The sequence below is a fragment of the Myxine glutinosa genome, chromosome 5, assembly GCF_964187855.1.
Source record: "Myxine glutinosa chromosome 5, kmMyxGlut1.1, whole genome shotgun sequence".
In the NCBI taxonomy this organism is placed as follows: Eukaryota; Metazoa; Chordata; class Myxini; order Myxiniformes; family Myxinidae; genus Myxine; species Myxine glutinosa.
In genome coordinates, this window is record NC_136265.1 from 128973005 (window position 1) to 129097668 (window position 124664).

General features: G+C 47.1%; 3 protein-coding genes across 5 annotated transcripts in view; 2 read left to right on the forward strand and 1 right to left on the reverse strand.

The window, feature by feature from the left end:
• The window catches only part of AP1G1 (adaptor related protein complex 1 subunit gamma 1), an 89104-nt gene extending 46859 nt beyond the window's left edge, over positions 1-42245 (forward strand). For all 3 annotated transcript variants that reach the window (XM_078778684.1, XM_078778682.1, XM_078778683.1), the window contains exons 8-22: positions 1449-1547; positions 1814-1869; positions 5307-5420; positions 5536-5676; positions 12853-12907; positions 13780-13902; positions 14095-14184; positions 14394-14521; positions 14676-14780; positions 15159-15294; positions 15383-15497; positions 18304-18402; positions 20608-20768; positions 33737-33835; positions 40696-42245. In XM_078778684.1, the coding sequence (XP_078634810.1) occupies positions 1449-1547; positions 1814-1869; positions 5307-5420; positions 5536-5676; positions 12853-12907; positions 13780-13902; positions 14095-14184; positions 14394-14521; positions 14676-14780; positions 15159-15294; positions 15383-15497; positions 18304-18402; positions 20608-20768; positions 33737-33835; positions 40696-40797 (1623 nt within the window). In that variant the 3' untranslated portion in view covers positions 40798-42245. The remainder of the gene's footprint in view (positions 1-1448; positions 1548-1813; positions 1870-5306; positions 5421-5535; positions 5677-12852; positions 12908-13779; positions 13903-14094; positions 14185-14393; positions 14522-14675; positions 14781-15158; positions 15295-15382; positions 15498-18303; positions 18403-20607; positions 20769-33736; positions 33836-40695) is intronic.
• Positions 42246-48283: 6038 nt separating this feature from the next.
• On the forward strand, positions 48284-60293 carry LOC137427113 (proteasome assembly chaperone 4). The gene is made up of 3 exons (XM_078778689.1): positions 48284-48853; positions 53485-53560; positions 58391-60293. Exons 1-3 carry the CDS (start codon positions 48575-48577, stop codon positions 58510-58512), a joined length of 477 nt encoding a protein of 158 aa, XP_078634815.1. The 5' UTR covers positions 48284-48574; the 3' UTR covers positions 58513-60293.
• Positions 60294-61195: 902 nt separating this feature from the next.
• LOC137427104 (putative solute carrier family 22 member 31) lies at positions 61196-120057 on the reverse strand. Its single transcript, XM_068116280.2, has 9 exons — positions 119582-120057; positions 82845-82948; positions 82502-82656; positions 75823-75991; positions 75091-75215; positions 67478-67595; positions 63928-64142; positions 63555-63666; positions 61196-63414 (listed from the first exon to the last, which is right to left on the reverse strand). The coding sequence occupies exons 1-9, from the start codon at positions 119984-119986 to the stop codon at positions 62526-62528; spliced, it is 2292 nt and encodes a 763-aa protein (XP_067972381.2). The 5' UTR covers positions 119987-120057; the 3' UTR covers positions 61196-62525.
• Between the last annotated feature and the right edge of the window lie 4607 nt (positions 120058-124664).

The following is a 124664-nucleotide window of genomic DNA, read 5'->3' on the forward strand; positions in this document are numbered from 1 at the left end:
AGGAAGGACACAAGCACAACATTTGAGAGCAGGGACATCGAGAGATCTGTGGGAGGGAGAGGGCTTGGGGGGTGGGGTGGGAGAGGTATAAAACACATGGACACTGCAAGGACTTCCAGGAAAGAAATTGGAATTTCAAAAAAGTGGATCTGGGGTGAATTAGCGGGGGTGGAAAAGAACAAGGTTTTGGATGGGGGAAGATAAGAGATGGTGGTGAACAGCTGTTTTAAAGACCTGGAGGGAGGAGTGGGATTGAAGAGAGTGGGGGAGTTTAAACTTTCAAAGTTTAAACTCTTGACTACTTTGTTACCAATCCTGTTGATGAAGTTTTTCATTCAAGCCCCTGGGTCTCACTATCAGCCATGACCTTTCTTGGGCAAACCACATTTCAAAGTTGGCCTCCAAAGCCAGCCGCTGACTTGGCATCCTCCGTCAAACAAAGTCCTTCCTTGGCACACCTGAACTCCTTTCCATCCACAAAGTCTTCATCCGCAGCTTGATGGAATACTGCTCCTCCCATCTGGGCTGGCTACCTTACCTCACATATTGCTCAGCTTGACACCAAGGAAACCAAGGCCTTCAAGATTTCTGGAACCCCCCGGCAATGAAGCTGACTCTACGTGCCCATCACTTCTGACTATATGTGCATCCTTTGCTCTTTCCTTGCTTTGTCCCTCCCCCCCCTCCCTTCCACCCCCCACCCCCCCCCAGGCTTCTGTAGGGCATACATGGTCCACCATCAACCCCCTTCTGGTGAAACTAGATTAAAGGAGATTTGCTAAAAGGAAACTAAAGGAGATTTGCCTAAATCCAGGATCACTGCCCACCTCCACTTATTTGTTCCTCGTTTCCCCCTTCTGTGGAATCAACTGCCACATTCTCTTCAATGCCCTTCTTCAAAACAGCTGTTCCAAGTCTTCAAAACAGCTGTTCATCACCATCGCAGATCGTCCTCAATCCAAACCGTCATCTTTCTACACTTGTTAACCCCACCCAAATCCCTCCTTCTTCCAAGTTTCCAGTTTTCTGTCCTTGGAGTTTCCTTTTGTATACACCTTGTCCACCCCATGCATGAGTTTTTTTTTTTTGTCTTTTTTCCGTCTGTTATGTCCTGATCCTTTCAATGTGCTAGCTCTTCCACGAGCCGCGTGTGTGTGTGTGTGTGTGTGTGTGTGTGTGTGTGTGTGTGTGTGTGTGTGTGTGTGTGTGTGTGTGTGTGTGTGTGTGTGTGTGTGTGTGTGTGTGTGTGTGTGTGTGTGTGTGTGTGTGTGTGTGTGTGTGTGTGTGTGTGTGTGTGTGTGTGTGTGTGTGTGTGTGTGTGTGTGTCGATCACCCCTCCACCCCTTTCTTTTCTGTCATTCCTGGTTGATTGGCTGTTGAGTTTTCATGGTTGGTGTGCTAATGCGCACGTTGGATTTTTTTTTTGTTTTTTTTTATCATCCCCTTAGGTGGCGACCAACACGGAGACCAGCAAAAATGTAGGAAATGCGATTCTGTACGAGACCGTGCTCACGATCATGGACATCAAGTCTGAGAGTGGCCTGCGAGTGGGTTTCATCCAAATGATGCTCAGAATCGTTATTTTTTTCCTTTGTTTTTTTTAAATTCTCTGGTGTGTCATGGGTGGGTAAAGCGAGGTGTATTGCTGTTTTCCCCATTCCCTCATCCTGAGACCTTTACACCATCAGGGTAATGGAGATCTGTGTTCAGATAACATGGCATCCCCCATACCTTTCTATCCCTCTCCCACTCTCTCCCTCTATTTGCTTACCCCAATTCATTGTTTTTCTTTCCTCTTTTTTTTTTTTTACAGGTTTTAGCTGTAAATATTCTGGGCCGCTTTCTCTTGAACAATGATAAAAACATCAGGTGAGTCTGTGCTGAAATTGCCGTTTCAAATGTGTTGACTTTTCTCAAAGGTTTTGTCATTATCTCTTATTACCTTCGCAAAAGCGGAAGGTTATGTTTTGATCGCTGTGTATTTATTTGTATGTCTGTGTGTGTGTGTGTGTGTATGTTATTCGCATAACTCAAAAAGTATTCAACCGAATTGCATGAAATTTGGTGGGATGATTGGTTATTATACGGGACACATTTGATTAGATTTTGGGAGCAATCGGGTCAAAGGTCAAGGTCAAGGTCACGAAAAGGTCAAAATCGTATTTTTACCATAGCGCGGTCAATTTTTATCCAATTGGCATGCAACTAATGCCAAAATGTTCAGAATTCAATGCCCGATCTTGTTTGTCATAACTCGGTCAATTCTTATCCGATTTGCATGAAATCAGCACCAAACTGTTCACTGTTCTGTTCCCTACACTCCCATGCCAAGTACAGAACAGTAGCTGCGGCGAAGGTATGCGCTCTACCGAGTGCCCGTTCTAGTTTGTCTTGTGGTTCATTGTTGATGTGCTTTCTAAAAGCACAAAGAGAAGTTTTTTTAATTTTTTTATTTGAGCACTGGTAAGATTAGCAAAATGATGGAAGCATCTTCAAAGTAGAAAGCATTGCTTGTTGAGCCTGACTTGTCACCAATGGATGGAATCAACACAGCATTGGTTTAAGTATGCTAACAACGTGGGAAACTTGGAGACTGTCTCTGGCATTGGAATGTCATTGGCTGACATCGTCGGGAAACCCTAACCTACCATGGTTTGTCTGTGCATAGATGTGGGCTGCAGGTGTCTCCGAGAAGCCCGAGCACACATGCTGACATGGTCTCCATTACACATCTAACCTTTGGAGCATTCTAGCCCGTGTAACTCTCAACATAAGCCGGTCTTGTAGCTTAAAGACTAGAGATCGACTAGTATGGGTTTTCCAAGGGTCGATGCCGATATTTAGATAAGTGGGGGGGGGGGGGGATTATAATGCTGATTATATGCATTTGATTAAACATTTAATAATTTTAAAAAGGGAATTGCACAAAATTGTTGAAATTAAATTACCAAATTTATTTAACACGACATAATATTCACTCAAAAACATGGGAAAGTATCAATGATTTGTACACAGCAGCATTTATTTCCAGTTCGTATGCGAATCCTCATCTTATTAAATTATAAAATGTATAAAACTTGACCTTGTGGCTGGGAATGGGCGTTGCTTCTGCGTTACCCTTGAAGTGATGCAGCATTTGCCTCGAAGCCCCTGTGGAGGTCGTCCACGCTTATCCTATTGTATTGCTCAATTTTCCTGTCGATGCAGTTTGTTCCATGCCAAGATCCCCTTGGGCAGACCACGCAGGTATTTCGCCATGTCCCATTGCCACTTATATCCATCGGTATGCTCAACAACCCATCACCTTTGTGGTGGGTTTCCAAACTCGAAGGAAAGAACTAAGATCGATTATCATTGTCGCACTTGCATTGTCCTACCTTTGGCGTGTTCTGATCTTGCCAAAGAAGCTCCCTTGGGGATTTTGTTGTCAGACATTCCAAGTGATCTTCCAATCAGAAATGAGCGTAGCTAAATTATTTATTTTTTAACTTGCGATCAGACGTATTCCATGGTTACAGCAAAGACGGTGAGCAATTTTCCCATAGGCTGTGCTTCCATTGCCCTCTTATGAGACAGCCTTTCATCAGGTGATGTGACTCTTGAGAAGCATTAGTAATGAACCATTTGTAGAAACGATCAGACCTTCTGTCACCTCCCATTACAATCACACCGTCTGTCACCTTGATCTTTCAAATTAAATAAAAGGCTGCGTTTTGATATTATCTCCAAGTTTACTTTATGGCCTGCATGATCAAAAGTAGCTTGAATCGGTAACCAGCTGAGCCCAAAAACAAATTGCGAAGATCATGTGACGACGTCCAAGTCGTTGATTGGCTGGCTGGTATTGTTTTCTGATTTTGATCACTTTTGAGTGCTCACCACTTAAGTCCCACCGACGTATCAAGTTTGTTCAGTTCTGTCCCTGGGTCTTTGTTTTGTTTGTTTGTTTTTTGGTACAATGTTCGGAACATTTTGTCTCTGTTTTCAACACCATACAAATGAATGGGAAATGTACAAAATGGCGCTGCTTGGCTGGGTGAGCTTTTCCCGGCGGGGGTTTCAGGACTTGTTGGACATTGAAAAGCTATGGAGTTATTGACCTCATGGTGGTTACCTTTTGCCTGCGTGTTGACTGCACCACTGCTTGACTCCACATCCCAATATACAATTTATAGTGGTCATTGGTGGCTTCAAAATAAAAATATACATTGGTAGCCTGGTGTTGGGCTAGCGGCTAGGGTGCCAGCTTAGGATCCCAGGATCCTGGGTTCGAATCCCGGTCGATAGCTGAATTAACGCCAGGGGGGTTGACTCAGCCTGTCATCCTTCTGAGGTCGGCTAATTGAGTACCAGTTCACTGGTAATTCCCTGCTTGTCGTAAAAAGGCGACAAAAAGGGTTGAGGGTTGGCGGCAGGAAGGGCATCCGGCCGTAAAACAATTTTTACAAAACAAAACAAAACAAACAAACAACAAGCCTGTCATCCTTCTGAGGTCGGCTAATTGAGTACCAGTTCACTGGTAATTCCCTGCTTGTCGTAAAAAGGCGACAAAAAGGGTTGGCGGCAGGAAGGGCATCCGGCCGTAAAACATTGCTTCAAAAAGGGGACCAAAAAAAAAAAAAACAACAACCACGGTCCCCGAAAAAGGCCAACCCCCGCTTTGCGGGGAAAAATGGCCTCTAAATGTGGTTATTTTTTTTTTTATATTGGTGGCTTTAAAACTGAAATCAAGGCCAATGTGTGGTCACTTAAAACCTTGCCCAGATTCTGAAGTACCTACACCAGAAATGTTGGGCCTCTCGGTGCTGCTATTCGGCTGTGAAAGAATAACGTACAAACAAACTCACAAACGCTTGAAAGTACTTATGTAATAAATAGATGGCCCCTAATGCAGGACTATACATTAATTTACAATCTCCTTGTTGATATTATTTTGATAACGCATCACTTCCTTGAGTAATACGAAACACTGTGGTTTACAGTGTCTCTATTTGCACTTCCATTTAATTGGGCCCTGAATGAGTCGGCTGTTGAATGATGAGCCTTACGATGTCTCTATCTTTGAGAGTTCCAATGAAATCATTGCTTCGGCCTTACTGACAATGGCTGACTCGCCTGCACACATCTAAATGAGAAGGTGATACTTGTTTGAAGGTCCAATAGGCTGTGCATCCTAATGCTACTCGTTTCAACACCCAGGTTGAAGTCGGAGGTGTAAGAGAAGCAGAAAATAATTTTGCTTGTTTTTCGTTTTTAATTCTTGCACTTCTTTTCTCTTCATTTTCTTTTTTCGAATGTACCTGTAGGTACGTCGCACTGACATCGCTCCTCAAAACTGTGCAGACGGACCACAATGCAGTTCAGAGGCACCGCAGCACCATCGTGGACTGCCTCAAGGATGCGGATGTGTCAATCAAGAGGTGTTTGCTCGATTTTATTTTCCTGCGCCATTGTAACCACCGATGTGTCGCATTATGATTGGCCAATACGTCGTTATTATAAGCCACGAGCGTTGCGCTTTGTGTGCGGATGCAGGAGGGCGATGGAGCTCAGCTTTGCGCTTGTGAACGCAAGTAACATACGCGGCATGATGAAAGAACTCCTGCATTTCCTCGATAGCTGCGAAGTAGAGTTCAAGTCCGACTGCGCTTCCGGCGTTTTCTTGGCAGCCGAGAAGTGAGCTTGATGACGCACTTGTCACAGAAAAGACAAATCACCCTTCCACATCCCTGTTATCCCGCGAGACATCCGCTTCTGGCGTCGACCTATTTTATGATGCATATTTAATTTTAGTCCGGTGAGCTAATGTGATCGAGCAGTGTTCGTAGGTAAGTCAGTGAGTCCGTAAATACTTCAGTCATTATCGCTTGAACCAAACACAGGGTGTTGATGATATTTGGCCACAAGGTTCATATCTGATGCCTAACGAAAGTGTGTTTACCTTCTAACGATGGTATATCAAAAATCTGTGATAATTAAGAGGGTCTACTGGGAGGGGAGGAGGGGGGGTGGTGGAGAGGAGATTTGATCCCTTCCTCCCTCCCACCCCATTCCCCAAAAATAAGTATTTGCTCTCTTCTCCGAAATTACACACACAATTTCAATGAAAGTTGACCACAAGCTTCATTACTTGTGATGTACCAAAGATTATCCACAGCATTGAATAAATCAGCGTCTGGGAGAGTGTACGAGGGGGTTTCCCCCCCCCCCAAAGTGGGTATTCGCTCTCTTCTCAGAAACTACACACGTGATTTCAAAGAAACTTGACAACAATCTTCATCACCAATAATGTACCAAAGTTTGTTCACGGCATTAAATATATACTGAAACGCAAAAGAAACTTACCACCTTTGAAACCTTTAAATATCAACAATAACACTGCGTGTAGTAAATGTGTGAACTTATTTGTGGACAATAGTGTCCTCACTGTCAGACAAAACGGTCACGGATGGTCACTTGAACCTTCAATGGTCACTTCATAGCACAGCTGTTGAACAGCCGTTTTGACTGTCAGTGATTAGCCAAGGGGTACGGGATGATTTTAATGAGCTGCACGTGATGTCTTGATATTGGCTTTAAAAAGGCCAGTGCAAAATGGGCATTTTGACCGAAAAATTTGACCATTTTGACCAATTTCAAAAAGACCGAAAACGCAAAAGAAACTTACCACCTTTGAAACCTTTAAATATCAACAATAACACTGCGTGTAGTAAATGTGTGAACTTATTTGTGGACAATAGTGTCCTCACTGTCAGACAAAACGGTCACGGATGGCCACTTGAACCTTCAATGGTCACTTCATAGCACAGCTGTTGAACAGCCGTTTTGACTGTCAGTGATTAGCCAAGGGGTACGGGATGATTTTAATGAGCTGCACGTGATGTCTTGATATTGGCTTTAAAAAGGCCAGTGCAAAATGGGCATTTCAATCAACATGCCACTATTGTCAAGGGATAAACGGCAGCGTGCCCTGGGCATGCTGCAAGGCGGACTGAGCTACCGTGAGGTGGCACGTCGCCTTGGCTGTTCACACCAGACGATATCGGCCCTGGTGGACAGAGACACCCTCCACAACTCTGCAGATGACAGACCTCGATCAGGGAGGCCAAGAGTCACCACTGCAAGGCAGGACAGGCAGATGGTCCGAAGTCACCTGCGGGATCGATTCCGTCCAGCATCCCGCACTGCGGCAGAAACTCCGGGGCATGCAAACCACGGATCTCCAATGATACTGCACGAAGATGACTGCATGACTATGGTCTGACTGCCAGAAGACCATACAGAGGCCCCGTGATGATGGCTGCCCATCGCCGCAACCGACAGAGATGGTGCCAGCAGCATCAGCGGTGGACCTTGGCGCAGTGGAACGAGGTCGCTTTCAGCGATGAGTCAAGGTTCTGTGTGGACAGTCCTGATGGGCGTGAGCGTGTCTGGAGAAGAACTGGCGAGCGATATGCCGATTGTTGCGTGCGTCAAGCCAACAGGTGGGGTGGCCCAAGTGTGATGGTGTGGGCCGCCATATCAGGCCGGTACAGGACGCCACTGGTGGTTGTGGATGGGAATCTTAACACCCAGCGGTATGTGGATAACATCCTGCGACCTCATCTGCTGCCATTCCTGCTAGACCACCCAGAACTGAGAACCTTTCAGCCTGACAACGCTCGTCCCCATGCTGCTCGCTTTACCACTGCATTTCTCCAAGGCGAGAACATCAACAGCATGCAGTGGCCTGCGTTCTCCCCTGACCTGAATCCCATAGAGCACCTGTGGGATGAGCTTGGGAGACGCGTAGTTGGCAGGGCCAGGACATGGGCAGAGCTGCTTCAGACATTGAGGACTGAGTGGGACAGAATCCAGCAGCAATCCATCCAAAGACTGGTAGGCAGTATACGCCGACGATGCACTGCCTGTATCCAAAACAATGGTGGCCACACACGCTATTGAAAGGGGACTGACATTGCACCCTGTGCTGTTCTGTACTGTAGAACAAACTGATGAGATGGTGTATCTTGGTCAAAAACTTGACATGTCATCAATAAAATGCCAATGTTTCAATTAGCAATTGTTGGTTTGTTTTATTTTGAACTGTTACAATTTTATTACATTTCAAACAAGTGATAAGTTTCTTTTGCGTTTTCGGTCTTTTTGAAGTTGGTCAAAATGGTCAAATTTTTTGGTCAAAATGCCCATTTTGCACTGGCCTTTTTAAAGCCAATATCAAGACATCACGTGCAGCTCATTAAAATCATCCCGTACCCCTTGGCTAATCACTGACAGTCAAAACGGCTGTTCAACAGCTGTGCTATGAAGTGACCATTGAAGGTTCAAGTGACCATCCATGACCGTTTTGTCTGACAGTGAGGACACTATTGTCCACAAATAAGTTCACACATTTACTACACGCAGTGTTATTGTTGATATTTAAAGGTTTCAAAGGTGGTAAGTTTCTTTTGCGTTTCAGTATATATCAGGGCCTGGGGGGGGGGTTGATTTTATTTTGATAATGCATCACTACCTTGAGTAATATGAAACACTGTGGTTTACAGTGTCTCTATTTGCACTTCCATTTAATTGGGCCCTGAATGAGTCGGCTGTTGAATGATGAGCCTTACTATGTCTCTATCTATGAGAGCTCCAATGAAATCATTGCTTCGGCCTTACTGACAACAGCTGACTCGCCTGCACACATTTAAATTAGAAGGCGATACTTGTTTGAAAGTCCAATAGGCTGTGCATCCTAATGCTCCTAATCCTAATTGAGTGACTGTTGCTCCTGATCCAGGTGAGCTTCAGGACCCACGGTCCTATTTTTATGCCTCCGCCCCCAAAGGTGGCCGGAGGCATTATGTTTTTGGGTTGTCCGTCCGTCCGTCTGTCCGTACGGGCTAAACCTCGTTTTTCTCAGCAACCATATGTCCGATTGAGACAAAACTTTCATGGTAGGAGTGACACCCATGCCGAATGTTTTTATGATAATTGTGTTGTTGTCATAGGTCACGTGGTATGGCAGCCATATTGGATTAAACACAAATAATTTTTGAAAAATTCTCGGAAACCGCTGAATGGTAAAATTTGAAACTTGGCACATTGTCAAGTACTCCCAATGGGGAACAAAAGCATGATAATGATGATATCATGAGTGAAGTGGTATACCAGCCAAAAATGTTTTACTCGAATTCCTTATCCTAAAAATCTGAAATTGATCGCCAGTTGATCTATGACCCATTTGTATTGGAATATTAAATTTATGACATCATAGGTCACATGGTTTGGCAGCCATATTGGATTTAACCTCAAACCTTTAAAAAAACATCTTCTCCCAAACCACCAAATCTATTGACTTGAAACTTTACGTGTGTCATTGACTAGGCATGGCGATTAAAAGATGATCACGAAAACATCATTGGTCCCATGGTGTGGCAGCCATATTAGTCAGGTTCACTATGTTTTTTCGTTCAAAATTTTGGTAGATTAGCAAAACTATACATTTTTGGAATATTCAGAGCATGAGGAATCCAAAAATTAATGTTTACATTTGCGTAGACACCTTTGCGAAAATGACACTCAGGACAGTGATGAAGATCTGTAAAAGCATATTCCTGAACGGTATAGACCGAGTAGATCCTGTGTATAGGACTTATAGTTAAATCTGATACTACCTATAACAACCTATAACTTCAAAGGACTTGCAATATCATGTATTATGTAATACAGTTATATCACAAATATAAAGACAATGGTTTTCAATAACCTTTGTTTGTTGCTTTTCTATAATCCTGACCACTATTTTGAGGCCTTTATTGGATTCCTTGACCCAGAAAACATAGGATTAGCATATTTAATTAAGTCTCTAGGTTGACTAGAAGCCGAGATCGCGCAAAATATGTATTTTATGGCGGCCATTTTCAAAATCTAAAATGGCGGCCATGCAGGTGTCTGTGCAAATGCCAACATTGATTTTCAGATTCTCCATGCTCTGAAGATTCCAAAAATGTACAGGTTTGCTAATCCCAAAATTTTGAAAGAAATTATATTTGTTAACATCGTGAACCTGACTATCTTCATCACTGTCCTGAGTGTCATTTTCGCAAAGGTGTCTACGCAAATGTAAACATTAATTTTTGGATTCCTCATGCTCTGAATATTCCAAAAATGTATAGTTTTGCTAATCTACCAAAATTTTGAACGAAATTATATTTGTTAACATAGTGAACCTGACTATATTGTATTGAAGGGAAATATTAAATAATTATATCTCTGAAACCGCTTACCCTATTCATGAAAAATTTTACAAATATCATCTAACACCACTGTTGCATATAGTTTGAAAATTATGTCGTCGGTCACATAGATTGGCAGCCATCTTGGATAGAAAAACGAACCTTATCCGATAAACACGAAACTTCCCAAACGTGATCCCCTCCCCATACATATGCAGAGTGTACATTTTTAAGGTCACGTCATGTGGAATGGCACCCATATTAGCTTAAATATATATATTCTTGAAAGCCAATATTTAAAAAATTCCCATCTCTGAAACTGCTTCACTGATCGATGTGAAACCTGTCATGGCTGGTGAAAATGTGATACTCGAAAACAGCTGAAGGGATTTTAATCAAACTTGTTTATTTTTAGGACAATGAATGAGGGCACTTTGCAGAGTACCCGTTTTGGGACTTGACAGAGGCATATTGGCGACACAGTCGCATTGTTCTAGTTTTCTGTTCTGCATTAAGGAAATTATTTGACCATTTTGGCCGTTGTACCATCCAAACGTGGTAGAATATTTACTCTTGGTGGTTTTTTCCTTATCCCCATGCTTTTTTTCTTTTTTTAAACGGAGGGATATCGTAATTATCTCTGTCTCTGTCTGTCCATCATGTTATGTCCATCACTACGCCATCGCAGACAGGTCGGTGGTCTCTCCTTCTCTACCGCCTCCTTTCTGGTAATGCATCCTCTGCGCTCTTTTCGTGCTTCGTCTCTTCAAGGTTTCTGCAGGGTACACGCAGTCCATCATCAACTACCTTCTGGTTAAACTACCTAAATCCAGGATCACTGCTCATTTCCACTCATTTGGTCCTCTTTTCTCCCACCTGTGGAACCAACTTCTACATTTTCTTCAATCTCCTTCTTCCCTCCAGGTATTCAAAATAGCTGTTCACTACCATCTCAGATTGTCCCTAATCCAAAACCATGATCTTTTCTGCCCACATTAACCCCCCTTCTCACCCCCACCCCAGTTCATCCTTCCAAATTTCCAGTTTTCCCTCCTGAGGGTTTCCTTCTTTAAATCCATCTTGTCCACTCTATGCATCCTCTCCTGCCCTACATTCCTCCCAACTCCCATTGTTTGTCCAAGTCTGTCACTATCTTGGCCTTCGGCTCTGCAGTTGGTGTGTCCCTCCCTCCTCTCACTGCTGTTCATTTTGTCCTGTTGTGTCCTGATCCGCTCAGTGTAATAGTACTAGCTCTTCCATGAGCCTCGTCTTTGTATGCAAAAAAAAAATGGTTGTGCAGAAATTCACTAAACTTGGTAGTTATGATCACCACATAGTAAGAAAGTGATCGCAGTATCATTTTTGGCTCATTCCCCACATGGGGTAGGTCAAAAGAATACCAGAAAATACAATAACGGGCACATTTTAAACATTTTTCAAATAAAACTATATTTAATGCTATCAACATTGAGGGGCACATGAAATATGTAAACGATTGTTTGGATTTGACACCTGGTGTGGGGACGTAGAGTCACAGGGGTCAAAATGGAAAAAAAACAAGACCACTGTGCTAATAACGATGTAGTCGTGCTTGTTTGTTACTTTAGCTGAAGAGGATAGTATGACCTGGGTGGGGATATCAGTTAGCAGTTAACAAATAATGTAAGTATTAAATTTTTTCGACTTTAGGCATGGACAGCCGGTTCGAGAATGACTCGAGTTAAAAAAAAAACAAAAAAAAACGCCCAATGGCAAACGATGAACCAATAAATTCCACATTCCTGTGCCAGCTTCAGTCAAACGTCAGGCTTTGACAGCGAGTTTGCAACGGACTTTGTCAAAAAACGTACCCAGTGTGAATGTTGCTTTATCCAGGCAATGGCAAAACTGCAAATGGGGAATCTACAAATGTCACGGATGGAAACCCGACGGTCATTTCCTCATTCTGCTTTAAACTCAATGTCTCTGTTTTTATTCCAAACAGCGTCACTCTTCATTCCAATCACAAATTATTACTATAGTATTAATATATCAAAATGTAATGTTAAATAAATCACGATTGTATTGAGATATCAAACCAGCAAACCGTCGTCATCTGTTCACTTCCAGATTCAGGAGCAAGGTCCGTATTGATCACATTTTAAAATCGTTATTGTATTTAGGAATTTCTGAAACCTCGTACCGACCTTAGGCCACCCGCTGGGACCCCAAAATGTTCCACAGGTTATTATATTTTCTTTTAGTAAAATATGCAACTGTAATGGTGACTAAACGCTGTCACCCTGTCATGTGACCAGATCCTCAGCTCTGATTGGTGTACGTTTGTGGGGACATGAGGACAGACAAACGCTGTTCTCGATGGCATTTCAATTCTAGCCTTTGTGGGGACTGTAAACATTTGACTCCAACTTTAATATTGGTCCTTCCTGGTTGAACGTTTTGCCATCTTTCAGCCTTGCTTCAGGGTGTGACGCATGTGGATTTTCAATGGCATGGCATCAACTTCGCAATTTTTTTAATTTTATTTTTTTACATTAGCGGACAAATTCGCCCTCATGAAGCCAGATTTCTCGAAGATTCAATAACTTCCTCTCAGCTATGTTATTTGATATTGTGGTGATTTACTTCGCAGGTATGCCCCAACGAAGCGATGGCACATCGATACCATGATGCGTGTACTCACTACTGTAAGTCTTTACCGCTTACTCGTCACTTAATCTGATCATTGTTACTCTCTCTCTCTCTCTCTCTCTCTCTCTCTCTCTCTCTCTCTCTCTCTCTCTCTCTCTCTTGCCACATTCAACTGAATGAAATGAATGAATGAATGATCGTTTTAAGGCCATTTTTCCCCGCTAGAGCGAGGGTTAGCCTTGCGGGCCCCATGAGCTCATGGTTCCCTGTTTGAGGCAATGTTTTTATGGCCGGATGCCCTTCCTGACGCCAACCCTTGGTCACGCTCTTACGATGCGCAGGGATACGGTGCACCTATTCTAAATCGGGGTACACACCGTGATCATTTATCCCAGCAAGCTGGTACTCAATTTGCCGACCTAGGAGGATGACAGGCTGAGTCAACCCCCCTGGTGTTAATTCAGCGATCGACCGGGATTCGAACCCAGGATCCTAGGATCCCAAGCCGGCACCCTAACCGCTAAGCCAACACCAGGCTGTAAAGCCTGGTGTAAAGAGGAAATTTAAAGTGTTATGAAAACAGTGATTTTCTTTTCTTTTCCTGTTCCTTTATCCTGCACATACTCACGGGTGGATTATTGTGCTGTGTTACTTGGATCATTGAGTGTGGTACAAAATGGAGGTGTTGGAAGGGCGGTAGTGAGCCATAGCTGTTGGTTGATGAATCTTTGAATCCATCTCTGTCTGAGAGTTCTTATGAAGCCATTCACTTCGGCCTTACTTGACAAAAGCTGGAGACCAATGTGTTGTTGTTGTTGTTGTTGTTGTTGTTGTTATTATTGGGTTGTTTTTTCTCTTTTCCGATTTGTGTTATCTACCTTGTGGGGTTTGGTTTTCCTTTCCCGACGTGCGATTTGTCTATTTGTAGGCAGGAAGCTACGTGCGTGATGAGACCGTGCCCAATCTCATCCTCCTGATAACCAACACAAGCCAGTTGCACTGCTACACTGTGCAGCGGTTATTCAAAGCTATTCAGGAGGATATCTCTCAGGTGAGTGGTCTTTTTGTGTCATGCTTTGGAGCACAGCACCTTGAGCCGGAAAAATGTCTTGTTTCTGGCAAGCAGTTGTGTTGGGAGGGTCTGTTGAGCTTCCAAGTGAGGTCAAGGTTTGCCATGTAATAGTTTACATGTATTTTGGCGGATTTTTTACTTTAAAAATGATTCCGCTGTTCTTGTAAGCAGCAGCCACTGGTGCAAGTATCTGCCTGGTGTGTTGGTGAATATGGCGACCTGCTGCTGTCTGGTAGTTGTGATGAAGACGAGCCACTGCAGGTGATTTGCTCTCTAACTTTCAGAATAGGGGGAGGGGATGATGAAAATGCTCCTTGCCCTGCCATGCAACGCTAATGATCAAAATGCGCTCAAAGGCTGAGTTATTTGATGAGATTTACCTGTCTGAAAGTTGCAGCGAATACCTTGAACAATGTGGGAAACGTGTTGTCTCTTTTGTGGCATTGCACTCTGCGCTCTGGTACCGTTAGGTAACTGAAGAGGAAGTGTTGAATGTGCTGGAAAGCATGTTGCAGTCAAACATGTCGAGTTCCATCACGCGCGGTTACGCCCTAACCGCACTCATGAAGCTCAGCACGCGCTTCGGATCCACCGTAGAGTGAGCTCATTGCCCTCTCTCCCTCCTTTTTGTATCTCCTCAAATTTTCACTTTTTGGTAACCAGCCGCCTTCATTTCACTGTTCATGCAAAGTCTTCCCGAGGATGGGTGTGAGCCACGCTTAGTTTTAGCTGTTCCCCACACCTCCCCGTAGCCGAATCAAGCGAGTCGTCTCCATTTACGGCAGCAGCATCGACGTGGAGCTGCAACAGCGAGCTGTGGAGTATAACACCCTCTTTAATAAGTTTGATCACATGAGGTACGTCGAGTTCTCTCCTGCTTTGAAATAGGAACATGGCATTGGGGCAGGGCACAGTGCCCTCGTGTTTGGATTGTGCCACGAAAATGTCGTCTCAGCTGCCTATGAGACGTGTTTTTTGGCGTGTAACTTTGACGATTACACCATTGTGATGATATCTTAGATTTGTACTTTTAACTTCCTTGGCATCGTCTTTTTTAATTTTTTTTATTTTTTGCTGTGTTTGATCTCTGTTTGCATTCGTCACTGATGTTCTTTAAAATTTAGTTTCCTGTGTGAGTTTATGTGGAGATTTGCCACCCTGTAAGACGTCCTGAAATGCCAGGGTGCCTCCTTCCAAGTGCCAATATATTTCGTTCTCTTCCTCTCGATTTGTAGGCCTGCACTGCTTGAACGCATGCCGATCATGGAAAAATCCTCCTCCAACGGACTCGCTGAGGTGGCTGAGACAAACGGAGAGGCAGAGCCCATGGAAAGAGTCCCGGTTGCTGTACACCTACCATCCACCAATGAGGTTGGTGTTGCAAATTTGCAGCGTCTTCACCTTTCTCACCATTGCTGCCGTGCTTCAGGTTGAACTGACCTGATTACTATTCCAAAAGGTGTCTGATCTCCTTGACTTGCTGGGTGGCAATGAAGATGCCCCTTCCCAGCCCCGGGGTCCTTCTGCTCCCGCTGGTGACCTGCTTACACTATTGGATGGCCTTGACATCCAAGGTGAGCTTTGCTATTGAGCCATGGATTGGTGATGGGAATTTAATAATTCTCCATTGCATTGCTTGTTTGATGTTGATCTTCTTTTTTTTTAACCGAACAGCCTGGTGTTGGCTTAGCGGTTAGGGTGCCGGCTTGGGATCCTAGGATCCTGGGTTCGAATCCCGATCGATCGCTGAATTAACGCCAGGGGGGTTGACTCAGCCTGTCATCCTCCTAGGTCGGCAAATTGAGTACCAGCTTGCTGGGATGAATGATCACGGTGTGTACCCCGATTTAGAATAGGTACACCGTATCCCTGCGCGTCGTAAGAGCGTGACAAAGGGTTGGCGTCAGGAAGGGCATCCGGCCATAAAAACATTGCCTCAAACAGGGAACCATGATTGTCATGGGTCCCGCAAGGCTAACCCCCGCTCTAGCGGGGAAAATGGCCTTAAAACGATCATCCATTCATTCATTCATTCATTCATTCATTCATTCATTCATTCATGCATTTCATTCAGTGTAATGCATGCTGAGGGTGAAGGGAGTTGGGAGATACTGCTACCTGGGATTGTGATTAAAACTGATATTCAATAACTGTTGATGCATAAATATAATTATTTTAATTTCAATTATATGTGCATAAATGCATAAAGCTGTCTCCCTCATAAAGATGCATAAATGCATAAAAGATGCATAAATATGTGCCAAACAGGAAATTAGAGCTGTCTCCCTCGACATATCACGTGCCTTCGACACGGTCTGGCACCCCGCTCTGCTCACCAAACTCTCCTCCTTTGGTATCCATGGAAATCTCCACGCATGGCTGGCGGACTTCCTCTCTAGTCGTCGTCAACGTGTGGCCCTGAATGGGTTTCTCTCATCTCCTCTTCCTGTTCAGGCTGGAGTTCCCCAAGGCAGTGTTCTGGGCCCCGTGCTTTTTCTGGTCTTCATCAATGATCTCTCTGACTCTCTTGAAAATCCTCTCTATCTCTTTGCTGATGACTCCACTCTGCCGCTCCATTCCTCTTCCCTCAGATCGGCAGTCTGCAGCCTCCTCACTCTCTGAAGACTTGAACAAAATCACAGACTGGTCAAACAAGTGGAACATGTCTTTCAATCCTGACAAATCTCACACTCTTACTTTGTCTCTCCGAAAAGATCGACTGGACAACCCTCCCATCTACTTTCTCAACAATCCTCTCCAAGAAGTTCTGTCGCTCAAGCTTTTGGGTCTCACTATCTGCCATGATCTTTCTTGGGAAAACCACATTTGTAAGCTGGCCTCCAAAGCCAGTCGCCGACTGGGCATCCTCCGTCGTGCGAAGTCCTTCCTCGGCACACCTGAGCTCCTCACCACATACAAGGCTTTCATCCGCAGCTCAATGGAATACTGTTCTCCCCTATGGGCCGGTGCTCCTGCCTCACACCTAGCTCGGCTTCACGCTGTTGAAACCAAAGCTTTCAGAATTATTGGAATCTCCCGCGATGAGCTATCTCTGAGGGCCTTTCACTCACTCACCGCAGGCAGGTAGGTGGTCTTTCTGTCTTCTACCGACTCCTCTCCGGCCTTGCACCCCCAGCTCTCTCTCTGTGCTCTGTCCCCCAAATATTCCTACAGGTCGCACAAGATCTGCCAGCAACCCTCTGATGGTTAAACTGCCGAAATCTCGGCTCTCTGCTCACCTTCACTCTTTCATTCCTCTTTTCTCCCGCCTCTGGAACAAACTCCCTCACTCCCTTCAATCCCACTCCTCCCTCCAGGTCTTTAAAACAGCTGTTCACCACCATCTCTTATCTTCCCCCATCCAAAACCTTGATCTTTTCTAACCCCGCTAATTCACCCCAGATCCACCTTGTTTGAAATTCCAACTTCTTTCCTGGAAGTCCTGGCAGTGTCCATATGTTTTATACCTCTCCCACCGCCCCCTTCCCATGCCCCCCCCCCCCCCCCCAAAGCCCTTGCCCTCTCTCAGATCTCTCGATGTATCCATGTCTCCATGTCCCTCGGTCCCTGCTCTCAAATGTTGTGTTTGTGTCCTTCCCCCTCTCTCCCCATCTTGTCTACCGCTCCCGATGTTATATGTTTTATGTGTCGGTTTGTCTTTCTGTGTGATTAATGTTCGCTCTTTCACGAGCCTCGATCTTGTATACAAAAAAAATAAAAAATAAAAATACAAGTTCTTTGATTTATTTATTTATTTATTTATTCCCCCCCCCCCTGTGCTCCAAGACCCATGGAGGAACTAGTACACGTAGTCTTAGGTAGGATAAGAACATGAAGAAATGATGCATTCCAAAGACACAAGTCAATAATAGACAAATAGTACATTACGTTATGTGGAATTTGAACCTGGGAATGCCAAACAGGCTAACATGAATAAATGGGGCTTATTTATATCTTGATTTTTATTACTACCTCCACCACCAAAGGTGGATGGAGGTTATGTTTTCACCCCTGTCTCTGTCTGTCTGTCTGTTTGTTTGTCTGTGAACAAGATATCTCAAAAAGTTGTGGACCGATTCTGACGAAATTTGGCAGAGTATGTGACAAGGACGAAATGATTAGATTTGGATCCGGCTCGTATAATTTTTTAAGCGATTATTCACCATTGGGAGATAGGGCCAAAAACTATACATACCAGGATGTCTCAAAAAGTTGTGGACGGATGATTTTGATTAAATTTGATTCTGTATTATGATTTTCTGGACTACTCTGGGATACAAAACGTAAACTGTTCACCTGGTGGAGGTATGCTGTCCACTGAGTGCCGTTCTAGTTTTAATCCTGCCTTCCCTGCTGCTCCTTTCTACTTTGCCATGGCAGCTCCTGCTTTAGGAACAGCATTCACACCTCAACCACCAACGTTCCTGCTGGATAACCTGGCATCCATTCCTTCGGATGCCTTCAATAATGCACATCCAGGTACGGGCTCAGTTGCACAGTCTGCACCATTAATGCAACCTGTGGATTTTCCAGTAGTTTCTGTGCAGGCAGGCCATTTTGATGAGGTTGCATTTGCTTTTTAATGATTCTTCTCAACCCCTCCCCGACATCCCCAAGAGAAAAATGTGTGTGACGACGTCACATTTCTCACAGTGACTTGTGGACTCGCAAATGCATAGGTGGCGTCACATGTTTCTTAACCAGCAGTGGGCAAGCCAATGCTGCCTCCACAAAATGTGCTTTTGTTTCCGCAGAAGTTTCGGAGTCTTTTGTGCATGCACGCGGATGTGCTTAAGCCAAAAGATGGGCAACGTACTGACAGTGCGGTGGCAGAAAAACAGCTGTACACAAACTAGCAAATGGATGAATCAAAGGGAAAAGAGAGAAGAGAAAAGAAAATTTGAGAGGGGAAAGGTAACCTGCGAGTAGTAATGCGTGTTGGTGGGGAGGGATAACACAGGTATAAATCATGGGTAGTGATGGAAGTTGACTTTAGTTGATGGTGTACTTGCATCTTGAAGCTCTGAGGCGCTCAGGGACGAGTGGAGTGTTACTTGTTCATGGAGGCAAGGATCAAAGCTGGAGCAAAGAAGTGTAGTGGAGGAGTATGTCAGGATTTTAGAGGGTTAGCATAGAGAGGGTTACTTGAAGAGCGCATGTGTACATCAGGTGTTGAGAGTTCAGAGGATTGAGAGCAAGACCACAGAGAGGCTGAAAACCTGTGTAATGAGAGAGCAACAGGCTATGTGTCTCTACTTCCTTATGAAAGCTTTTTTTTCTTTCTTGTATACAAGATCGAGGCTCGTGAAAGAGCTAACATTAATCACACAAAAAGTCAAACCGACACATAAAACACAAAATAAGTGGAGCGGTAGACAAGATGGGGAGAGAGGGGGAGGGACACAAACACAACATTTGAGAGCAGGGACATCGAGAGAAATGTGGGAGGGCGAGGGCTTGGAGGGAGGTGGGAGAGGTATAAAACATACGGACACTGCAAGGACTTCCAGGAAAGAAGTTGGAATTTCAAAAAAGTGGATCTGTGGTGAATTAGCTGGGGTAGAAAAGATCAAGGTTTTGGATGGGGGAAGATAAGAGCTGGTGGTGAACAGCTGTTTTAAAGACCTGGAGGGAGGAGTGGGATTGAAGGGAGTGGGGGAGTTGTTCCAGAGGCGGGAGAAAAGGGGAATGAAAGAGTGAAGGTGAGCAGATAGCCTAGATTTTGGCAGTTTAACCATAAGAGGGTTGCTGGCAGATCTCGTGCGACCTGCAGGAATATTTGGGGGCAGAGCACAGAGATAGCTGGGGGAGCAAGGCCGGAGAGGAGTCGGTCGAAGACAAAGAACACCTACCTGCCTGCGGTGAGTGAGTGAAAGGCCCTCAGAGTTAGCTTAATCGCAGGAGATTCCAATGATTCTGAAAGCTTTGGTTTCAACAGCGTGAAGCCGAGCTTGGTGTGAGGCAGGAGCACCAGCCCAGAGGGGGGAACAGTATTCCATTGAGCTGCGGATGAAAGCCTCGTATGTGGTGAGGAGCTCAGGTGTGCCAAGGAAGGACTTCGCACAACGGAGGATGCCCAGTCGATGACTGGCTTTGGAGGCCAGCTTGGAAATGTGGTTTTCCCAAGAAAGATCATGGCAGATAGTGAGACCCAAAAGCTTGAGCGACAGAACTTCTTGGAGAGGATTGTTGAGCAAGTAGAAGGGAGGGTTTTCCAGTCGGCCTTTTCGGAGAGACATAGTGAGAGTGTGAGATTTGTCAGGATTGAAAGACATGTTCCACTTGTGTGACCAGTCTGTGATTTTGTCCAGGTCTGCAAAGAGTGAGGAGGCTGCAGACTGTCGATCTGAGGGATGAGGAATGGAGCGGCAGAGAGTGGAGTCTTCAGCAAAGAGATAGAGAGGATTTTCCAGAGAGTCGGAGAGATCATTGATGAAGACCAGAAATAGCACAGGGCCCAGAACACTACCTTGGGGAACAAGCTGCCGATGAAGTTGAAAACTTTGGATTCCACAACATACACAAGAATGAGAGATGATGCGAAGCTCCCTATTTGGAGGAGCTACATAATTCATTTTGGAGTAACATCTCGTTCAACCCCTTCACCACCTGCCTCAAATCGTTTTAATTGTAACACTTCTGTAACCTTGGGCCTCCCCTTCGTGTTTGCCCTTCCCACTCCAGCCATCCCCCCTGTCGTGGCATACGAAAAGGGGGGCCTGCGGATCGACTTTGCGTTCGAGCGATCGAACACTAATCCCAATGTCACCATCATCACACTGCACGCAAGCAACTCTACGGATGCAGACGTATCTGACTTCGTGTTCCAGGCTGCCGTCCCAAAGGTAAGTGGCAATCGTCAAGTTCTTAGTTTGTGTGCTTTTCCTCATTTGGGGAGAAAGTACAATTGTTTTATTACTCATGTTGCGGCCATCGGCAAGAGCGTGTGAGTATTGCGATGATCACATCCGTGTTTTGTTTGTTGTAATAATAATAATAATAATTCATTTATTTTGTATAGCGCTTTTCAAGAAGCCCAAAGGCGCTTTGACAGAGTGGAAAACATAATGCATAACAATACATGAAAACAACAATTGCAAAAAGACAAGAATCAATAGGGAAATATTTAAAGCAAAAGGAGGGAGAAGGAGAAGAGATAGTCAGGGGTTAAATGCTGTGGGTTGAATGTTGAATGCAGTGTTGAACAGGTGGGTCTTTAGTGATGTTTTGAATGTGGTGAGTGAGGAGGAGTCTCTGATGGTGTGAGGTAGTGAGTTCCAGAGGGTGGGAGCAGCGATGGAGAAGGCCCTGTCCCCCCAGGATCTGAATTTGGTCCGGATGGAGGGGGTCAGGAGGTTGGTACCAGCAGAGCAGAGGTTGCGGGTGGGAGTGTGTCTGGAGAGGAGGTCAGCCAGGTAGGATGGGGCCAGGTTATGGAGGGCTTTGTATGTCAAGAGGAGGATTTTGTACTGGATTCTCTGGGGGATGGGGAGCCAGTGAAGCTTGTAAAGGACGGGGGTGGATGTGGTCACGGGTCCGGGAATGGGTGAGTAGACGGGCAGCGGAGTTCTGAATGTATTGGAGTTTATTGGTGATTTTTGAGGGTGAACCATAGAGGAGGCTATTGCAGTAGTCCAGACGGGAGGTGATGAAGGCGTGGATGAGGGTTTCTGCAGCCGTGGAGGAGAGGGATGAGCGGAGACGGGCAATGTTTTTCAGGTGAAAGAAGGCTGACTTTGTGATCTGTTTAGTGTATTTGTCGAAGGAGAGGGTTTGGTGAAAAGAACACCGCTCCTTTCATATTCCATCTCCAGGCGCTGCATGACGTCATCGCCGGCCACTGAAGGCGGCCCGGCGATGACGCGTGCTGAAAGGGGGAACTTGGTTTTCACTCCGGGTGTTTGTTTTCTTGTTTGTTTGTCCAGGCGATATCTCATCCAACCTTTGAGCTAGGAAGCTGAAATTTCGGCACAATAAGTGAGCAAGTGCGTTTTTGTTTTTTGATTAATAAATTGATCAATTACTTAATTATTATCGATTAAGAACTTATTTATTTCCCTTCTCTTCTGGGCAATATCTCAGGCACCTTTTGAGCTGGGAAGCTGATATTTGAACATGACAATGACCAAGTGATTTGGCTGTGAAGGCTATTTTTGATGTATTGATTAATCGATTAATTATTGAATTATTAGATTAATGACTAAAAATATATATTTCGTTACTGATTCGGATGAAATGGTGGTGGTTTATGTGTTCTATTAGCCAATTGATTAATTATTTAATTTTTTAATGATTATTATTTATTTATTTTCATTATTCATCATTTATTTATTTTTTATTTCATATTTTAATATTTTATATTTTTCATATTTCATATTTTATATTCATTCATATATTATTTTTTTTTGGGACTTCCGACTTCCCCTCGAGCGACGAGGCTTGCTTCGATCTCTCCACGGCATCAAAGTTTGAGTGTTTTCCCATTCGTGTCTTTGTCAAATTTCAGCTGGGTATTTTGTTGTGTATGTGTTATTGTGTGTTTCTATTTGGTTTTGGTTTTGTAGTTGTTGCAAATTTGTGTGTAATTAATCGTTTTTTTTGTTCGCGCCTCGTGCTTCATAGTATTTGCTTCATAGTATAGGTATTTGCTTCATAGCAAATACCTTCATAGTATTTGCTTGTTTCTTTGATTTTCTTTTCTCCCGCCGACCTCTCACAAACATCTTACCCTTTGTCCAGCGTTTTGAAAACAGAACAAACAAATAAACAAACAAACAAAAAAATTATATATTAATTCTTTCTCTCCTCCCGGACACGTGCTTGTTCGCTCTCCTCCTCGTCTCGACTTGTGCCCCGCCCCCTATATCTCGTTTTTTATTCCACCTCTGCTCCTCCTTTCTCAAATCCACGTTCTCACTTAGAGACGTTTCCCAGATTGTATTTCATGGTTTTGTTTAAATATTATTTAAATATGTTTAAACCGCAGCCGCGATGCTGATGCCGCCCTCCTCCCCCCCCCCCCCTTTCCCCCCACCCCCCCAGAACTTCCATGTTTTAAACGTTTCCCAGTGTATACCCTGGATTAGAATAGGTACACCGTATCCCTGCGTGTCGTAAGAGACAACTAAGAGGGTTTGCGTCAGGAAAGGCATCCGGCCATAAAAACATTGCCTCAAAAAGAGAACCATGACAATTACAACTACATATGGGCAGGGTACAGCCCGAAGTGGAGATCGGTTTCTGAGGTTTGGGACATGGAATGTAGGGACAATGACAGGGAGATCAGGAGAAGTGGTGGAAGTATTGGTCAGAAGAAGAGTGGACATATGTTGTGTGCAAGAGAAGAAATGGAAGGGAAGTGGTGTGAGAATGGTGAAGGGTAGGCAGGGACAGAAATACAAGTTTATGTGGCAAGGGTGCCTGGAGGGTGTGAATGGTGTTGGTGTCCTGTTTTCTGAGGAGTTTGTAGACAGTGTGGTGAGTGTGACTAGAGTGAGTGATAGGTTGATGATGGTGAAAATGATGATTGGAAAGCTCTTGGTGAACGTCATCTCGGGATATGCTCCGCAGGTTAGTCGAAGCGATGAAGAGAAGGACAAGTTCTGGTGTGCGATAGAGAAGCTGATGGAAAACGTGAAAGATGAGGAAGTTGTTGTGGTAGGAGGAGACCTAAATGGACATGTGGGAAGGAGTATGGATGGTTTTGACGGAGTTCATGGGGGTTACGGATATGGTGTGAGAAATGGAGAAGGTGAAAGGATTTTGGAGTTTGCTGATGGAGCTGATTTGTTGATTTGTAATACTCAGTTCCAGAAAGAGGATAATAAGCTTGTTACATACACGTCAGGTGGGTCGACGACAACCGTTGACTACCTGATGGTGCGCAGGCGAGATAGGGGGCACCTCCGGGACACAAAGGTGATCCCGGGGGAGGAGGCTGTTTCACAGCACCACTTGGTTGTCTGCGACCTAAGGGTGAAAGGTGCGAGGAGAGCTCGGCGGGTGAAGTACCAACCGAGAATGAAGGTGTGGAGGTTGAAAGAGGTGACAGTAAGGGAGGCATTAAAAGAGAGGCTGAGTAGGGTCGAGGATGATGTGGTTGAGCTTGAAAGTGGTTGGATGTCAATGAAAGCTAGTCTGTTGGGAGCCGTTGGTGAGTTATGTGGATGGACAAAAGGACCACCGAGGCACTCGGAAACATGGTGGTGGGATGATGAAGTTGGAAAGAGGATTGACGAGAAGAGGAAGAAGTTCAAGGAGTGGCAGAAGGCGAAGGGTACGGGAGCAGAAACAGCAGAGCATGAAAGTTATAAGGCAGCCAGGGAGGCTGCAAAGAAAGAGGTAGCAAAGGCGCAGGTCGCATGTAGGAAAATGTTCGGAGAACGCTTGGATTCGGAAGAGGGTCAGAAAGCAGCATTCAGGATTACAAAGCAGATAGCGAAAGAGAGGTGTGATGTGATGGGGGTGAGTTGCTTGAAGGATGAAGTGGGACAAATCGTTGTCGACCCAGACGGAATTAAAGGAAGATGGAAAAGAAATATGGAAATGCTGTTGAATACAGAGAATGAATGGGATGGCCGGCAGAGAGTTTTAGGACCGGCAGAGAAGATAACTGAGAAGGAAGTTGAGGAAGCGATAAAAGCAATGAAGGGTAGAAAAGCGGGAGGGCCGACGGGAGTTGTGGGAGATATGTTGAAGGCAGCAGGAAGTTGGGGTGTGAAGAGAATGACAGAGATCTGTAATCTGGTGGTGAAAGAAGGCCGCATTCCAGTGGATTGGGAACTGAGTACCCTCGTCCCTCTATACAAGGGGAAAGGTGACCCTCTAGAGCAGGGGTCGGCAACCTTAGGCACGCGTGCCACCATTGGCACGCGGCAGCGCAATCATTGGCACACTGGCGAAAGCAGTGCCCTCTCCGCTGCATGCCAAATCACTTCTTGAACAGCCATTGGCTGTTGTGCGTGTTGCACTATAATAGTATTCCGGTGTGATTGTGCAGGGTGATGAGGTAGATGGATCAGAGCAGAGTCACCATTCCAATTCCAAATTCTTTCACTGGAATAATAATCAAAGATGCACAACATGAGATGCCAGCCTGGCGCATTCAAACACAATATTCGCGGCAACAGGATGTGCTGTAAGAACAGTGGTGTTGTTCACAGCAGATGGTCCGAGGCTGCATCTCCACTCATTATTATTATTCGGACTGGTTTCTGAGTTTTAATATTAATCTCATCATTATTCTGAATTGTATAATAATCGTAGATATAAAATAGGAGATGTAGGCTTGGTGCCTTCCGATACGCCGTTCATGGCAACCTGAGGTGCTGTAAGAGCAACTGTTGTTAACATCCGGTGGTCAGCGGTTGCATCTCCACTCTTTATCATTCAGGCTGCCTTCTGCGTTTTAATATTAATCTCGTCATTATTTTGAGTTTTTTTTATGGGGTGGTAGTAATGAAAATGGGGGTAGTAGTTTTTCTCGTAACACGCGGCCTGTCTTATTTAGTTTGATTGACGGTACGGCCTCCCGCTCACATTTACCACAGGAATTGCAGTGAAGCGGTTCAGGTTCGGTAAAAAAAAACACCTTTAGAGGCCATTTTTCCCCACAAGCGGGGGTTGGCCTTTTTCGGGGACCGTGGTTGTTGTTGTTTTTTGGTCCCCTTTTTGAAGCAATGTTTTACGGCCGGATGCCCTTCCTGCCGCCAACCCTGTTTGTCGCCTTTTTACGACACACAGGGAATTACCAGTGAACTGGTACTCAAGGTTCGGTAGATGTTCGGTAAATGTTTCTTTAAAATGTTGTTGCAATGCATATGGCCTATATGGATGGAATAAAATTCCATGTCTGTTGGAAATATTTTTTTGATGTGGTGTCATAATTAAACTTAATGTTGAACTTAATGTTGATATGGCACACGAATTAACAAGAACATTTCAAACTGGCACTTCATGTCAAAAAGGTTGCCGACCCCTGCTCTAGGGTGTGGCTCGTACCGAGCGATAAAGTTATTGGAGCATGGAATGAAGGTATTGGAAAGGGTGTTGGAGAGGAGGATAAGGAAGAAAGTGAAGATCGACGAAATGCAGTTTGGATTTATGCCAGGAAGAGGAATGACAGACACGCTTTTCATTGTGAGGCAGTTGCAGGAGAAGTACATGGAGAAGAGGAAGAAGTTGTTTCTTGGGTTTGTTGATCTGGAGAAAGCATTCGATAGCGTTCCACGTGAAGTATTGACATGGGCATTGAGGAAGTTAGGAGGGGAGGAATGGTTGATCAGAGTAGTGATGGCAATGTACAAAAGAGCGCGCACAGCTGTAAGGACGAAGGACGGGAACAGTGGTGAGTTTGAGGTGAAGGTGGGAGTGCATCGGGGGTCGGTACTAAGTCCACTACTATTTGTAGCTGTGATGGAGGTGCTGGCTCAGAACGTAAAGGAGGGTTTACCGTGGGAGTTGTTGTATGCAGATGATCTGGTGTTGATTGCGGAAAGTATGGATGGACTGAAGGAAAAGATGAACAAGTGGAAGGAATGTATGGAGACAAAAGGTCTGAAGGTGAATATCGGAAAGACGAAGGTGATGGCAAGTGGTAAAGCATGTGGTGAGGTGGAAAGAACTGGGAAGTGGCCCTGTGCTGTGTGTAGGAAGGGTGTTGGAGTGAACTCCATTCAATGTACAATGTGCGCTGAGTGGGTTCATCAAAAATGTAGTGGTCTGAGAGGGTCATTAACCAGTGTGGCAGGCTACATTCAAATGTAAGGTGTGCACAGAGGGAGCTGCAGATGGAGGAAGTGTTGAGTTTGATCTTGGAGACGGCGTGAAGCTGGAAGGTGTGAAAACATTTTGCTACCTCAGAGGCATGCTGAATGGAGAAGGTGGATCAGACTCGGCAACGGTTGCTAGAGTGAGATGTGCATGGAAGAAGTTTCGGGAACTGAGTGGCGTGCTGATGAGGGGAGTGTAGTTGAAGCTGAAGGGAAAGGTGTATGCTGCATGTGTGAGAAGTGTTTTGATTTATGGGAGCGAGACATGGGTAATGAACGTAGAGCAGCAACGAAGGTTGGAAAGGGTGGAAATGTGAATGGTTCGACGGATGTGCGGAGTATCGTTGAGAGAGAGGAAGACAAATGATGTATTGCGAAAGATGATTGGAATAGAGCCTGTGATTGATGCTGTGAAGAGGAACATGTTGAGATGGTTTGGTCATGTGTTGAGGAAGGATGAAAGTGACTGGTTGAGAAGAGTGATGGAAATGAATGTAGAAGGAAGTCGAGGACGGGGAAGACCGAGAAAGACTTGGCTAAAGATGGTGGAAGAAGAAATGCGGGCAAGGAGGTTAACAAGGGGAGATGCAGAAAATAGGGCAAAATGGAGAAGATTGTCATGGGGACCGCAAGGCTAACCCCCGCTCTAGTAGGGAAAATGGCCTTTAAAATGCATATTGTTGTTGTTGTAGCATTTATTTATTTTCTTTCTCATCTGGGAAATATCTCGGGCACCTTTTTAGTTAGGAAGCTGATATTTGGACATGACAATGACCAAGTGATTTGGCTGTGAAGGGTATTTTTGATTTATTGATTAATCAATTAATCGATTAATTATTTTTGATTTATCAAGTAATCATTTATTTATTTATTCGATTAATTAATTATTTAATTACTTTTCTGAACGTTACAGCTTTGGATGAAATGCTGGCGGTTTACGTATGCTATCAGCCAATTGATTAAGAAATTATTATTTTACGATTGATGTTTATTTACTTTAATTATGCAATTAATAAATTATTGTACACCTCTCCCTCCTAATATCATCTCTATGTGTTGTACGGCGGCATCGCCAGGCGCTGAAGGTGCCCCGGCAATGCCGCATGCTGGAGGATATTTATTTATTTATTTGGCATGGGGCGGTGTACTTTGAATGCATCTGTACTTGTTTTGTTCTTGTTTTTTATGTCTGTCGGCAGAATAACTGAATTAGGGTGGCGGCAATCGCAAAGTTTGGCACAGCGTTACATATCGTGAATGTCTCGGACGAGTATAACTTTGACAATGGCAATTATAGATGGCCACTGTTGAGTTATTCTGCCGACAAACAGACAAACACACAGACGTGTTGATTGCAATACTCGAGTGCCAAGCAGAGATAGGAAGCACATCAAAGGGAGGTGCTGACTCACGTTGTTATATTCCTCTTCAAAGAAGTCACAGTTGCCTTGTCAATTTCGTTTAAACTTTACATACATTCTCATGGGCTGGTCATCGGTACAAAATAGATTTTTTTCCCACTACCTGCAGCCCTCCTCCATCTTTCCCACTCCCCAAGGATGGAGATATGACGCTTAAGTTCGAGTATAAGTTAATACTTGTGTAGCTTTGTTGGTGCCTTTTTTTAAATGATCACTTCTCCCTTGGAGAAAAACAAACAAACCGCAATTCCTGTGGTAATACTAATTTCCAGTGAAACTCACATACTAAAATACAAGAAACGCTCGTTCATTACATACTGTATGTGAATAAAATAATATCCACTTCACCTTCACACACCTGTGTCAGGCCTGTTATAGTTCATCAAATCACGAAAAAACATGATGACTTTTTCGAAGACAAACATCACAATGTGAGTCAGAACCTCCCTTGAGTGCATGCTTTCTATTTGTTTATTTTTGTTTGTTGAATAAAATTATTTATCAAAAGGTTTGTTGTTCAACTTGTAACACGGGGCAAATCAAGATGGACTTGTATTAATTAGCATGTTAATCATTTTTTTTAAACTTTTTTGTTTAGCATTGATCTCGAGCTCGTGGAGCAATTTGTACGTGAATTGTTTACAGGACGACGACATTGGTAGACCCCAGTTTGCTATTGCAAATTACAAGGTTATTGGTTGATAATGGATACACTTGGGAGATTTTATCCTGGTTTCCTTCTCCTCCACACCCCTTCCAGCATGGACCAGGGTTCAAATGGAATTTTAAAGGGACATAATCACAATATCTTTAGAAGAGATACGTTTTAGAGGAAGATATCCCTGACCCATTAGCACAAAAAAATTTGGGTGAATAATAAGCCAGATAATGGTGTTTTCAAACGGACTCATTTTCATTTTCAAGATGCCGATGTGCCAAGCTTTTAATTGTTCTAATTGTCAAGAAATTTGCCCACAGAAGTGTTTTATTAATTTATTTATTTTGCATGCCTGACCCACAAAAAGATTGTCAACGTTGTGCTTTGTGGTTTAAAGAACCTTGGAACGACCAAACATCAACAACATCAAATCAACATCAAAACATATGTTCATTTAAAATATCATGTTGTTTGTGAGGACCACTTCGAGAAATCTGACCATTTGATCAATGGGCAATAAGCCTCACTACCTGGGCAACAACCCTCAGAAGTTGCTGAAACACGATGCCATACCGACACTTTTCAGCCACAAATCCTGCACAGTACCCCCTTTTGCTGTTGCTCTGTGCAGGTTGTGACACTTTTCTCATTTTGATTCCAAGCCTGCCCATCACTTCGCTGACTGGTTTAATCAAAGGACAGAGACATTGGTGTTTCTCCCAACCCACCCGCCCCCACCCCACCCCTCCTCCCCTCCCACCCCTCCCCCCCCTCCCACCACTCATTCACCCAAAAACCCCTCTCCCCCCTTCCCAGCAGCAGTTTCAATAGTTAGACCACTGTGGTGAAGTAGTAAAAAAAATGAGGCGGGTAAAATGAAACTATACGACAGTCAGTTGAGGCTATGAAGTAGCCGAACTTGAAGGCTAAGCCATAGCGACTGTGAAGCCGTGCTGCGGGCCAATTTGGACAGGACAACATTATGGAAGACTGCGCGGTGCAGGCTTCACGAAGGCAACAGCACATCATCCAAGATGTGAGGGATCTATGGCTCACTCCTGGGACATCGTCCATATGTGGACATATAGACATCGCCCGTGGACACGTAGGAGACATCTCAATGTATTAAGTAGGGAAACTGGAGCTAAAGGTTGTTTATGTGTCTTCACACGGGTGGGGTGGGGTGGGGGGGTGGAGCGGTGTTATCTTGATAGGGGTTAAGTTCGTTTTCCCCAGTCTGTGATTGTTCCCTGTGATTTTTCCCTACGTTTTTACAATCATTTACAAGGCCGGCCATGCAAAACCATCTATTAACCCACCATAACCGGCAGAATTTCTGACTGAAGCCGAACATTCTCGATCGATGGCTAAACCCCGCCCACCAACCGAGTAAGGAAAAAGGCCACGCCCCGAGGTTCGTCATTGGTCTAGCAAGACCATGGGGCGATTCGACGGAGCTCAGCGATTGGAGATAGTGACGTTAGAGAGAGAAGGTTTGAGAGCAGGAAGAAGAAGACTCTCTCTCTCTCTCTCTCTTGCTATTTTGTCTCTCGGATGGCTGTGACCCGCGTGCGCTTGTGAAGTGTTATTGGAGCCTTTGTGGAACTTTTGAATAGTCAAAGGAGGAAGTGTTGCTGGTCTGTGGTGCTCTTCGGGGGAGCTGGGGGCCATGTTGTCCTGGCTGGCCTGGGATTGGGCGGGAGACGTTTGGCTGCCTGCTGCATGGCTCGGTGTGCTTGCGTGATTGACAGTGCCATTTTTGGGTGCTTCGACGCGTGGTCCTCTCGTCGACCGGCTCCACCAAAGTGCTCGTCGAGAGCATAGCTAAGTTCCGGCTGACAAGAAAGAACATTTATTTTATTTTTCTTTCCTCTTGTCTGTATTTGTGTCTGAGTGGAGACGTCTCGAAGTAGGATTTATTTTACCTCAACCTTTATTTTGCCAGCCTGGTGTTGGCTTAGCGGTTAGGGTGCCGGCTTGGGATCCAAGGATCCTGGGTTCGAATCCCGGTCGATCGCTGAATTAACGCCAGGAGGGTTGACTCGGCCTGTCATCCTTGTGAGGTCGGCAAATTGAGTACCAGTTCACTGGTAATTCCCTGTATGTCGCAAGAGGCGACTAACAGGGTTGCCGGCATGAAGGGCATCCGGCCATAAAACATTGCTTCAAAAAAAGTGGACCACGGTGCCCAAAAAAGGCCAACCTCTGCTGTGCGAGGAAAAATGGCCTCAAGGTGGTTCTTCTTCTTTAACCTTTATTTTGCCGTGCTTGACTGTTATTAAATCATTATTGTGTTGCATTTTATGTGCCGTGTTTCTTTGTTGTGGGTTTCGGGAATCAACCCATGTGTTTTGTCCAGGTAAGCACCTTGTTTGCTTCACCCGCGCGTGATGGACCAACTGCCACTTTCGGCTACACGCCTCGGAGTTAAAACCGTTACGGCAATTCCTCATCCAGAGGTGTTAATCGCGGGGCAGACAGAACAATAAGTAAGTCTCGCCCAGGTATCGACGGTTATGCTGCAATGGCACAATACTAGCCAGTAGGCCAGGCGGACAGCGCTGCAAGCTGAAGACCGAAAAGCTGAAAGCAATAATATCCCAAACAATCAATGACTTTTTATTTTTAGGTCATCTCATCTCATCTCGTAAAGGAGGGTTTACCGTGGGAGTTGTTGTATGCAGATGATCTGGTGTTGATTGGGAAGAGTATGGATGGACTGAAGGAGAAGATGAACAAGTGGAAGGAATGTATGTAGGCAAAAGGTCTGAAGGTGAATATCGGAAAGACGAAGGTGATGGCAAGTGCTAAAGCATGTGGTGAGGTGGAAAGAACTGGGAAGTGGCCATGTGCTTTGTGCAGGAAGGGTGTCGGAGTGAACTCCATTCAATGTACAATGTGCGCTGAGTGGGTTCAACAAAAATGTAGTGGTCTGAGAAGGTCCTTAACCAATGTGGCAGCTACATTCATGTGTAAGGTGTACACAGAGGGAGCTGCAGATGGAGGAAATGTTGAGTTGTATATTGGAGACGGCGTGAAGCTGGAAGGTGTGAAAACATTTTGCTACCTCGGAGACATGCTGAATGGAGAAGGTGGATCAGACTCGCAACGGTTGCTGAAGTGAGATGTGCATGGAAGAAGTTTTGGGAACTGAGTGGCGTGCTGACGAGGAGGGGAGTGTCGTTGAAGCTGAAGGGAAAGGTGTATGCTGCATGTGTGAGAAGTGTTATGATTTTTGGGAGCGAGACATGGGTAATGAACGTAGAGCAGCAACGAAGGCTGGAAAGGGTAGAAATGCGAATGGTTCGGTGGATGTGTGGAGTATCGTTGAGAGAGAGAGGAAGACAAATGATGAATTGCGAAAGATGATGGGAATAGAGCCTGTGATGTAGGCTGTGAAGAGAAACAGGTTGAGATTGTTTGGTCATGTGTTGAGGCAGGATGAAAGTGACTGGCTGAGAAGAGTGATGGAAATGAATGTAGAAGGAGGTAGAGGATGGGGAAGACCGAGAAAGACTTGGCTAAAGGTGGTGGAAGAAGAAATGCGGGCAAGGGGGTTAACAAGGGAGATGTAGAAAATAGGGCAAAATGGAGAAGATTGTCATGGCCCGCAAGGCTAACCCCTGCTCTAGTGGGGGGGGTGGGGGGTTACCCCCTGAAACTTTGGATCCCTATCCAAAGTCAACAGAGCCAACAGTTTACCAACTGATTGCTCTGAAACTCGATAGAGCCATTCTACTCAATGGTCCGCCGGATCGCCCAGTCTTAAATTTAGAATTTTTTATTTCGGAACAGGGGGTCGGGGTGGTTCTGTGCGGTGGGTGGGGGGAAATCAGCAACGGCCTACAACCTCAAGGCATGACTGTTAGTCCAGATGAGGCTATTTTATTACTTGGAGAGAAAGGAGAAGAGCCCTTTTGATCATATATCTTCATGGGAGATAAATGGTTTCTTGCAAAAATCATCAAAAAGAAATGTGTCGGGTTGACTGACCATGAGTGGCGGTGTTGGGGGGGAGGGAGGGAAGCGAGAGCAGTACCTCTACTATACTCGCTGAATATAATGTCGGGGTAGTATCTACGTTACTAGTGGACTGTCTCTACTCAACTAGCGATATCAACAAAGTTGCAAAGGATAATATTGTGGAAAAAATAGTTAAAATAAAAAGGCTTGGCCGTCTTTGTATTTCAGCATTATGTCTCCGAACCGTAGAGGGTCGTGATTGGGGCCTTGTAGGATTTGGTGTTGAAAAGTCCGGCATCGTGTTTCAGCAATTTCCGAGGCTCGTTTCCGAGGTCGCGAGTATGTTCATTAAATAAAAACGCTGACGGCCTGAAGTGCCGTGAAGTGGTCTTCTCAAACAACACAATATTATGAATGAGCATACGTTTTGATGTTGAATTTGGTCGTTCCTAGATTTTTCAACAACAAAGCATAACGTTGACAGTCTTTTTGTGGGTCAGTGATGTAAAAAAAACTTTTGTGGGCAAATTTCTCGACAATTGGAACAGTTAAAAGCTTGGCACATCGATATCTTAAACGCCAGAATAACTTGTGATGATTCTGATGAAACGCAGACGGATGTGTCCATCAATTGAGTTGTGCACCCATGACGTCATGCGAATAGACCGAAGTGACTAATTTGCATTTGCATAACGGAAGTGAAAATAATTGCGATTTTAAAACATGATTATCTGGCTTATTATTCCTCCAAATTTTCGTTTGTGCTAATGGGTCAGGGATGTCATCCTCTAAAACATCTCTTCAAAAATTTCATGATTGTATTCCTTTAACGGATCAACCCATTAATTACCAAGTTGCTTCATCCAACAGTTATGTCATTGCTCCCAGCTCGATCCTTGGCATTTTGTAATAATAACCCGAATGGAGTTCAGTCAAGCTTGTCTGCTCATTGAATTGATGTCCCTGCCCTCAACCTGATCTTCTCCATGTGTCTGTCGCAGACTTTCCAGCTGCAGCTTCTCTCACCGAGCAGCAACGTGATCCCAGCCAAGAACAGTGGTGGTATTTCACAAGTCATAAAGGTTCTCAACCCACAGAAGGTATTTCTTTTTTGTTCAATGCCTGATTTGCTTCACCTCCTTGATAATTAATTTATTGTGCAGTTTGTGTTGGGGGAAGACTCTAACCAGGGCTTTTTGAAGGGGTGCAGTGAAACAGTGGTATGACCAAGAACAGATGCTTGTAAGGAAGAGTTGCCAATGATGCTTGGTCAAAGGGATCCATCTTTATTGTCCCCCGCCCCTCCGACAAGGTCGGAGACGGGGGACATTGGCACGTGCTCGTTTACATCCCGTAGTTTCTGTAAGGTGGTAGTTACCTGCTTGTCATACAGAAACTATGGGATGTAAACCTCACAAAACACGAATGGGACACGTTGAGACCAAACGACTCCGTCATTCCACGCTTCTACAGGTTACCAAAGATTCACAAGATCTATGTCCCACTACGACCCATCGTGGCCCTCCAAGGAGCACCCACCTACAATCTCGCTAAGTGGCTTTTCCACCGACTCAAACACTTGACAACACATTCAGCACACAATGTAAAGAACGCCAAAGATTTTATCAACCGAATCAGAAATGTCCGCATCGATAGTGATGAAATAATGATTTCATTCGCCGTGGTTTCATTATTTCCATCCATACCCGTCGAATTAGCAACGCAGACCTCAGAACAATACATCAACAACGACCAAGAACTAGCGAGCAACAGCCGCCTCAGCTCTGGTCATCTCATGACACTCATTCAACTCTGCCTCAAATCAATGTACTTTGTATTCGACCGCACCATATATCATCAACATGAAGGAACCCCGATGGGCTCTGCCATCTCAGGGCTCATCGCCGAATTGGTGATGCAACGCTTTGAAGATCTAACACTACATGGTGAGCCTTCTCCGAGGTTGTGTCTGCGGTACGTTGATGATGCATTCGTGGTCATGAAGAAGGCGGATGTTGACCGTTTCCACAAAGATAAATTCAACATGACCAGCAATACTATTCACATGTGAAGTAGAACAAGCTGGGTCTCTACCATTCCTGGATGTACATCTTTCCAGGGACGGAAACGGCAAGCTACACACACAGGTGTACCGTAAATCTACTAACATAGACAAAGTATTAGATTACCCTAGTGGCCATCCCACCTGCCACAAAATAAGTTGTGTTCTCAGCTTAGTAGAACCACCTTTGGAGGCCATTTATCCCCGCAGAGCAGGGATTGGCCTTTTTCGGGCACCGTGGTCCCCTTTTTGAAGCAATGTTTTACAGCCGGATGCTCTTCCTGCTACCAACCCTGTTAGTCGCCTCTTGCGACACACCGGGAATTACCAGTGAACTGGTACTCAATTTGCCGACCTCGGAAAGATGACAGGCTGAGTCAACCACCCTGGCGTTAATTCAGAGATCGACCGGGATTCAAACCTCGGATCCCAAGCCTCACCCTAACCACTAAGCCAACACCAGGCTGTGGCTTAGTAGATCATGCAAAAACACACTGCAGTGATCATGTACAACGCCGGATGGAAATGCTGCACGTCACTCAACTACTGCGAGAAAACCACTCCCCAAATGAATTTAACAAATCTTGTCGCCGGAAATCCAACAACAACAACAATCCAACCACACCTCCACGCACGGTGGCGCTTCCATACATAGAACACACTTCTGAAACCACAAGCCGCATTCTACGCGAGTCCAACATCAACTTCACCTACAAACCACAAACATCCTTACGAGCACAGCTGTCAAGGCCAAAAGACCAGGTGAACAAATTTGACAGAATGTCATCCACAACATAAAATGTGAAGATTGTGAAGCCAATTATGTGGGCCAAACGCTTAACCACAAGACTAACTGAACACCAACGTGCTGTAAGACGACAAGACAGGTTGTCATTGGTTGTGACACACATATACACACACACACCAACACACATTCTCATGGAATCAGACCACCATCCTTGGCATAGGTTCTTTGAGAGTGAACCGCGAGATTATCGAGGCCTGGTACTCTGATGAAAACTCCATCAACCGACACATCGACTTACATCCCACATACAGACTTTGCATTTACAAACTTGTCATTTAATATGGAATATATTTTTTTCCTTGACTTGGGTTTACTTTCTGAACTCGGTATATCAATCTGGTGAGTTTCTTTTACGCTTCGGTGATTTCTTTGTTTAAAGAACCATGTCACTGATTGTCTGTCGCAGCAAGAAGTCAATAACAGGATTATATCACAGGTGGCGTGACAAAATGTACGGACAGGTACATTTGACGATTAGCTTCACAATCGGGTATATAAGGGTTGTTGCGTTCTGTATTAGTGGAAAACAACTGCTGCACGTCTACAAAAGTTATTGCCGCTTCCCCTGGAGATGGTCCGTCAACTCGACAATGCTGTTTGTCATTTAGTGGTGGCTTTACGAAATTCCGGCATGAAACAGCGTGCTATTGCTCGGCAGTATGGCATCACTCAAGGTCAGGTGTCAAAGATCCTGAAACGAAATGCTCAGAGGGGTGTCCCTACTCCAATACCGAGGTCTGGACGTCCCCGAAGAACCACAAGGAGGGATGACCACCAGCTGCACCGGTTAGTCTGCAATGGCCGTACCAAGTCAGCTAATCGGCTTAGGGCTGAGTGGCAGCAGCTGACAAATGTGCCTGTATCCAGAAGGCTAGTCAACCAACGACTGGTTCAATCAGGCTATCGTGCCAGGCATCCCCAGAGAAAGCCACGTCTGACCAGACAACACCGCCAGCGCCGATTGCAGTGGCCAGAGAGCACCGCCAATGGCAGCCAGGACACTGGAATCACGTGATCTTCAGTGACAAGTCTAGATTTCTGGTCTATCGTCAATATGGCCTCGTCCGAGTGCACAGACAAGTGCATGAAGCCTACAGCGAAGATTGTATAGTGCCAAGAGTCCAAGCTGGAGGTGGTGGGGTGACCGTTTGGGCTGCTTTTCATGCAGGGGGCAAAACTGACCTGGTTGTTCTGAATGGAAACCTGAACCAGTTCAAGCACAGGGCCATTCTGGAAGAAACATTGCTTCCATTTGTTCGTGCAGCCTTTCGAGGAAACTTTGTCTTCCAAGATGACAATGCACGGCCTCGTCGTGCTCGCATGATCCAACACTTTCTTGCTGACCGTGGTGTAGAGCATATGGAGTGGCCTGCCATGTCCCGGATATGAATCCGATAGAGAACTTGTGGGCAGAATTAACGCGTCAAATCGACAACTGGGACCAGCAGCCTGCCTCTGTGCGTGAATTGCAGCAGGCTATTGTCACTGCATGGCAAGCGATTCCTGTCCAAACCTTGGCAAATCTCGTGAACAGCATGCCTCAACGTGTACGTGCTCTCCTGAATGCTCGTGGGGGTTACACGAAGTACTGAACTGTAATTTTACTGTCCGTAATCCCAGTCGTAATTTAACTTTTGTTTTTGTTAAAAAAAATTTTTTGGCGAATGTGCAAAATAAAGAGATACTTCTGGAAAACGCACAGAAGTTTAACACAGTACTGTCCGTGAATTGAGTTCGATATCAGTTTACATCACTTTCAAGGATCAATTTATTTGCTTCAAAATGTCAAATAGTGGTTTTTGTTTCTTTTAAAGGTCACATTCACAAAATCTAGAATAATTTCAACATAATTCCAATGAACTTTTGGTTCTAAGTCATCTTGAAAAGTAAGTTCACCCCCACAAAAAAAATATTCCATATTAAATGCCAAGTCTGTAATATGGAATTTTTTTTTTGTGGGGGTGAACTTACTTTTCAAGATGACTTAGAACCAAAAGTTCATTGGAATTATGTTGAAATTATTCTAGATTTTGTTAATGTGACCTTTAAAAGAAACAAAAACCACATTTGACATTTCGAAACAAATAAATTGATCCTTGAAAGTGATGCAAACTGATATCGAACTCAATTCATGGACAGTACTGTGTTAAACTTCTGTACGTTTTCCAGAAGTATCTCTTTATTTTGCACATTAGCCAAAAAATTTTTTAACAAAAGTTAAATTATGTCTGGGATTACGGACAGTAAAATTACAGTTCAGTACTTCTTGTAACACCCACGAGCATTCAGGAGAGCACGTACATGTTGAGGCATGCTGTTCACGAGATTTGCCAAGGTTTGGACAGGAATCGCTTGCCATGCAGTGACAATAGTCTGCTGCAATTCACGCACAGAGGTGGGCTGCTGGTCCAAGTTGTCGATTTGACGCGTTAATTCTGCCCACAAGTTCTCTATCGGATTCATATCCGGGGACATGGCAGGCCACTCCATATGCTCTTCACCACGGTCAGCAAGAAAGTGTTGGATCATGCGAGCACGATGAGGCCGTGCATTGTCATCTTGGAAGACAAAGTTTCCTCGAAAGGCTGCACGAGCAAATGGAAGCAATGTTTCTTCCAGAATGGCCCTGTACTTGAACTGGTTCAGGTTTCCATTCAGAACAACCAGGTCAGTTTTGCCCCCTGCATGAAAAGCAGCCCAAACGGTCACCCCACCACCTCCAGCTTGGACTCTTGGCACTATACAATCTTTGTTGTCGGCTTCATGCACTTGTCTGCGCACTCGGACGTGGCCATCTTGACGATAGACCAGAAATCTAGACTCGTCACTGAAGATCACGTGATTCCAGTGTACTGGCTGCCATTGACGGTGCTCTCTGGCCCACTGCAATCGGCGCTGGCGGTGTTGTCTGGTCAGGCGTGGCTTTCTCAGGGGACGCCTGGCACGATAGCCTGCTTGAACCAGTCGTTGGTTGACTAGCCTTCTGGATACAGGCACATTTGTCAGTTGCTGCCACTCAGCCCTAAACCGATTAGCTGACTTGGTACGGCCATTGCGGACTAACCGGTGCAGCTGGCGATCATCCCTCCTTGTGGTTCTGTGGGGACGTCCTGGCCTCGGTATTGGAGTAGGGACACCCCTCTGAGCATTTCGTTTCAGGATCTTTGACACCTGACCTCGAGTGATGCCATACTGCCGAGCAATTGCACGCTGTTTCATGTCGTAATTTCGTAAAGCCACCACTCCATGACAAACAGCATTGTCGAGTTGACGGACCATCTCCAGAGGAAGCGGCAATAACTTTTGGAGACGTGCAGCAGTTGTATTCCACTAATACAGAACGCAACAACCCTTGTATACCCGACTGTGAAGCCAATCATCAAATGCACCTGTCTGTACATTTTGCCGCGCCACCTGTGATATAATCCTGTTGTTGACTTCTTGCTGCGACAGACAATCAGTGACATGGTTCTTTTAACAAATAAATCACCAAAGTGTAAAAGAAACTCACCAGATTGATATTCTGAGTTAAGAAAGTAAACCCAAGTCAATAAAAAAAAAAATTCCATATTAAATGCCAAGTCTGTATATATTGTTACGGATCGCGGATTAGATGTTATTTACCGAGCGGTGGTATTGCCGCGACCTAACAATTCCCCCCGATTCCACCCGACGTTGACCAAATCGCGCTATGCTAAATCAATGATTTAGAAAGGACACAACGACTGGGATAAATGAAACGACACAAGGGGTACAGTTCTCAAGACCTCCGGAGGAGGATATAATTGGTGGTGGAGAAAAGGGGTAGATTACAAGGTAAGGAGGTAAAGACACAGAAGAGATAGGCACTTAGACACAATCTTATCGAGCCCAGACAGACCACAGACAAACGGAAGAAGACTGACTTACACAGGGATTGATGGCAGGGAAGGACAGGCAGTCGATAGCACAAGGTGCACCTTGGCTCAGGGACAGGATACAGCTCAGTCTTTGGGAGGTCTCTCGGCGCTCGGAGGGTGCGTCCTTTCTCCTTCAGCTCTGCGTGCATCTTACGTCACCTCCCTTATTCCTGCGCATGCTCAGCGGGGAGTGACACGCCCTCGGCTCGTTGGCTCCGCCCCAGATGGGATCGGTCCGCCGCTTCTATTGGGTGCGGGGGTTACCGGGCTCCGCCCTTGACGAGGAGCTGACAGCGAGCCCCTACCTGGTAACCCCGTCGAGCACATGCTCGATGGCGGCTCGTTGGAAAGGCATGGTGCACTCCCAACACCCCCTACCAACCAAGCCGGAGTGAGGACGCACACTCCCCGCGCCGCCGCCGTTGTTGTTGTTGTTGTTGTTGTTGTTGAACCGTGAGGAAGAGCTGCGGGGAGGTATTGGGAGGTCCTAAACTTCCTAACGGTGCCATACAATCACATTCTGGTGCAACGAAGAGTCAGAATTAATGGAAACGAGTCCTTAACTGACATAGACTAAGAATAACTAGCAAGATGTCCTATAGTTGTCTACATGAGATGCGGTGGACCTGGGTGCGACATTTAATGGGGGAAATAGGGGAAGGTCGGGTCTACAGAGTGTTGTTTACAGAAAATGGGACTAGGGAATGGGGGATTGGGGATAGTTGGGAAGTATTGAGGAAATAGGGGAATATTTACAAGCGGATATGGATGGATGTAAATCCCATATCCGCAACAATATATAGCATGATGTCTCAAAAGTCATGGACGTGTTGTGGCAAATCGTGGTGGATGTATTGGTGAGGTGACAAGAAGAAGCTGATACGATTTTGGTTCCGGTCCGGATGCTGTTCCGGCCAATCAGCAGGATACAAAACGTAACCCGTTCAGCCTGGTGGAGCTATGTGCTCCACCAAGTGCATTTCGGGTTGTTTGTATTATTTTGCCGAGTCCAGTACCTCGGAACTCTTGTTCTGCTTGTCCTTTTGAAAAAGCCAACTTGTTTGTAATAACAATGCATGACAATATGGGTGTCAGTCTTGTGTGGGTTGTTCAATATACCAGTCGGTTATCATTAGCTTGTTTCCTTTTAACGACTGACCTTCCCCCCTCCGTTTTCCCCAATCACCACAGCAACAGCTAAGAATGCGTCTACGCTTGACATACACGCACCGTGGTGCATCCATGCAGGAGATTGGAGAAGTGAACAACTTCCCACCGCAGTCGTGGCAGTGAAGGCCAGCACCTGCGCACCCGTCCATTATGCTCTGACTGGTACAGAGTTTGTCATTTATTTTCTGGGAAGTTTGTGTCATCGACTTCAGCACGTGTGGCCGAGTTTGCCGGCAGCTCATAGCTTGGGTCTTGGCGGAGGGCCGAGCCGCTGTTCTCGGCCTTCAAGGTCACCTCTGACCTGTGGTTTTCTTCCACGTCGGATGTCCAAAGCTATTATGTGAAGTCTGAGCCTGAGCTGCAAGTTACTGTGGCTTTTTGATTTCTTGAAATTGTAAATCCCATGCTTGGTTTTCTTTTATACCCACTGGCTCTTCATCCCTCCCTTTTCCCCACCCCACCTTTTCAACCAAACCCCAAGAAGTCTTCTCTCGATTAGCTCATCTTTCCCACTTCCCTCCTCGTGGCTTTCCACCTTTTGAGCCTTAACCGACGACTCTTGACAAAACCCCTTTTGCACGGTTGTTCCAAGTCGGGGCAATAGTATAACTCTGGCTGTTTGCTGAAGGATCAGCGAGCAGTGCGGGTTTTTTAAAACATAGCTCTCCCACTCCTCCCAATTCCAAGTTATTTTTCTCCCCCCCCCCCGCCCCCCAATATTTACTGCAATTCATTACTGTACCCAAAATGTTTCGCAAGCGTCAGGAGGTCTCTCCGTACCATGTCCGACAAATGTATGTGGTGGGGGAAGACTGGTGATCTGAGGCTGGCGATGCAGGCGAGCTCAGTGCAATGTTTGATTCTCATTTTCTTTTTCTGGCTTTGATGTAATTTTTTTTTTTTTTTTTTGTAAATTTATGGCCACCTGCATATTTTCCTTATTTTGTTTTTGTTTTGGTCCGTCTGAGTCGCGTTAATTTAGTTTGTTCTGGATCCAAGTCATGCATTTGACAGATCTACTCTTTCTCATTTGGAGAAGCAAATTGAACGCCGGTAAGCTGCTTCACCGCCGGGTAGGGGGACGGGACTTTCATGGATGGAACACCACCTGCCCGCCTCGCCGTGCCAGGCCAGTTAAATCGCCCGCTGGCCGTGCACGTTCAAACATCGGTGCGGTCCCCCCCCCATGCAGCACCTTCTGAGACGTCAAGCTCCTTCCTTTGGCGGGCGTCGTGTCTGTGACCGAAACATTTCCCGGAGGTTTAAAACGGATTCCCAGAAGTCTCTTCCAGAGCTGAGATTTAATGTTCTGTATTATACTTGGTGTACGCTTTTGAGAAAAGTGAGATAGAGACAGAGAGAGAGAGACAAAAGAGTTATTTGAATAGATGTTAATAATTACGTGAAGCTACTGCTATATATGTATTTTCTTTTGCCTTGGATTTTGCAACTGGTATGTTTTGGCGTTCGAAGAGAGGTGTGATTGAATGGGGTTGGAGGGATGATGTATTTTACAGATCGTTACCATTATGCTGTGGATTTGCCACAAGAAATAAAAATACATTTATGAACCCTGTATGTATGTGGTTTTAAAGCTCGTCGAGGCCCAGGGATTTCAACGATTGATTTATCTTCCGAAGCCTTTATCCTCCCTTTACACAAATTTATCTGCCATTGATACAGTACACGTGTACAGGAGGGGCTGGGGTGCTGTTTGGGGGTGGGGGGTGAAGGGGGGGGGGGAGATGGGGGATGTTGAGGAGGGAGGGTGCCTGGTGGTCGGGATTAGGTCCCCCTGAATACTATCGAGAAGGGGACAGGAATTCAAAGGAAAAAGTGAAAGGTAGTGTTTACGTTATACATGATGCCATTAAAAACTGCTTATGTAATAAATTTATATTGGGCAAACAAGTGGAACATGTCTTTCAATCCTGACAAATCTCACACTTTTTTTTTTTTTTTTTTTTGTATACAAGATCGAGGCTCGTGAAAGAGCGAACATTAATCACACAAAGACAAACAGACACACAAAACAAATAACATCGGGAGCGGTAGACAAGATGGGGAGAGAGGGGGAAGGACACAAACACAACATTTGAGAGCAGGGACCGAGAGACATGGAGACATCGAGAGAACTGGGAGGGAGAGGGCTTTGGGGGGGGAGGCATGGGAAGGGGGGGGGGGTGGGAGAGGTATAAAACATATGGACACTGCCAAGACTTCCAGGAAAGAAGTTGGAATTTCAAACAAGGTGGATCTGGGGTGAATTAGTGGGGGTAGAAAAGATCAAGGTTTTGGATGGGGGAAGATAAGAGATGGTGGTGAACAGCTGTTTTGAAGACCTGGAGGGAGGAGTGTGATTGAAGTGAGTGTGGGAGTTTGTTCCAGAGGCGGGAGAAAAGAGGAATGAAAGAGTGAAGGTGAGCAGAGAGCCGAGATTTCGGCAGTTTAACCATCAGAGGGTGGCTGGCAGATCTTGTGCGACCTGTAGGAATATTTGGGGGACAGAGCACAGAGAGAGCTGGGGGAGCAAGGCCGGAGAGGAGTCGGTAGAAGACAGAAAGCCCACCTACCTGCCTGCGGTGAGTGAGTGAAAGGCCCTCAGAGATAGCTTCATCGCGGGAGATTCCAATGATTCTGAAAGCTTTGGATTCAACAGCGTGAAGCCGAGCCAGGTGTGAGGCAGGAGCACCAGCCCATAGGGGAGAACAGTATTCCATTGAGCTGCGGATGAAAGCCTTGTATGTGGTGAGGAGCTCAGGTGTGCCTAGGAAGGACTTCGCATGACGGAGGATGCCCAGTCGGCGACTGGCTTTGGAGGCCAGGTTGGAAATGTGGTTTTCCCAAGAAAGATCATGGCAGATAGTGAGACCCAAAAGCTTGAGCAACAGAACTTCTTGGAGAGGATTGTTGAGAAAGTAGATGGGAGGGTTGTCCAGTCGATCTTTTCGGAGAGACATAGTAAGAGTGTGAGATTTGTCAGGATTGAAAGACATGTTCCACATGTTTGACCAGTCTGTGATTTTGTCCAGGTCTTCAGAGAGTGAGGAGGCTGCAGACTGCCTATCTGAGGGAAGAGGAATGGAGCGGCAGAGAGTGGAGTCATCAGCAAAGAGATACAGAGGATTTTCCAGAGAGTCGGAGAGATCATTGATAAAGACCAGAAAAAGCACAGGGCCCAGCACACTGCCTTGGGGAACTCCAGCCTGAACGGGAAGGGGAGATGAGAGAAATCCATTCAGGGCCACACGTTGACTACGACCAGAGAGGAAGTCCGCAAGCCATGCATGGAGATTTCCATGGATACCATAGGAGGAGAGTTTGGTGAGCAGAGCTGGGTGCCAGACCGTATCGAAGGCACGTGATATGTCAAGGGAGACAGCTCTGATTTCCTGTTTGGCATTGAGGACCTCCATCCATTGTTGAGACAGCAGAAGCAGCATGTCCAAAGTAGAGTGACCTGGTCTGAAACCAAATTGATGATCAGAGATCAACCCATTGGAGAAGAGGAAAGATTTCATATCCGAAGCAATGATGGATTCCATGACTTTGCTGATAATTGGGAGCAGGCTGATTGGTCTGTAGTTGCAAGGATCTGTTTTTGCACCTTTTTTGTGTAAAGCGGTAATGTTTGCTGATTTCCAGGATGCTGGCAGATGACCTTGAGCAAAGGATAGGGTGAAAAGAACAGAGAGAGGGTGAGATAGAGCGGCAGAGCAGGATTTTAGGACCCGTGGGCTGATGCCATCTGGTCCAGTTGCAGAATCAGAGTCGAGGTTTGACAAAAACTCCTCCACCTTGTCAGGAGAGAAGGTCACAGAGTCCAGGAGCAGTTTGGTTCGACTGGGAAAGGTGGGAACAGAGAGAGATGGGTTTGGGACTAAGGATTTTGAGGCGAACACAGAGTTGAGGCATTCGGCTTTGTCACGTGCGATGTCAACTGTGTGGCCATTTGAGGTAAGGGAGGGGATGGAGGGGGAACAAACACCAGAAACGGATTTGACCAGACGCCACCAGGATTTGGAGGAAGGAGACAGGTTTGAGAGTTCATTCTTGAGTGAGGAGAGATAGTGCTTCCTGGCACTCCTGAGGGTAGACACACACTTGTTCCGAGCTTGGTGGAAGGAACTGAGATTTCCTTCAGTTGGATTAGCCTTCCAAGAGGCAAAGGCAAGTTGTTTCAGGGCAACTGCCTCACCACAAGATTCAGTGTACCATGGACGGGAGGAAGGGTAAGACAACTGAAGGCGAGATGGGATAAATCTGTGCATGAGAGAGATCAGTTTGCTTTGGAAGAATTCCCAGGAAGAATTGATGTCAGAGGCAGTGGAGATGGGAGACCAATCCAGACGATTGATGGCTGCTTGAAGACCGTCCCAGTCGGCCTGAGTGAAATGCCAGACTCGTCGACGCTGAGGAGGCTCTCTGAGAATGGCCAGAGAGATGTCCACTTTGACAAGCACATGATCAGAAGAACCGATTGGAGCAGAAGAAGAGCAGCAGACATTAGCAGGGAAGTTAGTCATAACCAAGTCTAGAAGAGAAGATACTCCATTGGCTGAGATCCGGGTCGGGAAATTGACAGATTGTGTCAATCCCAGTGAGTCACAGAAGTCCTTTGCTGAGGTGCCATGACTGGTGAGAGAGGAACCCACACCCAACCAGGTGGCATGATGACAATTGAAGTCACCACATATGAGGAAGAGAGAGTTGGGATGAGTGGATAGAAGTTGGTCCATGTTGTCAGACAGTGAAATGGAGATGGAGTCATCACTGTTTGGGGGACGGTACAGAACACATATGAACAAAAGGTGGGAGCGGAGAGGAAGCCGTAGCCAGAGGTACTCCTGGGGGTGAGGAGGAGAGAGGTCAGTGCAAGGAGAGTGAGGAAGAGAGTTTTTGATAAAGATAGCCACCCCACCACCAGGCCGAGGCTCAGGTCTATCATACCGGAGGAGGGAGTAACCAGGAAGAGATATTAAGGAATCAGAGACATCTTGAAGGAGGAAAGTCTCTGTTAAGCAGATCAAGTCTGGATTGTCAGAAGCAACCTGTATGGAGAGATCAGTCAGGTTTGAGCGAAGGCCCCAGATGTTTGAGGTCCATACCGTTAATGAAGAGAGGGGGAGCATCGGGTACAGGACAGGGGAGGGGAGGAGTAGGGTAAAATGAAGGATGAGAGGGGGAGGTAGGGAGAGCAGTTGTTAGTGTGTCAGCGATTGCAGAAGAGTTCCAAGAAAGGGAAGGATGAGGAGGATGAAAGGTTTGAAGGTGAAGGGATGAGGCACAGAGAGTGGTTGTTTGAGGGGGGGCAGAGGAAAGAAGAAGGTTGGGGGGGGGTGGAGGTATGAGATAGAAGGGAGACGAAGTGGGGAGGAGGCAGCTTTGAGGAGGAGGGGGGAGGAGGGAGAATTGGAGAGGAATGGTATGGGGGGAGATTTGAATGGGAGGGGTTGGGGGGGAGTTTTGAAGGGGAGGAGTGAGGGGGGAGTTTAGGAGGGGAAGGGCAAGGGGGGAGTTCAGGAGTGGAAGGGCAAGGGGGGAGTTCAGGAGTGGAGGGGTAGGGGGGGAGTTTAAGAGTGGCGGGGCAAGGGGGGAGTTTAGGAGTGTAGGTGCAAGGGGAGGGATTTGGATGGGAGGGGCAAGAGGGGAGTTTAGAAAGTGGATGATTAATGAAAGACGAACATTGAAAACAAATTGGGTTTGTTGTGATTTTCAAGTTAGCAATCCGGTTCAGAATGATGGAGGAGGGATGGAATGAATGTGAATTTAGACCATGTAGTGAGGGAGACGTATAAGATATTGAATTTCTTTTTTTTGAGGTGGAATGAGTTGGAGAGGAAATTGAGAAAAGCCTTTTAAATAGGAAGAAAAACAGCGTGTTGTAAAATACCACTGAGTAAAACACTGAAGGGGAAAGGTTATACATATTTAAATAATATTTAAACAGAACCGTGAACAATCTTATGTGCACAAAAATACCAACGGGGGGAGAGCCGAGAGGGACCACCACGAGTCACGTGAAGGGCAAACGGTGGATGGCAAGGAGTTAATGGGGGCGGGGCGAACAGCACACCTGGACAGAAAATACAGGATGAGTCAACAGTACACGTAGAGAAAGGAAAATAAATGTTTTTGGTTTTTTTTTTGTTTGTTTGGTTTTTGGGGGTGGGGGGGGGGGGGAGGTGGGGATTTAGAACGTTAGACAGAGTATTATGTTCGGGGTAGAAGGGAAAAAAACTAAGAGCCAAGCAAAACACGATTAAGATAACAAACACCGACGGGGGTACAACTACAAGGCCGCACACGAGGAGCAGAACACGATTCTAACGAGCAGAACACGAGCAGAACACGAACACACTCTTACGATGTCTCTCCGAAAAGACCGACTGGACAACCCTCCCATCCACTTTCTGAATAATCCTCTCCAAGAAGTTCTGTCACTCAAGCTTTTGGGTCTCACTATCTGCCATGATCTTTCCTGGGAAAACCACATTTCAAATCTGGCCTCCAAAGCCAGTCGCCGACTGGGCATCCTCCATCGTGCGAAGTCCTTCCTTGGCACACCTGAGCTCCTCACCACTTACAAGGCTTTCATCCGCAGCTCAATGGAATACTGCTCTCCCCTCTGGGCTGGTGCTCCTGCCTCACACCTAGCTCGTCTTCACGCTGTTGAAACCAAAGTGTTCAGAATCATTGGAATCTCCTGCGATGAAGCTAACTCGGAGGGCCTTTCACTCACTCACTGCAGGCAGGTTGGTGGTCTTTCCGTCTTCTACCGACTCCTCTCTGGCCTTGCCCCCCCCAGCTCTCTCTGGGCTCTGTTCCCCAAATATTCCTACAGGTCGCACAAGATCTGCCTGCAACCCTCTTATGGTTAAACTGCCAAAATCAAGACTCTCTGCTCACCTTCACTCCTTCATTCCTCTTTTCTCCCGCCTCTGGAACAAACTCCCTCACTCTCTTCAATCCCACTCCACCCTCCAGGTCTTTAAAACAGCTGTTCACCACCATCTCTTATCTTCCCCCATCCAAAACCTTGATCTTTTCTACCCCCGCTTATTTCACCCCAAATCCTACACTTTTTTGAAATACCAACTTCTGTCCTGGAAGTCCTTGGTCTCCTTGTGTTTTATACCTCTCCCCCCCCCCCCCCTCCCACGCCTCCTCCCCCCCCCCCTCCCACGCCTCCTCCCCCCAAGCCCTCTCCCTTCCACACATCTCCCTGCTCTCAAATGTTGTGTTTGTGTGCTTCCCCTTCTCTCCCCATCTTGTCTTCCGCTCCCTCTTTTTATATATATTTTGTTTGTCTGGTTGATTTGTTTGTGAAGTAAATGTTAGCTCTTTCAGGAGCCTCGATTCAGTATACAAAAAAAAAAAAAAATGTTCAACGATCCATTGTTAAACGTGTGCATACTTCATTCATTCTGAGACGCGTCATAAGAGGACCACACTTGCCGGGGTCGAGTAATGGGGGAAGTTGCATTGGTGGTTACAACTCCAAGTTGCCGATACTTGTGGTCTATGGATGATAGGCGCAATGTTTCACATTCAGGCAAGAACACAAAAAACGACATCGACTTTCTCTGTTTCATTGGCGTCAGATGTCCTATTGTGGCGGTGTATAAGTAATTAGCGTATTGTGTTTAGTATGTGCACCGGAATGTTAACTGTATGTATTGTGACGGAACGATCATTATCGTACAAAAATAATTAAATTCATGAAGCAAGTGCGTTATTTACAAAGGACAAGCCGTATTTAGAACGTTTGAGACGGCGTGACAAAGCTTCGACCACATCCGTGACTGGCGTCAACCGAGCTGTGAAAGTGAAACTTCCAGATCTTCATGAACGAAATCTCGTCCACAGGAGAATCCTTCGCTCTTGGTTTAAGTGAATTATGTGCGATTCACAGCTGCTTGAAAGCCACGACCCGCCTCATTTACCGAAGGGTGCAGTCGGGCCTAGCAAACATGGAGAGCAGGCCCGAGGCCTTGCTCCGGATTCGTCGTGCCCGATAAAACAAGAGCCAAGTCTGCTGGCGCTGCACACATTTTCGGGTGAGGCCAAAGGACACGTGGTGCATTTCTTGGCGATCCGCATGGACCGCGGCCTCTTTCTCTGGGCCGGCACCGACGGGAAGCTTCCGGCCTTAGCCGTTGCCATGCCAACCAAATACGTGAGTCTCCCTGATCCGTTTGACGCTTTTAATCGTTATCGGCGACGCAGGAACGGAATCGCCGACTGAAATCCCGAATTCCTTGGCAAAAAGGGATCGTGCTTGTGGTTGGAAGCAGTGATTTTTGCCCAGGCAGAAAAAACATTTGTTTAACTCGGCCAGTGCTTATACTTATAGTTATAATGAGATGGATAGTTACCGCTGTTGTAATTCGAAATTTGCTCAAATACTATGTTGTTGTTTTGTTTTTCTCGAACGTTAACGCCTATAACTATAAGTATAAGCAACTGTAAGCAGACATGATAGCTGTTAACGTCCCTGTTAGTGTTGAAATACGCCATACGGCCTGCGTTGTGTTGCTTCATTCGTGATAGAAACATAATGTTCGTTTTGGCCTAACCGATTGCGTTTAAATCGAAATCCTTTCACACTCAACACCACTCTTCCCCACCCGACTCTGCCCCGCCCTCCCACCCGACTCTGTCCCGCCCTCCCACCCGACTCTGTCCCGCCCTCCCACCCGACTCTGTCCCGCCCTCCCACCCGACTCTGCCCCGCCCTCCCACCCGACTCTGCCCCGCCCTCCCACCCGACTCTGCCCCGCCCTCCCACCCGACTCTGCCCCGCCCTCCCACCCGACTCTGCCCCGCCCTCCCACCCGACTCTGCTCCGCCCCACCCTCCCCTGCTCCGCCCCACCCTCCCCTGCTCCGCCCCACCCTCCCCTGCTCCGCCCCGCCCTCCCGACTCTGCTCCGTCCTCCCGCCCTCCCCTACTCCGTCCTCCCGTCCTCCCCTACTCCGTCCTCCCGTCCTCCCCTACTCCGTCCTCCCGTCCTCCCACCCGACTCTGCTCCGTCCCTCCCACCCGACTCTGCCCCGCTCCGCCTCCCCTGCCCCATCCTCCCCTGCTCCGCCATACCCCGCCCCATCCTCCCCTGCTCCGCCATACCCCGCCCCATCCTCCCCTGCTCCGCCATACCCTCCCCTGCTCCGCCATACCCTCCCCTGCCCCGCCTTACCCTCCCCTGCCCCGCCCTACCCTCCCCTGCCCCGCCCTACCCTCCCCTGCCCCGCCCTACCCTCCCCTGCCCCGCCCCACCCTCCCCTGCCCCGCCCCACCCTCCCCTGCCCCACCCGACTCTGCCCCGCCCTCCCACCCGACTCTGCCCCGCCCTCCCACCCGACTCTGCCCCGCCCTCCCACCCGACTCTGCCCCGCCCTCCCACCCGACTCTGCCCCGCCCTCCCACCCGACTCTGCCCCGCCCTCCCACCCGACTCTGCCCCGCCCTCCCACCCGACTCTGCCCCGGCCTCCCACCCGACTCTGCCCCGTCCTCCCACCCGACTCTGCCCCGTCCTCCCACCCGACTCTGCCCCGTCCTCCCACCCGACTCTGCCCCGTCCTCCCACCCGACTCTGCCACGTCCTCCCACCCGACTCTGCCCCGTCCTCCCACCCGACTCTGCCCCGTCCTCCCACCCGACTCTGCCCCGTCCTCCCACCCGACTCTGCCCCGTCCTCCCACCCGACTCTGCCCCGTCCTCCCACCCGACTCTGCTCCGTCCTCCCGCCCTCCCACCCGACTCTGCTCCGTCCTCCCGCCCTCCCACCCGACTCTGCTCCGTCCTCCCACCCGACTCTGCTCCGTCCTCCCACCCGACTCTGCTCCGTCCTCCCACCCGACTCTGCTCCGTCCTCCCACCCGACTCTGCTCCGTCCTCCCACCCGACTCTGCTCCGTCCTCCCACCCTCCCCTGCTCCGTCCTCCCACCCTCCCACCCGACTCTGCTCCGTCCTCCCACCCTCCCACCCGACTCTGCTCCGTCCTCCCACCCTCCCACCCGACTCTGCTCCGTCCTCCCACCCTCCCACCCGACTCTGCTCCGTCCTCCCACCCGACTCTGCTCCGTCCTCCCACCCGACTCTGCTCCGTCCTCCCACCCGACTCTGCTCCGTCCTCCCACCCGACTCTGCTCCGTCCTCCCACCCGACTCTGCTCCGTCCTCCCACCCGACTCTGCTCCGTCCTCCCACCCGACTCTGCTCCGTCCTCCCACCCGACTCTGCTCCGTCCTCCCACCCGACTCTGCTCCGTCCTCCCACCCGACTCTGCTCCGTCCTCCCACCCGACTCTGCTCCGTCCTCCCACCCGACTCTGCTCCGTCCTCCCACCCTCCCTCCCACCCGACTCTGCTCCGTCCTCCCACCCGACTCTGCTCCGTCCTCCCACCCGACTCTGCTCCGTCCTCCCACCCGACTCTGCTCCGTCCTCCCACCCGACTCTGCTCCGTCCTCCCACCCGACTCTGCTACGTCTTCCCACCCGACTCTGCTACGTCCTCCCACCCGACTCTGCTACGTCCTCCCACCCGACTGCGCCGTCCTCCCACCCGACTCTGCTCCGTCCTCCCACCCGACTCTGCTCCGTCCTCCCACCCGACTCTGCTCCGTCCTCCCACCCGACTCTGCTCCGTCCTCCCACCCGACTCTGCTCCGTCCTCCCACCCGACTCTGCTCCGTCCTCCCACCCTCCCCTGCTCCGTCCTCCCACCCGACTCTGCTCCGTCCTCCCACCCGACTCTGCTCCGTCCTCCCACCCGACTCTGCTCCGTCCTCCCACCCGACTCTGCTCCGTCCTCCCACCCGACTCTGCTCCGTCCTCCCACCCGACTCTGCTCCGTCCTCCCACCCGACTCTGCTCCGTCCTCCCACCCGACTCTGCTCCGTCCTCCCACCCGACTCTGCTCCGTCCTCCCACCCGACTCTGCTCCGTCCTCCCACCCGACTCTGCTCCGTCCTCCCACCCTCCCTCCCTCCCTCCCACCCGACTCTGCTCCGTCCTCCCACCCTCCCTCCCACCCGACTCTGCTCCGTCCTCCCACCCGACTCTGCTCCGTCCTCCCACCCGACTCTGCTCCGTCCTCCCACCCGACTCTGCTCCGTCCTCCCACCCGACTCTGCTCCGTCCTCCCACCCGACTCTGCTCCGTCCTCCCACCCGACTCTGCTCCGTCCTCCCACCCGACTCTGCTCCGTCCTCCCACCCGACTCTGCTCCGTCCTCCCACCCGACTCTGCTCCGGCCTCCCACCCGACTCTGCTCCGTCCTCCCACCCGACTCTGCTCCGTCCTCCCACCCGACTCTGCTCCGTCCTCCCACCCGACTCTGCTCCGTCCTCCCACCCGACTCTGCTCCGTCCTCCCACCCGACTCTGCTCCGTCCTCCCACCCGACTCTGCTCCGTCCTCCCACCCGACTCTGCTCCGTCCTCCCACCCGACTCTGCTCCGTCCTCCCACCCGACTCTGCTCTGTCCTCCCACCCTCCCACCCGACTCTGCTCCGTCCTCCCACCCGACTCTGCTCTGTCCTCCCACCCTCCCACCCGACTCTGCTCCGTCCTCCCACCCTCCCACCCGACTCTGCTCCGTCCTCCCACCCTCCCACCCGACTCTGCTCCGTCCTCCCACCCGACTCTGCTCCGTCCTCCCACCCGACTCTGCTCCGTCCTCCCACCCGACTCTGCTCCGTCCTCCCACCCGACTCTGCTCCGTCCTCTCACCCGACTCTGCTCCGTCCTCTCACCCGACTCTGCTCCGTCCTCCCATCCGACTCTGCTCCGTCCTCCCACCCGACTCTGCTCCGTCCTCCTTCCCTCCCACCCGCCGCCTGCGTCTGTCCCGCCCTCCCTCCACCAGACTCTGCCCTGCCCCCACATGACTCTGCCTTACCCCCACATGACTCTGCCTTACCCCGCCCCCACCGGATGCTGCTGTGTCTGCTCCACTTCCAAACAGCAATTATTGCCTCTTTGCTGTCACATCTGTCACCTTATAGTGATTCCAAAGCAATAAAAACAAGACCGAAAGTCTAACAGCGGCGTAGCCGGGCTTGTAAAATATTATAAACCACAAACACACATGATTAGCTTTTTTAACAATCACGAATGCTGCTTATAACATTAAACAAAGAAATTTGGAGGAATCCAGACATCCGTGAGGTAAGTTTTACCTCCAGAACTGAGGGAAGATCTACTGTGATCTAGATTATACCCACAAGAGTTGGGCATGTACCGTTTTGTTGGAAGAGACGAAACGCCGATGCTTTCGATATTTATGGTCATTTTAACAATCGGTTTGTTTGTGTTTCACACTGAATGAAAAACGTAAAGGGTAGAGCATGGCGATTGTGATATATGACAGGTTCGACGATATATTCGGCATGAACAGCATATAAATCAAAATGGCGGTGTGTGGAGAGTCAGCTGCCGTACCGCCGTAATGACGTCAGACGTAATCACATCACCCTGTCATGTGACCAGATCCTCAGTTCTGATTGGTTTACGTTTGAGGGGACATACATACATACGTACATACATACAGACGGACGGACAAACACTGTTCGAGACTCCTTTGCCCTATGGGCTACACAGTAAAAATTCCAATGCAAATGCTGGTTGCTTTTGAAGTGTTTTAAACGAAAAATATAACGTAGTATTTTTTTTTGGTCATTGAAATGAGTTTGTGCTGGTAAAATTGTACGCTTATTGCTGTACAAAGAACTCCGACATATAAAAGCATTTCTATTTGATTTCTTGCAGTAAATCCATCAAAGTTCACGTATCCCTCTTTTGCAGAATGAAATCCCTCTTGCTTCACAGTTGTTTGGAGATTTTTCAGACCCTCAGTGCACTTCTCTCGCTCAGCGACTTGGTAAGTCTTTAGACGAATGTAAATGAAAATATTTTACTGATACCTGTGTGAACTACAACAATGCGATAGTAAGTTCTCGAATCCCCATCTCGGTCTCCCTTCATAGCTGAAGACTGCCGTTCTCACGTGACATGCGAACAAGCTGCAAACGTGATTTTAGTGCAGGAGCTGCTGAACTGTATTGTGAGACGAGCGGCGTAACCTGCTGTCAAGGGATACCTGAAAACACCAAACCTCTCGCCACCCTCAATTTTAGGCAGCAATTTGCAATTTGTTCAGGGTGCTGGCGATGACTCGCCTGATCTCGTCAAATACCCTTGGATCTTTAATGTCCACCAACGACTGGTGTTGGCAGATGCGTCTTCCAGCTTATTGTCCCTCCCATGGACGTCTCGCACATTGATGAATCGCCCTCCCCGTGATGCGCAAGCTAGGTGTTGTAGTAGCCGGGTCGATGTTCAAACTCATGCCGGGGAGCTCGTAAGCGAGTGCGCATACCTCCGGTTCCTTGCCAGCACATTCAAACACCAAATAAGAAATTAAATCCCATAGTTTTCCCAAGTCAGCGAAAAGGACAGCGAGCAGAGTTGACGACATTTGATTTTGATCGCTTGTGGAGTCGAGTGGAAAATACGAAGTACAACAACAACAACATGCATTTTAAGGCCATTTTCCCTGCTAGAGCGGGGGTTAGCCTTGCGGTCCCCATGACAATCTTCTCCATTTTGTCCTATTTTCTGCATCTCTCCTTGTTAACCCCCTTGTAGGCCTCAAGCTGAGGCCTGAAATAGTGCCAAAAAAATGAGTTTCGTTCTGAACTCGTGGGCCTACGATTTATATGCATTTTTTTATTGTATACAACATGCCTGACCTTGTGTTATAAGTTTAACTCTGAAATCCTGCCAGTTTCCGTGAACGACCACGTCAAACTAGGTCATGCAGAGTCAAAAAGGAGGGTTTTTAGCTCCGGTGCCGACTTTGCGGCGTGGTATCTCCGTCAGTACATATAATTCAGCCTAGGAATTTATGCTCGGCACAGACCTCCCATGGTTCTGTGGCCCTGTCAGTTTTGAAGGCTCTTACTTACGCACGCATCATACAGCAGAAATGTAAAAAAATGTACTTTTGTCGTACGTACTTACTGTAAAATTCATTGAATTTCTCCGAAATTAACCCAAAATATTTTCGAAACCATCAGAGATGTCCTCTCGAAAATGGGTAAGCTTGGCACATGGAAGGGATACTGCTTATTGACGACGTTTCGTGGTTGTCTGGAAAACAACGGATGAAGGGGGCGACACTAAAAATGCCTCCAGATGCATATGGGGACGGCCTGATGACCAGGGATACCATAGTGGATGTAGAGTAGGGAACCTTGGTACTATGGTCGGCCGTATGAATCCGATGAATACATGATAATCCATTGATACAATAACTATCGATCCATAGATAATAAGGCACACACTTGAAGTAAATCGCATGATAGTTTATTCACCGTCGTGTCAATACGCAAAGATACAGGCTTCGATGTATGCGAAAATCCTGAATGTCCACGGGCTCAAGTAGCACAAATCTTCTTAAACTTTCAAGGCAATCGGATGAAAATTGAGGATTTTAGAAATTCGACAAAGTTGGTGAACTTTGGCCGATGGTGACCTATTGACCTTTTGATCCCAAAAACAATAAGCTTCTTGCTTATGATCAACTCTTCCATTTGTTGAAATTTCGTGAAGATCGGTTGAAAATTGTGACCTGTAGGCGCCTGACTGACAGACAGACAAACAAACAAACAGATAGACAGAAAAACAGACAGACAGACAAACAGACAGAATAACGCACAAGATCAAGCAATATACTTGAAAAATCTCAGGTAGAATTAATCAGCAATTATTTAGCTCAGGTAGAACAGCAAGGTGATCGTGAGCATTTTATTATTAAAATTAGTGTACAGTGCACGTTTTTATACCTCCGCAGGACGGTTGTCCGTCCGGTTGTCCGTCCGTACCAGACTTTCGTTTCCAGAATAACCGCTTATGGGATTGGCTTATTGGTATGAACTGTAATAATTGGTATGATAACAAAATTGGTATGAACTGTAATGCAAAGATGAACTGGTTCGATTTTGGGTTGAAAAGGTCAAAGGGACCATGGTCATGTGATCTTTAATTTAAAATCTTGGTTACCACAACTTGTGGACGAGAGAAGGGATTTCAATCAAACTTGACAGTAAATATCGCGGATGCTTCTTCATGGTGGTCGAACCCTTCCCCCTCCTTCCCCCAATGCAATTCGGGGGCAAAATCTTCCCCATTCTGTCCTGCTGCCCGGATTCGTCAGGTCAGCACTTTATTAGGGTCGGAGTGCCGATTGGTCCCCATGGACCGTCCCTTTCCCTCTTGTCCCTGCTTCTCTCTTTCTCCAACTCTGACATGGCTCTGACTTCGTGAAGGTGGGTCACACCATCCTCCGTGGGGGATCTCTGGGTCGTTTCTGGGAGATCGATCCGCTGTCTTTGTGTCACGGGCTTGTTCGAGAGAACTGTCCGAAGTGATACAACAACAACCAAATTTGACACCACAATGGCCTGCTGTGCAAAGATGGACAGATTAAATTTTTGGTTGTAACAGGACATGTGCCCTTTGAAAAGATTTTTGCAGATCATAACTCGAGTTTGAAACATCTGAGCTTTTACCTCTGTCATGTGACCTTTAATCGAGATCAAACGTAAACAGTGGGTTGACATCGAACGCAGGCGGACGCATATCCAATATCACCCACCGATGCAGACATTGTACAACAGAGCTCGTTTCGTCTAAACCCTGCACAATAACTTGGGGTATAATTAGCATTGTAGGTAGATCCTAGACTCGTGGAGGTAGATCCTAGACTCGTGGAGGTAGATCGTAGACCCGTGGAGGTAGATCCGAGACTCGTGGAGGTAGATCCTAGACTCGTGGAGGTAGATCCTAGACTCGTGGAAGTAGATCCTGGACTCGTGGAGGTAGATCCTAGACTCGTGGAAGTAGATCCCAGACCCGTGGAAGTAGATCCTAGACTCGTGGAGGTAGATCCTAGACTCGTGGAAGTAGATCCTAGACTCGTGGAGGTAGATCCTAGACTCGTGGAGGTAGATCCTGGACTCGTGGAGGTAGATCCTAGACTCGTGGAGGTAGATCCTAGGCTCGTGGAGGTAGATCCTAGACTCGTGGAGGTAGATCCTAGACTCGTGGAGGTGTATCCTAGACTCGTGGAGGTAGATCCTAGACTCGTGGAGGTAGATCCTAGACTCGTGGAGGTAGATCCTAGACCCGTGGAGGTAGATCCTAGACTCGTGGAGGTAGATCCTAGACCCATGGAGGTAGATCCTAGACTCGTGGAGGTAGATCCTAAACTCGTGGAGGTAGATCCTAGACCCGTGGAGGTAGATCCTAGACTCGTGGAGGTAGATCCTAAACTCGTGGAGGTAGATCCTAGACTCGTGGAAGTAGATACTAGACCCGTGGAGGTAGATCCTAGACTCATGGAGGTAGATCCTAGACTCGTGGAGGTAGATCGTAGACTCGTGGAGGTAGATCCTGGACTCGTGGAAGTAGATCCTGGACTCGTGGAAGTAGATCCCAGACCCGTGGAAGTAGATCCTAGACTCGTGGAGGTAGATCCTAGACTCGTGGAAGTAGATCCTAGACTCGTGGAGGTAGATCCTAGACTCGTGGAGGTAGATCCTAGACTCGTGGAGGTAGATCGTAGACTCGTGAGGTAGATCCTAGACTCGTGGAGGTGTATCATAGACTCGTGGAGGTGTTGGTGAACTCGACGTTGACCAGATGCTGGTGTCTGTTGGCAAGATTGTGACACTCAGCGTCCATTTGCAGCGACGTCTGCAGGCATTCACGATATTTACTCCATCTAAGAGGCGTAAGCGGCGAAGTTATGTCATTCACGACGTGTTCAAAGTGCATGAAGCACTTTAAACGCGATTTTCCAGAGGCCATGACTAAACATTCAGCGCGACATGGGCGCCGCCATTTTGTATGTCATGTGACCCAAGCAAGTGTTCTGATAGGCCTAGATTCAACATCAGTGCCTTCGATGCAAGACAAAGTAGTGCGACATAAACGCGTGGAAAACTTTCAAACTGGCAGGATCTGTTAGTTAAACTTTTTGTATGTGCTACAACTCGGCACGTACTCAGATTACCAGTGATTATTTTTTAGTCTCTCTGACCTCGGAACGGGATTGAACGATACACGGTGTCAGCTTGAGGCCTATTGCCCGCATTTCTTCTTCCACCATCTTCGGCCAAGTCTTTCTCGGTCTTCCCCATCCTCTACTTCCTTCTACATTCATTTCCATCACTCTTCTCAACCAGTCACTTTCATCCTTCCTCAACACATGACCAAACCATCTCAACCTGTTCCTCTTCACAGCATCAATCACAGGCTCTATTCCCATCATCTTTCGCAATTCATCATTTGTCTTCCTCTCTCTCAACGATACTCCGCACATCCGTCGAACCATTCGCATTTCCACCCTTTCCAGCCTTCGTTGCTGCTCTACGTTCATTACCCATGTCTCGCTCCCATAAATCATAACACTTTTCACACATGCAGCATACACCTTTCCCTTCAGCTTCAACGACACTCCCCTCCTCGTCAGCACGCCACTCAGTTCCCGAAACTTCTTGAAAAGAAAAAAATACGAAGTACGCCTTAGAAAAATTGCTGAACATATTCGTCGGACTGTACTATTATTTGGTTTCTATAATTAATATAACTCGCACTATACAATTAATATCCGTAATATTGATGTGCTCCCAAATGTTCTCTGCAGCCAGGCGGATGGGAAAGCAGATGTTCATCTCGCTGAGCCTCCCAGGGTTCGGCTGTGACGGTGTGCAGGCTGTGGAAGCGTTACTGAAGGCCGAGATGGAGAAAAACCCCGGGAAGTTCTGAACACGCCAAGTTAAAGACTAAAGGGACACTTGCTCTGACCCAGGTCGACCCGAAGGTTGCAAAACGTCAATAATTACAAAATAGTCCTTGTTTAAGTCCTGGCTGAATCTGCCACCAAACCGTCATTGCTAGCTGAATGGTTGCTTGGCTGCAACGTTGATATTAAATGTATTGTGCTGTCTTCACAAAGTTCTTTAAATTTGTTGATCCCTGATCAGCTGTCACCTTCCCTGATCAGATTCCCAAATCCACGAACAGGCAAGATTGGTGTTGTCCTTGCCTTTATAAGGCCCGTCTTTGGTTTCACTGCCCAGTGTCCTCAGGAGGTCTTTGTTCAAGATTTCAGTTGCAGATCACAACAGACCTCCTTGGATGTTCTGCTGTTTGTTGAGAGCACGTGAAGGGCTGACAGGATGGCCTAGTTATGCAAACTCGCTTCCAAGCTGTCCAGCCTGGGTTTGAATCCCTACCCAGATGTAAACTGTCATCCCGGTGTTTCAAGGGCAGTGTGATTCATCAGTGTGTCTGCCATCCGTCAGATGAAGAAAAGCACATGGACATTTGTGGTTCAACTTCTTTATTTGTATGCAGCACCAGGCTGCAGGGCAGCACCATTGGCTGACGGTGCGGCTGTGCTGCTGATGCAATGCCCTCTGCTGCTTAGGGCAGCAATTTGCAATTTATTAATGGTGCTGGCTCGACTACTCTTTGCTGAGGACACCATGGGATCTTTAACGTCCTACAAATAATACCGACAGCTCAGACACCCGGCTTAACGTCCATCCAAGGGATGGCACACATTGTATCAGCCTGCGCACGAAACACCAAGACGACAGTTTATAGCATGGTCGAGATTCAAACCCAGGCTGGACAGCTTCGAAGTGAGTGTGCGTTACTCTAGGCCATCCTGTGGTCCAACTGAAGTCTCGCAAACAGAGCCATGATTCGAGGCATCCTGGGACTCCTCGTCTGGATGTGGGTAGACGTCATAAAATGCAACAATATCATCAGAACTGTGTTTGTTCACTTTACATACCAGTCCGACCTCAGATATCGAGACAGTTCGCTGTATTTGCAATCAACACGAAGTAGTTTTCCCTCCTTGATGTACCATTTATTTAATTTTCTACTTTTTTTGATATACTTTTTATTAGCCAACACTCATTGATGTAACTCTTTCAAAAAATGTCATCGAGAACATCTATTGCCATTTGTTAAAGCAATTAACATTGATCACGTGACCGAAATGCTTTCATTTGGTTGGCTGATTCAACTAAACACGTTTCTTAACACTTATCAACTTGGGTGTTGGAACAAACATATCGTTTCAAAATGGAGCTAAAGCCAGTGGAAAGTTTCGGAGGTGCATTATATTATCGATAGGCGGCGCTATTGCCTGGGATCTCGTAGGATCTCCGTTTATTAAATTTTTTTTACAAGGTATAAATCTCGTGGAAGAGCTGCACCACAAACCACAAGACAACACCGGACTTTACTCAAGACAAACGGTCACTGAGCTTGGGGAAAATGATGGAACATTCTGGTGCTGTCCACAACTTCTACGTGACTTCGCTTTCTCTCTGTATTCAGCAGGACAATGGAGACATCAACTTTGTTTCACTGCCAGAGGGGCAGAGACTGAAGCATTTGCTTTATGGTGAGTACGCCAGCCAAATTCAGAGCCAAAGTTATGCCAAACTGCAGGTTCGTATTCCGATTCATGTTCTGCAGTGTTCAAAATATTAAATTCAATTGAGATTATGTCGTTTCTCAATCAGAAATCATCTCTTGTCGTTCCTCAATCAGAAATAGACAGACAGTGAACCAATTGCTTAACCTCGCTTTGCGCTACACACGGGTAGAAAGGGCCCGGTTGTAACTGGCAGAGACTCTACAAATGACGTGTTTAGCAGATTACAACATTCAATTATGGAATACTGCTCTCCCCTCTGGGCTGGTGCTCCTGCCTCACACCTAGCTCGGCTTCACGCTGTTGAAACCAAAGCTTTCAGAATCATTGGAATCTCCAGCGATGAAGCTAACTCGGAGGGCCTTTCACTCACTCACCGCAGGCAGGTTGGTGGTCTTTCTGTCTTCGACCGACTCCTCTCCGGCCTTGCTCCCCCAGCTCTCTCTGTGCTCTGTCCCCCAAATATTCCTACAGGTCACACAAGATCTGCCAGCAACCCTCTTATGGTTAAACTGCCGAAATCAAGGCTCTCTGCTCACCTTCACTCTTTCATTCCTCTTTTCTCCCACCACTGGAACAAACTCCCTCACTCCCTTCAATCCCACTCCACCCTCCAGGTATTTAAAACAGCTGTTCACCACCATCTCTTATCTTCCCCCATCCAAAACCTTGATCTTTTCTACCCCCAAATTTCATTCACCTCAGATACACTTTTTTGAAATTCCAACTTCTTTCCTGGAAGTCCTTGCAGTGTCGATATGTGTTATACCTCTCCAACCTCCTTCCAAGCCCTCTCTCTCCCACAGTTCTCTCGATGTCCCTGCTCTCAAATGTTGTGTTTGTGTCCTTTCCCCTCTCTCCCCATCTTGTCTACCGCTCCCCTTATTTTGTGTTTTATGTGTCTGTTTGACCTTTTTGTGTGATTAATGTTAGCTTTCACGAGCCTCGATCTTGTATACAAAAATTGTTTTGTTACAAAATCAGAAAAGGGGGTGAGCAAAAAGACATTTATTTATTTATTTTTAATTGTTTTATTTCTTCCTTTTTTTTTGTACAGTACAACTTACAAAATACTCATTCAACTGTAGTGGTAAACCTGAGATAGCCAAGGGTGCTGCATCCAGGTACGTGTCTGTGAGGCTCAAGTTGCTATTTAACCACCCACATAGCATCAGAAGCATCCAAACAAAGTACGTTCCCTTAATCGCTACACCACCACCACCACCACAATCCTTCCACACGGGGGTGATTGAAGCTGCACCATCACGCGTATTATGAACTCGAAGAAGATGCATTTTTAAACTGCAGTTACAATTAAGCATGTTCATCGAATATGCAGCTCGTCTTGCTTGACAAGGTAACCTTGACCTACAGCAAGCAGTTACAAGTTAACCTCGGCTTACAGCAAGCAGTTTGATTCAGAACAAGCAGGCCGAGAACGGTTTGTAATTGGAAGTACAGGCCTTCAGCAAGTTGTGGAAGACGAGACGTCAGCTCAGGTGGCAGCAGCAAATGGAATGAGTTCATAATCCTCCGCACGCTCACACACGTGGCTCCATTGCTTTATGGTGTGTACACCGAATTGAATCTACATTAAACATTCATGGGACCTTCAACACTCCTTTGGGAGGAATTGCAGCACCGAGCTGTACAGCTGGACCCCCGGCACTAGATCTGTTTGGGCCGTGATATTTTGATCAGATCATGGAAAGTGCTAGAACCAGACATTTAAAAACCGTCTGGGGGTTATTAATAATAATAATTAATAATAAACGCCTTGCTCAAGCAATGCCAACTCGCTGAGCAACTGAAATTGGATAACTGCTTTACAGGACTAAAGAACATCCCAGCCATCTCACAAGCTGCAACTTGAACTCCAAAGCACAGTTATGGCTAAAAACAGTGTTCATACTTAATGCACAAACTTCATAGACATTTTATTTGGCTGTTGTGACCTCTTATGTCTCGACTTAGACTAAACGTCGAACCACACCACCTCCATGAAGTGATCCGGCATCGAACCACACCACCTCCATGAAGTGATCCGGCCACGGAGCCGTTGTAGTGAATGCTTCATTCGGTGAATGAGTGACAAAGAGAAGTTGGTGAGGAAATTGTACGTCCACGTTTGAGGTTCCACAGATGAAGCCATGCTCGGCTCATAAACAGCAGGTCATCAGATCAGTCAGTAGTTTCCGCTTCCAAGAGTTCCAACACCAGAAGCCACGAAATGAGCTGCAATTCAAGTCCAATTCAGGTGAAGACTGCAAATAAAAACGGTTGTTGGTTTTCTTTTTACATCGGAGAGTGTGCATCGACTCCGTCACACCGAGTGCATATGATTTTGCTCTACATCGTAGTATGCTATATCACTGGTGGAGAAGAGACGTCGGCGGCTGCGACTACGGCTACGGCTACGTGAAGCTGGCAGTAGCAATGGAAGGACATCGGGATGTGGCCATCGTGAGGTGGTTTCATAACCATCACTTGCCGTAGAAAAGCTTCGACCACTCCCAAAAGTCGTGAAATCCGTCCTCGATTCAGGAATCGGCACCGCCACCAATATACTCCTCCTTTTTTCCGTGCCAGTGGTATTTCTAACCTCTATCTCATCCCTCGGTAATGCTAGAGCACACATGGTGACATCCACCACTGGTATCCCATCAGGCAAGTCCCAGATAATGGATGATATTTCGACATCCGTTGGGTCTTTCATTTCCGTTGCTGCTTCACCCACAGGTTCCTGCCGTTTGACATCTTGTCCTGTCAAAGCGATGCCATTCATAGACTTTGATCTCCCTTGCACCTCATTATCCTTCAGCGACAAATCACAAGGCTCAAAGACCATGTCTTCGTCTTCGTTCTTTTGGCTGCTGGGTCCAGCTGTGGTGGGACTCAGAAGGTGGTTGAAGTACTCCGCGGCACGTGATGAGGCCCGTCCACCAACGTTGGCTATGGCGCTCATAGCGAGGCTGGCACGACGCGAGGCAAACAACGCGGGGCGCCTAAAGCTTTCACCCTGTGCCAGGCCATCTGGAAGCATCTTTTTGCGGCTCTCAGGCAGCAGTAGCAGTGACAACATTGAGAGAAGAGAGAGAGCAACAAAAACTAGACGGTACAGGAAGAACCCACGGTGGTTGTGCAGATCCATGACCGCGCCGGTAAGGCGACCAAACGTTCCTCCCGCTAGCGCGAGGCCCAGTCCAGCACCTCTACGGCATCAAGGGTAAGAAATTAAATTGATAAGGGTCTGATGGCTTAAAAGATGAGTGAAGAAAAAGAGTGAGATATGAGTTGTGTTGGGCACTTCTAGATTGGAACAACAGAAAAACAACAACTTGCGATCACATACCTGACAACTGTTGGCGTTACCTCAGAAGAAAAGAAGAGTGACAACATGGCGACGGCATACGAGGAGAACAGGCCAAAAAGAGATAACGCCACATTGAGCAAGGGATCCAGGTCTGGGAGGGAAAATATGCCAAACACAAGATGAGAAAGAGAAAGAAATATAACAACTTGAGAATGGAATGCTGGGTCAGAGAGAAAGGCATCAAAACAATGACAAACATGCAATCGGAAACAATTGGGTCATGGATTATAGTGGAATCCTCTGCTAAAATTGATGATTTTAAAATAAACTTGAAAGAATAACATAAAGGCCAAACAAACAAAATAGAAAGTAAAAAGAAAACAATGGAGGAGACCGAGGACTCCATTCTTACAGCTGGCAAGAACAAGCAGCAGTAGTTGGCTGGTGCCGGTAGCAAACATGCCAGCCAGTAGGGTGGCACGGCGACCGAACCGTTCACCCAGTAGCAGAACCACCACGCAGGCAGCTCCGGCAGTTCCGGCGTCCGAAAAGTACAGGAAAAAGAACGTGGCCTTGCTGTCCCTGATGACCCGTGCGAAGCAATGGTTTATGGCATAGCCAATGAATCTGAAGGGTCGTGGAGGATCATGGACTCGTTTGAGCAACTTCAGCTTCCTGATTACACACATGCTCGAGCCCAACATCAAATTGCCACAAGGTGTATTCCCCATTTATCTCTAACCTGGACAACAAATACGTGCTTTTAAAAACTTTGAAGTCTTAAACTTGTGGGTCTTTACAACTCGAGTGTAAAAACGAACGAATAATGTGACAGATGTGACGTCGAAGGTACGACCGAGAGTAATCGATGTGAGAATGTCGTTGCATCGTTTGCAACTGGAAGTTGCTCGTTTGTGTCATTTCTGGGAAAGTGTCACGCATTTCCACGTACTGCTGCAGTGCCCCCTAAAGGTAAGAGCAGCAATCTGAAATTGGTTCAGAGTGCTGGCGATAACTCGCCTACTCTTCGTGAAGGCCACCATGGGACCTTTGACATCCACCGACACTCAGATGGACGGCACACACATTGACGACTTGACGTGCCTGTGAAACACCAGGGTAGCAGTTTATAGCTGGGCCGACATTCAAACTCGGGCTAAACTCTGAGGCGAATGTGCCCACCTCCAGGTTATCCTGCCAGCTCCAAGGTGAAAATGTAGTCAAATCACATCCAAAAACTCAGAAGAGCAACAAGTGCCAATTTGAGCCGTCGTCGTCTACTGCAGAACATCTGCGCCATTACGGCAGCAAATCTACTCGAACCACGATTTTATATTTTTTTCTTCTGGAATGCATTCTCTATGGCACACTTGGCTCACGAGGATGTAGGGCTCGTAGGGGAGGGGAGAGGATGATTAGATGAGGATTTGTTTGTTGTTACCCACCTGAAGGCCACTGGTTAAGCGTGCCATCCCCAGGCTTTTGCCAGCTCAGTGCCATGCTTGTGCGGCACTCTGGCACAAACACTGAAAAACAACTTTTACGCTGCTGTGTTGTTTAAAGTAGAGTGCAACATTGTTACAAAAAGGCTGCCAACATACATGATAGGACAGGTTTAACAATTTATGGTTGCGTCATCTCATTTGGTGTTCATAAAGAACATTGATGTAACAAAAGTAATTGTATAGGATGGCCGATACCTATAGGTATGCACACTCGCCTCGAAGCTGTCTAGCGTGGTGGGTTGGAATCCCGACCCAGCTATAAACTGTCATCCCAGTGTTTCACAGGCAAGGTGATTCATCAATGTGTCGTTCCTCAGGTGCATGTTCAATGGATATCCCATCCCGCAGACTGCGCAGACGTTAAATATCCTATGGTGTCTTTCACGAAGAGTATGTGAGCTATCGCCGGCACCATGAACAAACGACCAATTCCTGCTCTAACCTGCAGTGGGTATTGGATCAGCGACACAGCCACACCCACACAACCTTGTGGTGTATATGAACGAAGAAGAATCCACTCCCAATGACTAAGTATATGATGAACACATGTTTAACCAGACGCTACTAATCCAGTCTGCATAAGCACACCACCATCTATGGATATGACTTATTTATGGGCTATGCCGTCTGCAATAGTATTTCTCTGTCCAGTGTATGTATGTATGTCCCTCACAAACATCCACCAATCAGAGCTGAAGATCTGGTCACATGACAGAGGGCGTTTAGTAACCATTACAGTTGTATATTTTACTAAAAAGAAATATAATAACATTCTGTGGAACGTTTTGGGGTCCCAGTGGGTTTCGTAAGGTAGGTACGAGGTTTCACGAATTCCTCAATACAATAATGATTTTGAAATGTGATCGACATGGACTTTGCTCCCGAATCCGGAAGTGAACAGATGACGATGATTCGCTGGTTTGATAATATCTCAATACAATATTGAATTAACATTATATTTTGATATATTAATACTACCTGGTGCCTGGTGTTGGCTTAGCGGTTATGGTGCCGGCTTGGGATCCTAGGATTCTGGGTTCGAATCCTGATCGATCGCTGAATTAACACCAGGGGGGTTGACTCAGCCTGTCATCCTTCCGAGGTCGGCAAATTGAGTACCAGCTTGCTGGGATGAATGATCACGGTGTGTACCCCGGTTTAGAATAGGTACACCGTATCCCTGCGCATCGTAAGAGGCGACCAAGGGTTGGCGTCAGGAAGGGCATCCGGCCATAAAAACATTGCCTCGAACAGGGAACAATGATTGTCATGGGGCCCGCAAGGCTAAGCCCCGCTCTAGCGGGGAGAATGGCCTTAAGGGTGTAGTACTGGTGAAAAATTGAGAAAACTACATAGGTACCTTTGAGAGGCCTTTACACAAAAACAAAGTCAAGTTAATATCTAATTTTCAGTTTTTCTTGAAAGATATAATCTTGGCTTTAACTCAGACCAGTTTCAACGCTTCTTTGTCATATTACATGCATATAATTTGCATAAATTAGATCGTCAATAAAAAACAAGGAAAAACAAAGAACACATTTCTACTTCTATGTCACCTATCATTCTTTTCACACAAAACTTGGTACATGTATTATACATGTGTTACTCTACTACCTGATGAGAGGATTTTGTGAAATTATGTCAAATGTTCACTAATTAGCTAATTATGCCAATTACCAGATAAAACTTGGTCGTCCTTCAATAAATCCACAATGGCTACTCCTATAAACAAAAGCCTTCATCATTTTAAAGGAAGTGATCTTCTGAATATCCTGTCCAAATTTCAGCCCAAAAGAATGATGCAAATTTAAAGTTATAACAAATTTCATGCAAAATATTATATTTCTTGTAAATTGCGTGTAAAGATAACAATAATTAGGGGTACTTCAAAACACCTGTTCACCAGTACTACACCCTTAAAACGATCATTCATTCATTCATTCAATACTACAGTATTAATTTATGATTGGAATGATGAATGATGCTGTTTAGAATGAAAATATAGAGATATTGAGTTTAAAGCAAAATGAGGAAATGACGTAAGGGTTTCCATCTGTGACATTCGCGGATTCCCCATTTGCAGTTTCGCCATTGACTGGATATTGAAACATTCAGACGGGGTACGTTTTTTTGTCCAAGTCCTTCACGAACCGGCTGTCAATGCCTGACGTTCGACTGAAGGTGGCACAGGAATGTGGAATTTATTTAAACAAATTTAAAACTTACATTATTTGATAACTCGTATCCCCACCCAGGTCATACCATTCTCTTCAACTAAAGTATCAAACAAGCCCGGCTACACCATAATTAGGCTATCGGCCATGTTACCCTTTACTCTGCAGACACCACGGCCATTCTTTGCACAAACGATCCTCATTTTCTTGGTGGGCCAACAGTAAGCATGCACTGCCGTGAAAACGCCCGTTCTTCGTACAAAGAGGCAGTGCGAGTACTCACGTAGTGAAGGACAGAATCATTAGGTTTCTCCACACTTGCCGGGTTTTCCGCAGTGAGCACATCGTGAATTTCTGAGGCTTGCTAAACGCCCCATGCCGAGCTTCTAGGACTGAAAGGGCTGTGCAGGGAATAGGCCAGGAAAGAGGGAAGTAATGCCATAAAGGAAACCTTTTGGCACTTTAAAAACAGATGCGGCCAATCTTAAGAATTTCTCATTTCCACAAATGCAGGTGACATGCAAAATAATATGGATGCCATATTCAAAAAGGGGAACGCAATTTGCCTGAAAATCAATGCGAAGAAAACAGTTACTGAAGATATGATATGCAAAGATACATGATAACACAAATCTCAGGATTGGAAAGAGCGCCCTGCACAGAGTAGCCAGATTCATCCATCTGGGGACAGCAGTCATGGGCTTTGGGGACTGCAAATGGCTGCAAATATGCTACGACCCTTTAAATCGATATGTCGGCTGGATGGCTATAAATAAATAAATAAACATCGGCCCTTTTTTTCCACCTTTACGTTCTAATCCATGAGCATCATCAGGCAAATCTTGCCTTCCTCACCATGGTTGCTTCGGGCTTTCGCCACTGTAACTACAAGATGCCGCAAATAATAAACAAATGCAAGATGCCGCAAATGCAAGATGCAAGCATGCCGCAAGATGCAAGCAAGCAAGATGCAAGCAAGCCAGCAAGCAAGATTGCAAGCAAGATGCAAGCAAGCAAGATTGCAAGCAAGCCAGCAAGCAAGATGCAAGCAAGCCAGCAAGCAAGATGCAAGCAAGCAAGATTGCAAGCAAGATGCAAGCAAGCAAGATTGCAAGCAAGATGCAAGCAAGCAAGATTGCAAGCAAGCCAGCAAGCAAGATTGCAAGCAAGATGCCGCAAATAATAAACAAATGCAGGCAAAAAAATAATCTCTCTGCCAACCACTCTTTCCGTGTTCCGTTGTGTCGTCACATTTCAAAAAGACATTCTTCTTCTTTTTTTTCTTTTTTTTTTGTATCCTGAATCGAGGCTCGTGAAAGAGCTAACATTTACTTCACAAACAAATCAACCAGACAAACAAAATATATAAAAAGAGGGAGCGGAAGACAAGAGAAGGGGAAGCACACAAACACTTGAGAGCACACAACATTTAAGAGCAGGGAGATGTGTGGGAGGGAGAGGGCTTGGGGGAAGGAGGCGTGGGAACGGGGGGGGGGGGGGGGTGGGAGAAGTATAAAACCCAAGGACTTCCAGGACAGAAGTTGGTATTTCAAAAAAGTGGAATTGGGGTGAAATTAGCGGGGATAGAAAAGATCAAGGTTTTGGATGGGGGAAGATAAGAGATGGTGGTGAACAGCTGTTTTAAAGACCTGGAGGGTGGAGTGGGATTGAAGAGAGTGAGGGAGTTTGTTCCAGAGGCGGGAGAAAAGAGGAGTGAAGGTGAGCAGAGAGTCTTGATTTTGGCAGTTTAACCATAAGAGGGTTGCAGGCAGATCTTGTGTGACCTGTAGGAATATTTGCTGGACAGAGCCCAGAGAGAGCTGGGGGGGCAAGGCCAGAGAGGAGTCGGTAGAAGACGGAAAGACCATCAACCTGCCTGCGGTGAGTGAGTGAGAGGCCCTTGGAGTTAGCTTCATCGTGGGAGATTCCAATGATTCTGAACGCTTTGGTTTCAACAGCGTGAAGACGAGCTAGGTGTGAGGCAGGAGCACCAGCCCAGAGGGGAGAGCAGTATTCCATTGAGCTGTGGATGAAAGCCTTGTATGTGGTGAGGAGCTCAGGTGTGCCAAGGAAGGACTTCGCACGACGGAGGATGCCCAGTCGGCGACTGGCTTTGGAGGCCAGATTTGAAATGTGGTTTTCCCAGGAAAGATCATGGCAGATAGTGAGACCCAAAAGCTTGAGTGACAGAACTTCTTGGAGAGGATAAACTTCTGAGAGGATTAAACAACTTCTCCCACAGTTGGCCAAGGTAATGGTCTTGTACATCTCGGATTGAGATGTACTTAACGACTCGTCGACCTGTTTGGCATCACAACAGCCTATCTGTAGTTAAAGGGTCATGGCATGTTTGCAGTGCCCTCTCAGACACGGGGTTATGCTACGCTCGTTTCCTACTGAAACGGGAGACACACGTAACCTCGATTCAGATGTAAAGGGACAAATCTGCACAGTTCTGATTCCCCATGCACGGATCAAACATCCGATATCAACGATCATTCACAGACAAGAGGCAAATGTATGGATTCGGCCATATGCCATGAGAAAACCATGTGATTATACCATATGCCATAAACCATGAGGAAACGGGATGGAATCGGGGAAGATGAAGTCACATCTCGGATTGCAAAAGGGACGGCATCACTTCACAAATTGGAAAAACAAAATAATTAGCACAAGGACCAAAATCCAGCTCTACAAGAGTGATGTCATGCCTGTGATGTTGCACTGAGGAGAGACGTGGCCTATTACTATATATATATATATATATATAAAGAATGCCTGACGGCACTGATTCCAGGAGCCTCCGGAAAGTTATGAGAATAACCTGACAAATGATAGTTAGAAACAGACTTAAGGAGACCGATAAAACAGAAACCTCGAAGTGAAATCTTGAGAGAACGAGGGGTGAGATGGTTTGGCCACATGGTAAGAATGAGACTCCCAAGACAAGTCATCGACTGGAAATCAACAGGGAATATAATGCCGGGTAGACCTAGGAATACCTGGAAACCTACAGGGAATGGAATGCCGGGTAGACCTAGGATTACCTGGAAACCTACAGGGAATAGAATGACGGGTAGACCTAGGACTACCTGGAAACCTACAGGGAATATAATGATGGGTATACCAAGGACTACCTGGGAACCTACAGGGAATATAATGATGGGTAGACCTAGGACTACCTGGAAACCTACAGGAAATAGAATGACGAGTAGACCTAGGACTACCTGGAAATCAACAGGGAATAAAATGCCAGGTAGACCTAGGACTACCTGGAAACATACAGGGAATATAATGCCGGGTAGACCTAGGATTACCTGGAAACCTACAGGGAATAGAATGACGGGTAGACCTAGGACTACCTGGAAACCTACAGGGAATATAATGATGGGTATACCAAGGACTACCTGGGAACCTACAGGGAATATAATGATGGGTAGACCTAGGACTACCTGGAAACCTACAGGGAATATAATGATGGGTATACCTAGGACTACCTGGGAACCTACAGGGAATATAATGATGGGTAGACCTAGGACTACCTGGAAACCTACAGGGAATAGAATGATGGGTATACCTAGGACTACCTGGGAACCTACAGGGAATATAATGATGGGTAGACCTAGGACTACCTGGAAACCTACAGGGAATAGAATGACGGGTAGACCTTTCCTGCTTCCTGAGGCTCGTATGCACGACGTGCTTGAGGGCTCCGAGTGCTTCTGCTCACTGAGGATCTCACCTTCGAAAGTGTTGCGTTTACATTCTGTACGCCTGGCCATCTTAGTTACTTAACGTGCAGTGTAAACGAACCTTTTCTTTGTTATCAATGGTGATCTCAAGCTTGTGGAGGAGCTTGTATGTGTAATGTATTTGGGAGGATGACTCGGCCATCCTTGTGCTTTTACATAAATTGACTTGGACCGGTGTGTACGGTGTGTACCCTGGTTAGAATATGTACACCGTATACCTGCGTGTCGTAAGAGGCGACTAAGAGGGTTGGCGTCAGGAAGGGCATCCGGCCATAAAAACATTGCCTCAAAAAGAGAACCATGACAATTACAACTACATGTGGGCAGGGTACAGCCCGAAGTGGAGATCGGTTTCTGAGGTTTGGGACATGGAATGTAGGGACAATGACAGGGAGATCAGGAGAAGTGGTGGAAGTATTGGTCAGAAGAAGAGTGGACATATGTTGTGTGCAAGAGACGAGATGGAAGGGAAGTGGTGTGAGAATGGTGAAGGGTAGGCAGGGACAGAAATACAAGTTTGTGTGGCAAGGGTGCCTGGAGGGCGTGAATGGTGCTGGTGTCCTGTTTTCTGAGGAGTTTGTAGACAGTGTGGTGAGTGTGACTAGAGTGAGTGATAGGTTGATGATGGTGAAAATGATGATTGGAAAGCTCTTGGTGAACGTCATCTCGGGATATGCTCCGCAGGTTGGTCGGAGCAATGAAGAGAAGGACAAGTTCTGGTGTGCAATAGAGAAGCTGATGGAAAACGTGAAAGATGAGGAAGATGTTGTGGTAGGAGGAGACCTAAATGGACATGTGGGAAGGAGTATGGATGGTTTTGAGGGATTTCATGGGGGTTACGGATATGGTGTGAGAAATGGAGAAGGTGAAAGGATTTTGGAGTTTGCTGATGGAGCTGATTTGTTGATTTGTAATACTCAGTTCCAGAAAGGGGATAATAAGCTTGTTACATACACGTCAGGTGGGTCGACGACAACCGTTGACTACCTGATGGTGCGTAGGCGAGATAGGGGGCATCTCCGGGACACAAAGGTGATCCCGGGGGAGGAGGCTGTTTCACAGCACCACTTGGTTGTCTGCGACATAAGGGTGAAAGGGGCGGGGAGAGCTCGGCGGGTGAAGTACCAACCGAGAATGAAGGTGTGGAGGTTGAAAGAGGTGACAGTAAGGGAGGCATTCAAAGAGAGGCTGAGTCAGGTAGAGGATGATGTGGTTGAGCCTGAAAGTGGTTGGATGTCAATGAAAGATAGTCTGTTGGGAGCCGTTGGTGAGGTATGTGGATGGACAAAAGGACCACCGAGGCACTCAGAAACATGGTGGTGGGATGATGAAGTTGGAAAGAGGATTGACAAGAAGAGGAAGAAGTTCAAGGAGTGGCAGAAGGCGGAGGGTACGGGAGCAGAAAAAGCAGAGCATGAAAGTTATAAGGCAGCCAGGAAGGCTGCAAAGAAAGAGGTAGCAAAGGCGCAGGAGACATGTAGGAAAATGTTCGGAGAACGCTTGGATTCGGAAGAGGGTCAGAGAGCAGTATTCAGGATTGCAAAGCAGATAGCGAAAGAGAGGTGTGATGTGATGGGGGTGAGTTGCTTGAAGGATGAAGTGGGACAAATCGTTGTGGACCCAGATGGAATTAAAGGAAGATGGAAAAGATATATGTAAATGCTGTTGAATACAGAGAATGAATGGGATGGCAACATAGAGAGTAACCCAGTTTTAGGACCGGCAGAGAAGATAACTGAGAAGGAAGTTGAGGAAGCGATAAAAGCAATGAAGAGTAGAAAAGCGGGAGGGCCGACGGGAGTTGTGGGAGATATGTTGAAGGCAGCAGGAAGTTGGGGTGTGAAGAGAATGGCAGAGATCTGTAATCTGGTGGTGAAAGAAGGCCGCATTCCAGTGGATTGGGAACTGAGTACCCTTGTCCCTCTATACAAGGGGAAAGGTGACCCTCTGGAGTGTGGCTCGTACCAAGCGATAAAGTTATTGGAGCATGGAATGAAGGTATTGGAAAGGGTGTTGGAGAGGAGGATAAGGAAGAAGGTGAAGATCGACGAAATGCAGTTTGGATTTATGCCAGGAAGAGGAATGACAGACGCGCTCTTTATTGTGAGGCAGTTGCAGGAGAAGTACATGGAGAAGAGGAAGAAGTTGTTTCTTGGGTTTGTTAATCTGGAGAAAGCATTCAATAGGGTTCCACGTGAAGTATTGACATGGGCATTGAGGAAGTTAGGAGTGGAGGAATGGTTGATCAGAGTAGTGATGGCAATGTACAAAAGAGCGCGCACAGCTGTAAGGACGAAGGACGGGAACAGTGGTGAGTTTGAGGTGAAGGTGGGAGTGCATCAGGGGTCGGTACTAAGTCCACTACTATTTGTAGCTGTGATGGAGGTGCTGGCTCAGACCATAAAGGAGGGTTTACCGTGGGAGTTGTTGTATGCAGATGATCTGGTGTTGATTGCGGAAAGTATGGATGGACTGAAGGACAAGATGAACAAGTGGAAGGAATGTATGGAGACAAAAGGTCTGAAGGTGAATATAGGAAAGACGAAGGTGAATATAGGAAAGACGAAGGTGATGGCAAGTGGTAAAGCATGTGGTGAGGTGGAAAGAACTGGGAAGTGGCCATGTGCTGTGTGCAGGAAGGGTGTCGGAGTGAACTCCATTCAATGTACAATGTGCGCTGAGTGGGTTCATCAAAAATGTAGTGGTCTGAGAGGGTCATTAACCAGTGTGGCAGCTACATTCAAGTGTAAGGTGTGCACAGAGGGAGCTGCAGATGGAGGAAATGTTGATTTGGATCTTGGAGACGGCGTGAAGCTGGAAGGTTTGAAAACATTTTGCTACCTCGGAGACATGCTGAATGGAGAAGGTGGATCAGACTCGGCAACGGTTGCTGGAGTGAGATGTGCATGGAAGAAGTTTCGGGAACTGAGTGGCGTGCTGATGAGGAGGGGAGTGTCGTTGAAGCTGAAGGGAAAGGTGTATGCTGCATGTGTGAGAAGTGTTATGATTTATGGGAGTGAGACATGGGTCATGAATGTAGAGCAGCAACGAAGGCTGGAAAGGCGAATGGTTCGGTGGATGTGCGGAGTGTCGTTGAGAGAGAGGAAGACAAATGATGAATTGCGAAAGATGATGGGAATAGAGCCTGTGATTGATGCTGTGAAGAGGAACAGGTTGAGATGGTTTGGTCATGTGTTGAGGAAGGATGAAAGTGACTGGTTGAGAAGAGTGATGGAAATGAATGCAGGAGGAAGTAGAGGACGGGGAAGACCGAGAAAGACTTGGCTAAAGATGGTGGAAGAAGAAATGCGGGCAAGGGGGTTAATAAGGAGAGATGCAGAAAATAGGGCAAAATGGAGAAGATTGTCATGGGGACTGCAAGGCTAACCCCTGCTCTTGCAGGCAAAATGGCCTTAAAATGCATGTTGTAGACCTAGGACTACCTGGAAACCTACAGGGAATGGAATGATGGGTAGACCGAGGACTACTTGGAAATCAACAGGGAATAGAATGCCATGTAGACCTAGCACTACTTGGAAATGAAGAGTCTCCAATGACTTGAAGCCAATGCACCTTGAATGGGACGAACTCGCAAAAGACAGAACTGTTTGGAAACAAATTGTATCTGTGCTATGCGACTTATTGTGTGACAGGAGGACGAAGTAGTAGAAGGATTAGTAACAGAATGTGAACTCTTCCCTCAATCAAGTTCAATCGCACTCTTCCTTTCAAGGTTCAATCAAGCAGTAAACCAGCAACTTGTGTTCTCCCCCATGCCAAATCACAATCTTTTTTTTATCCCCCATTAATCTTTCCTAACCCAACCCTCTTACAATCTGTCCTCCTCATTCTACTTCTTCTTTCTTTCTCGTATTCTCTCTCCTCCTCCTCCTCTTCCTCACTGTCTTTTCCTCTCTGTTCATTCACTTGTTGCTTGTTGCGTGCAACTGTGGCCCAACTACCCTGGCCATTGTCGTTTCCATTCTACCCTCTATCCCCTCACTGTTCATGGAATATAAATGTTTTATATAAATAGAATGCCCCCCCCCCCCCCCCCAAAAATAACACAGGATAAATATAAAGACGAACAAGGTTCGGAAAGAAAAACGTCAGCAATTGAATGAGGCAAGCGACGTCTCACCTTCAAGCATTTCTGCTTTTTTGTCATTCTGACCCTCTTTTCTGTTAACTATCAATCGGATAGCGCAGATCGTCCGTGAGACTTGGTCTGTCGCCAGCATCCAGCGGAGAGACTCTGGGAACAACCTACAGCGGCATAATGCATTGCAAGGTCAAACGCTGCATCCAATGTGTGTAGTCGACGCGTACATAGCCACCAATCAAACTAAAGTTGCAGCACCGTCTGGGGATGCGGGACTACCATTGCCCTGAAAAGGTCACACATGCAGCTTACCTTCTCGTCGGCCTCCTTCCAACCCTGTATAAGAATCACAGCTCAGTTAATTGGCGATACGGGGTCGAAATGGGATTGGTGGCAGCGTGGATACCATTTAACGCTCCATAGCATCCAATTCTCAATGAAACTCAGTTGGTTGCGTTCCGTGGCAGACAAAGCAGACAAGCAGTCGCGATTCAGCGGGAAGTGCGAGCACTGATGGACTACAGGTTTGATTCAAAGACAGACCTTGTTTCACGAACATCTGTGCACGTCATCTTACATGCGACAAGCTTGTCTCTTTAAACAATGAGAAATATGTCAAGAGTTTGTACGTAACGTTAATGACCTGAAGGGTGCGAAGCTGCTGTTGAGACTACGATACATGCACGGCTTTGGTTAATGATTCAGCACATGCAGACAGCTACGGCTGCCACAAACGCAAGGCCAAACCGCCTTGACACAAAGTCAAAACACCTCCAGCAGAAGAGAATGATGACAAATGCACCGGCCAGGACCCCCTGCAGAATGCGCCAATCTTGGCAGGCGGCGGCGAGGCCGGGTAAGAGGAGTTGTCCCAGGATGAGGGCAAACGTGCCCAGTGCAGTCGCTTTCAGTCTCCAATGCGGCACGCACACCTCGAGGCCTACACATGCGCACACGCACACCGGTACACACCGCACATTACTAAAATAGCCTGGAATGGATGTCTCCATATCCAGTCGATACAGTTGGAGCACAGACACCTTTCCTTGCATCGGTGGGAATAGAACCACCTTTCGAGGCCATTTTTCCCCGCAAAGCGGGGTTGGCCTTTTTCGGGCACCCTGGTCCCCTTTTTGAAGCACTTTTTATGGCCGGATGCCCTTCCTGCCGCCAACCCTGTTAGTCGCCTCTTGCGACACACAGGGAATTACCAGTGAACTGGTGCTCAATTTGCCGACCTCGGAAGGATGACAGGCTGAGTCAACCCCCCTGGCGTTAATTCAGCGATCGACCGGGATTTGAACCCAGGATCCTAGGATCCCAAGCCGCACCCCTAACCGCTAAGCCAACACCAGGCTGGTGGGAATGATACTCACAAACACACAACCCCTTACGCCCTCCCAAACCTCCAAATTGAAATATGCCACATGCTTTATGAGAGCCGCCTCCAACATCACAATTCACCAAGCCGTGGGCATCCATATTTTTTTTTCATTTCCAAACCACTGCAAATGTCTGGGCCACTGAGCTCCCTTGACAGTGACGCCCGCCTCCACCCCCCTACAAAATTTAAATACAAAACGACGTGCCACCCGATTATGTACCAGCTGGAGAGCACAATCACTGCAACTGTACAACCGATGCCCCTGGTGATTGAACCGACAAGCCGAGCAAACCCATCCTGAGCACTCTGGAGTGCAGTTTCAGTCTGATATCCATGGCACCTTTGCCAATTTTGCCGGATGCCCATCTTCATTTATTTATTTTGGTATACATAGTCGAGGCTCATAGAAGAAAGAGCTAGTGCACTGAAAGGATCAGGATGGAACAAGAAAAAAAAGGAACAGTGGAGAGGCAGGACACCAACAGTGGAGTTGAAGGATAAGATAGAGGGAGACTCGGACAAACAATGGGTGTCTTGAGGAATGGGGGGCAGGAAAGTACAGATGGGGTAGATAGGATAGATACAGAAGGAAACTCTCAGGAAGGAAAAACTGGACATTTGAAAGCAGGAGAGCTTGGGAGTGAGAGTGCGGGAGTTAACGAGGGTAGAAAATATCATTTATTTTCATTTGTTTATTTCAATCCCCATTGCAACCACCAAGCAATATGGTTGTCGGAAAAGAAATGTGAAACGTCCAAATGCATCACGCTCTCTATTTGAACGAAGCAAGCCTACGGAAGAGCTACAAGGTCGAATGGTACCTTTGATAGAGCAACAAGAGGGAGGAAATGTCATCCCATGATGACATTGCCATGCACCGGGACTCCGGGATTCTTTTTCTCATCACCAAAGTGGATCGAGATCAAATGCATCAAACGTTCTTTTGATATCTTTCCAAAATCCCATTTCTTTGCACAGCTTCAAGCGATTACATCAACACTTGTCCCAGGGCCCAGTGGCTAATGGATGCTCCACCGGCGATCTAGACAAAGCCTGGGTAGCCACTTTGCGGCGTGTTGTGACTAGTACTTCGATTCGGTTTCCGGGTTTGCTCGACAGCCAGCCTGAGCCTCCGCATTATAAATCCAGCGATTGCAGGTTCAAATGTTGTCCTCACGGCATAGGTAACGGCAAAACCTCTCAGTGTTTTGGGAGGTATGGGGTGGTGGGGTTGCCATGGGGTTGCTTCTGCAGCCTCCTGCGTTGGTGTCCAGGGATTCATTCTCAGCCAAAGGCACTTTCAACTTGTCGTGATGCTCTGTAAAGAGTATAGGACATACAGGTAGTGGACAAAAAAAATTGGAAACACCAATGTAAAGTCACTTGATAGGGTGTTGGGCCACCACGTGCAGCCAGTAAGGCCTGTATGTGCCACGGCATAGAGTCCACCAGAGCCTGCAATTCCGCAGGAGGGATACGGCACCATTCTTCCAAGAGAAAATCAATCAATTCACACCTGTTTGATGGAAAATGCTGTCTCAGGTGTATTTGCAGAATATCCCATAAATGCTCGATTGGGTTCAGATTTGGTGACTGAGAAGGCCATGACATGAATAACATCGGTGTCATGCTCATCAAACCATTGGGCAACCACATGTGCTCTGTGGATGGGGCATTGTCATCCTGGAAGTCACCCCTCCCGGCAGAAAATAAATGCTGCAACAAGGGGTGAAGATGATCACTCAGTACCATAAGTAGCGATTGGCATTGACCTTGCCTTATAAGGGAATGACTGCACCCAAAGCATGCCAGGAAAATGTACCCCACAACATTACAGATTCACCAGAACCCTTCTCTGTTGGACCCAAGCACTCTGGGTGGTAGAGTTCTTTAGGATGGCACCACATGTGCACTTGTCCGTTTGTCGAGAACATGGTGAAGGATGATCCATCTGACCACATCACATTCCTCCACTACTCAGTAATCCATTCTCTGTGCTCTTTGCACCACTTGATTGACAAACGTGCGTTGCTCGATGTGATGAGCGGTTTGTGCAATGCAACGCGACTATGGTATCCCGCTCTCTGGTGTTGTCATCAGACCCTTTTTTTTATGAAACTGGCTGCTTCTGGCCCAGGTTGAAATTTACAGTCAATAGATCTGCAGTTGCTCACCTGCTTTGCCTTGCACTTCAAATTAATGCACGGATATCACAATCCCGAGTATTCGCCTCTTCCCAATGTTGCCTTTTGCTGATGATGTCTCTCCCTCAGAGTTCCATGCCGACATCACCTGAGACACCGTTGCTCGTGAAACATCAACAAGTTGAGCTGTCTTTGTCACTGAAGCTCCTGCCAAATGCACTCCAACAATCGCCCTTCTTTCAGTCACTGAAGTCTCTTCTTGCAGCCATGCTAGCCATAATTACTGACAACCAGGACTGTGCAGCATTTTATACATGACCCTAAGCATGCTGGGATGTTATTTGCTTAATTAACACATGGACCACACCTGTGTGGAAGCTGTTGCTTTCAATATACTTGGTGTCCCTCATTTACCCAGGTGTTTCCATTTTTTTCTCCATTACCTATACCTACCTATACACACTACTTTGGTTTAGCATATGTACACTTGTGCAGTGCCAGGATATTAGAACTCTTTTGTAACTAGGTGGTATTCATAGAATACTTACCTTGCGCAGTCAACTTGGTGCGAGTCAAGTCTTCTGTTTTTGAAGGGTTTTTTCTTTGATCCAATATGGCTGCCAGCCCACGTGATCGATGACATAAATTTATATCACTCTAATATAATTGTTGCATAGATCAGCCTGGTGTTGGCTTAGCGGTTAGGGTGCCGGCTTGGGATCCTCGGATCCTGGGTTCGAATCCCGATCAATCGCTGAATTAACGCCAGGGGTGTTGACTCAGCCTGTCATCCTTCCGAGGTCGGCAAATTGAGTACCAGCTTGCTGGGATGAATGATCACTGTGTGTACCCCGATTTAGAATAGGTACACCGTATGCCTGCGCATCGTAAGAGGCGACCAAGGGTTGGGGTCAGGAAGGGCATCCGGCCATAAAAACATTGGCTCAAACAGGGAACCATGATTGTCATGGGGCCCGCAAGGCTAACCCCCGCTCCAGCGGGGAAAATGGGCTTAAAACGATCATTCATTCATTCATTCATAGATCACACTCAATAAATTTCACACTAATCAGACTAAGCGTTGTCCCTGTCGAATTATGACATCATAATTAAGGCACCAATTATGTCATCATCAACAACACTTATTTTCACCCGCACCCCGTAACTTACGACATCATAATTGTCATTAAAATTCTACAGGAGGAGGCGCTCCTATGATGAAAATTCCGTATCAATTGGACCAACAAATGCAGTGAAAAAAAATTCATACTGATCAGATAGTGTTGTACTTGGAGAATTATGACGTCATAATTAAGGTACTGATGACGTCATCGTCAACAACAATTATTCCCCATGCGGCGTTCTTCACAATGAACTACGTTTAAATTTTTTCCATGGAACGGTTTCAGAAATATGGAGGTGCGAAGTTTTTCCAAGATGGCGCCCGTACCCCGTGACTTATGACATCATAATTATCACTAAAATTCTACAGGAGGAGGTGCTCCTATGGTGAAAATTGTGTCAATTGGACCAACAAATGCAGAGAAAAAAATTCTTACTGATCGGATCAAGCGTCGTATTTATCCAATTATGACGTCATAATTAAGGTACCGATGACGTCATCATTAACATATCTTTCTCCCCATCGGAAGTACTTGACAACGAGCCATGTTTCAATTTTTTTCCATGGAGTGGTTTCGGAGATTTAGAGGTGTAACATTTCCAAGATGGCGTCCGTACCACATGACCTAGACGTCATAATTATTAAGAAAAAAAAAATCTACAGGCAGAGGCGCTCCAATGGTAAAATTTTGTGTCAATCGGATCGACGGTTGCCGAGAAAAATAATTTTAGAAATGCAGAAACGCACGTACGTACGCCACACGTACGCAACCGATCGTCCACCCTGCTTTTTGCTTCGCACGCACAGCGTAATAAGCTGTGAGGGCCCTCATCGGTTTTTTTTGTTTTTTTTTGTTTTTTAATTACAAGATCGAGGCTCGTGTAAGAGCTAAAAAGTTAGTAACAGGAAAGCCAGTTTGGATGAATTGCGAGGCAGCAAAACAACCACAAAATGTCATAAACCACATCGCTTCATCTCCTTACCCGGGGGTGCGCTTATTTAACTCGGATTGCAATCTGTACGTTTCAAGCATCGACTTATTTTGGTTTCGACACACCAAGCATTTCAAGACTGGAAACGGCAAACTGTCTCCAAGTAGTAAACGGAGAAAGTCATCTCGATTTTCATCACAAGACGTACAGGAAGGAACACCTTCACCTTGCGCCAGCATCATGACCCTGGTCGGATTGCTAAAGGAACATCATGGTCATTGCACGATTAGTAACACAAAGGGGCTTGCAAATATGTTTAAAGGCCTTTTTATATGTCGGCCATGGCGCTGGCACCGACTACCCACCCTTGCAGATGCTACCCAATGTCCAATAAGCAGGCCTAAATCTATCATCACTTCTGCCCTTTGATAGGCCATTTTGAGCTTCAAATCCACTTCCTCCAGCATTAAGCTTGCCAGAAATATTTCTGAAAGCACCGATTGGAACGCTATGATAAATTATATAATTAATGAACTGCCAACCGGTTCACCCTCGGCAGCTCGATCTGAAAAAGGTGAACAGACTAAGACCTTTGGAATGTTGGGATTACCGCTCTGAAGAGATACATCTCAAACCTGATCCACAGCAGCCACAAACCTGATACACGGCAGCCACAAACCTGATACACGGCAGCCACAAACCTGATACACGGCAGCCACAAACCTGATCCACGGCAGCCACAAACCTGATACACGGCAGCCACAAACCTGATACACGGCAGCCACAAACCTGATACACGGCAGCCACAAACCTGATACACAGCAGCCAAGCATGTTGCCGGTCACATTATTTATTTATTTTGTTACTATTTATACGTCACACAGTCACCATCCACCAGCATAAGATATGCAATTAGAAACCGCCTTCGTTTATTTCCTTTCCTGCCAAACAGTGGCTGACAAAAGTATCCTGGTTTGGCCTTTTCACACTATTCAGTACAGAGCAAGCACTCTGCATTATCCTCCATCCATTTTAAAAGGGACTGCAGTTTAGAAAGTGTGCATCCTTTTTATATTGGGGGTAGGGATTTGTTGGGACCAAATACCAACTGCTGGCAAAGTGCATAGTCGAATTTTATAACTCTTGTGACTTCCATCGATCTTGGAGACGGCGTGAAGCTGGAAGGTGTGAAAACATTTTGCTACCTAGGAGACATGCTGAACGGAGAAGGTGGATCAGACTCGGCAACGGTTGCTGGAATGAGATGTGCATGGAAGAAGTTTCGGGAACTGAGTGGCGTGCTGACGAAGAGCAGCAACGAAGGTTGGAAAGGGTGGAAATGCGAATGGTTCGGTGGATGTGCGGAGTATCGTTGAGAGAGAGGAAGACAAATGATGAATTGCGAAAGATGATGGGAATAGAGCCTGTGATGGATGCTGTTAAGAGGAACAGGTTGAGATGGTTTGGTCATGTGTTGAGGAAGGATGAAAGTGACTGGTTGAGAAGAGTGATGGAAATTGATGTAGAAGGAAGTAGAGGACGGGGAAGACCAAGAAAGACTTGGCTAAAGATGGTGGAAGAAGAAATGCGGGCAAGGAGGTTAACAAGGAGAGATGCAGAAAATAGGGCAAAATGGAGAAGATTGTCATGGGGACCGCAAGGCTAACCCCCGCTCTAGCAGGGAAAATGGCCTTAAAATGCCTGTTGTTGTTGTTGTTGTGACTTCCATCATGACATTTTCTAAGCCTGGGCCTGCTTTGAACCTCAAATGAATTGTTATACTGAGGAGGAAATACCGAGAGGGGAGTACAAAGAACCAACTATAAAAATTCAGTAAACCAGCTTGCACCCCAAGCCCAGTACATACGTGTGAGGTATAATGCAATAAAAGCGCCGACCAGAAACAGTCCCTCGAAGGCCCTCAGCGCTGTGAACATGGTTGCATTGACGGACAGTGTGATAGCAATGCAGATGGCCACGAGCATGAGAAACGACGACAGCACAACACAACGTCGGCCTACCCTGCACACGAGTCATCGGAGGGGTCAGAACATTACATAATGGCACGCAATAAACGGAAGCCGTCACAACAAAAGCAACACCTAGTGCATCGCTACGTTAATTACGATACTCGATACCAAAAAAAAATACATAAACGTGCAAAGCAAATGTAGTTGCGGCGACTCCTTGGGAATTCAAGGTCAACGAACCTGTCGCACAGACCGCCCAGAACGATGCAGCCGAGCAGCCGACCGACGAGAAAGGAAAATTGCTCCAGAGGAACCTTCCATTGTCGATCACACACCAGATCCCACTAGAAGAACCGAATGGCAGGGGGTGAGGGAGCATGGAATTCATCATAAGGAAGGGAGTTGGAGAAGAGAGGAAGGGAGTTGGAGAAGAGAGGAAGGGAGTTGGAGAAGAGAGGAAGGGAGTTGGAGAAGAGAGGAAGGGAGTTGGAGGGTGAGAGCTCGAGAGGCTTATTGCTAGTTTTTGTTTCCCCTTTGGGGGTCAAGGGTGGTTGCTTAAACTGGAACAATGCAGTGATTTGAACCTTCATATATCCATATCAGTTGATTTAACCATCAAAAAGAAATAAATAAAAAGGCCTTCAAAGACATCAATTAAAGGTCACATGAGTATTTCCTGAAAAATTCAAGAACGAGCATCGCAATCAAAAGAATGTGCAGAATAAACATGGAATCGAAAAACGGAAGAAACCTGCAGCATGCAAGGTACCAGAACCTGAAAATCCAGGACAATCATAACGTCACTCGATAGAGCGCATACCTCCACCAGGCTGGACAGTTTATGTTGGTATCCACCGATAGGCCGGATCTGCATCCGGACCTGAACCAAAATCTGATCGCCTTGTTCTCGTCACCTCACCAACTTGTCCACCAAGTTTTGGCATAACCTGACCACAACTTGATATATCGTGACATACAGGTATATCCTTTTTCGACCCATCTCTCAACGGTGAAGAATCACTTCGTTTTTAAATATTCTTGTATCCGGATCCAGACCTGGATCTTCACCAAAATAGAATATATACATCCTTGTCACACACCCAACCAGTCCAACAAGTTCTGTCTGAATCGGTCCATAATTTTTTGTGATATCCTGCTTATAGACAGAAACACAGGTTCCGACTTCGGGTTCCGGTCTCTGAGCTGTGGAAGTGCGTTTTCACCTCGGTCATTTGAACTGCAAACGCAAACTTCTTCAAAGAGAAGTCTTACCGGTCGTTTTTTTTTGCGTTTTTTCTGTTTCTTTTGTCGTCTCCGTGTTTGCTGTGGGCTCCGACTTTGGTTTTGTTTTAAATCTGTCATCAGATCCCGAGGGACTTTCACTCTCTCACCGCAGGCAGGTTGGTGGTCTTTCCGTCTTCTACCGACTCCTCTCCGGCCTTGCTCCCCCAGCTCTGTCTGGGCTCTGTCCCCCAAATATTCCGACAGGTCGCACAAGATCTGCCAGCAACCCTCTCCTGGTGAAACTACCAAAATCAAGCCTCTCCGCTCACCTTCACTTTCATTCCCTTTTTTTCCTGCCTCTGGAACAAACTCCCTCACTCTCTTCAATCCCTCTCCTCCCTCCAGGTCTTAAAACAGCTGTTCACCACCATCTCTTATCTTCCCCCATCCAAAACCTTGATCTTTTCTACCCCCATTAATTCACCCCAGATCCACTTTTTTAAAATTCCGACTTCTTTCCTGGAAGTTCTAGCAGTGTCCATGTGTTTTTTACCTCCCCCCAAGCCCTCTCCCTCCCACAGATCTCCCGATGTCCCTGTTCTCTACTGTTGTACTTGTGTGCTTCCCTCTCTCTCCCCATCTTCTCTCCCGCTCCCTTTATTATATGTTTTATGTGTCCGTTTAAGGTTTTTTTTGTCATTAATGTTAGCTCTTACACGAGCCTCAATCTTGTATACAAAAAATAATAATAATAATAATAATAATTAAAAGACAAACGGCGTTGAAACCACCACCTCTGGTAAAAAAATTAGTCAAGATTGTGGATGGTTTCTCAATTGGGCTACTCCTCTAGCATGACTGCATAGAAGGCACGCCAGGCCCTGCCTTTGTGCTGGAGTTCACTTAATTGTAATGCACCTGAACAGGCGGATGAGTGAAGCAAAACAAAGGCTGTGGTTGGAAAGATCGTTTGACAAGGGAAGAGCGGACAGTCTAACAGCCTACCACGACTTTGTCTGAACACTTGTCTGTGTGCTGCAAAAGACCACACCCGGGTTGTTCCGCCCCTTCAGGGTTTTCGAAGAGGATCATTCGAATCACATTCATATATTTGCAACGTTTTCCTCACAGTCGATCTCTCCCACCTCCATCTTCTCTTTTACCTCAATTAACTCCAGCATACCTGGAAAATGAGCTCATTGTTGAACTCGCTACTCGAGCAATGAGTGAAAATATCAAAAGTTGGGACGGAAGCAAGTCAGGGCAAAAAAAACCAACATTCTCAAATTGGAATGTACCACCATGCCCCAGAGCGTTCCCACAAAACAATACTTATAATTAAAAGGCAATTGGCAGTCTGCTCAACGCAGGTGACATCACAGTCTCAATGCCTCGCAGGAGTCAGAATAACAATTTGCCAGGAAGTTAATCGAGCCACGAACTGAGCGATGACCAGGTGGCGAGCCGCAAGGTCAAGCAGCGACCATGATGCGAGGCAAAGAAAACGACTACAGCAGGCAGGTGAACCTGTTGTGGGGTTCAACCCCCAATGTAACTAAAAATAGACATCGTTTGAGAATAACAAATATAAGAAGACACTGCGCAGAACGTTAACAGTCGTTATTGTGAAACATCACACTTGCATGGGCTTTGATGGTTGGTAATAATGTAACAGCTCAGAATCCCATCACGCGAGTCAGTACAAGCTGTGCTGTCATACAATGAGTGCCTGGGATAGCAGGCCAGAGATAATACGAGGAATGCTCCAACAACAATTATTGGGGTGAAAGGTCACGCAGATGAAAGAGGACCTAAACACACGCACACATACTATATATATATATATTGTTACGGTTATGTGAATAAAGATAACCCCCCTCGTAGGTAGATGCACCACAACATGTAGCCTCGCTTTAGTTCAGTTTTTTCTTAGTAAATGTAAGCGTAGTCTCCTTTCCTGTCTTAGTTTGCGTTGAGCAGGCCAGTGAGTTCGGTGTTCTTTGAGCTGAAATACCATGTGCTCGGCCTGGAACAAGTCTGGCAAGGCCGAAGGGAGGAGCTGCAGGGGGGGGTGTGGCCGGTAAGCCACGAGCAGCCAATCGGTGCCCAAGGGGAGTGGCTCACAACGGCAGCGAGAGGAGGGGCTTGGAACATTCGGGTAAGGCGAGGGAGGGGCCATATAAGACCCTGCCCCGAGCCCCCCGCAGCAGAGGAGAGGTGAGAGTCAGAAGCAGAGGTGAGAGTCGGAGGGTCAAACAAGAACGAGAGAGAGTCGCCCAGCCCCTGAGTCAGAGTGCAGAGTCTCCGAGTCAGAGCTTTTGTTTCAGCACGAGTGAAGTGCCTTGCTTGTAATAGCCTCGCTGTACACGAACTTTCCCCGTGCCCTGTGCCCTGCGCTCTGTGGCTGTATTAATCGCGCTTGTGGAGACGATCCATTCCGGGCCACAGACGTGCGACCTCCTTGCCTGCGCTCCCAGCATATGTGCCATGAACATCGGAGGGCCGCGCCCGGCGAGCTGTCCGGGAGCGACCGGCGTCAAGGCGCGTTTGGCGTGCGAACTGTTCTTCCTCCTTTTCCCCGCGCGAGTGAGTGGGCCCGTGTCTGGGTATTAGTTAAGACTGTTAAGCATCTGCTCTGTGTCCCTTCCCTTTATCCGGATCATTGTACATTATAAATAAACCTGTGTTCTTTCTTCTATTTGATCGTTCCCGTCCTTTCCTTCTATTGGCCTAGCATCGAAGGAATAAAACCGCTCGAATCAGGTTCAATCAAAGTAACAGCACGAGTCTCGTGATACGCGAACCGTTCGGCGTATTCGATTAGCGTGGCTTCTGCGAGGTTCAGTCCCCGTTCTCGTGGCAGCGTGGGTACCAAAGGTACGTGTGGAATCGACCCGATACCCTTTCCCACGCTCGCTACGGGAGTGGCGACTCGGCCTCGTGTACTCGAAGACCCGAGGGGGAAAAGAGGTTTCACCCCCTCTGTACGTCGACGGGCTTCGAGAGATCCGCAACATATATATATATATATATATATATATATATATATATATATATATATATATATATATATATATATATATATATATATATATATATATATTATATATATATTGTTAGTGATCGCGGTTTAGATGGTATGATGGGCTGAGCGGATGGTCCAACCGCGACCGTTACAGGATCCCCAACTCACCCGATTCACCCAGAACTTTGGCCGTATCGCACCGCAGCTGCCCAATCTGGGAAAAGACTAAAACGACGAAATGCAAAGAGGAAAAGGAATAAAACGAGAAGACGTACAGACGAGTAATGGGATTTATTATTTACACAAGCAAAAAGGAGCAATCAAGGTTTATTTACAACACATAAGACGCAGGTGACACAGTGCAAATACTAGCTTACCTACAGACTTAATTAAATACCCAGGGACAGAACAAACAAAACAAACTCACGTACACAAGAAGGATGGAAAGGCAGGAGGTGGATGGCTGGAGGGAGAGGAAGGTCCTAGGGGGTCCTGCAGCACAACCGGCGCGTTTAGCAGCCGCCGTTCCTTTACGGCCCTGCTCCAAACCGCCGTTCAGGCCCCCAAGCTGCTGTTGTGGCTGCTGTGGACGTCGCGTGCTTTGCCAGGCCTTGTCCGACTCGTCTGGTCCAAACCCTCAACTCGTTCTTGGTCCACTCACTCTTTACCACCGACTCCTCACCGCAACCAACGCAACCAACTGACCACCACCACCGACTCCTCACCGCAACCAACGCAACCAACTGACCACCGACTCCACTGACTGACTCCTCCCCTGACGACCAACTCACGACTCTCCCTCTTGCTTCTTGCGTGCGCCTTTTATAGCGCCTCCGGCGATTAAGCCGCCGGCCTTTTGGACACGCCCATCGGGGTGCTCACCTCGGCCCTGGTTGGTCGCGTGACCCTCTGGCTCCGCCCTTGATGACGACGGGCGGGCACGCCTTTCTTCTCCGATTCGAGCACATGTTCAATGGCGGTTATTGGAGGGGAGGTAATTGGGAATCGAGGCTTGGCAATCACCAGAGGGGATGTAAAAGGGAATGGAGATTTTGGGGATGGGAATGAAAGGGGATCTATTCTCTTTCACTGGTGCAATGGAGTACTTCAATTAATGGGAGACACAGCCTTACCCTAAAACACAGAATAAGAGATAACTATCAACAGGGGTATTCTATTATTTGGCTGACGTGTATGCTTGTGGACTAATTATGGGATGCCCTTTCACCTTTACACAGCTCCGGAGGTAGGGGGGCACAGAACAAACAATAATAATAATAATACAGCACACAATAAAAAAAATACAGTCCTCATCTCCGCAACACTGCACCCTCCTCGTCTTAGGCACGTCCCGGGCCTACAACTTTTATTTAGTGTGACACGTAGGTGTAGTTCCCTCTACTTTTAACCTGACCCTGAGTGCGACAGTTTTAAAACATAAATAAATGTGTCCCGCTGCTCCATTGCACCCTGCCTAACAGACTTACGCCCACAGTTAACCGAATTGCGGAATGGTCTTCAAACTATACACTGACGGTGGGAAACATTATTTACAATGACGCTATTTTTATTTACAAAACTAACCCAGGACCTGTGATTGCTCTTTCTGGGGGGGAGACAGTCTGCTCTGCATCGACGCACCATTAAAGCACCCAAAAACGCACCAATACAAGCACCCTCAAGCACCAATCGGTGCAGTCACCATAGTTCATCAGTGAAAATAAACCAACAACCCCTAACCCTGCAGGTGATCTCTTGCTCTTCGGCTCCCTCTGCTGGTTATTATCATTTGGTCTTCCAGATGTTGTCATTCTTTTGCTTTGCTTACTGGCGGCCTATTTGTATTAAAACTTGCACCCAATGTGTCCATTTTTATTTATTTTATTTATGGCCCACAGGGCCGACTAGTGTGGTTCACCTGTGGGGCATCGGTGCCCTGTGGCCAAGGTCCGCCAGCAAGATTTCGGGCCCTCATGGCCAGTTCCAGCAGAGGGGCCATGCCCCAACCCATGGGGTCCATAAGTGGTGCTCGGCCACAGGCATGTGGTCCATAATGTGGTGCATCGATGCAGACAGCTGGTTCTGGGAATTTCGGGCGCACAATGGCCGACCCACGCACGCTCCCCTCGGCACCCAATGGCGCACAGGTCATGTGGGAGACAAAAGGGGAAAGACAATTGAGCGAGGGGTAAGGTCACAAGGGTACACATCAATAAGGCAATGCAAGACGAAATGCCTACGGAGGGCGAAGTGAGAAAGCTCGTCCCTACCGTACGTCACCCCCCTGTCACCTACCCTCCCCTTGCCCTTACCCCATATGTACAAAAATCTACACATTTACAAATTCGTCACTACTGTCAAGTCTTCCCCATATTTCCCCTATACCAAATTCGTCTCCACAATCCCTCTACTTCAAAATTTGCCATCACCAAATTCATCATCAATCCTCATAAGGAGGCAGAGATGGAACATCAAAGCACAATGTCACACCCACGTCATGATGCGTCTCACAATCCAAATATTTGCATCATAAAAAATAATCAAAACATGGCATGGTGTGGAGTACCTGTCACCTCAGGTGAGTGGATGCAGATGGTGTGAGGAGACTTCAATCCTAACTATCCTCTAAATGACTTTAACACACTTTACACTACCTGGGGTCTTTCCCTGCCAATCCATTGGCCAACTTACACTATGGGTTCTAAAAACCAATTCCCATTGACCAAACTGTGGTGCTTCTCAATTTGGGGTCTCACTCCCCCGATTCATCTCCCTGTGCCCTTGCACAATTTCTGGGCTGTGACGTGTAGCTCTCCCAGCAGGTCTACCCACCTGCACACCTCCACCACTGTAGTTGCCACCCGAGCTTACCTAGCTCCTCACCCTAACCTAACTAACTGGGGAAGGCCCTCTCCTGGCTCTGTCACCCCTTGGTGCCCTCTGGCACTGGGCTACCCGGGTCCGTCCTCCGGATCCTCGGGCCCCATCCACAACTACCGGCTCCCAGAGCCCACCTGCGGCCTCACCTGGCCGACATCCTCACAGTGGTGGAGCGCCCAACCAACTACACACACTAACAGGCTACACGTCCAGCCATTTCCACAACACTAATGCACCCATCCAAAGACCATTCTTGCACCCGCACCACAGATGCCAATATCCAACCACAATTTACCTATACCCTCTACCTAACACTTACACTACCCGCCCCGGGTATCCGTGATGGGGGTCCACTCTTCCCCCATTCACACCTTCGCACCATCCACTCCACTCCACAATTTCCACCATACTCACTCCACGACCATCCATTCCAATACTCCATTTATTCCACACTACCATTTATTCCACACAGCCACATACACCTGTTGTTGCACACCTGTGCAATCACCTGGTGCCACCTGCACCCTCCTCCTCTTCCTGGACCAGTTGGTCAACACAACACACATCACCATCACTCACTCATACACTGCTCCACACACCTGTTCAGTTGCACACCTGTGCAATCACACCTGTTCAATCACACCTGTTCAATCTTCAAACACACGGCATCATCTCTTCTAACTACTCCCCTCTGAAACTTGCGCTTCCCAGTCGTCCCTTTAAACTATTGCGCTCCCACGTCATTATCATCCACACTAAACTACCTGCGTCCCCACTACAGGTATCCTTGTCACTAACTAACCTTAACGTTACCTAATGTCACTCTCTTCTAGATCCCTACACACAATATATCCTAACCCTCCCGGGCTAGTTTTCACTGCCATCAACCCCATAATCTATTGCTCCTTTGCCCCCCCCCTGTGAGGGATGATGGATTTGCCATCCCACCACATCGGGGAGGTCCCACTATCAATTTGGCACACCAAATTTCAGCCAATTCAAAAATTTTCCGTTTACTGCCAATTCTACCCATCATCTGCCAATCATTACTGCCAATCATCAAATTTTGCCTTTTTTTTTCTAATTTCGGGGCCAAAACACTATCCTCATCCCCCGTCTACTTATTACATCCTCTCGGTGCGCCAATTCACGTCTACAGCCCGGCTTCGTACAGCCGAGCAATGAACGTGGGTTGTTTTGTAGCAGCAGCTGGATACATCCTGCATTCGTGGCAGGGACGGGGGCTTACCCGGGCCGAGATCCCACGCACCACATCGGCGTGGAGCCATCCAATGTCCCGATCTCGACCTGCTGGCACGTCTCAATAGAAAGTGGTCGCCATGACGACCCTTCCTATCGGGCTGCCCGCTCCGCCTAGTGGAGCCCGGACACGGCCGTTCCAAGCGAGGCACAGCGTGGATCGCGTACGGCGGTTCTTTCGAAACCGCCGTGGTTCGGATCCCCGCTGGTCCTCGCGGCACGCGAAGCTGCCCGACGCGCACAGAGGGCCCGATTCGGCTATAAGTTGTTCTAACCTCTAACCCGGTTACCGTCGATGCTTCACCTGCATGCTTACATGCATACGCTACCCCTTTCTTGCTCATACCTCCAGCTGTTCCCATGCTCCTCGTACCTTTCCTTACACACCTCGGTACACTCATTCCGCTCACCGACTTGGTCACACACCTGACCACCGAACACCTTGGCACACATTCGTCGCTCGCACACCTCACCAACACACCTCTTCGCGCCCCCTCCTCGGTCACCTCCTCTGTGACAACCACAGGTGTGCTCTCACCCGCACACCCAACCACGTGCCTCACGACCAACTCAAGCGTGCATTCCCACACACGCTCTACCATTCCAGGTGTGCATCCTTCCATTCCAGGTGTACATCCTCGCTCACCTGTCACCACCAACTCACGCTCCGTGTCACTCTCACTACTTTCACCTCCATTCTTGACAGCGCACTCACCCTTACTCCCGACAGCGCACTCTTTCCTCATGCACCTGTCCGTTACACACCTTTCTCGCGCATCCTCTTGCGCACACTCTTTCGTTACATCCTCTGTAACTCTCACCACAGGCGTGCATTCTCCTTCACTCTTGACAGCGCACTCTTTCCCCATGCACCTGTCCGTTACACACCTTTCTCGCGCATCCTCTTGCGCACACTCTTTCGTTACTTCCTCCGTAACACTTACCACACCGCGCTTCCATGTACCCCCTCGCACACGCGCTACGACCGACTCACTCTTGACGGCACACTCACTCCTCGGCGTGCACTTTTTCCTCACACACCCCATGGTCGGACATTCTCGCACACCTCTTTTTTCGCACACCAGACCTGTCGCACACTTCAACGGCCTTTCACGAACACCCGGATCCAAACCAATCCCCAAGCCGACTGAAGCTTTCCTCACATCATATACATTGCCACTCACCTCCGTACCTCGTCGTCGCACCTCCTTTGCCACCTGCAAACTCTTTATTTGGTTAGTAAGCATCACATCATGAGTTGAGCACCGACCTTGCACATATTCCATCACCTCCTCCTGGATTTCTCTTTTAGTTTCTGTCCGTCCCTTCTTAATTTCACTCACCTCTTCTTCCACTTCCTCTAATTTTCGCTTCACCTCTTTTATTTCCCGGTGCGTCTCCTCAAGTTCGTCCTCTAAGGCTACCGTGACCGTCTCTATGTGCATCCTCACCTCTCGGTCCTTCGTCTCCATTATCTCTGTCACCTCGTCCACCCTCATTGTCAGTCCCTCACGTACCATCTGACATTGCTTCTGTGTCGCTATTAATTCGTTTTTAATGTCTTTTTGTGTCGCCTTTAACCCTCCTAGTACCGCAGTGTTCCTTTGAACCTGCTCCACTAACTCCGTTTGTCCCTCTGTCAGCTGTTCCACCTCCTCCGTCAGATCTTCTATTCCCCCTTGTAACTTTGCCGTCCCATTTCTCACTTCTTTCTCCATACGCTTCTCACCTCGCTTTACCTCCTCGCGTAGCCCCGAAACCTCCTCACTTACACCTCGTCGTATCTCCTCTTGCATCTCCTCCCTTTCTTTTGTAGATGCCGCCCTCATCTGTCCCAATTCATCCCTCTGAGCATCCAGTTTGGTTTCTACCCCGATTTTTACCTCCTCTATCTGCTCTCCCATTTGTTTAATTTCTCGGGCGGATTGCTCCCCTATTTCCCGCAATTTGCCTTCCATCCTATTTTCTAACCCCTGTAACCCCTTTTTCATCCCTTCCATTTGATTCTCTTGAGCGGCCATTCTGTTTTTTACCCCCGTTAACCCATTCTTTACCTCTTTTATCCCATTGTCTAACGCCTTACCGGTACCCCTCACTTCATCCCTCATTACCCACAATTGCTCACCCTGAGCATCCATCCGGTTCCCCATTACTCCCATTTGGCCCTCCAATCGCTCACCCTGAGCATCCATCCGGTTCCTCATCCCCCTGTTCTCTTCCCTCTCCTCCTCCGCCTTGACCATGAAGGCCTGCATCTGCTGCATGAATAGGCCCCAGTTCATTGGTGCTGCGGCCGCTGCTACGGTCACGGGCGCGGCAAAATTTGGTGCCGCTACACCCACGTGCGCGAGGACGCCACTTTGCGCGCCTGAAGCCTCGTGCGCGAGAGCGCCATTTTGTGCGCCTGATACCCCCTCAACCACATTGCCAATGTTCTCCTCCTCTTTTCCATCCACATACATTTCCCCGAGGTCCTGGGTCGATTCTACCCCGTCTATCTCTCCCACCGGCATCCCGTCGCCTTGACCAGCCATGGCGCGATTTCAAAGTTCAGGTTTTGTAAAACAAAACAAATTTCGGCCGCTCCTAATTTTGACCAATTTTTTTTTTTTTTTTTGATGTTTTCAAAATTTGGTTCGGGCCCCGAATCTCACTCCCAGACACCAATTGTTACTGTAATAACACAATTGGTGTCCACAATTTGGGCTAAATAAATTTAGTCCCAGGTTCGAATCCAACTCCTGACAACCAATTGTTACTGATCGCGGTTTAGATGGTATGATGGGCCGAGCGGATGGTCCAACCGCGACCGTTACAGGATCCCCGACTCACCCGATTCACCCAGAACTTTGGCCGTATCGCACCGCAGCTGCCCAATCTGGGAAAAGACTAAAACGACGAAATGCAAAGAGGAAAAGGAATAAAACGAGAAGACGTACAGACGAGTAATGGGATTTATTATTTACACAAGCAAAAAGGAGCAATCAAGGTTTATTTACAACACATAAGACGCAGGTGACACAGTGCAAATACTAGCTTACCTACAGACTTAATTAAATACCCAGGGACAGAACAAACAAAACAAACTCACGTACACAAGAAGGATGGAAAGGCAGGAGGTGGATGGCTGGAGGGAGAGGAAGGTCCTAGGGGGTCCTGCAGCACAACCGGCGCGTTTAGCAGCCGCCGTTCCTTTACGGCCCTGCTCCAAACCACCGTTCAGGCCCCAAGCTGCTGTTGTGGCTGCTGTGGACGTCGCGTGCTTTGCCAGGCCTTGTCCGACTCGTCTGGTCCAAACCCTCAACTCGTTCTTGGTCCACTCACTCTTTACCACCGACTCCTCACCGCAACCAACGCAACCAACTGACCACCACCACCGACTCCTCACCGCAACCAACGCAACCAACTGACCACCGACTCCACTGACTGACTCCTCCCCTGACGACCAACTCACGACTCTCCCTCTTGCTTCTTGCATGCGCCTTTTATAGCGCCTCCGGCGATTAAGCCGCCGGCCTTTTGGACACGCCCATCGGGGTGCTCACCTCGGCCCTGGTTGGTCGCGCGACCCTCTGGCTCCGCCCTTGATGACGACGGGCGGGCACGCCTTTCTTCTCCGATTCGAGCACATGTTCAATGGCGGTTATTGGAGGGGAGGTAATTGGGAATCGAGGCTTGGCAATCACCAGAGGGGATGTAAAAGGGAATGGAGATTTTGGGGATGGGAATGAAAGGGGATCTATTCTCTTTCACTGGTGCAATGGAGTACTTCAATTAATGGGAGACACAGCCTTACCCTAAAACACAGAATAAGAGATAACTATCAACAGGGGTATTCTATTATTTGGCTGACGTGTATGCTTGTGGACTAATTATGGGATGCCCTTTCACCTTTACACAGCTCCGGAGGTATGGGGGCGCAGAATAAACAATAATAATAATAATACAGCACACAATAAAAAAAATACAGTCCTCATCTCCGCAACAATATATATGTATATATATTGTTGCGGTTTTAGATCTCTCACTTGTAAATATCACAGTAAAGGTTAAAAGTTGCACCCCTAGTTAGGCCACAGCAACACGTAGGCCACCTTAGAAATTACAGTTATTTCCTTATTATGTGTTTTAGTTAAGGCTGTGTTTCCAATAGTTGAATCTGCGTTGCATCAATCAAATAAGGAGTAGGCCCTTTTGTTCATTTTGCGACCTCTCTCCAAATTCTGTTACGCGCCTTGGTTAGCGCTCGCTCAAGCGCCGCCATTGACCATGCGGTCGGCTCAAGGCAGAAGGCGGCGGAATGCCAGGAACAAGGTGTGGCCTGTCAACTAGTCATCAAAGGCGTGGCCGGTAAGCCCCCAAAAGCCAACCAGGGCTGATGAAATATCACTGGCGGGCATGGCTTGATGAAGCGCGGAGTGATCTTGAAGCGCGATATATAAGCGCGAGCGCAAAGCCCTTTCACAGGACTGCGCGGAGGCGGCTGATTGTAAAGGACTTGTTGGAGGCGCGCCTATTGTGAGGGACTGCTTCTGATATGGAGCGCACATTGGAAAAGGGGGGACTCCCTCGCTGGCGCTGAATGAGAGCTTGGGAGAGAGGGAGCGTTTAGCACGACCGTCCATCTGTTACATACGCTAAAGGATACGAGCCCCCGCCCCCCCCCCCCCCTATATGTAAGGTCCGCTCGCGGTTGAACGATACGCGCGAAGCTGCCTGCCGGGTTTTCGCCCACGGAACCGGAGCCTCACCTGGAGCCTGGACCCCATCGCCTGGACCATCTACCTGGATCTTCCACCCTACCAGCTGCCATCCCGTGTGTGTGTATGTTTGTCTGGGGTTGTAAGTTAAGACTGTGTAGTTAAGCCTGCCCTGTGTCCTTCTCCTTCTTCTTCTTCTTCTTGTACATTCTTTCCTTTCCTCTTCTTTTTTTGGTTGTAAATAAATTCACCTTGTTCTTTCTTGGTTTTTCCCTACTCCGATCGCATCCGTCCTTTCTTTCAATTGAGTACCTGTGGCACGATTTCGGAACCGCTAGAATCGGGTTTAGTCTTTGTTAATAGCTCGGATCGCGGATTGCTAACCGCTCGGCAATTTCCATCTTATCCGTGGTTCGAGCAGGAGTTATTCCCTCGTTTCCGGCGGGCGTTAGTACTTAGGTAGCAGCGAATCCCTAGGCCTAGCAAACCCTACCTAGCGCCGCGCCGGGAAGGACATTATAGCTTCCCAGGACTCGGGACGGCCAGCTTGAAAGACAAGGGGATTAACCCCCCCCCCCCCCTTGATAAGGGGAGCGCCGACCCCCGAGATCCGTAACAATTAGTGTCTGGGAGTGGGATTTGAAGCCCGAACCAAATTTTATCTTCTGAAAAAATTTGGTCAAAATTTTGAGCGGCCGAAATTTTTATTAAAAAGATCCAAATTAAATCGTGCCATGGATAATCAAGGCGATCGGATGCCTGTGGGGGAAAATGAGGAGGTAGAGGAGGGTTAGAATCGACCCAGGACCCCAGGGAAGAAGTAATAGAGGAGGAAAGCGAGGAAGGTGCGGTAGTGGGGGTTGCAGGCGCACAAAATGGCGGCACCTCGCACATGGCGGGGAGGGCCGCGCCCGCTGCGCAAGTAGGGGTTGTGGATCTGCAAGTCCTTATGGCACAATTCAGGGCTTGTATGATGGAGTCAGAGCAAAGGATGAATGCTCGGAGTGAGCGAATCAGTCAGGAAATGAGGGACGAAGCAAGGGGTACCAGTGAGCAATTGGGAAGCCAAATTGGGGGGATTAGACAGCAAAATTGGCGGATTGAGAAATGAATTGGGTGATCAAATTGGGGGGTTAGAAAGTAAATTTGGGGTGTTAGAAAGTAAATTTGGGGGATTAGAAAATAAATTGGGAGGATTAGAAGAGAAATTAGGGGACCAATTGGAGGACATAAATGGCCAAGCCCGCGAGGTAAATGAGGGGTTAGCGAGGGACAAAGCCACATATGAGGTAAAACAGATGGGGAGGGACAGAGACCGCGAGTTGAGCGGGAGAGGCACAATGGTACGCGACGAGGTAACGCGGCTTGAGGAATGCTGGAAAAGCGAAGTTGAGCAAAGCGCAGCCGGGTGGACCGGGATAGAAATCGCGACCCGGGGTACAGGGAAGCCGGCGACCGCCGAAGTAAAGAATTTTATTTTATTAACACCAGCGGTCATCGAGGGAAAAGACATTGAAATTAAAGACAAAATAAATAACCGAAGCAATAGCGGAAATTGGAGAGACGGCGGACTTAGAACGGCACTCGCGGAAGGAAGAGATGGAAAATGTACAAAGTCTGTGTTCGCATCATGATGCCGTACTTGCTAATCCTTATAAAGATTTGCAGGTGCGTGTGGAGAAAAGGATCCCAAAGGTAAGCCTGGCTGTATATGGTGCTAAAAGATTTGGCGCAAAGGTGTTTGGCGCGAAAGGATTTTTCGCGCGCTTGGGATCCAGGCGTAACCCGGGCGCTTGTGGAAGGTCCGTGGTGCGCTGTGTGAGTGGAAATGGCGCGCGTGTGTGAATGGCACCGAAGCGCGGGTGTGTAACAAGAGAGTGTGAGAGTGAGAATGAATGCACAACAGAGTGTGATAGTGAGAGTGAGATGGATGAGGAGCGTGTGCGAGGATGCACACCTGAGTTGATTGTGGAGTGTGTGCGAGAGTGCACACAAAAGCACGTGATTGGGTGTGCGATAGGGGAGTGCACACCCGTGGGTAGGTGTGCGCTGAATGGGTGGATGCAAGAGTGCACACCCATGTGTGTTACGGAGTACGTAACGGGGGAGAGTGCGCCAGGGTGTGCGCGAGAGGAGTGTGTAACGGAGTGTGTGAATGTGCCTGGGTGGTGTGCACGAGAGAGTGCGGTGGCGGAATTGGCAGAATGCATGGAGTGTATGAGAGGCGTTGGAGCGCCGCGTTTTGTGAGTGTAGAACGGAACGCGTGGTGTGAGCATGCGAGTCAGGCATCGACGTTAACCGGATTAGCGTTTAGGCCGACGTATAGCCGACGCGAGCTCTCGGGGCGCGGTGTTCTGTGTGTGCTGCGGGGGCCGGCGGGGATCGTGGCTGCGGCGCTACTGCACGGAGCGCCGTGCACGATTCTGGCCGGGCTCCGCCCTGTATGGTCGGTGCCGCGTCGTAGCGGCGAACGGCACGATTCCAGGGGAGAAAGGCCAGGTCGGACCTGCACCCCCTTGCGGGGGCGGTGTTCCGACCGGGTGAGGTTGGGTCATTGGGCCGGAGACCGCAAGGCCCCACGCCGAGATGGACCCTGGAATCTCGGTCCAAAAAAACCTCCTCCCCAGAATCGTAAATGCCGGACGGACCCAACCTACAGGAGACAGACCACCATATGCATTGCTCGGATTTTTGAAGCCGAGCTGTGAAAAATGTATTCCTGGACGAGAGGCTCAGAGTAGTGGACAAATAGAAATAGTGATGGATGGTAGTTGTACCATTCATTTATGGGCAAAGGAGCTATAGGATTATGGGGTTTGGCAGTGCAAACTAGCCAGGGAGGGCTTGGATAAATGTATAGGGATCTAGAAATGACTTTAGGAGACTTGAGAGTTAAGTAGTGACATTGTACCTGTAGTAGTGGGGACGTAGAGTAGAGTAGTTGGATTATAATGACGAGGGAGTGCTTAGTGTAAGGGATGATGGGGAGCACCAGTATTAGAAGGGAGTAGTTAGATTAGATGATGCTGTGTGTGTGAGCAGGAGGTTTCAAATGAAATGAGGAATTGCATATGAGAATCTTTGTGGTGAGGGTGATGAAGTGCGGCAATGCTCGAGAAAGAGGTGTGTGTGTATTGAGTGCATTGGCTTGCATGGTGTGCAGGTGGAGAGTAGCCTGGAATAAATGGTATGGAATGAATGATGTGGAGTGAGAGTGTGGAATACGTGGAGTGGAGTGTATGGTGCGAAGGAGTGGATGGGGGAAGGATGGACCCCTTCACGAGTACCCGGGGCGGGTAGTTTAAAAGTAGGTAGAGGGAGTAGGTAAATTGTGGTTGGAGATTGACATCTGTGGTGCGGGTAGTAGGAAGAAGTGTTTTCTTTGGTGCGTAAATGTGTTGAATGGCTGGGCGTGTGGCCTGTTAGTGCGTGTGGTTGGTTGAGCACTCCGCCACTGGTAGTCTGTCGGCCAGGTGAGGCCGCAGGTAGGCTCTGGGAGCCAAGTAGAGATCAGTGGGGCCCGAGGATCCCAAGGAGAGGACCCGGGTAGCCCGATGCCAGAGGGGGCATTAGTGGGGTAAGGGAGCCAGAGGGCCTTCCCCAGGTTAGGATAGTGAGGAGCTAGGTAAGCTTGGGTGGCAACTGCAGTGGCGGAGGTGTGCAGGTGAGCGGACCTGCTGGTGAGCCACACGACCCAGCCCTTAAATTGTGCGAGGGCACAGAATTGAAAACTCGGGGGAGTGAAACCCCAAATTGGTGAGCGCCACAGTATGTTCAATGGGAATTGGTTTTTAGAACCACAAACAGTAAAGATGGCCAATGGATTGGCAGGGCAAGACCCCGGGTAGAGTTAAAGTGTTAATGTCAATTAGAAGTGTAGCTAGAATGAAAGTCTCTTCACACCATCCGCATCCACTCACCTAAGGTGATAAGACTCCACACCATATTTTGGCAAATGTTTGGAATGTAAGACGCATCTCGACGTGGGTGAGACATTGTTCGATATTCCATCTCTTCCTCCTTAGGAGGGATTGATGATGAATTTGGTTTCGAGGGGATGGGAAAGACAAGACGTAGAGACGGATTTGTAAAGTGTGTAAATACGGGGTAGCGGCAAGGGTAGAGTAGGTGACATGGGGGGTGACGAACGGTTAGGGACGAGCTTTCTCGGCTCGCTCTCCCACGCCCTTCATGTTGCATTGCTTTGATTTGATGTGTACCCTTGCGCCCCTGCCCGCTGATCTGCTTGTCCTTCCTTCCCCACTCATGGGCCTTGTTCTTTTGTGCCCGAGGGAAGTGTGCAGGTGCCGCAGTTGTGCGCCCGCACCGTTGCTGCCTCCTGCCTGCACTGATGCACCATATGGACCACACGTTTTGTGGCCTAGCACCACCTTATGGACCACACGTTCTGTGGCCTGGCGTCTCTGCTGGGACTGACCATTGTTGCCAGCAGTGTCTGCCTTGCGAACCACTGTTTTAAAGTGGCACCCATGCCCAGCAGTGGACCACCGGAGTTGGCCCTGCTGGCCAAATCAATAATAAAAAGCGGATGCGGTTTGTGCCCTTTCTTATTAAAATTAACATCAAGCAAGAAGATCAAGACAACCAGAAACAGCGGCCCAGCAGAGCAGAGAAGCAGAAGACATCATTGCTTATTTTTAAAATGTTTGTTTTGTGCATTTTGGTGATGGTGCTTTTATGGTGCTTTTTGGTGCTTATTGGTGCATTTCTTTATTGGTGCATATGGGTAGATATGGTATGGTGTATCGGTGCAGTGCATGGCAATGGCATTTCCTCTTTTCAAACCATCTTTTTCTTCCCACAAAAGACAGGTCCTGGGTGACAGTTTGTAAATAATTAGTGTTTTTGTAAATAATGCTCCCCACCGGCTTTATGTGTAGTTTGAAGACCATTCCGTAATTCGGTTAATTGTGGGTGTGAGTCGGTTAGATAGGATGCAACGCAGCAGGTGGGACATATTTAGTGTTAAAACTGTCGCACTCAGGGTGAGGTTAAAAGTAGAGGGTAACCACACCTAAGTGCCACACTAAGTTAAAAGAGAGCCCTTGTGTTTCGGCTCGGGAAAATACTGGAAAAAGGGAGGGTGCAGTGTTGCGGTTTTAGAACCCTCACTTGTAAATATCACAGTAAAGGTTAAAGGTTGCACCCATAGTTAGGCCACAGCAACACGTAGGCCACCTTAGAAATTACAGTTATTTCCTTATTATGTGTTTTAGTTAAGGCTGTGTTTCCAATAGTTGAATCTGCGTTGCATCAATCAAATAAGGAGTAGGCCCTTTTGTTCATTTTGCGACCTCTCTCCAAATTCTGTTACGCGCCTTGGTTAGCGCTCGCTCAAGCGCCGCCATTGACCATGCGGTCGGCTCGAGGTAGAAGGGGGCGGAACGCCGGGAACAAGGTGTGGCCTGTCAACTAGTCATCAAAGGCGTGGCCGGTAAGCCCCCACCAGCCAACCAGGGCTGATGAAATATCACTGGCGGGCGTGGCTTGATGAAGCGCGGAGTGATCTTGAAGCGCGATATATAAGCGCGAGCGCAAAGCCCTTTCACAGGACTGCGCAGAGGCGGCTGATTGTAAAGGACTTGCTGGAGGCGCGCCTATTGTGAGGGACTGCTTTTGATATGGAGCGCACATTGGAAAAGGGGGGACTCCCTCGCTGGCGCTGAATGAGAGCTTGGGAGAGAGGGAGCGTTTAGCACGACCGTCCATCTGTTACATACGCTAAAGGATACGAGCCTCCCCCCCCCCCCCCCCCCCCGCTATATGTATGGTCCGCTCGCGGTTGAACGATACGCGGGAAGCTGCCTGCCGGGTTTTCGCCCACGGAACCGGAGCCTCACCTGGAGCCTGGACCCCATCGCCTGGACCATCTACCTGGATCTTCCACCCTACCAGCTGCCATCCCGTGTGAGTGTGTATGTTTGTCTGGGGTTGTAAGTTAAGACTGTGTAGTTAAGCCTGCCCTGTGTCCTTCTTCTTCTTCTTCTTCTTGTACATTCTTTCCTTTCCTCTTCTTTTTTTGGTTGTAAATAAATTCACCTCGTTCTTTCTTGGTTTTTCCCTACTCCGATCGCATCCGTCCTTTCTTTCAATTGAGTACCCGTGGCACGATTTCGGAACCTCTAGAATCGGGTTTAGTCTTTGTTAATAGCTCGGATCGCGGATTGCTAACCGCTCGGCAATTTCAATCTTATCCGTGGTTCGAGCGGGAGTTATTCCCTCGTTTCCGGCGGGCGTTAGTACTTAGGTAGCAGTGAACCCCTAGGCCTAGAAAACCCTACCTAACGCCGCGCCGGGAAGAACGTTTTAGCTTACCAGGACTCGGGACAGCCAGCTTAAAAGACAGGGGGATTAACCCCCCCTCCCCTCCCCCCTTGATAAGAGGAGCGCCGATCCCCGAGATCCGTAACAATATATATATATATACAGTCACGTGAAAAAGTAAGTACAGCCATGTAAAGTTTTGACTTTTTCAACATATTTCAACATACAGCTATTTGATCTTCATTTCAACAATATTGATAGATAAAGGTGATATAATATAACAAATATCATGAAACATTTACATTTTGTAGTCCATTGTATAATTTAAATAAACATAAATGCAAATTTCGCATGTGGAAAAAGTAAGTGCACACCTACATTTATCAATACTTCAAATACCTAGAATTAGAATCAGGTGCACCAGCTCAGGTGCAAATGATTGGAACATCGTTAGAGAGCATCTTGGAGGAACCTGTCTTATTTAAACCTCAGACATTTAGTTTGGTTTGCTCTTTGTTGTTGAAGTGTGCGGCGCGGCGTCACCATGCCTAGATCAAAAGAGCTCCCCGAGACCTTCAGAAAGAAGGTTATAGATGCCTACGAGTCTGGGAAGGGATTTAAAAAGATCTTCAAACAATTTGAAATCAATCATTCAACTGTCCGGAAGATCATCTACAAGTGGAGAAGATTCAAAACAACTGCCAACTTGCTCAGGCCAGGCCGCCCCAGCAAGTTCAGCCCAAGAACTGACCGCAAGATGCTGAAAGAAGTCTATAAGAACCCCAGAATGTCATCACGGGACCTACAGGTAGCTCTTGCCACTGTTGATGTCAAAGTGCATGAGTCTACCATTAGAAAGAGGCTGCACAAATTTGATCTACATGGGAGGTGTGCCAGGAGGAAACCTTTGCTGTCCAGAAAGAACATCAGGGCAAGATGCGAGGCTTCAAAGGGGCTTGCTGGAGGACATTTTGGCTCTTGGACTCTGCGTGCTGGACCCCTTCGTATTGGAGATCTCTCTGTGCTTGAAGCTCTTGCTCTTCTTGTCTCTGGTCTTCTTTGGCTCTTCCTTCTCACGTGCTGGCCCTTCGTGCCTCCTGCTACCCCAGGCACTTCGTGCCTTCCAGTACCGCTTCATAAAAAGTGGTACTGGAGCGAGGGACCTCGTGGTGTGCCGCGGAGCGAGTCACATCGAGGCCGGGTGGAGCGTGCGAGCGAGGAGGCTGAGGTTTCTTCGTGCTCGGAGCTTGGAGCCGGACGGAGCTGTGGTCAGACGACTGCGCTCAAACCCGGACGACACACTGCACACTACGAACAGATAAGCTCGCACCACATTACACAAACCCACGACGAACGTGTTCTTTTGTTAATTCATTTTCCCCTGTCTCGTATTTGGAAGTCGGTGTGTGGGATCCCAATTTAGGATCATTATTTATTTACCGTCGCGTTCCTTGTTCTTGGGTTCCGTTTAATAAATCATCATTTTTGTACATGTTACCCCGGATTCCCGTTTTGAGGTAATTCCCCTGCAGGATCAGAGCTGCCGTCGGTTCGCTCTAGGTAAGCGCTTCTGCCTCTTCCTCTTCACTTCTTCTTCCCGCGGTTGATAGCAAAATCCGTATTTGGTCATCGCCTCAATTAAAGCCGTTCGGTCTTCCGCGGTCCCTGGTATTAACCTTGAGGGATTCGCACGACAATATGAATATGTGGCAAGAGTACAAAGGTCAGCTTTTATTTCTTGGTATTTCTATGTAAATGTATTTTACCATTGTTGAACAATTAAGTCTGATGTCGGCTTAGCGGTTAGGGTGCTGGCTTGGGATCCTAGGATCCTGGGTTCGAATCCCGGTTGATCGCTGAATTAACGCCAGGGGGTTGACTCAGCCTGTCATCCTTTCGAGGTCGGCAAATTGAGTACCAGCTTGCTGGTAATTCCCTGTCTGTCGCAAGAGGCGACTAACAGGGTTGGCGGCAGGAAGGGCATCCGGCCATAAAACATTGCTTCAAAAAGGGGGCCACAGTGCCCGAAAAAGGCCAACCCCTGCTCTGCAGGGAAAAACGGCCTCTAAAGGTGGGGTTTTTTTGGGGGTTTTTTTCATTTAGTTTAAGTTAATCTGTTCCAATACTTATGCTTGCCTAAAATGGGGGGACTGAACATAAAAAGTGCTGTTATACAATGGTAAAACATTTATACATAGAACTACCAAGAAATAAAAGCTGACCTTTGTGCTTTGTACTCTTGCCTCATTTTGATATTTTGATCTCAAATCCAAATTTCTTGAATATATAGCAATAATAACAAATTTGACTTCACTGTCTCCCGAATCTCCCGCGATGAAGCTAACTCCGAGGGCCTTTCACTCACTCACCACGGGCAGGTTGGTGGTCTTTCTGTCTTCTACCGACTCCTCTCCGGCCTTGCTCCCCGAGTACCAGCCCAAAAGGACACCAAGGACTTCCAGGACAGAAGTTGGTATTTCAAAAAAGTGGATTTGGGGTGAAATTAGTGGGGGTAGAAAAGATCAAGGTTGTGGATGGGGGAAGATAAGAGATGGTGGTGAACAGCTGTTTTAAAGACCTGGAGGGTGGAGTGGGATTGAAGAGAGTGAGGGAGTTTGTTCCAGAGGCGGGAGAAAAGAGGAATGAAGGAGTGAAGGTGAGCAGAGAGTCTTGATTTTGGCAGTTTAACCATAAGAGGGTTGCAGGCAGATCTTGTGCGACCTGTAGGAATATTTGGGGGACAGAGCCCAGAGAGAGCTGGGGGGGCAAGGGCAGAGAGGAGTCGGTAGAAAACTGAAAGACCACCAACCTGCCTGCGGTGAGTGAGTACAAGTGAGTGAGTGAGTTTTTTTTATTTTAAACGATTCATATAAACATCCGTTGAATCAAATCATACGCAAATCATCAAAATCTAAACAGTATCTTTAGAATTTAAATAAAAGCCACATCACTGTTCATATCGGTAAATATTATTCCATCGTGTTTCAAATCGTGATTGATACACTATGATCGTGATGATCGTGATCGTGAATCGTGATCGATAATCGTGTTCACAATCGCTATGTCGTATGTACTCCCGATACGTGTACCAAATTCCCGATACGTGTAACTGTACCAAATCAACAGTTAAAAGGATTTTGAGCCGATAGCTCTTACGGCCTTGGCAAGATCGATGGAGACAGCGGTCTGTAGCGATCGATGGAGACATGTTGCTTTCCCGGGTGCCACACAAACGGCTGCACCGATCGCGCGGCACCCGGGAAAGCAACATCGTCACAATGAGAACAATGAACGTTATGCGAACGCGAATGTTATGCGGGAGTTCAAACCTGAGAATGCTGGAGACTAAAGCTGAAATTGGGAAAACTAAATAGCCCATTTTACTCCTGAGATCCCAGGATTATCCACCCAAAATATCTTTGCGATCGGTTCAGCAGTTTTTACGGTACCTTCGAACAGACGGACGGACAGACATTTGGTGAATTATAGTAATATGTGTCGGTTTGACTTTTTGTGCGATTAATGTTAGCTCTTTCACGAGCCTCGATCTTGTACACAAAAAAAATAATAATAATAATAATAATAATAACTGTACCAATACTTATGTACCTTCAGAAAGTATTCACACCCCCATGACTTTTTTCACATTTTGTTGTTACAGGCTAAATTTAAAATGGATTTAATTGGGGCTTTTTCCTCATTGATCTCCACAAAATACCCCACAATGTCAGTTTTTTTTTCTAAGATTTTTTTTTACAAAATAATTAAAAATGAAAAGCTGAAGTTTCTTGAGTCAATAAGTATTCAACCCCTTTCCTATGACATTCCAAATCAATCTCAGGTGCATCCATTTTCCTTTGATCATCCTTGAGATGTCTCTACAACTTGATTGGAGTCCACCTGTAGCCAATTAAATTGATTGGACATGATTTAGAAAGAAACTTTTCTACACAAGGTCCCACAGTTGACAGTGCATGTCAGAGCAGACATCTACCATGAAGTCCATGGAACTGTCCGTAGAACTCTGAGATAGAATTGCGAGGAGGTCTAGATCTGGAGAAGGGTATAAAACAGTTTCTAGAGAGTTGAAAGTTCCCAAGTCACAGTGAGTTCCATCAATAAGAAATGAAAGAATATGGAACTATCCAGACTCTTTCTAGAACTGGCCGTCCCACTAAACTGAGCACCCGGGCAAGAAGGACTTTGGTCAGGGAGGTGACCAAGAACCACATGACCACTCTGACAGAATTACACAGTTCCTTGGGTGAGATGGGAGAACCTGCCAGAAGCACAACAGTCACTGTAGCACTTCAGAAATCCAGGCTTTATGGGAGAGTGGCCAGACAGAAGCCACTCCTGAGAAAAAGGCACATGACAGCACACCTGGAGTTTGCAAAAAGGAATGTGAAAGACTCTGAGAGCACGAGGTAAAATATTCTGTGGTCTGATGAGAGGAAAATTGAACTCTGGCCTGAATGCAAAGCGCTATGTCTGGCAGAAACCAAGCACAGCTCATCGCCCATCTAACACCATCCCTACCATGAAGTAGGTGGTGGCAGCATTATGCTATGGGGATGCTTTTCAGCGACAGGGATTGAGAGACTTGTAAGGATAGAGGGAACAATGAGTGGAGCCAAATACAGGCAAATGTTTGAGGAGAACCTGATTCAGAGTGCAAAAGACCTTAGACTGTGGCGAAGATTTATGTTCCAACAGGAAAATGACCGCAAACATACAGCCAAAGCAAGACTGGAATGGCTTCAGAACAAGAACATGAAAGTCCTTGAGAGGCCCAGCCAAAGCCCAGTCTTGAATCCCATTGAGAATCTGTGGCAAGACCTGAAGATTGCTGTTCACCGACGCTCCCCAACCAACTTAACAGAGCTTGAGCAAATATGCAAGGAAGAATGGGAAAAACTCCCCGAATCCAGATGTGCAAAGCTGAAACAGACATACCCGAGAACACTCGAATCTGTAATCGCTGCCAAAGGCGCTTCTATTAAATATTGATCAGCGGGTTGAAAACGTACATGTAAATTAGATATTTCTGTTTTTCATTTGTAATTACATATTTTGTAAAAAAAAATTATAAATAAAAAAAACGTTATGGGGTATTATGTGTAGATCAGTGACAAAAAAAAAATCTCAATTTAATCCATTTAAAATTCAGGCTGCAACACAACAAAATGTGAAAAACATCAAGGGGGTGAATACTTTCTGAAGGCACTATGTAGGTTGGCAGGATGACCAAGAGGCTTGCATACTCGCCTCTAAACTGTCTAGCCTGGGTTTGAATCCCGGCCCTAGCTACAAACTATCATCCCAGTATGTATTTCCCATTCAGGGCGATTTATCCATGATTGTGCCGTCCCTCGCCTGGACGTTAAACGGGCGTCCTGTCTGCCAGCACGAGTCGGAGCATGTTAAAGATCCTACTGTGTTCGTGCAGAGTGGGCGAGTTATCACCAGAACCCTGAATAAATTACAAATTCCTGCCATGAATACTGCTGGAAAAACAATGACAAACCACCCAGTCTAACCCCTGCCAATAAATTACTGCGGCAGCAATGACGCTCTATGACAGAGTATGGTACATCAGAATCATATATATATGTATATCTATTTTGTGTACATATATCCGTAAGATGCTATTAACATTATTACGCTTTCTCCATATGTCCTGAAAAGGGAAACGTCAGGTTTTGGTGCATCTCTTCTTGGGTGCGATCCTTGTTCTGACAAGCTTTGAAAACCCGATAATTCGCCGCAGGAAAAACCAGTTTGTCTTCATATGCTCTGCTATGCATTGCACGTGGCTCATACACCTCACCGTCTTCATGCACACATCTCCCATGGACGTGTGGCGATAGAGAGCGCCTAGCAGGCTTTTCCTACGGCAATTGACGGACACAGAGACTGCAGTCTTTTGTTAGAAAATCCCTTATCATGAGACATCTCCATTGTCAATAATGGCTATAATTTTCACCATCATCATCATTCGGATGGTTCTTAGTTACATAAGGCAAAAAAAAAAAATATTGAATTGTTTTACTCCTAACCTTTAATTTTTTTGCTGTTGAGGTAAAACATCTGCCTGTGAAATATTTTTTGAATACATCAAGTTTTAGGGGTTGCACAGTGACTCATGGTTGCCAGCCACTCAATGTTTGTGCCCGATAAGCGTTGAATTCCTGCAATCGGGAAACCTCTTGCGATGTTCTGTCACAACTTGAAGCAGATATTTGGGTTTGCTGTTCATCCCTTGTCAGGAGACGATGATACTCTTCAATGAGAGCAACTGCATACACCAGAGTACAGCTGTACTGTATTCAATTAACTTAAAAACAACTTCAAAATGTGCAGTACATATCAAGGTCATAGGTCAACTGTAATGGTCAAAATCACAAGTATAGCAGTGGAGAATAAATATAATCGACTCCAAACAGTTACGCGAGCCAAATATGTGAAATTACAGACTCCGTGTGCAACCCATACATTTAGTCCAAATGGCTTAAAATTTCACCACATGGGTTTTTTCATACATTCAAAAAACTTTAAGTGTTAGGGGCATGACTTTTCAAACTTTCATTTTTAAGAAGCACCCTAATCATCATTCTTATACAATATCTTTGCTAATACACCATGACCATGAAGAATCCTGTTGAGAATTTGAATTTTTGTTGTTGAGTTGTTGAATGAGTTGTTGTTGAGAATAATCCTGTTGAGTTGAGAATTTGAATTTTGCTAAGAATCCTTTGCTAATACAATCATGAGCTGCCATATATACATGTGATTTAAGGCATGATAAAGGGCAAAGACAATTGGTGACATCAGAGTACTTCAGTAGTCAATACAAATGCCAACACATTATATAATATTTGAATATGCTTTCACTGCATGAGCCAATTGCTGAGGTTAACCACACAAACTAGGTTAACCCATCAAATGACAATCTCATTTCCCCCCTGCCCACTCGCACATTCCATATGACTGTGCTTTCCTTGTTTGTTGTCCCCCGTCGCACCGCGGAGCGAAAGGGGGACTATGGTTTTCCCCTCCGTCCGTGTGTCCGTCCGTCCGTCCGTCCGGGCGTGCGTGCGTGCGTGCGTAAGCGAAGGACCGCATTCGAATTTGGTGTGTGGGTGCAACCAACGTCAAAATCCAAGATGGCCGCCACCATGTATGTCTGACGCCATGTATGTCTGAACCTTGTGAGCGGAATATCTTTAAAAATAAGCGAAGAACCTACTTCTAATCTGGTGTTTGGGTGTATCTACGCATAAGGGAGAACGCTATTGAAAATTGGGTCGCCATATCAAAACCCAAGATGGCCACCGCCATGTATGTCTGAACCTTGTGAGCGAAATATCTTGAAAAATAAACGAACGACTAACGTCTGATCTGGTGTGTGGGTGTATCTACGCATAAGGGAGAACGCTATTGAAAATTGGGTCGCCACGTTAAAATCCAAGATGGCCGCCACCATATATATGTCTGAACCTTGTGAGCGAAATATCTTGAAAAATAAGCGAAGTACCAACTTCTAATCTGGTGTGTAGGTGTATCTACGCATAAGGGAGAACGCTCTTGAAAATTGGGTCGCCACGTTAAAATCCAAGATGGCCGCCACCATATATATGTCTGAACCTTGTGAGCGAAATATCTTGAAAAATAAACGAACGACTAACGTCTGATCTGGTGTGTGGGTGTATCTACGCATAAGGGAGAATGCTATTAAAAATTGGGTCGCCACGTCAAAATCCAAGATGGCCGCCTTGCATCTTCCACTTTGTCAACTCGCATCACTTCACCGACGGGGGACCTAGACGTAACGCTTGTTGTAACTGGAACGACACTCGGTAGAGCTCATACCTCCGCCAGGCCGAACGGTTTACATTTCGTATCCAACTGAAAGGCCGGATCTGGATTCAAATCTTCACCAAAATCAAATTGATTTGTCCTCGTCACACACCCAACCAGTCCACCAAGTTTTGGCCGAATCTGTCCATAACCTTTTGAAATATCGTGCTCACAGGCATAAAAAACAGATGAAAACATAACCTCCATCCAACTTCAGCGGCAGAAGTGATTATCATCACTTTCTGGATCAATTACTTATTTTTATTTGAGTACTTCAATGCGGTAGTGCCTTGATGCCATCCGGTAGTGCCTTGATGCCATCCGTGTGTAAATGTTTGGGATGCCCCCTTTCACAACCATTTTGGGACACATGGTTCGATGTCTTCATCATTCGTAAACCTAATGCCACAGAGATAAGAATCACAAGGTGACAAGTCGGTACCGCACGGATGACGATTTCATACCTCCCACACAATCTTTGCGAGACTAGTCATGGCCTCATTTGCCATGTGAAGGTGTGAAGGGGAGCCTTTTCACCCTAAGAATAGTATACCTGGTCATCATCTGCATATTTAGGGAGCAGTAGTGCGGAACAACCATGCTGGCTCGCCTCGACTCTGGCGTGAAATGGCAGATGCATGTCGCATCACATGTCACAATGTTCTTCAACAAATCGCCTCCCTCCCTTCCTCCCCCTCTCCAGTAGAGTTCCTGCAGCACTGTTGCAGTCATCACACGAGTTTCCTTTTGGTCACATGTGAAGCCCTTTGATCCCCACCTTGCACGAACCTTGTCAAATTCAAGTGAGAGCGAATGATTGTTTCTCTGCTTCCATGACTGACGTCCATTTCGAGTCTTGTAATCCACGATTCTCCAAGATTGCATGTTCAACACGTTTCATGTTCACCTGAGTGATAGCGGTCAGATGCACATGAGAATGATCAGGATTGTTCACCAATTCACGCACCATTTTGAGGCTCCTGTGATCGCCTATCTCACAAGATGGCGCAAAAGTAGCACGCGGCTCTTTCTTTAAGCTGTCTGATCCGGGTTTGATTCCCTACCGTGGGATTGGTGCTTCACAGGCAGGACGATGCCTCACAATGCGTGCCGTCCCTCGGATGGACGTTCAGCCGGGTGTCCCATCTCCGAGCATTAGTTGGTGGACGTTAAAGATCCCATAGCGTCTTTTGTGAAGAGTAGGCGAGTTATCAATAGCACCCCTGAGGAGAGATTACGAACTCCTGCCCTGGCCAGCCGATTCGTGAAAGACTTATTCCAAAAAACTTGCCCTGGCTCATTCCATAAGGGCTGGGAATAATTGGGGCCATCACCTGAGTAGTTGTAGTGAAGAATGCAGAAGAAGAAGAAGAAGAGGAAGAAGAGGAGAAGGAAGTAGTGGAGAAGAAGCAGTAATGGTAGTAGTACAAGTGGAATACTGCTCTCCCCTCTGGGCTGGTGCTCCTGCCTCACCCCTAGCTCGGCTTCACACTGTTGAAACCAAAGCGTTCAGAATCATTGGAATCTCCTGCGATGAAGATAACTCCGAGGGCCTTTCACTCACTCACCGCAGGCAGGTTGGTGGTCTTTCTGTCTTCTACCGACTCCTCTCCGGCCTTGCTCCCCCAGCTCTCTTTCTGTGCTCTGTCCCCCCAATATTCCTCCAGGTCGCACAAGATCTGCCAGCAACCCTCTGATGGTTAAACTGCCACAATCTCGGCTCTCTGCTCACCTTCACTCTTTCATTCCTCTTTTCTCCCGCCTCTGGAACAAACTCCCTCACTCTCTTCAATCCCACTCCTCCCTCCAGGTCTTTAAAACAGCTGTTCCCCACCATCTCTTATCTCCCCCCATCCAAATTCGAATCCCGGTCGATCGCTGAATTAACGCCAGGGGGGTTGACTCAGCCTGTCATCCTTCCGAGGTCGGCTAATTGAGTACCAGTTCACTGGTAATTCCCTGTTTGTCGTTAAAGGCGGCAAAAAGGGTTGGCGTCAGGAAGGGCATCCGGCCGTAAAACATTGCTTTAAAAAGGGGACCAAAAAACAACAACAACCACGGTTCCCGAAAAAGGCCAACCCCCGCGAAAAATGGCCTCTAAAGGTGGTTATATATATATATATATATATATATATATGCAAAACCTTGATCTTTTCTACCCCCGCTAATTCACCCCAGATCCACGTTTTTGAAATACCGACTGTTTTCCTGGAAGTCCTAGCAGTGCCCACGTGTTTTTTTTGTTGTTTTTTTACCTCTCCCATCCACCCCCGCCTCCCTTTCCCCGTGCCTCCTCCCCCGAAGCCCTCTCCCTCCCACAGATCTCCCGATGTCCCTGCTCTCCATCTTGTTCTCCCGCTCTCTTTGTCTTTTTTTGTTATCAATGTTAGCTCTTGCACGAGCCTCGACCTTGTATACAATAAAAAATAAAAAATAGTAGTAGCAGTATACGATGCAACCCTTCCACAGCATAAACACAATATTGGGCATCATCTTGGTGTTACTCAGAATTATTTGACCAGCATGAATATCGCTTCCTGTCGAACCTGCTCAGGGTAAGCAACATCATCGCACCGAATTTTTTTTTTGTTTTTTTGTATCAACCTTGAACCGCCATCAGAGTGGACAGTTTTCACATTTGATCTCTCGGAAATAGTCCACTTCATTTTCGGTCCCCGTGTCAAAAAATACAAAACCTTCCAAAACAAAACAGAAACATTCATCGACAAACGTGACCTCAGAGCCACAGTCGTCAGCACACGGGTGAAGACAACGCACAAAAATTCCGCCTCGAACACAAATATTCCATGATAGATTGAGAGAGACAGACTGACAGGTTAAATTAACGACGTGTGGCTAAAGCACAGGCCCGACGGGCCAAACGGCCGCTTCATGCGTCCAGGTCTCCTTGCACTCCGCTCGTCTGGGTATCACGTCCATCACTTAGTCACGTGAGCAAGTCATCCTGACAAATGCATCAATGTGCACACCCTTGGTGAGGACGGTGAGGGTTCATTACACGGCCTCTTTAAGTTGCACGTCTGTTGTAATTAGATGCTCAGCAACCCATGTGCTATTTTATCATTTACAGTGGGAGGCTGAGTACCCCTCCTCCCCTCCCTCTCAACCCCACCCTCTTACTCACCACCTCTTCAGCATTTCTTCTTGAATACTATAATTAAAGCTCAGCTTCTTCTTCGATGGCCCACATTACTCAAGCATTGTGGATCAAGTCTTCCTGAAACGAGCAGGCCAAGCTTGACGTCCCGACTGTGGCAGCAGTTTAGAATTGGTTCCAATACGTCAGCGATAGCTGGTCGACTCCTCAAGAAAGGCACCGTGGTATCTTTAGTGTCCACCAATGACCAGTAATGGACAATGGTCAGACTGATCCTCCAGCTAAACATCCAACCGATGGACAGTGGCCACATTGATGCCTCTGGCCTTGCCTTCGAAACACCAAGGTGTCAGGATTTGATCCCAAGCTACAAAGGGCACCCCTACAGTCTCGGCCATCCTACCAGCCCATACGGTCAAGGCCCATGAAAGTCTATCATACACAACCATCTCATCGAGGAAGGGTCCATCACAACAAGGTGAAAACGAACAAATCAGGATTTAAAATTGGACGTTTGAAGTTTTAAGCTTCTCGATTCCTCTACCCATGAGGAGAAACTCGTAGAAGACGTTTTCTGTCTACAAGTCGATGTGATATTGACTGGGAGATAAGCTTCTCGTGCAGGTGCGCTACTGGATCCAGGCAGACATGACAACACTGATGTCTAACAAATTCCAAGTACCTGAATGCAGTCAGTTTGTTTTTTTAACTTAACAAAAGGACAGTCATCAAGAGGGAAGATCTCTCGTGAAGATTCCACAAGGTTCCTAAACCTCCCGCTCCCCACCCTTTCCCAAATATTCCATTATCCTATTTCTATCTCTTCCCAACCTTCTTTACCTTTTTTTCCCTTCCCCAACTCCATCACCAAGCCCCCTCCCTCCCACATTTCTCTCTAAGCTATCTGCTCTTCTTCTTATGAGGACATCAAGATATGAGGACATAAAGTCCAAAACTATGACATCAAAATCTGGTTAAAATCCAAACTTTTTTGGGTGGATGCCCACATGCTCTCCGAAGATGCTCTCAATTTAGTCCACCACTTACAAATGCCATTGAGTGCATAATAAGTAGATGGCCCCCAAATAAAACACTAGGAGAGCAAACTAGTGTGGCAAGGTCACAAGGAGTATGTTGGGTTTTTTCATACCTATACCTGGTCACCACCTTGAACAGGAATGGAGGTTGTAAAGTATAGGTAACAAACAAGATGAAGGTTCCCCCCCCCCCCCCCCCCCCCCGATTAGAGCCCAGCCGACACATCAAGATGGCATTACAGGTTAACAAAAACCAATGGGAAAAAAATTCACAACAACCTTGGGAATGTATTTTCGACAGGAGTAAAGGTTTACACTTGGGGAATGGAATCCTTGGGCATCGAGTTACAGTCAGCAAATAGTGGTAGGGCGCGTTCAGCTCTCGTCTCCGCGTGCTGTGTTCAGCTCTTGTCTCGGTGTGGTGTGTTCAAGCCTTGTTTCGGTGTGGTGTGTTCAAGCCTTGTCTTGGCGTGGTGTGTTCAAATCTCATCTCAGTGTGGTGTGTTCAAATCTCATCTCGGTGTGGTGTGTTCAAATCTCATCTCGGTGTGGTGTGTTCAAATCTCATCTCGGTGTGGTGTGTTCAAATCTCATCTCGGTGTGATGTGTTCAAATCTCATCTCGGTGTGGTGTGTTCAAATCTCATCTCGGTGTGGTGTGTTCAAATCTCATCTCGGTGTGGTGTGTTCAAATCTCATCTCGGTGTGGAGTGTTCAAATCTCATCTCAGGGTGGTGTGTTCAAATCTCATCTCGGTGTGCTGTGTTCAAATCACATCTCAGTGTGGAGTGTTCAAATCTCATCTCAGGGTGTTGTGTTCAAATCTCATCTCGGTGTGTTGTGTTCAAATCACATCTCAGTGTGGAGTGTTCAAATCTCATCTCAGGGTGTTGTGTTCAAATCACATCTCAGTGTGGAGTGTTCAAATCACATCTCAGTGTGGAGTGTTCAAATCTCATCTCAGGGTGGTGTGTTCAAATCTCATCTCAGTGTGGAGTGTTCAAATCTCATCTCAGGGTGGTGTGTTCAAATCTCATCTCAGGGTGGTGTGTTCAAATCTCATCTCGGTGTGGTGTGTTCAAATCTCATCTCGGTGTGGTGTGTTCAAATCTCATCTCGGTGTGGTGTGTTCAAATCTCATCTCGGTGTGGTGTGTTCAAATCTCATCTCGGTGTGGTGTGTTCAAATCTCATCTCGGTGTGATGTGTTCAAATCTCATCTCGGTGTGGTGTGTTCAAATCTCATCTCGGTGTGATGTGTTCAAATCTCATCTCGGTGTGATGTGTTCAAGTCTCATCTTGGTGTGATGTGTTCAAGTCTCGTCTCGGTGTGATGTGTTCAAGTCTCATCTCGGTGTGATGTGTTCAAGTCTCGTCTCGGTGTGATGTGTTCAAGTCTCATCTTGGTGTGATGTGTTCAAGTCTCGTCTCGGTGTGATGTGTTCAAGTCTCATCTTGGTGTGATGTGTTCAAGTCTCATCTTGGTGTGATGTGTTCAAGTCTCATCTTGGTGTGATGTGTTCAAGTCTCATCTTGGTGTGATGTGTTCAAGTCTCATCTTGGTGTGATGTGTTCAAATCTCATCTTGGTGTGGTGTGTTCAAGTCTCATCTTGGTGTGATGTGTTCAAGTCTCATCTTGGTGTGATGTGTTTAAGTCTCATCTTGGTGTGATGTGTTCAAGTCTCATCTTGGTGTGGTGTTCAAGTCTCATCTTGGTGTGATGTGTTCAAGTCTCATCTTGGTGTGATGTGTTCAAGTCTCATCTTGGTGTGATGTGTTCAAGTCTCATCTTGGTGTGATGTGTTCAAGTCTCATCTTGGTGTGATGTGTTCAAGTCTCATCTTGGTGTGATGTGTTCAAGTCTCATCTTGGTGTGATGTGTTCAAGTCTCATCTTGGTGTGATGTGTTCAAGTCTCATCTTGGTGTGATGTGTTCAAGTCTCATCTTGGTGTGATGTGTTCAAGTCTCATCTTGGTGTGATGTGTTCAAATCTCATCTTGGTGTGGTGTGTTCAAGTCTCATCTTGGTGTGATGTGTTCAAGTCTCATCTTGGTGTGATGTGTTCAAGTCTCATCTTGGTGTGATGTGTTCAAGTCTCATCTCGGTGTGATGTGTTCAAGTCTCATCTCGGTGCGGTGTGTTCAAGTCTCATCTCGGTGTGATGTGTTCAAGTCTCATCTCGGTGTGGTGTGTTCAAGTCTCATCTCGGTGTGGTGTGTTCAAGTCTCATCTCGGTGTGATGTGTTCAAGTCTCATCTCGGTGTGGTGTGTTCAAGTCTCATCTCGGTGTGATGTGTTCAAGTCTCATCTTGGTGTGATGTGTTCAAGTCTCATCTTGGTGTGATGTGTTCAAGTCCCATCTTGGTGTGATGTGTTCAAGTCTCATCTCGGTGTGGTGTGTTCAAGTCTCATCTTGGTGTGATGTGTTCAAGTCTCATCTCGGTGTGGTGTGTTCAAGTCTCATCTCGGTGTGGTGTGTTCAAGTCTCATCTTGGTGTGATGTGTTCAAGTCTCATCTCGGTGTGGTGTTCAAGTCTCATCTCGGTGTGATGTGTTCAAGTCTCATCTCGGTGTGGTGTGTTCAGGTCTCATCTCGGTGTGGTGTGTTCAGGTCTCATCTCGGTGTGGTGTGTTCAGGTCTCATCTCGGTGTGGTGTGTTCAGGTCTCATCTCGGTGTGGTGTGTTCAGGTCTCATCTCGGTGTGGTGTGTTCAGGTCTCATCTCGGTGTGGTGTGTTCAGGTCTCATCTCGGTGTGGTGTGTTCAAGTCTCATCTCGGTGTGGTGTGTTCAAGTCTCATCTCGGTGTGGTGTTCAAGTCTCATCTCGGTGTGATGTGTTCAAGTCTCATCTCGGTGTGATGTGTTCAGGTCTCATCTCGGTGTGGTGTGTTCAGGTCTCATCTCGGTGTGGTGTGTTCAGGTCTCATCTCGGTGTGGTGTGTTCAGGTCTCATCTCGGTGTGGTGTGTTCAGGTCTCATCTCGGTGTGGTGTGTTCAGGTCATCTCGGTGTGGTGTGTTCAGGTCTCATCTCGGTGTGGTGTGTTCAGGTCTCATCTCGGTGTGATGTGTTCAAGTCTCATCTCGGTGTGGTGTTCAGGTCTCATCTCGGTGTGGTGTTCAGGTCTCATCTCGGTGTGGTGTTCAAGTCTCATCTCGGTGTGATGTGTTCAAGTCTCATCTCGGTGTGGTGTGTTCAGGTCTCATCTCGGTGTGGTGTGTTCAGGTCTCATCTCGGTGTGATGTGTTCAAGTCTCATCTTGGTGTGATGTGTTCAGGTCTCATCTCGGTGTGGTGTTCAAGTCTCATCTCGGTGTGATGTGTTCAGGTCTCATCTCGGTGTGGTGTGTTCAGGTCTCATCTCGGTGTGGTGTGTTCAGGTCTCATCTCGGTGTGGTGTGTTCAGGTCTCATCTCGGTGTGGTGTGTTCAGGTCTCATCTCGGTGTGGTGTGTTCAGGTCTCAATCACAGCCACGGCGGTTTCGAATAACTCTCCAAAGAGCTTCGAGACCATAGAGTGAGCCGATTGGGTGCACCAAGCATTTCCTCCAATCCCAAGCCAGCATCTATTGCCTTCAATTAGCTGCCTCGTGATTGGATAAAACAAAGAATCGACTCAATCTATCCATTCGGCTCGCACAGTGGAAAAGGAGCGTTTGATTTTTTTTTTTTTTTTAAATATTTTTTTTAGCTTGATTTTTATATGTCTCCGTTTGACGAAGTCGCCGTAGGCATTATGTTTCCAGGTTGTCCGTCCGTCTGTCCACATTATGTTTCCAGGTTGTCCGTCCGTCTGTCCACATTATGTTTCCAGGTTGTCCGTCCGTCTGTCCACATTATGTTTCCAGGTTGTCCGTCCGTCTGTCCACATTATGTTTCCAGGTTGTCCGTCCGTCTGTCCACATTATGTTTCCAGGTTGTCCGTCCGTCTGTCCACATTATGTTTCCAGGTTGTCCGTCCGTCTGTCCACATTATGTTTCCAGGTTGTCCGTCCGTCTGTCCACATTATGTTTCCAGGTTGTCCGTCCGTCTGTCCACATTATGTTTCCAGGTTGTCCGTCCGTCTGTCCACATTATGTTTCCAGGTCGTCCGTCCGTCTGTCCACATTATGTTTCCAGGTTGTCCGTCCGTCTGTCCACATTATGTTTGCAGGTTGTCCGTCCGTCTGTCCACATTATGTTTGCAGGTTGTCCGTCCGTCTGTCCACATTATGTTTCCAGGTTGTCCGTCCGTCTGTCCACATTATGTTTGCAGGTTGTCCGTCCGTCTGTCCACATTATGTTTCCAGGTTGTCCGTCCGTCTGTCCACATTATGTTTCCAGGTTGTCCGTCCGTCTGTCCACATTATGTTTCCAGGTTGTCCGTCCGTCTGTCCACATTATGTTTCCAGGTTGTCCGTCCGTCTGTCCACATTATGTTTGCAGGTTGTCCGTCCGTCTGTCCACATTATGTTTCCAGGTTGTCCGTCCGTCTGTCCACATTATGTTTCCAGGTTGTCCGTCCGTCTGTCCACATTATGTTTCCAGGTTGTCCGTCCGTCTGTCCACATTATGTTTCCAGGTTGTCCGTCCGTCTGTCCACATTATGTTTCCAGGTCGTCCGTCCGTCTGTCCACATTATGTTTCCAGGTTGTCCGTCCGTCTGTCCACATTATGTTTGCAGGTTGTCCGTCCGTCTGTCCACATTATGTTTGCAGGTTGTCCGTCCGTCTGTCCACATTATGTTTCCAGGTTGTCCGTCCGTCTGTCCACATTATGTTTCCAGGTTGTCCGTCCATCTGTCCACATTATGTTTGCAGGTTGTCCGTCCGTCTGTCCACATTATGTTTCCAGGTTGTCCGTCCGTCTGTCCACATTATGTTTCCAGGTTGTCCGTCCGTCTGTCCACATTATGTTTCCAGGTTGTCCGTCCGTCTGTCCACATTATGTTTGCAGGTTGTCCGTCCGTCTGTCCACATTATGTTTCCAGGTTGTCCGTCCGTCTGTCCACATTATGTTTCCAGGTTGTCCGTCCGTCTGTCCACATTATGTTTCCAGGTCGTCCGTCCGTCTGTCCACATTATGTTTTCAGGTTGTCTGTCTGTTCCTCTGTCCGTCCGTCCGTGATAGGTTTTCGTTACCGCGATAACTTGAGAATGGCTGAAGGGATCTTCGTCAAACTTAGTGCAGGTATGTATAATGAGGTAAAGATGAACTGATCTGATTTTGGGGTCAAAGGTCAGAGGTCACAAGGTTAAAATCCTGTTACAATGATAACTCGTGAACCAGTGATAGGATTCTGACCAAATTTGGCACAATTATGTAGAATAAATGTAAACATGAAGTGATCAGATTTTGGGGTGAGAGGTCATGTCAGGTACAAATGTGATAACTTGAGAACAGCTGAATGGATTTCAATCAAACTTGGTACAGGTATGTATAATGATGTCATAATGTGGGCGGAGGCATATCGGTCGACGTCGTGACGTCGTAGTGTCGCTCTAGTTTAATAAACCGTTTCGGTAACAACTTTCATGCTTTGTGCACCCAAAGGGGGTCGTCGATCAAAGGTGTCAAACAAAGTAATGGAGATTGAAATCGGCCCCACCTCCGTGACGATGTTTTGCTGAAGACCTTGAGCTCTGTGGTACAACCAATTGCCGGAAACGCACGGTAACAAGACCCCGCGGTGCGCGCTCGCGTTGCTCCCATCGCCGCTCGAGTTGTAAACGAAACGTCGGCAGAGCCTCTCCTTCGGGTCCTTGAGGCTCTTGAACAGCGTCAGGTTTAACGGACCGTCGGACGAGACGATGGAGCCGTCGGGACCAAAGGACGCGTTGGGCAGGCACAGGTGCCCGGGGACGTGCGTGAACAGTTCGTCGGAAAACAGGTTGAACCCGAGGAACACGTTGGGCACGCACGTTATCACCAGCACGCTCCAGTGGAACCGACTAATGGCCGTAAGTTTGGTCAACATGACGTCGAACTCCATCGTCCTGTAACGCCGCATCATCTCAACCGTTTCGGGCGCCGGGTAGATCGAAACAGCGCAAGCCCGACCGAGCGCTCCGCCTCCTCCCGTCAAGCTCCGCCTCCTCCCGTCAAGCTCCACCTCCTCCCGTCAAGCTCCACCTCCTCCCGTCAAGCTCCGCCTCCCGCGCTGCTCCGGCCAATCGGGTGGCGGCCTCGCCCGTCACGTGACGGCCGCCGTCTCTTTACTCATGGCATATCGACCGTAACATAGGTTATTCGCCTCTTATTCCCGCCCATTGATAAATCGTCTTGTCCGTTCAACATCACGCACACACCATGTGACGTGTCGGCGGGTTTATCGTCATCGTCAGCATCCATTGCCCCCTCCGATCTCCATGAAAAACAGTGGAGCTGCAATATAATCTCGTAATAATTACATTTACACCATTGCTATGGAGCCGAACCTTCGTGGACTCGTGAGCGTAATGACGTCATCCTGGCGGTACGTTCACTTTCCAACTTGGGAGGAACCATGCATGAACACCTTGCAGGTATTTTTGACTTTAGATAGTCGGGGATCAGTTACTGCATAAACAAATAGATGGTATTCATAGAATACTTATCCTGCGCAGTCAGCTTGTCAACTTGTTGTGAGTCAACTCCTCTGTTTTTGAACGTTTCTTTTTTTTTGATCCAATATGGCTCCCAGACCACGTGAGCGATGACATCATAAATTTATATTCTCCAATATAATTGTTGCATAGATCACGCTCAATACATTTCAAACTGATCAGACTAAGTAAGCGTTGTCCCTGTCGAATTATGACGTCATAATTATGGCACCAATGACGTCATCATTAACAACACCTATTCCCCACATGGAGTTCTTTACAATGAGCCATGTTTCAATTTTTTCCATGCAGCGGTTTTGGAGATATAAAGGTGCACCATTTTTCGGTTTTTCCAAGATGGCGCCTGTACCACATGACACATGACGTCATGATTATCATTAAATATTCTACATGAGACTCTCCTATGGTGAAAATGTTGTGCCCATCAGACCAACAGTTGCTGAGAAAAAAAAATTCACAATGATCGGATAAGTGTTAACTTGTCGAATTATGACGTCATCATTAACATATCTTATTCCCGAAGGGGAGTACTTGACAATGAGCCATGTTTCAATTTTTTCCATCGAGCTGTTTCGGAGATATAGAGGTGCAACATTTTTCGATTTTTTCCAAGATGGCGTCTGTACCACGTGACCTTTGACGTTATAATTTATCATTAAAATATTCTACAGGAGGAGCCGCTCATATTCTGAAAATTTCGTGTTCATCGGTCTAACAGTTGCAGAGGAATTTTTGTTTTATTCATACTGATCAGATCAAGCGTTGTACTTGTCGAATTATTACATCATAATTAAGGCACCGATGACATCACCATCAACATATCTTATTCCCCATGGTGACTACTTGACAATGAGCCATGTTTCAATTTTTTCTATTGAGTGGTTTGGGAGATATAGAGGTGAAACATTTTTCCAAGATGGCGTCCGTAACACGTGACCTATGACGTCATAATGTTGAATAAAAAATTTATTCAGGCGGAGGCGCTTCTATGGTAAAATTTCGTGTCAATCAGACCGTTTGCCGAGAAAATGAATTTTTAAAATGCAGACACCTAGGGCACACGGCACATGTACTCAACTGAATGCTTCACCCTGCTTTTCACTTCGCGAGCGCAGGGTAATAATAATAACTAGATGGTATTCATAGAATACTTACCCTGCGCAGTTAACTTGTTGCGAGCCAACTCTTCTGTTTTTGAACTTTTTTTTTTTCTTTGATCCAGTATGGCTGCCAGACCACGTGAGCGATGACATCATTAATTTATATTCTGCAATATAATTGTTGCATAGATCACATTCAATACATTTCAAACTGATCAGACTAAGCCTGGTCGCTGTCGAATTATGACGTCATAATTATGGCACCAATGACGTCATTAACAACACCTATTCCCCATATGACAGTTCTTTACAATGAGCTGTGTTTCAATTTTTCCATGCAGCGGTTTTGGAGATATAGAGGTGCAACATTTTTCGGTTTTTCCAAGATGGCGCCTGTACCACATGACCTATGACGTCATGATTGACCTATGACGTCATGAAATATTCTACACTAGCCGAAGGCACCCGGCGTTGCCCGGGTTCTTTTTGAATGAATTTACTACGGTACTATAATTCAGCTTTTACCTCGCCGCCGTAGAAGATTGACTACTATAATTCAGCTCAGCTTTTAATTGCGAAATGGGCCCAGCCCGGCCGAAGCGGCCTCGACCAGCCTCGCCACCTAGCCTATAATCTTCCCGGGGCCCGTGCCGACATTTTTGGTTCTTTTTGAATGAATTTACTACTATAATTCAGCTTTTACTCGCCACTGTAGAAGATTGACTACTATAATTCAGCTTTTACTTGTGACCGTAGAAGATTGACTACTATAATTCAGCTTTTACTTGTGACCGTAGAAGATTGACTACTATAATTCAGCTTTTACTCGCCACCGTAGAAGATTGACTACTATAATTCAGCTTTTACTTGCGACTGGAGAAGATTGACTACTATAATTCAGCTTTTACTTGCGACCGTAGAAGATTGACTACTATAATTCAGCTCAGCTTTTAATTGCGAAATGGTCCCAGCCTGGCCGAAGCTGCCTCGACCGGCGTCGCCACCTAGCCTATAATCTTCCCAGGGCCCGTCCCGACATTTTTAGTTCTTTATGAATGAATTTACTACGATAATTCAGCTTTTATTCGCGGCCGTAGAAGATTGACTACTATAATGCAGCTCAGCTTTTAATTGCGAAATGGGCCCAGCCCGGCCGAGGTGTGCCTCGACCGGTCTCGCCACCGAGCCTAAAACCTTCCCGGGGCCCGTCCCGACATTTTTTGTATTAGAGGTTTCCTCCTATCTTTCACCGTTCAGGAGATTAGCTTGCGCAGACAAACAAACAAACAAACACACAAACAAACAATCAAACAAAAACTTTCTTTTATACATATTGTTACGGATTCGTCACTTCCGTTGTTGTGGTTTTCATCCACTGTAAACATTTTTGATTCCATGTACTATTATTGTTGTCAGCTGAATGGAGAAGGTGGATCAGACTCGGCAACGGTTGCTCGAGTGAGATGTGCATGGAAGAAGTTTCGGGAACTGAGTGGCGTGCTGATGAGGAGGGGAGTGTCGCTGAAGCTGAAGGGAAAGGTGTATGCTGCATGTGTGAGAAGTGTTATGATTTATGGGAGCGAGACATGGGTAATGAACGTAGAGCAGCAACGAAGGCTGGAAAGGGTGGAAATGCGAATGGTTCGATGGATGTGCGGAGTATCGTTGAGAGAGAGGAAGACAAATGATGAATTGCGAAAGATGATGGGAATAGAGCCTGTGATTGATGCTGTGAAGAGGAACAGGTTGAGATGGTTTGGTCATGTGTTGAGGAAGGATGAAAGTGACTGGTTTAGAAGAGTGATGGAAATTAATGTAGAAGGAAGTAGAGGACGGGGAAGACCGAGAAAGACTTGGCTAAAGATGGTGGAAGAAGAAATGCGGGCAATGGGGGTTAACAAGGAGAGATGCAGAAAATAGGGCAAAATGGAGAAGATTGTCATGGGGACCGCAAGGCTAACCCCCGCTCTAGCAGGGAAAATGGCCTTAAAATGCATGTTGTTGTTGTTGTTGTACTATTATTGTTGTTGTTTGGGGGAAATAGAGTTTACTATTTTCAAAAGGTAAGAAAGTTAATGTTTTAAATGAAACCGGAACCGGACGACGACGAAGAGGAAGAAGAGGAAATGGAGGAAGAAGAGGAAGAGAAGGCGGAGCGAGTGAGTCGGACAAGAAGCCGAGCTGCTTCGAGGTCTGGAGCGAACGATTGGCGAACGAGGGTCACGAGTGAACTTTTGGTTTCCCGGGAAAGGGATTCCTGCGACAGAGTTGTTATCGCTGTGACAGATCAACCTGCATGTCAGGTTTTGCGGTCGATTCCGAAGAGAAGCGTTGGAGTGCCGTTATGCCAAGAGAACGGGCCGTCGGCCATTTTGACTCATGCACTTTGCACATCGCTCAAAAATTTTCACTTCGTTTCAACCATTTTCACCGCATTCAGACGTTAATCTGGTGTGCGTGTGTCACGTGACCTTTGAGTGGGAAATCTGCGGTTCGCCGATTTGGAGCCGTGGAACGTCCATACCTGAGGGTGTGATTTCCCAGTCTCCTTGAGGGCACCTTTGTGCAGCTTTGGCAGCGGGACTGTGACTGTCATCCGAACGGGATTCTGGTTTCGATTGGACATCGTTCTGAAGATCGCTGGAGCGGATCGACTTTGGCTTGATGCCGGAATAGAGACATTGGGGAATGTTCTTCTTTTCGCTCACTTGGAGCACAGTGAGTTATATTGTACGAACCTGATGGTATCATCATAGGAAATATATATTGGTTGTACAATTGATTACTATTGTTGTTGTACTGTTATTCTTGTGTGATCTTAATACAATATTTGTTTGTTGGTAACAATTGGTGTGGCTTCACCATTGATCTTTGACATACAGAATGTCAATGTCTCACATCTTTCTGCCGTGACTCCTCTCGGGGCTTGGAGGTACACCGTGACCGGGGTTTAGGGAGGAGCACGTAACAATATATAGATGAGGAG

What these genes read in the sequence shown, in the direction of transcription:
- LOC137427113 (XM_078778689.1), top strand. Translation starts at nt 48,575, where the DNA reads ATGTGCGATTCACAGCTGCTTGAAAGCCACGACCCGCCTCATTTACCG. An exon ending in TTGCCATGCCAACCAAATAC is followed by an intron (nt 48,854 to 53,484) that starts GTGAGTCTCCCT and finishes CCTCTTTTGCAG; the next exon opens with AATGAAATCCCTCTTGCTTC. An exon ending in TTCTCTCGCTCAGCGACTTG is followed by an intron (nt 53,561 to 58,390) that starts GTAAGTCTTTAG and finishes TGTTCTCTGCAG; the next exon opens with CCAGGCGGATGGGAAAGCAG.
- LOC137427104 (XM_068116280.2), bottom strand. Translation starts at nt 119,986, where the DNA reads ATGATGCGGCGTTACAGGACGATGGAGTTCGACGTCATGTTGACCAAA. An exon ending in TATTGCATTATACCTCACAC is followed by an intron (nt 75,992 to 82,501) that starts GTATGTACTGGG and finishes GCGCATGTGTAG; the next exon opens with GCCTCGAGGTGTGCGTGCCG. An exon ending in AAAAGCAGAAATGCTTGAAG is followed by an intron (nt 67,596 to 75,090) that starts GTGAGACGTCGC and finishes TTCCCTGCACAG; the next exon opens with CCCTTTCAGTCCTAGAAGCT.